General features: G+C 34.7%; 2 protein-coding genes and 2 long non-coding RNA genes across 4 annotated transcripts; 3 read left to right on the plus strand and 1 right to left on the minus strand.

Annotated features, from left to right (window-relative positions):
* Window positions 1–8,871: 8,871 nt before the first annotated feature.
* On the minus strand, window positions 8,872–27,155 carry LOC102804268 (tRNA (cytosine(72)-C(5))-methyltransferase NSUN6-like). The gene is made up of 9 exons (XM_085501626.1): window positions 26,988–27,155; window positions 26,284–26,439; window positions 22,375–22,573; window positions 20,498–20,654; window positions 20,017–20,177; window positions 15,636–15,821; window positions 14,831–14,988; window positions 11,082–11,207; window positions 8,872–9,214 (listed from the first exon to the last, which is right to left on the minus strand). The coding sequence occupies exons 1-9, from the start codon at window positions 27,063–27,065 to the stop codon at window positions 9,047–9,049; spliced, it is 1,389 nt and encodes a 462-aa protein (XP_085357752.1). The 5' UTR covers window positions 27,066–27,155; the 3' UTR covers window positions 8,872–9,046.
* Window positions 27,156–28,544: 1,389 nt separating this feature from the next.
* On the plus strand, window positions 28,545–113,948 carry LOC100376274 (dynein heavy chain domain-containing protein 1-like). The gene is made up of 86 exons (XM_085501596.1): window positions 28,545–28,822; window positions 30,090–30,168; window positions 30,417–30,518; window positions 30,756–30,908; window positions 31,366–31,453; window positions 31,860–31,927; window positions 32,440–32,553; window positions 32,670–32,819; window positions 32,910–33,082; window positions 35,237–35,395; window positions 35,844–35,927; window positions 36,684–36,776; window positions 37,112–37,192; window positions 37,629–37,792; window positions 37,992–38,136; window positions 40,812–40,927; window positions 41,124–41,274; window positions 42,863–43,037; window positions 43,613–43,831; window positions 44,544–44,666; window positions 45,570–45,731; window positions 45,981–46,082; window positions 47,022–47,219; window positions 47,554–47,724; window positions 48,687–48,933; window positions 49,515–49,633; window positions 49,883–50,017; window positions 50,644–50,742; window positions 51,077–51,208; window positions 54,226–54,460; window positions 55,578–55,751; window positions 57,662–57,881; window positions 58,656–58,804; window positions 59,200–59,328; window positions 60,118–60,380; window positions 61,225–61,470; window positions 61,927–62,025; window positions 62,427–62,619; window positions 64,117–64,307; window positions 64,502–64,639; window positions 64,971–65,133; window positions 65,737–66,008; window positions 66,127–66,309; window positions 66,495–66,689; window positions 67,739–68,015; window positions 68,725–68,890; window positions 69,120–69,376; window positions 70,292–70,448; window positions 70,992–71,181; window positions 72,982–73,080; window positions 73,638–73,839; window positions 74,225–74,535; window positions 74,969–75,221; window positions 75,814–76,029; window positions 76,730–76,842; window positions 77,037–77,379; window positions 78,434–78,505; window positions 78,640–78,863; window positions 79,583–79,652; window positions 79,776–79,921; window positions 81,171–81,444; window positions 81,854–82,024; window positions 82,392–82,552; window positions 83,409–83,612; window positions 84,055–84,225; window positions 84,318–84,413; window positions 84,863–85,008; window positions 86,510–86,783; window positions 87,149–87,271; window positions 87,645–88,176; window positions 89,326–89,562; window positions 89,798–89,978; window positions 90,109–90,506; window positions 91,503–91,687; window positions 92,262–92,822; window positions 94,233–94,331; window positions 94,508–94,606; window positions 98,166–98,334; window positions 98,614–98,828; window positions 100,988–101,165; window positions 108,373–108,509; window positions 109,585–109,682; window positions 110,064–110,262; window positions 111,039–111,226; window positions 111,796–112,345; window positions 112,899–113,948. The coding sequence occupies exons 1-86, from the start codon at window positions 28,545–28,547 to the stop codon at window positions 113,247–113,249; spliced, it is 16,023 nt and encodes a 5,340-aa protein (XP_085357722.1). The 3' UTR covers window positions 113,250–113,948.
* Window positions 102,512–102,921, plus strand: LOC146740198 (uncharacterized). Its single transcript, XR_014929956.1, has 2 exons — window positions 102,512–102,574; window positions 102,734–102,921. It is a non-coding gene; the product is annotated as an uncharacterized LOC146740198 (long non-coding RNA).
* Window positions 104,611–105,020, plus strand: LOC146740199 (uncharacterized). The gene is made up of 2 exons (XR_014929957.1): window positions 104,611–104,673; window positions 104,833–105,020. It is a non-coding gene; the product is annotated as an uncharacterized LOC146740199 (long non-coding RNA).
* Window positions 113,949–125,810: the final 11,862 nt, after the last annotated feature.

The raw sequence follows: 125,810 nt of genomic DNA on the forward strand, positions 1-125,810 counted from the left end.
GCGTAATCGTTCCATATTTGAAATTCGCATTTTCTAATATGGTAAGATGAAAAATCCCAGTGCAATACCGCAAAATTACGGCACGCTGTAACTTATGGCGGTATGATGACAGGTGTATAATAATAATAAATTGTAACTCGGGTGCCCGGCAAGCCGCGGGTGTCCCGTGTACCGTTGGGGACAGTACAACAAATACTACGCCAACAATATTGCCGGCCAGGGGCAGAGACTGGATATCGAGTATATTATTCAATCATCATCTCTTAGAAATAAATACGTCAAATTACAGCAACACTGGCATTCAAAATAGTTTCACTTTGTACCAAAACTCGTCTGGTACAAGCCATGTCATCTTTTTACGCCTAATCGATATGTCCACAATTTCTTTTTCCATTGTCAAAAGTCAAGTCCTTTCAATAGTTGTTTGCATGCTCAGCAAAAATGAGTTACTCGCTTACATTTATAAGACAGGTGACAATTGTCCATGGTTTTCAGTTTACAATTACAATCCACATTTTTTGGACATCAAACTTTAATCCAGAGACAGGATAGTTTTTTTGCTGGAAAACATTGAAGGCTGTAACCCGAACAATAATGACCAAAACCTATCAGAACAATAATGACCAGAACCTATCAGAACAAAAATTACCAAAACCTATCAGAACAATAATGACCAAAACCTATCAGAACAATAATGACCAAAACCTATCAGAACAATAATGACCAAAACCTATCAGAACAATAATGACCAAAACCTATCAGAACAATAATGACCAAAACCTATCAGGACAATAATGACCAAAACCTATCAGAACAATAATGACCGAATCCTATCAGAACAATAATGACCAAAACCTATCAGAACAATAATGACCAAAACCAATCAGAACAATAATGACCAAAACCTATCAGAATAATAATGACCAAAACCTGACCAGAACCTATCAGAACAATAATGACCAAAACCTATCAGAACAATAATGACCGAATCCTATCAGAACAATAATGACCAAAACCTATCAGAACAATAATGACCAGAACCTATCAGAACAATAATGACCAGAACCTATCAGAACAATAATGACCAGAACCTATCAAGAACAATAATGACCAAAACCTATCAGAACAATAATGACCAAAACCTATCAGAACAATATTGACCAAAATCTATCAGAACAATAATGACCAAAACCTATCAGAACAAAAATGACCAAAACCTATCAGAACAATAATGACCAAAACCTATCAGAACAATAATGACCAGAACCTATCAAGAACAATAATGACCAGAACCTATCAAGAACAATAATGACCAAAACCTATCAAGAACAATAATGACCAGAACCTATCAAGAACAATAATGACCAAAACCTATCAGAACAATAATGACCAAAACCTATCAGAACATGAATGACCAATACCTATCAGAACAATAATGACCAAAACTTTTCAGAACAATAATGACCAAAACCTATCAGAACAATAATGACCAAAACCTATCAGAACAATAATAACCAAAACCTATCACAACAATAATGACCAAAACCTATCAGACCAATAATGACCAAAACCTATCAGAACAATAATGACCAAAACCTATCAGGACAATAATTGTCAGAACCTATCAAGAACAATAATGACCAGAACCTATCAGAACAATAATGAACAAAACATATCAGAACAATAATGACCAAAACCTATCAGAACAATAATGACCAAAACCTATCAGGATAATAATGACCAAAACCTATCAGAACAATAATGATCAAAACCTATCAGAACAATAATGACCAAAACCAAAACCTATCAGAACAATAATGACCAGAACCTATCAAGAACAATAATGACCAGAACCTATCAGAACAATAATGACCAAAACCTATCAGAACAATAATGACCAAAACCTATCAGGACAATAATTGTCAGAACCTATCAAGAACAATAATGACCAGAACCTATCAGAACAATAATGAACAAAACATATCAGAACAATAATGACCAAAACCTATCAGAACAATAATGACCAAAACCTATCAGGATAATAATGACCAAAACCTATCAGAACAATAATGATCAAAACCTATCAGAACAATAATGACCAAAACCAAAACCTATCAGAACAATAATGACCAGAACCTATCAAGAACAATAATGACCAGAACCTATCAGAACAATAATGACCAAAACCTATCAGAACAATAATGACCAATACCTATCACAACAATAATGACCAAAACCTATCAGACCAATAATGACCAAAACCTATCAGAACAATAATGACCAAAACCTATCAGGACAATAATTGCCAGAACCTATCAAGAACAATAATGACCAAAACCTATCAGAACAATAATGACCAAAACCTATCAGGATAATAATGACCAAAACCTATCAGAACAATAATGATCAAAACCTATCAGAACAATAATGACCAAAACCAAAACCTATCAGAACAATAATGACCAGAACCTATCAAGAACAATAATGACCAGAACCTATCAGAACAATAATGACCAAAACCTATCAGAACAATAATGACCAATACCTATCAGAACAATAATGACCAAAACCTATCAGAACAATAATGACCAAAACCTATCAGAACAATAATAACCAAAACCTATCACAACAATAATGACCAAAACCTATCAGACCAATAATGACCAAAACCTATCAGAACAATAATGACCAAAACCTATCAGGACAATAATTGCCAGAACCTATCAAGAACAATAATGACCAGAACCTATCAGAACAATAATGAACAAAACATATCAGAACAATAATGACCAAAACCTATCAGAACTATAATGACCAAAACCTATCAGAACAATAATGACCAAAACCAAAACCTATCAGAACAATAATGACCAGAACCTATCAAGAACAATAATGACCAGAACCTATCAGAACAATAATGACCAAAACCTATCAGAACAATAATGACCAAAACCTATCAGAACAATAATGACCAATACCTATCAGAACAATAATGACCAAAACCTATCAGAACAATAATGACCAAAACCTATCAGAACAATAATGACCAAAACCTATCAGAACAATAATAACCAAAACCTATCACAACAATAATGACCAAAACCTATCAGAACAATAATGACCAAAACCTATCAGAACAATAATGACCAAAACCTATCAGGACAATAATTGCCAGAACCTATCAAGAACAATAATGATCAGAACCTATCAGAACAATAATGAACAAAACCTATCAGAACAATAATGACCAAAACCTGTCAGAACAATAATGACCAATACCTATCAGAACAATAATGACCAAAACCTATCAGGACAATAATGACCAGAACCTATCAAGAACAATAATGACCAGAACCTATCAGAACAATAATGAACAAAACCTATCAGAACAATAATGACCAAAACCTATCAGAACAATAATGACCAAAACCTATCAGAACAATAATGACCAATACCTATCAGAACAATAATGAACAAAACCTATCAGAACAATAATGACCAAAACCTATCAGGACAATAATGACCAGAACCTATCAAGAACAATAATGACCAAAACCTATCAGGACAATAATGACCAGAACCTATCAAGAACAATAATGACCAAAACCTATCAAGAACAATAATGACCAAAACCATACGTTTGAGAAAAAGACACTTGGCCTGAAATTGGTAAGTATAGATGAGTATTTTTGTTCTAATTATCGATTCAATCATTTCTAAAATGGTAACTGTTTCTTCGCAATTTTTAGTGTCACTGGTATATATAGTTTTTCAAACGACGTTTTAGAAAATATAGCATAAGGGCACATTCTTACATAATGAAAATACGACTTGGAAGGTAATTTCTCGACAACCAGACAACGAAACGCCCACATCTTAGTGTTACTCACTGGGTCACTACTTGGACTTTGGCAAACCGAAATTATTCAGAATTGAAAATGGAGAAAACAACAAGTTTATCTCTTGTTTTAATATTCACGGCCAGTTAGATTATCGTTAACAATAATTTGAAACATTGCTACAAATTACAAAGAGCTAATTGCCAATGAAATAACAATTGTTTATATCTCACAGAATACAGAGTACAAACAAATTGCTGACGGCTCCATAGGTGCATTTGTTTGATGTTAAAAACAAAACGAGTCCTTACAATGTGATTGGCTGATGCTACTTTAGTGGGCGGGGTTGGCTTAGTGACTTCAGAAATGTATCAAACTATATGAACATGCTTGTAGCAAAATAAAAAGTACGTTCTCAGACTTGTAAGAGAATAGCAGACAACCAGCCAGTAAGTAACGACAACTTTGAACTATGCTGACATTATACAACAGGAATACCAAAATCCGTCCAGTAACCATAGTTGCTGATGCTGACGAAATATCTATGATTTGTAACTGAGATATCGAGAGTGAGAAACAATGCATCGACACGGAACAAACAAAATACCTTTCGTGTTTTTTTTATTTATTTATTTTTTTTGGCGAACTTAGACAATTTGAGAACATTATACATCTCGAAATGGCAACATAGAACGTTTGCCCGCAGTGATGGTGTGCTATTTCCATCGCACACTGTACTTCAATGTACTTCAACTCAAGGAACAAATGCGAATGTGTTTTATGTATGATAACAGTAGATATTATACGTCAATGTTAGAACAAAGGGACCATGCAAATGAGTTGTTTGTATGATAACAGTAGATATTATACGTCAATGTTAGAACAAAGGGACCATGCAAATGAGTTGTTTGTATGATAACAGTAGATATTATACGTCAATGTTAGAATAAAGGGACCATGCAAATGAGTTTTTTGTATGATAACAGTAGATATTGTACGCCAATGTTAGAACAAAGGGACCATGCAAATGAGTTCTTTGTATGATAACAGTAGATACTATACGTCAATGTTAGAACAAAGGGACCATGCAAATGAGTTCTTTGTATGATAACAGTAGACATAGTACGTCAATGTTAGAACAAAGGGACCATGCAAATGAGTTCTTTGTAAGATAACCGTAGATATTGTACTTCATTGCAAAGACAAAGAGACTATGTAAATAAGTTCTTTGTATGATAACAGTAGATGGTGTACGTCATTGTTAGAACAATGGGACTATGCAAATGAGGTCTTTGTAAGATAACAGTATATATTGTACTTCATTGTAAGGACAAAAGGATCATGCAAACAAATTCTTTGTATGATAACAGTAAATATTGTACGTCAATATTAGAACAAAGGGACTATGCAAATGAGTTCTTTGTAAGATAACCGTAGATATTGTACTTCATTGCAAAGACAAAGAGACTATGTAAATAAGTTCTTTGTATGATAACAGTAGATGGTGTACGTCATTGTTAGAACAATAGGACTATGCAAATGAGGTCTTTGTAAGATAACAGTATATATTGTACTTCATTGTAAGGACAAAAGGACCATGCAAACAAATTCTTTGTATGATAACAGTAAATATTGTACGTCAATATTAGAACAAAGGGACTATGCAAATGAGTTCTTTGTAAGATAACCGTAGATATTGTACTTCATTGCAAAGACAAAGAGACTATGTAAATAAGTTCTTTGTATGATAACAGTAGATGGTGTACGTCATTGTTAGAACAATGGGACTATGCAAATGAGGTCTTTGTAAGATAACAGTATATATTGTACTTCATTGTAAGGACAAAAGGACCATGCAAACAAATTCTTTGTATGATAACAGTAGATATTGTACTTCATTGCAAAGACAAAGAGACTATGTAAATAAGTTCTTTGTATGATAACAGTAGATATTGTACGTCTATGTTAGAACAAAGGGACCATGCAAATGAGTTCTTTGTATGATAACAGTAGATATTGTACGTCAATGTTAGAACAAAGGGACTATGCAAATGAGGTCTTTGTATAACAGTAAATATTGTACTTCATTTTAAGGACAAAAGGACCATGCAAATAAGTTCTTTTTATAACAGTAGATACTGTACCTAATTGTAAGAACAATGGAACCATGCAAATAAGTTCTTTGTATAATAACAGTGGATGGATTATTGATTGTGGCGAGATTTCTCAAATTTGTTTTATGTAACCGTCTAGGTCAACCAGTTGACTTTTCCTTTTTCATCGAGATGTATTCCAAGTTTGAAAGCTTCAAGAACTAGCAAATTTGAGTTAGAATTACCGGTATTTTTTTTTATCAAATATTTGATCATATATTTTAAGCTTGATGCTATGAGAGAATATCTTCTCAACTTGTCAAATTACTTGTTATTTACATTTAGAAGGTATTTGCAGAAATGCATTTGCACTTTTTTCCATTGGTGTAGACAGATTTGCCATAAGACATGATTTGATGATGTTCAAATTTCGTCCAAATTTCACTACAGTAAAGCATAATTGGCTTTGCAATTGCATAAAACATTTGAAAGTATGTTTTGATTGGAATAGCATGTGTTTCATTTTGAAACATTCCTTCATTGCTCTAGCTTCGGGGTCTTTGTGAGCTCTAGTGAATTTCTGATTTGTGTGTTTAAGGTATGTGTAGATGTAGGTTTTTGCATTTTCAAAATAATTCCCATCAATTTGATATTTTGTTCAGTGATTTTTCGACCTACTAAACATGACGATTTCTTTATTTTTTCCAGTTCTGACACCCCTTGCCCAATGCCTGCTAGACCCTGTTTAACAAATCCTGATGAGTTCAGATAAATGGATTAAAAGATGCTGTAAGATTGCCCTGTAATACTGTTACTACAGTTAGGCATAAATCAAATTTGTTCTTTGATTGTGTCTTTTTTCTTTAGATGGAGATGAAAAGTTTACTGATACTATTAAGATTCCAGTATTCACTTGGATTTGATTTGCTAAAACAAACTTCCAAGCTTGTGTAATATATCATTTTTGAAGTCTCTCTTTTACTTTTTACTTAGCGTTTGTATTCTCTCTTCAGACAGTAGCATCTCTCTCTCTCAGTTCGATGCTGTATAGGTTTGCACTAAATGTACTACCAATACTCAAAATAATGTCTGTTAAGTTATATAGGTCATTGTTAAACCACTTTGGTTTACATTTAGTTATTCATTACGTTTAGATTACTTGAGAACATAGTATTTGCCTTCGATTGATTGCTGTGTGTGTTATTGGGTGTGTGTTCTTTTAATATTATTATTTTTGTAAATTGCATTTTGCACGAAAAGCTATTTGGTAATGATCAGAGAGTAATAAATTAAGTGGGTGGACATTTTCTAACAATAGAGTACACTACTGCCTTTATTTTAATGATAAGTGAACTTGACAATTTTATTTCTTATACACCTACCATTGAGGATGGTTAATTTCGCGCATAAACATAATTCCAACAATGAGTCACCGTAATGACTTTTCATTGCTAAATCCTGGGATGCCCTTTTTAGGTCAACATGTATTACAATGTTACGTGGGTTTTCTATAATACCTTCTCCAGTTAATGACATGGGTTATCCTGACTGTTGAAAATTTACTTAATAATGCTTAATAATAGAGTAGCCAATAATAACAGTATTGTACACACTTTTGTTTGATGAAGTGTTGCTTTGGTTTGGTTTCTTTCAGTCGGTGTGCCGTGAAACTCCTTTTTGGAGGAGGGTGTATCATTGGAGGTATGGGTCATGGCATATTCGGAATCACCAGTAGATTGGCAGAATGTAGTGGTTCTTGATGTTGATGATAAATGGTGTAGCGTCAATATTTAGATTTGAGTTTTCTTCGACCGAAGTGTTCTTTCGAGAGGTGAATTTGTCTGTGTTGTGTTATTGGTTGTATCAAATCTTGTCTGTGTTGCTTCGTTAATAAAGTAACATTCTTGTTTTCCGTAAGATCATAATTGCGTTGTATGGCTTTCAACATGGTTAATATCTGTGATTGTGTGTCATGCATCCTATTAAAGCTTTTGTTCAGTTTAGTTATGTCGTTATTGTTCTTGAGTACATTGGCGTTGATGTTGTCTAGTGATGTTTGTAAATTCTTGATCTCACTCTGACAGCTTGCCGTTAATTTGTCATGTGAGGAGAATTTGCCTTGCTGTCCAGTTCTTCCTGTTGTATTTCGTCAAGTTTATTGTTGATGTCGATATATCTCTCTTCAACATCTTCTATAATTTCCCGGAAGTTGGATTCCTTGTTTAGAATAACATTTCTTGCTTTGTCTAGTATATGTGAATTTGAGCAGGGGGTGGGGGTGGGGGCGTTTGTTTTTTCGTATTCTTAAGATCACCGACTTGGTTGACTGATTCTGACATGGCATGTGTTTTCTGCATCTGGTATTAGTCTGAGATTGTGGAGAGCATTGTAAAGCTTTTAACTTGATTTGTAGAACTGCATTTGTTTAGCCAAGATGTTCACCTGTCAGCCACTTGGAATTTAATGATAACAAAAAACATTACGTGCATTTGTCGGATATAATGTCTGATGTATGAACCTTGAACTACATTCTAAGGTCAACTTGAATCACATCATGGAGCAAATGCCTGTGCACATGTCGGATATAATGTATGTATTTGTGAAATTTGAATTTAATCGATCAAAACATGTGAGGGATAAAACTGGATACGTATGCATGCATTGGGTTCAATCCAAAAATGATGTGCATTTCAAACAAAATCTGTCAATGTATAACAAGGTTCTGGTTCTGAGATGACAGAAATGCCTGACTGGTGCATTTTTATCATTAAAAGGGGCTGCAATTCGGCCTCCATGATTTGGATTGGGAAACAAATGCATATGTATTAGTATGACATGTACATATGTCTGAATATAATTAGTTTATAAATGTGTCATGCAGGACAGAGAATTGCACCATCACAGCCATAAAGAGTAACCAGGTTACGGAGACTTAATAATAGAAGGAATTTGTACTTTATTATACAGTGGCATAGTTTTCACAGATTGTACAAGGTAAATATCCAACTGAAAGATGGTGCTTAATTCTCATTGTTCTTGAGATTATTTGTCTACAGTACAGAAGTAGTATTTCAGTTGAAATCAACCAGTAATGCTCATAATTATCATGTTTTATCATACTGCTTTGATAAATTTAGCAATAAAAAAACATATTGTATCTCTATGACAACCATCTATGTTGTTAGTAGGGTTACCCATCAAAGGATCAAATCGCTGTAATAGTTCTAGTTGTTCATTGCTCAGTGATGTTCCCAGCATGCCAGGTCCTCCCAAATGCGGCACCTACAAACATGAATACAAAATGTAGAGAGATATTAAGAGACAAAACACATACAAGATTTCTCAATCACCTTAACTTGGAGGAGGGGAGTCATGGTGGTTGATAACCTTAACTTGAGGTCATGGTAGTGAGTGACCTAAACATTGGGTGATGGTGGTGAATGACCTTAACTTTGCGTAATGGTGGTGAGTCAATTCAACTAGAGGGGGGAGCGTGTATATGGGTGATCTTAACTTTGGGTCATGGTTGGTGCAGCCACTCAACTTTGGGTTATGGTGATGGGTAACCTTAACATTGGGTTATGGTGATGGGTAACCTTAACATTGGGTTATGGTGGTGGATCAACTCAACTTGGGGACATGGTGTTGGATCAACTCAACATGGGGACATGGTAGTGGATCATCTCAACTTGGGAACATGTTGGTGGATGACCTCATCTTTGGTTCATGGTGGTGCATTAACTCAACTTGGGAAATGGTGGTGGATCAACTCAACTTGGGGACATGGTGTTGGATCAACTCAACATGGGGACATGGTGGTGGATCAACTCAACATGGGGACATGGTGTTGGATCAACTCAACTTAGGGACATGGTGGGGGATGACCTCATCTTTGGTTCATGGTGGTACAGTAACTCAACTTGGGGACATGGTGGTGGATCAACTTAACTTAGGGACATGGTGGGGGATGACCTCATCTTTGGTTCATGGTGGTACAGTAACTCAACTTGGGGACATGGTGGTGGATCAACTTAACTTAGGAACACGATGGATGACCTTACCTTGGGTCATGGTGGTGCAGTAACTCAACTCAGTGAAACTTTGACTGAAGGCCATTAATGTGTGGCCTTGGCAGAGGGCCATTAAAGCATGGCCTTGGCAGAGGTCAATTAAAGTATGGCCTTGGCAGAGGGCCATTAAAGTATGGCCTTGACATAGGGCCATTAAAGTATGGCCTTGACATAGGGCCATTAAAGTATGGCCTTGACAGAGGGCCATTAAAGTATGGCCTTGGCAGGGGATTAAAGTATGGCCTTGACATAGGGTCGTTAAAGTGTGGCATTGACAGAGGGCCATTAAAGTGTGGCATTGACAGAGGGCCATTAAAGTATGGCCTTGACAGAGGGCCATTAAAGTATGGCCTTGACAGAGGGCGGTTAAAGCATGGCCTTGACAGAGGGCCATTAAAGTGTGGCATTGACAGAGGGCCATTAAAGTATGGCCTTAACATAGGGTCGTTAAAGTATGGCCTTGACAGAGGGCAGTTAAAGTATGGCCTTGACAGAGGGCCATTAAAGTATGGCCTTGACAGAGGGCCATTAAAGTATGGCCTTGACAGAGGGCCATTAAAGTATGGCCTTGGCAGGGGATTAAAGTATGGCCTTGACAGAGGGCCATTAAAGTATGGCCTTGACATAGGGCCATTAAAGTATGGCCTTGACATAGGGCAGTTAAAGTATGGCCTTGACAGAGGTCAATTAAAGTATGGCCTTGACAGAGGGTCATTAAAGTATGGCCTTGACAGAGGGCCATTAAAGTATGGCCTTGACATAGGGCAGTTAAAGTATGGCCTTGACAGAGGGCCATTAAAGTATGGCCACGACAGAGGGTCATTAAAGTATGGCCTTGACATAGGGCAGTTAAAGTATGGCCTTGACAGAGGGCCATTAAAGTGTGGCATTGACAGAGGGCAGTTAAAGTATGGCCTTGACAGAGGGCCATTAAAGTATGGCCTTGACAGAGGGCCATTAAAGTATGGCCTTGACAGAGGGCCATTAAAGTATTAAATTGATTTCTGCAGGGACAAGAGGGATCATTTACATAAACAAGTGTTAACAATGGTTATTATTAAGAATAATTACCGACTCACCTGTTTATCTAATTTTAACTGTGGGAATTCCTTTAGTGCCCATTGTACTATGCCTTCATTTTCAGCCAGAGTTATAGTACATGTACTGTATACCAGTATCCCCCCTGGTTTTAACAATGGAACAGCCTGGGAAACAATAGTGTCAGTCAAGTTAATATACTCAAAGTTATAGTACATGTACTGTATACCAGTATCCCCCCCCTGGTTTTAACAATGGAACAGACTGGGAAACAATTAGTGTCAGTCAAGTTAATGCACTCAAAGTTATAGTACATGTACTGTATACCAGTATCCCCTCTGGTTTTAACAATGGAACAGCCTGGGAAACAATAGTGTCAGTCAAGATAATGCACTCAAAGTTATAGTACATGTACTGTATACCAGTATCCCCCCTGGTTTTAACAATGGAACAGCCTGGGAAACAATAGTGTCAGTCAAGTTAATATACTCAAAGTTATAGTATATGTACTGTATACCAGTACCCCCCCCTGGTTTTAACAATGGAACAGACTGGGAAACAATTAGTGTCAGTCAAGTTAATGCACTCAAAGTTATAGTACATGTACTGTATACCAGTATCCCCTCTGGTTTTAACAATGGAACAGCCTGGGAAACAATTAGTGTCAGTCAAGTTAATGTACTCAAAGTTATAGTACATGTACTGTATACCAGTATCCCCCCTGGTTTTAACAATGGAACAGCCTGGGAAACAATAGTGTCAGTCAAGTTAATATACTCAAAGTTATAGTACATGTACTGTATACCAGTATCCCCCCCCTGGTTTTAACAATGGAACAGCCTGGGAAACAATAGTGTCAGTCAAGTTAATGCACTCAAAGTTATAGTACATGTACTGTATACCAGTATCACCCCTGGTTTTAACAATGGAACAGACTGGGAAACAATAGTGTCAGTCAAGTTAATGCACTCAAAGTTATAGTACATGTACTGTATACTAGTATCCCCCCTGGTTTTAACAATGGAACAGACTGGGAAACAATTAGTGTCAGTCAAGTTAATGCACTCAAAGTTATAGTACATGTACTGTATACCAGTATCCCCTCTGGTTTTAACAATGGAACAGCCTGGGAAACAATTAGTGTCAGTCAAGTTAATGTACTCAAAGTTATAGTACATGTACTGTATACCAGTATCCCCCCCTGGTTTTAACAATGGAACAGCCTGGGAAACAATAGTGTCAGTCAAGTTAATATACTCAAAGTTATAGTACATGTACTGTATACCAGTATCCCCCCCTGGTTTTAACAATGGAACAGCCTGGGAAACAATAGTGTCAGTCAAGTTAATGCACTCAAAGTTATAGTACATGTACTGTATACCAGTATCACCCCTGGTTTTAACAATGGAACAGCCTGGGAAACAATAGTGTCAGTCAAGTTAATGTACTCAAAGTTATAGTACATGTACTGTATACCAGTATCCCCCCTGGTTTTAACAATGGAACAGCCTGGGAAACAATAGTGTCAGTCAAGTTAATATACTCAAAGTTATAGTACATGTACTGTATACCAGTATCCCCCCCTGGTTTTAACAATGGAACAGCCTGGGAAACAATAGTGTCAGTCAAGTTAATGCACTCAAAGTTATAGTACATGTATCGTATACCAGTATCCCCTCTGGTTTTAACAATGGAACAGCCTGGGAAACAATAGTGTCAGTCAAGTTAATGTTACAATTATACAATAGGTGTGTAAAGGGAGAAAATGACAATTATAGCTATCAAGCTATCATTGGTTTATTAAATATTTTAGTGCATTATGCAGGTTGCATGAATTTTGTTCAATTGTCGTATAATTCAGTCAAAACTATCCCACAATTCATTATAATTTAGAATTGCACTCCCATAGTACAATTAAAGTTAAATCTCCTGTGGAATACAGAATATATTAATACCTGTATATTAATATGCAAATTAGCTATGCCTATGTACAAAATTTAATCAAAAAATGAACAACAAGCAATGCACATTTCAATTAAAGAACAGAAGATATCATTAGAAAATAAACAATATGCATAGTATCAATGCAATGGGACTTGCTGTTTTCAACAAGAATTCAAAAATATCACTTTTCACCAAAAATGACAAAAATATTCACCAAAATTGGAGAATTGAAGATGTCATCATACAAATGAACAAATTTGAGAGTGGTCCACATGTAGTACCTATATATGTAATATCAAAGCAATTGGACTTGCGGTTTTTAACAAGAATTCAAAAATATCACTTTTTACCAAAAATGACAAAAATATTCATCAAAATTAGAGAATTGAAGATATCATCATGAAATGAACAAATTTGAGAGTGGTCCACATGTAGTACCTATATATGTAATATCAAAGCAATTGGACTTGTGGTTTTTAACAAGAAGTCGAAAATATCACTTTTTACCAAAAATGACAAAAATATTCATCAAAATTAGAGAATTGAAGATATCATCATGAAATGAACAAATTTGAGAGTGGTCCACATGTAGTACCTATATATGTAATATCAAAGCAATTGGACTTGTGGTTTTTAACAAGAAGTCGAAAATATCACTTTTTACCAAAAATGACAAAAATATTCACCAAAATTAGAGAATTAAAGATATCATTACAAAATGAACAAATCTGAGAGAGGTCCACATGTAGTACATATATATGTAATATCAAAGCAATTGGTTGAAAATATCACTTTTACCAAAAATGACAAAAATATTCACCAAAATTAGAGAATTGAAGATAAGATAATGAAATGAACAAATCCGAGAGAGGTCTACCCAAGGTACATATACACCAAGTATCAAAGCATTCAGGCTTGTAGTTTTCAAGAAGAAGTTGAAAAAGTAAAACATTGACACGAACGATGGACGCAGGACGACAGACGACGATGGACAATCACTCAATATGATAAGCCTCGCTCGAGCTAAAAAGGACATTTTTTCATTCATTTCTGTTGACCTATATACATACATTTTTTATTTATTTATTTTTCATACAAGTTTTATATAGACTTTCAAATGTTTGACAGTCAGAAATAAAGATAATAATAATAAGTAAATAATAATAATAATATACGCTGAAATGAGATAATTAATATGCAAACTAGCTATTTAATATGCACAGACATGGTCCCAAAACTAATCATGTTTGTGTATTACCCCCATTTTCTCCATTTTCCAAGCCATTCCGATCTTCGGAATCATAAGGGTATTAAGTTTTAGAAAAATTATGATAAAATTACATATAATCCAAACCTTCTTAAGGCAGAATAATCTGAAATTGTGCAGTGAACACAGGATTTGAGAATTTGATTGTTCTCTACAAAATGAAGTAGGAATATAAAAATGAGAAAAAAAGATGTTTAATCTACAGATCTCATAAACTAATTTGTCACCTAGGTAAGTCTCTCTACAATTAAATGGGACTCCTCGACGATTTGGGGGTCCCCCTTAACCTTTTCACCACCAGATTTTCTTGTCAAAAGTATTTCTGCACTTTTACTTATATTTTTCAATATTTCTGGAAATTGAACCCTAATGTTGGAGCCAACAGACAAAATTTGAGTTAATTTTCAGTTTTGACTCAAAAAATTGTGCTATTTTTGTCTCAATTTTCTGAAAGAAAATGCAGACAATAAACGGGACAATTTTGTAAATTTGTGATGAAAAGAGGGAACTGGTTGTGAAAAGGTTAAAAAGTCCTCAGTGAAAAAAATAATATAACATCTAAAGCAGCTAAAAACTTACATTGGCAAAAATCTTTCGTTGAAGTGATGGATATGACTGGACCTCCTTAAGTGAAGCAGTACTGATAAGCTGCGGTCTCTGTCCAAGAGCACTGCAAGGACCATCTAACAGTATCTTGTCAAACGTTTCAGCAGGATAAGGTGGCTTGCCAAGAGAATCTATGTCAAATCACATGGAAATTCTTTGTTTTACAAATTATTTTATTTAAAAGGTCACACATTCTGCTATTTTGGGGGAAGAAAGAATTCAAGAGTTTCTCAATTACTTTCCCACAACATAATTTCAGTAGTTGATGGAAAAGTTATAATTACATTGACAACAATTAAGGTATATTATATTTTTGTTTTAACAATATCTCCAGAAAGTACCAGGATGTGTGACCTTTGGAGGTCATGCATAAGCCCAATAAATTTAATATCAATTCTTCAAGTTCTACATCAATGTCACAGTGTACAAAATGCAAGGTCTGCAAAGTTAAAAGTTAGCAGCAAAATTATCAAAACATCATTTTAATATTACTGCATATACTTCGTAAATTATTTATTTACAATTTATACAAACATTTATAACAGCATGTCTTTTAATTAATACATCATTCACACATCTCACTGTTGTTACACATGCTGTGATTAGATGGATAGTGGATAACACTTGACATAACATAGCACATGCAGACGAAGCTCAACCAAGAAATATTTTAAAAATATTACAGAGTAAATGTATTATTCGCTTGTATTTTTAATAACTTTAAAAACTATGACAACATTTCAGGTAGCCAATCAAGAAATAGTAAAAAAAATCTCACCTGCATCTATTACCGGTACATCTGGAGAAAATAGACGAGTACTGTCGTATGCAAATGTTTTAATACAATGTAAATTGAGTTTACAAATATTTAAGTCGATCCTAGAAACCTTGGATTGTGCTCGGTCAATTGCTATGACAACACCTTTATCATTCATTAAACTTGATAAATGTGTTGTTTTTCCTCCTGGAGGGATGAACGAAAATAAATGTTGTTATTAAAACAGAATCTAGGTTGGTAAAATTGAATTTTTTTTATATTAAGTTATATCTTTATACAAAAATATATTGTTCCTATATCAAGTATAATGTCATCTGGAGTCATACACATATCTAGTACAATATCACCAGACTGTAGACTCAACTGGAGCTGCACACATATCTAGTACAATGTCACCAGATAGTAGACTTAGCTGGAGCTGCACACATATCTAGTACAATATCACCAGATAGTAGACTTACCTGGAGCTGCACACATATCTAGTACAATATCACCAGACTGTAAACTCACCTGGAGATGCACACATATCTAGTACAATATCACCAGACTGTAGACTTACCTGGAGCTGCACACATATCTAGTACAATATCACCAGACTGTAGACTCACCTGGAGCTGCACACATATCTAGTACAATATCACCAGACTGTAGACTTAGCTGGAGCTGCACACATATCTAGTACAATATCACCAGACTGTAGACTCACCTGGAGATGCACACATATCTAGTACAATATCACCAGACTGTAGACTTACCTGGAGCTGCACACATATCTAGTACAATATCACCAGACTGTAAACTCACCTGGAGCTGCACACATATCTAGTACAATATCACCAGACTGTAGACTTACCTGGAGCTGCACACATATCTAGTACAATATCACCAGACTGTAAACTCACCTGGAGATGCACACATATCTAGTACAATATCACCAGACTGTAGATTTACCTGGAGCTGCACACATATCTAGTACAATATCACCAGACTGTAGACTCAACTGGAGCTGCACACATATCTAGTACAATATCACCAGACTGTAGACTCACCTGGAGCTGCACACATATCTAGTACAATATCACCAGATAGTAGACTTACCTGGAGCTGCACACATATCTAGTACAATATCACCAGATAGTAGACTTACCTGGAGCTGCACACATATCTAGTACAATATCACCAGACTGTAGACTCACCTGGAGCTGCACACATATCTAGTACAATATCACCAGATAGTAGACTTACCTGGAGCTGCACACATATCTAGTACAATATCACCAGACTGTAGACTCAGCTGGAGCTGCACACATATCTAGTACAATATCACCAGACTGTAGATTTACCTGGAGCTGCACACATATCTAGTACAATATCACCAGACTGTAGACTCAACTGGAGCTGCACACATATCTAGTACAATATCACCAGACTGTAGATTTACCTGGAGCTGCACACATATCTAGTACAATATCACCAGACTGTAGACTCAACTGGAGCTGCACACATATCTAGTACAATATCACCAGACTGTAGACTCACCTGGAGCTGCACACATATCTAGTACAATATCACCAGATAGTAGACTTACCTGGAGCTGCACACATATCTAGTACAATATCACCAGATAGTAGACTTACCTGGAGCTGCACACATATCTAGTACAATATCACCAGACTGTAGACTCACCTGGAGCTGCACACATATCTAGTACAATATCACCAGATAGTAGACTTACCTGGAGCTGCACACATGTCTAGTACAATATCACCAGACTGTAGACTCACCTGGAGCTGCACACATATCTAGTACAATATCACCAGACTGTAGACTCACCTGGAGCTGCACACATATCTAGTACAATATCACCAGATAGTAGACTTACCTGGAGCTGCACACATATCTAGTACAATATCACCAGACTGTAGACTCAGCTGGAGCTGCACACATATCTAGTACAATATCACCAGACTGTAGATTTACCTGGAGCTGCACACATATCTAGTACAATATCACCAGACTGTAGACTCAACTGGAGCTGCACACATATCTAGTACAATATCACCAGATAGTAGACTTACCTGGAGCTGCACACATATCTAGTACAATATCACCAGACTGTAGACTCAGCTGGAGCTGCACACATATCTAGTACAATATCACCAGGCTGTAGACTTACCTGGAGCTGCACACATATCTAGTACAATATCACCAGACTGTAGACTCAGCTGGAGCTGCACACATATCTAGTACAATATCACCAGACTGTAGACTCACCTGGAGCTGCACACATATCTAGTACAATATCACCAGACTGTAGACTTAGCTGGAGCTGCACACATATCTAGTACAATATCACCAGGCTGTAGACTTACCTGGAGCTGCACACATATCTAGTACAATATCACCAGACTGTAGACTCACCTGGAGCTGCACACATATCTAGTACAATATCACCAGACTGTAGACTCACCTGGAGCTGCACACATATCTAGTACAATATCACCAGATAGTAGACTTACCTGGAGCTGCACACATATCTAGTACAATATCACCAGATAGTAGACTTACCTGGAGCTGCACACATATCTAGTACAATATCACCAGACTGTAGACTCACCTGGAGCTGCACACATATCTAGTACAATATCACCAGGCTGTAGACTTACCTGGAGCTGCACACATATCTAGTACAATATCACCAGACTGTAGACTCAGCTGGAGCTGCACACATATCTAGTACAATATCACCAGACTGTAGACTCAGCTGGAGCTGCACACATATCTAGTACAATATCACCAGACTGTAGACTCACCTGGAGCTGCACACATATCTAGTACAATATCACCAGACTGTAGACTCAGCTGGAGCTGCACACATATCTAGTACAATATCACCAGACTGTAGACTCACCTGGAGATGCACACATATCTAGTACAATATCACCAGACTGTAGATTTACCTGGAGCTGCACACATATCTAGTACAATATCACCAGACTGTAGACTCAGCTGGAGCTGCACACATATCTAGTACAATATCACCAGGCTGTAGACTTACCTGGAGCTGCACACATATCTAGTACAATATCACCAGACTGTAGACTCAGCTGGAGCTGCACACATATCTAGTACAATATCACCAGACTGTAGACTCACCTGGAGCTGCACACATATCTAGTACAATATCACCAGACTGTAGACTCACCTGGAGCTGCACACATATCTAGTACAATGTCACCAGATAGTAGACTCACCTGGAGCTGCACACATATCTAGTACAATATCACCAGACTGTAGACTCACCTGGAGCTGCACACATATCTAGTACAATATCACCAGACTGTAGACTTACCTGGAGCTGCACACATATCTAGTACAATATCACCAGGCTGTAGACTTACCTGGAGCTGCACACATATCTAGTACAATATCACCAGACTGTAGACTCACCTGGAGCTGCACACATATCTAGTACAATATCACCAGACTGTAGACTCACCTGGAGCTGCACACATATCTAGTACAATATCACCAGATAGTAGACTTACCTGGAGCTGCACACATATCTAGTACAATATCACCAGATAGTAGACTTACCTGGAGCTGCACACATATCTAGTACAATATCACCAGACTGTAGATTTACCTGGAGCTGCACACATATCTAGTACAATATCACCAGACTGTAGACTCAACTGGAGCTGCACACATATCTAGTACAATATCACCAGACTGTAGACTCACCTGGAGCTGCACACATATCTAGTACAATATCACCAGGCTGTAGACTTACCTGGAGCTGCACACATATCTAGTACAATATCACCAGACTGTAGACTCAGCTGGAGCTGCACACATATCTAGTACAATATCACCAGACTGTAGACTCAGCTGGAGCTGCACACATATCTAGTACAATATCACCAGACTGTAGACTCACCTGGAGCTGCACACATATCTAGTACAATATCACCAGACTGTAGACTCACCTGGAGCTGCACACATATCTAGTACAATATCACCAGGCTGTAGACTTACCTGGAGCTGCACATATATCTAGTACAATATCACCAGACTGTAGACTCAGCTGGAGCTGCACACATATCTAGTACAATATCACCAGACTGTAGACTTAGCTGGAGCTGCACACATATCTAGTACAATATCACCAGACTGTAGACTTACCTGGAGCTGCACACATATCTAGTACAATATCACCAGACTGTAGATTTACCTGGAGCTGCACACATATCTAGTACAATATCACCAGACTGTAGATTTACCTGGAGCTGCACACATATCTAGTACAATATCACCAGACTGTAGATTTACCTGGAGCTGCACACATATCTAGTACAATATCACCAGACTGTAGACTTACCTGGAGCTGCACACATATCTAGTACAATATCACCAGACTGTGGACTCATCACATGACCCACAACAATTGATGGTAAGTTTTGTAGAAACATACAATCAGGAAGTACAGCATTCAGCGAAGGTGCAGAATATAATGGTTCTGTCATTTTGATTCCTACGCCACTAAAATGAAAAACAGAAATTACTACGGTAATTTTATACGTCAAATCAGGCATCGGTATACAAGCAAATTTAGTTGCACAACAATCATCACATACAGTCAATAAAGTTTCATATCCAATGCATACATCACAAAGGAACAATTATATATTATATATATGTGATGTCCATGCACGGACGAAATCCAGTTCTGAAATGGCAGTTAAATGCTTGATTTTCAAGAATTATTAGCACTAAAATGACTGCCATTCAGCCATCTTGAATGTAATCATAAAACAAATGCTTATGTATAATATTATATGTGTAATGTAACTTAAACTGACCTGTTGATATCATTTTCTGTAAATATGTCTGATCTACTGACTTGTGCAACACCATTACCCACGTACACTTTAATACCGTCATATTTCTTGATAGATCCTTTCCTACAAAGACTGTCAGTGTCAGCATAAACAGAAACGTGATCTCCAGATTGCATATCTTTAAAACAAAATGAAGTGAAACAAGCTGGCTGAGGAATATCCAATCAATCAGTCTAGTCATTTTCAAAATATTATAAACAAGAATATTCACAAAAATGAGAAAAGTGAAGCTATCAACACTAAATAAAAAAAATCTGATAAAGGAATGACTCAAATCAAGCTGACTTTAAATTATCAAAACCATCAGAAACATTTTGTTTCACCATAAACGACAAAGATATTCACTAAAATTAAATAAAGTAATCATCACAAATCAAATTTTTTATTTAAAAAGATCAGACGACTTAGTTCATTAAAGGCAATGAAAGTTTATTTTTGTAGTCTAAGAGTTACAAGGACAAGAAAAAAACCTTTAAATGAAATTGTTGAGACCAAATTTCTTTATGTTCAGTTTGCGGTAGAGCGCCCTCTTTGGTAGATGGGGATTAGGCTTTTGTTTGACCTGGTCTCGTGCACAGTCAGCCGTTTGTTGATCAGAGAAACTTGTTGTGTAGTGAGCGGAGCTAAGTAAAGCACGCTGGTATGTACAGTTTGTTATTCTACTGTGTTTTCCAATTCATTTTTTTAGTATACAGTTGACATTATTGTATATTTCTGAGAGGTTTTGTTGCTGAATTGTTTCAACTATGTGACTTCTGCTCTGTACGTTATGTTATCGCTCGCGACTCATTTGCATATGTTTACGCTGACTGATTTCACTAGTGAGAGTATTTGCTGTATTTTACGTCTGATTTATTGATTTATGCATAGTTTTGTAATTCTATGTCTTCAGAAATATTGTATTTGTTATATTCTATAGAACTTTACCAATATCTAGTGGTTTCTGGTTTATAGACAATATTTTATTATTTGCTTTCCCAGTATTGAAGGACAGTTGTTGTAAAGCAAGCCGTTAGCACAAGCTGATGTTAGTCCCTTCCATTGGAGGTGTTGGGAAATTGTTTCGGTGAGACATGGTTCTTTATGCTATTATACTTACTGTGTTTACAGCATTATATTTTATTGGATTAAATTTTCTTGTGTGACTTGTACATGTATATGCCTATGGACATTTATGTTTGTATTTTGAGAATATTTGAGTACTGTATTTATTGATTTTTTGTGTATCTTTCAGTTAATCGTATCGTGTCATATCACATGTAACGCATAGTTATGTGATAGATGGTGCGCATTAAAGACAATATAACCCTCAAGTCAAGCCTCCATGGTGTTATTTAATTTCATTGCATGAAAGGGACCCACAGAAATGTTCGTCAGTTAAAAATGTATTAAAATGAAAAAAAAGGTACACTCACAATTTTTAGAAAATAAATTCAGATTGTTTTCTGGGCCTAATATGCTAATTTATAAAATCATGTGATACTTTGATGTTATCAACCAATATAACTTGTTTGTTGAGCTGATTGATTCAAGTGACAAACATCATGCGGACTGTGCGCTGTATATCCATAAACTGAATTTGATTACCAGTAATACTGAACACAACTCATATCAACTAACTCCTTAAATGATATCAGGTGATTCAACAATATTTCTTAGGGCATTTTTTTTTTTAATTCTGGATTTTTAACCCCAAGTGACAAATTTCAAAAAAAATTGGCAAAATGTGCATTAGAATGAAGGTAAACTGGACTATTTTATGGAAGGTTACAAAACTGAGCAGTTGTGATGAAAGGGATTGGGACTGTTCACTTCTATGCAGATATACATTCACTTACAAGGATGTGCTGCCATAATGCCAGGTATGAAGACATCAGCGCCTCGTAAAACAGCGTTACCACATAATGCGCTCACTATTACTTCTTTATCATGTCTTTGCATATCCACGTTTGGACCATCGCTGAGTATTACCAATGTGTCACCCAGTACTGGGTGTGGCTCTACAACCGGACAATCATAACATTTTTGTTGATATTGCTACAGGATAAAACAACAAGTAATCTTTGAGACAATAGATGATAACTCCAATCCCGTCTGAATATAATATGTTTAGATTTTTAGTTGTTTTATCAGTTTAGGTATTTTATCATGTTCATAAATGTGGGAGTAGTTGGCATATTTCATAGTGTGAATATATGTGGGAATAGTTGGCATATTTCATAGTGTGAATATGTGTGGGAGTAGTTGACATATTTCATAGTGTGAATATATGTGGGAATAGTTGGCATATTTACATAGTGTGAATATGTGTGGGAGTAGTTGGCATATTTCATAGTGTGAATATATGTGGGAGTAGTTGACATATTTCATAGTGTGAATATATGTGGGAATAGTTGGCATATTTCACAGTGTGAATATATGTGACAGAATTTGGTACATTTCATAGTGTGAATATATGTGGGAGTAGTTGGCATATTTCACAGTGTGAATATATGTGGGAGTATTTGGCATATTTCAGAGTGTAAATATATGTGGAGTGTTTGGCATATTTCATAGTGTGAATATATGTGGGAGTAGTTGGCATATTTCATAGTGTGAATATATGTGGGAGTAGTTGGCATATTTCATGGTGTGAATATATGTGGGAGTAGTTGGCATATTTCATAGTGTGAATATATGTGGGAGTAGTTGGCATATTTCATAGTATGAATATGTGTGGGAGTAGTTGGCATATTTCATAGTGTGAATATATGTGGGAGTATTTGGTATATTTCAGAGTGTAAATATATGTGGAGTGTTTGGCATATTTTATAGTGTAAATATATGTGGGAGTATTTGGCATATTTCATAGTGTGAATATATGTGGGAATAGTTGGCATATTTCATAGTGTGAATATATGTGGGAGTATTTGGCATATTTCATAGTGTGAATATATGTGGCAGAATTTGGTATATTTCATAGTGTGAATATATGTGGGAGTAGTTGGCATATTTCATAGTGTGAATATATGTGGGAGTAGTTGGCATATTTCATAGTGTGAATAAATGTGGGAGTAGTTGGCATATTTCATAGTGTGAATAAATGTGGAAGTAGTTGGCATATTTTATTGTGTGAATATAAGTGGGAGTATTTGGCATGTTTCATAGTGTAAATATATGTGGGAGTATTTGGCATATTTCATAGTGTGAATATATGTGGGAGTATTTGGCACATTTCATAGTGTAAATATATGTGGGAGTATTTGGCATATTTCATAGTGTGAATATATGTGGGAGTATTTGTCATATTTCATAGTGTGAATATATGTGGGAGTATTTGGCATATTTCATAGTGTGAATATATGTGGGAGTATTTGGCATATTTCATAATGTGAATATATGTGGGAGTAGTTGGCATATTTCATAGTGTGAATATATGTAGGAGTAGTTGGCATATTTCATAGTGTGAATATATGTGGGAGTATTTGGCATATTTCATAGTGTGAATATATGTGGGAGTATTTGGTATATTTCATAGTGTGAATATATGTGGGAGTATTTGGTATATTTCATAGTGTGAATATATGTGGGAGTAGTTGGCATATTTCATAGTGTGAATATATGTGGGAGTAGTTGGCATATTTCATAGTGTGAATATATGTGGGAGTAGTTGGCATATTTCACAGTGTGAATATATGTGGCAGAATTTGGTATATTTCATAGTGTGAATATATGTGGGAGTATTTGGTATATTTCATAGTGTGAATATATGTGGGAGTATTTGGCATATTTCATAGTGTGAATATATGTGGGAGTATTTGACATATTTCATAGTGTGAATATATGTGGGAGTAGTTGGCATATTTCATAGTGTGAATAAATGTGGGAGTAGTTGGCATATTTCATAGTGTGAATAAATGTGGGAGTAGTTGGCATATTTCATAGTGTGAATATATGTGGGAGTAGTTGGCATATTTCATAGTGTGAATATATGTGGGAGTAGTTGGCATATTTCACAGTGTGAATATAAGTGGGAGTAGTTGACATATTTCATAGTGTGAATATATGTGGGAGTATTTAGCATATTTCATAGTGTGAATATATGTTGGAGTATTTGGCATGTTTCATAGTGTGAATATATGTGGGAGTAGTTGGCATATTTCATAGTGTGAATAAATGTGGGAGTAGTTGGCATATTTCATAGTGTGAATATATGTGGGAGTATTTGGCATATTTCATAGTGTGAATATATGTGGGAGTATTTGACATATTTCATAGTGTGAATATATGTGGGAGTAGTTGGCATATTTCATAGTGTGAATAAATGTGGGAGTAGTTGGCATATTTCATAGTGTGAATAAATGTGGGAGTAGTTGGCATATTTCATAGTGTGAATATATGTGGCAGAATTTGGTATATTTCATAATGTGAATATAAGTGGGAGTATTTGGCATATTTCATAGTGTGAATATATGTGGGAGTATTTGGCATATTTCATAGTGTGAATATATGTGGGAGTATTTGGCATATTTCATAGTGTGAATATATGTGGGAGTAGTTGGCATATTTCACAGTGTGAATATAAGTGGGAGTAGTTGACATATTTCATAGTGTGAATATATGTGGGAGTATTTAGCATATTTCATAGTGTGAATATATGTTGGAGTATTTGGCATGTTTCATAGTGTGAATATATGTGGGAGTAGTTGGCATATTTCATAGTGTGAATAAATGTGGGAGTAGTTGGCATATTTCATAGTGTGAATATATGTGGGAGTATTTGGCATATTTCATAGTGTGAATATATGTGGGAGTAGTTGGCATATTTCATAGTGTGAAAAATGTGGGAGTATTTGGCATATTTCATAGTGTGAATATATGTGGGAGTATTTTGCATATTTCATATTGTGAATATATGTGGGAGTATTTGGCATATTTCATAGTGTGAATATATGTGGGAGTAGTTGGCATATTTCATAGTGTGAATAAATGTGGGAGTAGTTGGCATATTTCATAGTGTGAATATATTGGGAGTAGTTGGCATATTTCATAGTGTGAATATATGTGGGAGTATTTGGCATATTTCATAGTGTGAATATATGTGGGAGTATTTGGCATATTTCATAGTGTGAATATATGTGGGAGTAGTTGGCATATTTCATAATGTGAATACCATTTCTTCTACCAGCAGCACATCTTGAATAAGAGCAAATTTGGCCACCAAAACAATTGCCAACTTTTGGATTTAATGATACCAACAATTCATACAATTGTTGCTTTACATGTAGATATGGCCGAATATCACAAAACATTGTTTAAATGGTCTCATTCATATTTAAATTACTGTGGACTAATAGGTTTTCTGATATTTCTGAGTGACATTGCATAAACTAGATTTCAAGTGATGAAATTGCGTGAAATATTAAAATAATATTTGTAATAATTTTAGGAGCAATCTACATTTGAATACAATGAATTATTATTTGATCACATGTAAGTGTACAATTTCATTTCAATCTTTATTTGCTTACGACCACTATTTCTAATAATGCAATAAAGATATATATATATTATTATTTCAAATTTGAACACCCCAATCAAATTTATGTGACTTTTGATATGAAATTTAACAAATTGGTACTTTAAAGGCAAAGTTGTAAGAAACACTGTTCAGAATGTCCAAGGAAAATAATTTTCATGATCAATTTGGTTTCCATTTTTTGGGGAAAATTAGGCCCATTAGTGCAATGCATCATGGATAGTCTCACCTCAGCTACGACTTGTTGCAGCTGTTGCCGTACATCTTCCCTAGTATAGTGAAGTGTGTTCACCCTGGCAACAGTATTACATGGAGGAGTACTCAATTTAGATAACAAATCGGTAAACCTTGTATCGCTGCATTCTTTACCAAGTTGTTCAACAATCTACAAAATAGAAAACATGATTACACAGATCAATGCATTTGAATTAGCAGTGTCATTTAAGTGCATGATACAAATATTGTTTTCTAACAGTACAGGAATTACCCTTCATATTAATCTAGCCTAACATATTACATTTATAGTTGTCAATCTTAGTTCATCTAGATTGTCTGTTGACCATGCATTTAGTTATTATAGAATGTTGTAAATACCGTAAATGCATTAATCAATTATTTGCTCATTTTAATATTGCTATTTTTGTTGATAAATAACATTTTTGACCATGTAAAATAACAATAGATTAACACTTTGTTTTGATTCAAGAACTTGCTCAAAAAGTCAAAATAGTGAAATTAAATACTTTTACAGTAGATAAAAAAATGTTCGTACAGATAAATATGATATACAGTAGAGATGTTGTTTGCCACAATAATTGGTGAACACCATGTTTGACATCAATGCAGTGCATAAACTGGCACTACATTATACATTATATGGTGTTTGTATCCATGGATGAAAATACGCACACAGTACGATTCAATTATAAATACCTGCTGATTACAGTATATTTCTTTCAAATACTGTTCAACTTCCTGCTTTAGTCTGAGTGGAGGCAATGGTCTTTGCATATCAGAAATAAAGTAGCTTCATTGTGGAGAAGGTTTTCAAACTAACATGGGTAAAACCACCATGAATCAGAAACAGCTGTTTGCTAGTCGGCCCATACTTAGGGAGTATATTCGATCAATGGCAACAACTTAGAAGGTCTTGCTAACCTTGTTGTTGCATTGTGGGTAAAATTCAAAATGGCGACCTGGCAACACAACTTTGACGTGAATTTGTTATCGGAAAGAAAATAAGCGGCATATCACATTATCACTGCATAACCAGGTAAGCCGACATCGTCAATTCTTCTGCGCTTCGATACTGTTTCCTCATGCGAAGAAAATTGCTTTCGTATGTGAACCAGCTTCTTTATGCAGGGGAAACGAACATTGTTTATCTTCTGCTTCTGCTTATCTCTGACACTGGTTACAGGTGAATGCCCGTACACCGTACATGTATACCCTTGGTGTGTTGTTTATAATGTCATAGTTTTATTTACCAATATTTAGATGCAATAGATGTAAACAAATAGTTGTCCTATGTACTACTAATCACTGGTTTGGAGTGGTTTGAATCTCCATACGTCAGATCACTGATCAGAAGTTTTGGGATTGAGATTTGCATAAGAGCTGACTTGTATAACTCGCAAATTTTTAATAAAAGACGCATTCTTAAAATGTGTTGGCGTTGTCTACAGTGAATAATTGGAAGAATAACAGAATACAATCTTCATGTTCATATATCAGTTTATTAGATTTCGACCTTTGATCTATCAGTAGGTAAATTTAGTTTCGTTTTGGTATTACATTATCTCACTACCAGTGAATGGGTGTTCAAATCAAACAGCTACAATTGATCTGTATGATAATGTCTCAGCTGTACAAGCTGGACAGTAGTAAGGTGCTATGTATTGCTATTAGTCAAACCATCTTTTTTTAGCTCCATGGTCAAACCTAGGGTTACTTTGAAATTACATCTCACAGAAGTATCTACATGTAACTTTGTTTATTATTTGTGAAGTCATTTCATTCAGATTTCATCAAAAAGTGAACATGTGCAGTGAAAAGACTGAAGTTGATAAGGAATGAACTTCTTTTGAGTGTGAAAACCATCACTCATTTTTTTCCTTGGCCTAGTTTGAGTAGGTAATTTTTAGCTGTTCAATTAATATGTCTACATCCACACGTCATGTTCAAATGCTTGAAACATGCATTGTATCTGATCACCTTCTGCAATGTCACTCCACAAACCATAAATGTACAATTACATTTTTTTCTTTTTTATTACATTTCTAGTTAGTATTATCATACTCAATTCTGTAAACCACATTGTTTTCACATTGTACATCTCAAAGGATAAGTACTTCATGTTTGATATAGATAGGCAATTAATTTTAAATCGTTTTTATATATTTTATGGAGTTCTTTCTAAGGTTCTCTTGTTTGAATGTCCTGTAGGTCCACGATAATGCTGAAGTGAAAAGAGTGTTGCCATAAAAAAAGATGTCTGTAACACAAGAAGAAGCCAGGCTGCCTGCAACTGACCATGGGCGGTTACCAGCCCTGTCAGACACAGTGAGTTTAGTGTCAGACAGCAGCACTGCCAATACACCTAGGAATCCTACTGTATCAATAGTCCAGCAAGCTGCATTTTGGGCGACTGATGTCAGATCCAGGATTGATAAAAATATCACAAGTGGAAAAGAGGTTGAATTTTCAGATATTGATTGGTTGACTCAAGAGTTGGTAGCAGTCTTCATAACAGCCTTGCAACAAGATAGGTAATTTATGATTCACTTCTACTGATAATATTTTTTATTATCTTATGTATAATATACCTGTACCAAGTGCTCATTGGATATTTTTGATAACTCACCCCCAATATCCAGTGAGTTGACTATTAATGATCTGATTGATCAATGCATGAAATTCAAAATTGTGATGTCATTTTCAAAGATGGCAAAACATGTGTTATTGGCAACTTGGCAATACATTTTTTTAATAACTGTTTAAAATACAGTAAATATTAACTTCAAACCTCATCCTGGTAGCATACAAGATTTTCTTAATGTGCTGATTGTTGAATTCTTGTAAAATGTGTATAAAGACACTGACAGGATTATTTCCAAAGTTAGTAATTCAAATGTTATCAATGTGTTCCGGAAATTGTAAATATATTGATTTCCTAGAAAATCAGCAAAATTGTTTGTAGTGGTGGCAATAAATTGTTGCTTAGCTGTATTCAAGGAATGAAATTTCTGTATGTAAATGAGACATACAATGTGCTAAACAAGTTTACAATTCCAATGTAATTATGGTGAGAAAAAGCTGTGAAACAGACACTTGGGATACTGTAAAATACTGTATTTTCATTTGGAATTTATTTTTGCTAAAGGGAAGATTCAGTAAAATAAAATATATGCATCAGGGATTTTTTTAAACAAGGGAACAGTGATGCAGTGCCCTCATGCCATGGCCATGCGCCCCCTTACCCTGGGGAGCAGATCCTCTGGTATTCATAAAATTCTAATTGACCAGGGATCACATGTGGCCAGTCTTCTACTGTGATCTGTCTTGATAGTAATTTTGGCCCCGAGGAAGCCATAGAATGCTCCGTTTTAACAAACTCCACATCCTGGTAGGGAGAACCTTATCTCCCCCACTTGGTGGTGTCGCTGAATTGCAGTGCTCCCTCTTGCAGTTTTTTTCTAGAAAAACCCCTGTGCATTTTTGCCTTTTACATTCAACTCATCAAAAATCAGTGAAAATAAATTCTGCACAAAACACCCACCACTTTTCAGCCAAAATTAACTAAAACAAAGTTTTTTACAGTAAATAGAATTTCCAATTCATGACTGTTGGTATTGGATTTATTAAACATAAAAATCACTACATGTGCACTAATTAAATCATTGTCATTCATTAGAGATCCTCTATATGGTTATTTAACATAACAAACCAACATTTTCTATGAAATTTATCATTCTCATGTATAAAGATACAAAACTTATTCTTATAAATAATAATATTTGTCCTCATATTTTGCAGCCATCAGTACTGGTTATATGTGCATGAAATTTTTAATCTTTTATCACCATATGCAAAATATTTACAAAGAAATCAGCAGGTAAGTAGAAAAAAAATATAAAGGATATAAAACTATAACTTCATTTTAATATTACTGCCATGTATTCATGACTTTAAGTTAGACTCTAGAGCATACATGGAGTGTTATTGGGGTCTATATAGCTATTATGTGACATTTGTTGGTATGAATTTGCGAGCAAAGAAACAAGGATTCATCAGACCTCTAATTACTACTGGTGATTGCTGTGTCATTTGAAGATAAAACATTTACTATGTTTTCATATACAGATTCACCATTATTTAGAAAGAATATATTACCACATACAGAGTGTTAAAGAGAAATTCTTTGATATCCCTATGGTGCAGAGAATGGCAATGATATTTCCAGAAGTGAGTATTTCAAGTTCAACAAGTTTTAATATACTGTACACTGCTATTGCTCAGTTTTAGATGAGTTTTCGAAGTCTTTTGACATATCCCCCATTTTTCACTTGAATATCTTTTGCAAGGTATTATAAGTGGAATGCAAAATCTATTCATACTGTATGTATGTTGTACGGTATCAGCAGTCAATCTGGTAATAAAAACATTTGTTTGTTTTCTTCATAATACATTGATATATTGTAGGAAATGGAAAGAATACAGCGAGTTGGCGGTAACAGTCGTAACTACCGCACACCAACCCCACCACGGCCCTTGATTGTAACACCAAGGAGATCACGCCAAACTGATCCAATGAAACTACCTAATGGCAACAATCCATTTGTATTGGAACGCCATGTAAGTATTTTGTACTAAATTACATTTACTTGTGGATTTTACACTGTGACATTGCAATGTGTCATGTTGGTTCTAAACTTTTAAACTTTGTCAACTATATATGGGTGGTAACATTAGCCTTGCTGCAATACAAAGTTTCAATTCAAAGTTTCTGGGCTGTATTGATTAAATTGATTTTTACATTATAATAGTTTGCCTCATTCATTCATGTATTGATTAAATTGATTTTTACATTATAATAGTTTGCCTCATTCATTCATGTATTGATTAAATTGATTTTTACATTATAATAGTTTGCTTCATTCATTTTAAAAATAAAAAGTGTTTTGTTGTAGTAGTACAGTACACACTAAAAAGTCAGTAAATGAAATTATTTTCTTTATTCACTGCACGTACATGTGTTTCACTGTCATCACAAAATATAGGTGTCTTTCTATTTTCATTTTATTTCTGACAGGATGATGTGGACAAAGTCCGGCCGAAAGGATTGTCATTTGGTGACTTGGCCAAATCTTTGCCTGCTGTCATTGGTGAAACATCAAAAAGTGAGTACCGTATATTTCAACACTGTTTTCAACTTTTTGTCAACTATTTTGAGCTATTTAACCACTGTGTCAGAGCCTTGGTTTATACAAACTTTGTACATTGCATACTTCCTAGCTTAGTTGTGTTGGTGGGCACCCGAAGCAGAATGCATGGTTTTATTGTAGTGAAGACTAATTATAACTAAGTTGATTAAGTAACTTTTTCTATCAGTATAACTCATTGTTTCTCAAAATTGAAATTTATAACAATACAACTTTAGTAAAATGTGAAAATTAGTGTGAGCTTGCCCTTTTTTAACTTACAGCTCTCCCTCCCATTTACATCCATGTAAAGTTCAAACACACTGCAAGAGAATTAAATATCCTGCGAGTTGAATAAATCTCAGTTCTTATATTTTATTTCTAGGAGAAGCAGTATGGAGTGAAGGATTTGGTTTGATGGCCCAAGCAGTCGGCACAGAGTTGCCTGAACATGTGAGTCCAGTTATAGTCACAGACATTCACATTTCATATGCATAGATGATTTGACAGAAATATCATGCAACTTACTTATTCTGAACCATTGTATACATATAACAATAACTTTATTACACTATCGAACCATCAGAGGGTTCAGTATGGTAAATAAAAAGTATTACAAGACTAGAACAATTCTAAAGACTGAGTTAAAAAATAAATGTTAAAAACAATTACTAGAATACAATTAGAACAAAAACTGATCTAAATAAAGAACTAGTAATTTTGTTCCACCAATTTCCTCCCCTCCCATGTGCGAGGTGATTAAAATTTTTTTTTTTTTATACCCTTGTACTAAACTGGTACAAATAAAATAAACCATCTTTTAAAGATTCACTGAAATTATATTAACACATCCATGTGTCTAAAGCACATGTTTGTAAATTTTCATGGCCCTAGAATTTATAAAGATCATCAAGTTGTGTTGTATTACTATTGGTGCTTTATGATTACATTATTTTTTATTCTAGCCTGAGACTGAATCTCAAGCTGAGAGGCCAACTCGTACATCTGAGCCATTTTCATGGTCTGTTGATCCATCCTTGTTTAAAGACGATTTCACTGTCAGTGAGGAAGCTGATGAGGTAAGATGTTGATGAAAACTTATTGTTGTTTAAATCATCTCAGATGTGTACATGTAGTTTAAATTGTTGTCTCAAATTAGCTGTTCTCACATCTAATGCTTGCTATCCTATTGTAGGAACCTGAACTGCCACCAATGACTGGTAAAGAAGCAGTGGAAATGTTTGGCCGGGGAAAGCACCTTGGTAAAGTCAAGTTTGTTTACTTGAACAAGGCGCCTTCTCGCCATTTTACACCATATGATCTGGTAGTGGTTCCCAAACACAAGGTATAGCAAATGAAAACATTATTGAAAGTACTGCACCATCAGTTTTGTCTTTTGTGAGGAAACTGTTCATATGAATTACTTTTATTGCAGGCCAATCCCAAAGAACACTGGGTGATGTCGTGCTTTGGTGTATTACATGTATATAAAAACAAACCATCTGAGACTACAACATTACATGAATGGCACAGGGAATGTGTATTGTGGAATACAATTACTAAACTACCTTTCTTTAAAGAGTTTCTCATCAAAAAAGCTTTTTTGAGGTAAGTACAACATCAGATTACACACTTGTTTATATACCAGTTTTGTGTTGTCAGAAGAATCAATAGTTACATTTGGAATGTTAAACAAATTTGTGTTATGTATCCCATTTATAAAACAACATATGGGAAAGGTTTTTGACTCCCATGTGCGAAGCACAAAATGGGAGTCTTTGCAGTGAGTGTGTCTGTATGTGTGTGTGTGTGTATGTGTGTCCGACTGTTCCACTGCTATCTCAAGAACCATACATCGGTTTTTGATGAAACTTGGTGCATAGATGCTCTGGGCCAATGCGCAGATTTGATTAGGTTTTGGTAAAAATCCATGCTCGTTAATTACCTAATTTGCATGATAAATAGCTAATTTTTAGCTGTTCTATGACTGTTCCACTAATATCTAAAGAACCACTCATTGGATTTTGATGAAACTTGGTACATAGATGCTCTGAACATATGCGCAGATTTGATTAGTTTTTGGTGAAAATCTGTGCATATTAATTACCTAATTTGCATGACAATTAGCTATTTTTTAGTGGTTCCATGACTGTTCCACTGATATCTAAACAACCACTCATTGGATTTTGATGAAACTTGGTACATAGATGCTCTGAACTAATGCTAGGTTTTGATTAGTTTTTGGTAATAATCCGTGGATACTAATTACCTAATTTGCATAATGATTAGTCAATTTTCGTTTTTTTCCACTGATATCTCAAGTACTAATCATCACATTTCAATGAAACTTGGTACATAGATGTCATATGACACTGCACAGACCTGATAGTTTTTATGTTAATATCAGTACATATAATTACCTAATTTGCATAATTAATTAATTTTCAGCTTTTATATAAGTAGTGAGCATTACATTTCAATGAAACTTGGTACTTACATACTTAAGGACTATGCAGAGGTTAATTGTTTCGGATAAATATTTGTGCATATTAATCACCTAATTTGCATAATTAGTTAATTTTCAGCTTTTCCACGGGTATCTCAAGTACTAATCATCGCATTTCAATGAAACTTGGTACATAGATTCTTTAGGACTATGCAGAGACCTGATTGGTTTCAGGGTAAATAATTGTGCATATTAATTACCTAATTTGCATAATTAATTTTCAGCTTTTCTACTGATATCTAAGTCTAATTATCACATTTCAATGAATCTATAATTATACAGAGACCTAGTTAGTTTTTGGTAAATATTTGTGCATATTAATCACCTAATTTGCATAATTAACCAATTTCCAACTTTCACACTGATATCTCAGGTACTAATCATCACATATCAATGAATGTTTATACATGGATGCTGTAGGACAATAGACAGACCTGGATAATTGTGGGTTAAAATCTGTACATATTAATTACCCAATTTGCATAATTAACCAATTTTAAGCTTTCACACTGATATCTAAAGTACTAATTTCCATTTTAATGAAACTTAGTACAAAGATGCTCTAGGACAATGTACAAACCTAATTAGTTTGGGGTAAAACTCTGTTCATATTATTTCCCTAATTAGCATAATAATTCATAATTTTTTGGTTCTAATCACATTTCAATTAAACTTGGTACATAGAGTTTTTGTTACATTGCGCAGACCTCATTAGTTTTACAATCAAATCTGTTCATGTTAATTTTCTGATTTGCATAATTAGTTTTCAGCTAAGTAATTTCAAATTATATTTAATGTGTCTCCAATACTCTCAGCACATGGGAGTTCTTTCTAAGCTTTCTTTGATTATCATTGACTATAAGCTAGTTCTGATCCATACTCAAATTTTTTGTCAAACGCACATGTCACCTTGTATGTAAACAAGTAATGAACCAGATAGTTTGCCTGTGCCAATAAAGAAAGATGTGCTCAAAGGTGTACAGATTTAATGATTTATCACAGAATTATTATTGTTTCTTATGCCTATTCAATCACATAATTTTTTTACATTTTTGGCTTCAATCTTTGAGAGGGGGATTTTGCTCGATCATAGCATACATGGTGCACAATCAAATTAATTTCACCAAACCACCACCGAAAATCACAATAGTTACATAATATGGTCTTATGATCTTTGTGCGCTATCATAAATATCAATTACCTTATTTGCATACATATTACTCACTTGTATAAACTCAATCTATTTGTTTCACCAGATGGAGGGCTAATATAAAATACAGTGACTTTGCTAGAATCAGACATAAAATTGATATCACAATGATTCCTAATGTACCTAGCTTTGGTGCTGCATTGTTACAAATATCTAAACTATTACAAGAGCTTGGCACTATACAGTTCCTACCGTATGAACTCACGTAAGTATAAACTCAAGCTGGGATATGATTTAAAACTGTGTTTACATTTGCATTCACATTCTTTCTGTTTTTCGTTTCGTTTCGAGTGAAGGGCTTTCCTTCCCCATCTTCCCTTTCTCTTTACTAAAAGGCAACCTGTTGCAACTAAATTATATTTCATTCAACTTTTTGTATTATTTTTTTTATTGAATTGTGCTCTCTATGGTGAAAATAACTACTGTGTGGCAAAAGTTTAAGGTCACTGATGTAAATAACTACAATTTTTATTAAAATCAGTAAATAAGAAATATTGTCACATTCATCAGAGGCTATTGCTGTGGTTAAAAATGAACACAAAACCTCATTTTTTTTGCTGAATCTTGTCTGTATGGTATTTGGCTCTGTAACCTGTATAAGTCAGGCATAGTTTTGATGTATCCCTATAACATGTGTATTGATTGCATTGCAGGCAATGTTATAACCTCGTTCAGTTTGAGCAAAATATTGTGAACAGAAAGAAGGATGCAGAGGTGTTACTAGAGAAATTCTTCAAGTAAGTCTAAAATATTTTCAAATGGTTCAGATAGTATATTGGATAAATGCAAAGCTATGATAATACTAACAAGGTGTTAAAGTTGTGTTGTCTCCTACCTCTTGTTGTGTTAATTGGGCCATGAACCAAATTCGTCATTCACGAGTTTGCTATGTCAGGTCCTGATGGCTAATTTTTTTGCTTAGACAACCTGAAATTGTGTGTTACATTGCTGTTTTGAATATTGCTTTGGATGCGAGCTAACACAGCTAAACCAGGTACATAATGCTAAAAGTTTGCTCAGACGTAGATATGAACATCTATTTTACATCAAAGTTTGCTTGACAATAAATGTTGTGGATTGTCATACATTTTATTGTCATATATTGCAAAGGAAGGATTCTAAATGCACAGGTGCAGGGTAATGTGTGTTCAAAGAGAATGCTTCACAAAAATGTTGTTTTTTAAAAAAGACTGTATTCAGTCATTCCTCTGAAAGTCCTGCATTGAATTCGGTGAAGTACCGGTAGATGATGTCATAAGATGCTGAGAACTGAATCAATCAATATACACATCACCAGTGATGGTAAAAGAAACAGATAAGCTGTAGCTGTTTATAACATGTAGCTGTTTTCTTAGAGTACCTGTACAAGAACTCAGTGTCTATCACAATCATTTCTTCCTTCATAACTCTTAAATCACAACAAATTTCTTGCAGTCAAAATGTAATGATTTATCATTTAAGCTATAATACTATCACATTATTTTATATTACAGGTTCTGTAAACTTGTAGTAGACGTGACATGTGAACAAACTTTTGAGAAATTGAGATTCTGTGAAACACAAGCCAGGCATCAAAAAGTAATCTTGTAAGTATTCTGTCAAAAGGATATGTAAGGGGTGAACTATTACAAACTTGGGGGGGGGGGGGTAAATTTGAAAAAAGAACAGCAAAATTATTTTGCACAAATGAATTGTTACTCCAGATAGAGAAAATAAATACACACCAACTTCATCATGGGGACCCCCCCCCAAGCTTCCAATGGTCTACCCTTACCTGGCTAGTTTAGTGCTCACCTTTAAGACCATTATGTAAAAAAAAAAACTTCTACACCTGCATATTTTGATAGTCCCATCTTTTCACAAATCTTATCAGCTAGTATTTTGTCATTTCTAATTTGATATTATTTTTTTACTTCTGTAGTTCTAAGGAATCTTTGTATTTACAAAGAGTAAAACGAGAACAAAGAGAAGAGAATCTTTACTTGGCAAGGGAGGAGACTGGGTAAGTTGAAAATGAATAATGTATTATTGCATCATATTTTATGAAACTCGTGAATATTCAATAAAGTACATATCCTTCGTCTCAATTTAAGGTAGTTTGCTGAATGTACCATTAAAACTTATCACCATTTTATTTACTTTTACCATAGGGTTTTATTTTATGCTGCTGCTCACAAAGTTCAGAAAATAAATTTCAGTTACTGAACAACTCTCTAAACAAAAATGTGTCAAACACTAATGAAAATAACAATTTTTAGGCCATTTGCCATTGGTTCCTATGATAAAAAGATTTTGTGATATCTTTAAAATTTTGTTTGGATACCTATTGTGAAAACATTATATGTTGTTATAGTTGTCCTGAATTATTGTGAAATTCTGAGGAATACTATTTTTATTTTTACATTCAATGGTCTCATCATTCTAACATTATTTTACAGCAAACTTGGTAATTTTGTACGATTGGTTGACCAGATGTTGCTGGCACACCTGGTTGCATTGGCACGTGTCAATATCAGTACGTTTGTAGGCGTTACCATGCAAGCTGGCAAGGAGGCCAACCGAGATGCTCTCTATAAAGCAAAATTGATATTCACAACAAAACGTAAGTGCCATACATCTGATCTTTCATCCTGTTGGTTTGTGAAATTTAATATATGGCTGTGAAAGTGTTTTTTAATCCTTGTCACAATTTTAACTTGTTCCAAATTGATAACTGAAAAAAGCAAACAACTGTTGACAGTGAAATTTTTGATGTTAATAAAAGTGTACTAACATTCTCATTTGTGTTTTGTATTTTGTAGATGCATTGACTGTGTTTCCATCCAAAGATAAATTCACAAACACCATACATCAAATACTGCATAATATTCCTGTAGTACTGTGTGAGATGGCACAGCCAATGGACTTGGTTGCCAGTGCACCGTCACCCACACACAAGTCAGAAAGGTACATGTATGATAGTATTCAAGTCAGTTTGATTTAATTTTTTGTTATTCAACAGTTCAGCAAAGTCCATTTTGGTTTCACAGAGAATCCTTGATGATATCTTGTGTGTCAGACAACGTTCACATTTCGCAGTCGATAAGTTAATTATTGGCATCAGATACATTGTAGAAAAAAAACTTTATTGCTATTACCCAGTATACTTGCATTACGAAGCTTGTGTATTGCCATTCCTATTGGCCAAGGAATGTTGGGCATCCCACTACAAATTTTTGATATTTTGCAGAGTAAAAAGTTGCATAAAAATCGAGGGTACCCTAACTTATTTCCATGGAAAAAATGATTTAGCGATTTCTCCATGTGTTAGACTTTACTTTAGCAGTCATTTTGTGTTGAGAAATGTATACATGTACAGATTAGGTTAATAATTCAAACACCAAGTTCATTCTTTGAAATAACCAATCAGAGAGAATGATAAGTGTGTTCGCATTCTTAAGGTCAAAGGTCATCACATGATCAGGCTGGCTCAAATCCATCATTGTAAACTCATACTTAAGTAGTATATTAATTTTTCATTTTAAATATTTGTAAAATTATTATTACATAAAAACAAGTTTTTGAGTTTCCTGGTTGCTACATTCTACATGTGAGACCCTTTTCTGCAATGTTTTACACATTTAATATACATTCTCAGCTTTTATTCCTCAAAAATGTTAGCAATTTACATATTGTTGATACTAAGGTGTCACAAATTATATTTTTGTCTTGCTTCATGTGTGTGTACTGTAAATTACATTATTTTCACTTGGAATTTATTTTTGCTATTTGCACTGAGAGAATGAATGAATCAGTGAAAATAAAAACATCTTTTTCCATTAGTTTACATTCAGCTTGTCAAATATCAGTGTAAATAAACTTCATACAAAACATAAAAAATTTCTTTTTCGCAAAAATCACACATGGTAGCTAAGCAACCAGTGAACCCAAAACATGGCATTTTCCATTCTGCATTATGGTCACCAACTCACAACTAACAATCACTTTCTTATATCACCATCACATTACTGCATGCAGTTGTAAATCTACTACAGCATCTGAAGACAGTACAGACACAGATAGGTACAGAGTGTGGTTTTCATTTGCACATTCCTTAGTGCATGTTTATAGTGTTATGAGTGTTGTGTTATTGTGGGTCTTCCTGTAGTGATCTATCTTTATATCAGATATAAAGTGTTAAATTTACTCTATGCGGTGAAACCTGTCTAAGACAATCCACCTGACAGAGTTTTTACTGTATTTACTCTATTAGAAGTGCATGAATCCACAATCTGCATATATTGTATGCTGAAATATCACTTATTTTGACCATAGATCATATGTATAGACACACCTCATTTACATATTAGCACAGGCGCGCTACTACCATAGAGAAAATATGGTATACAAATGTGCAACAAAAGAAGTTAATTTAAGGATGGATGTGACTAGCTAATAAATATTGCTGATTTTTTAAAAGTGCTACAAATTCTTGATGTTTTGCTCAGTGAAATGTTCCATGAAATAAATGACAAACAGCAAAAAAAAATTGTGTTTACTCATTGATAAACTTATTTGCATAAAACCATGGGACCATTTTTGATTGGATAATGAGCAAAATTCATACAATTGAGGTTTATAATTCAAAATCTATTTTTTTTCTTTTGAATTTTGAACAGCCAATTACAGAAAAAAATTTAACAAAGTTTCAGGATATTCTTGTTCTAAAAGTTTATTAGCCGTGACCATCTTTAGTCATGAAATACTGCCTATTCACAATTTCTGGTACATTCTGTAGGGATGTGGGAAGGGGTGACAGTTTCTCAATTGTTTTTTACGTAAAAAATACAAACAGTTGTCGTAGAAGTTAAAAACTATTGCTATTATAAAACAACACACCCAGAATGTGCCAGGATGTGTGACCTTTAGGAGGTCAAGCAATAATACCTATTGTTATACATACTTATATTTTTGATAAAAATTAAATATTGATTAAAACTAAAAAAAAAGATTTGATTGCTTTAAAAATTTTAGTTTTTCCTGGATTTAATAGAAATTACACATTAATCATTGTATAAGTAAATAATCTGTTCAGTGCAAAAACTAATCACTTTCTTGATATCACATAGCTAGCTTACTTAAACTGAGAAATTATTGTCAACTTATTATTCATTAATTAGTTAATCACCTTCCATATAAAGACTACATATTTTAAATCAATTTTAAAGGTGATCACTATACACAGGTTTGACTGTAATTAGCTAAAGATCTGGATCACAGTTTTCGAATAAAAATTGAAAAAAAATGTCAGGGTATATTTGACATGACAAAATGTTTAAATGGGTAATTAAGCACATAATGACAGGTTTACAGCTTGTTGTGCAGGTGGGTTCATTTTTTTTTGTTCTGAGCTCACAAATCTACATTCAATCCATTAAACTTTTTAGAAAAATTCCAGGAATATTTTAATTAAAAAATAATTATTGTTAAGCTTTCTTCATTTTTGCATGCTTTTACCAGACAAAAAGTTTAAACTCATGTGTTGTGCTTGTCATTAGATTGTTCAGTTTGAAATCTTTAGAATAACTTCTTAAATTAAATTGCTACTAACCTAACAATATTTTTGTTTGATGTATTAACAGTACATTAACAAAGTCTGGTTTCAATACAACCGATAAAACCCAATCATCAGGAAATACCACAAAGACAGATGACGAATCAAGTGACGCAATAATGAAACCGCGTATTGATTCACCAGGTATGTCAGTCTTGAAGTTGATTACATCACTAATTTTAAGTTACTGTTTCTGATATAACTAAAGCATCAAGTTAAGTTGGATGCCTTAGACAACAATAATAAAGTATTCTATATACATTTTTTTTGTGTTTATCCAATATCAAACATTCAAATGTTTTTATGTTGAAGAGTAATGATCTCATTCTATCATTTTCAGTGGAAGCAACTAAATCAGAAGATGAAATCGGTGTTGCCACGCCGGACCTGTGTGTACGTCCTGAGACTGAGATGCTAATAGGTGGGCAGGGATTTATGGGACAGTACAGTCCCTTATCTAAAGGAAATCTAGCTGATAAATTATCAAATGAGTAAGTACTTGATTGCATTAATTTTTGTAATTAATTGCATTAATGGTTTGCTAATGTCATTGATTCCCTGCTGTAATTAGCCCACCCACACAGTGTCATGATTTTATTTTAGTAGCATCCTTTTAATAGTTAAATGCTAATAACAATTTTGATTTTAATATACATTACTTAAAGTGACAAGTGTGCAAACAAGTATGCTCATAAGTCACAGTCACGGATTGATGAGAAAACTATCCTGGTAGAGAAACCACCCACTCCAGATCAACACTCAATGACCCAATAATGGCTGACATGCTGCCGAGTCATTTATAAAGTTAAAATTAAAGAGTCTTTTCAATTTGTACAAAAAATGTGACATTTTATTACAATATTAATTACATACCATCATAATTTTCAATATTAAAATTATCAGGTTCTGTGGGAACACAGTTGAAATCAAAATCTTCTTCATTGTTGAATGTGTTAGATTGTGCGCAAACTCTCAATGCAAAGCAATTTTGGCCATAATGGAATTTCCAAAGGCATTCTGGTAACACAATGCAGAAGTGAATAATTGATGCTGAAGTACAATCTGTTGGAACTGATTTTGGCACTACTTTTTTTCAGCACGATTTTAAAAAAAAGAAGTGATAATTAACAAATTTTGAAAGGTAAAACGAATATGGAATGAAGTATTCACTGTTTTCACCGTTGTTAACAGGTAATTGTCAAAGTGCAGTATACGTCTAAATCCATGGCATATTATATACATTTGATTACCTGTATTTGAAAAAAAGTCAAAGATCAGGTTTTAAACCTTGACAATCAAATTGTAGGCATTTTGGTCGGGATATGACCCTGAAAATGGAAAGTAGGTGTGTGTGTGGGGGGGGGGGCTTATTTGAGCATGGTCGCTAAATTAGACAAGTATGGTATTACCAGGTAATCAAAATTTGTATACTAAATCATAATATCAATGATTTTTGTTGTTTTTGAAATCTAGGTTTTAAAATATCAGTTGAGGTTGATAATGTCCCTATTTTCTCCACAATTCTTGTAACCTTGTATAATTAAAAATACTATTTTAATTCTTATATTTCTTTGAAATATTTTTTCTTCTCATTTACATGTTATTCATCAAGAAACTTAAAATTAAAATTTATTATGTGCATAAATCAGATTATATAATTATGAGGTTATTACAAAGATGCTACAAAGTATAGACAAGGCAGCATAGCAAAGATCGATGAGAAAATGCACTGTCTGAGTGCATACTTCATAGTCATCTTATTAGTATACATTTTTCAAATCTAACCACTTTGTGTGCGAAGCCTAGAATTGAGAAATCTGGGGAAATTCAGTGAAACTTTCTTTATATGAACTTTTAATTAATCATGTCTGCCTTCTTTGAAATATTGAGTCCATGAAATAGAAATATTAGTCTCCTAAAATTACCTGCAATTGAATTTTAAAATGTTTTTGAATATTGTTTCTACCATTGATTATATGCACTCTTGCTGAAGAAATCGTGTTGTCAGTAATACAGTGCTAAATCCTAAAGCAGTATAAGGTTTTAATGGATTCACTATGTTTTTTTCTTATTTTACAGTGAGATTGTCTCCGAATACCTCTCCTTGCATACAAGTATCATGTCATCTTCTCTGTCAGACATTGATCAGTTTTGTCAAGAACATGCCTGGTTGGCTGAAATTCACAAATTTGTGAAGACTTGGAATCGGGATTCCTGTAAGGTGTTCCAGAGAGCTGAGGCTTATACTATTGAGGTATGCAGTTTGTGTAATTAACCTTTTCACCACCAGTTTCCTTTTTTTATCACAAATTCACAAGATAGTCTGCACTTTCCTTTAGAAGAGTGATACAAAAATAGCCAGGTTTTTTGAATAAAAACTGAAAATCAACTTAAATTATGTCTTTTGGGTCAAAAATTAGTGTTCAATTCCAGAAATATTGAAGAATATAAGAAAAAAGTGCAGACAAATTTGGCCGAGAAGTATAAATGTTAGTCTATTAATGTAACTCTTTTTGTAAACACTGCCCTCTGTGTTGAATATATTAAAACAAAAACTTGGAAAGATTGAACGAATGTTTTAAAGTATTCAAAATGTGGATCTCATGCATGGTATGTAACATGAGTACAAAAATTCTAATGCACATCACCAATTTTTAAAAACAAGGGAAAAATGAGCCTCTATGTTAAAACATTTCATAAAAACTGAAAAATATTTGTTAGAATTATACATGTTTTTTCACTATATGCACTATTGGAAGCAATAAGTAAAAGTCAAGTAATCTGGCAATAAGTTTTAATAGTAGTCAACTATTTTACATCTTTCATCAGACAAAACTGGGTGAAATCCGAAACTGGACGGAACAGGTGAAAAACGTGGAAAGATACTTTGTCACTGAGAATGGTTTAATATATGTTGACTGTGGAGCAATACAAGAAGACATTATTCCCGGTCTCAGCGGGGCATTCCGAGATTTACTCAACTACACTGCTCATCAAGCTAAAAACTTGTCAACAACTTTCAGTACTGAAGTGCAAAGAGTTGTAAAAGTAAGTTTTATACATGCTAAGTTTTTGTTTATTACATAAATTTACTTTCATGTAATTGGCATAATTGGATTAGAAAAGGAACATCCAAGATATGTGTGTTCTAATGCATGGGGAACACCATTGGTAATTGTCCTAATGTTGAACAAGCTTTTATTCAGTCAGTATTATATAGTAAAATGTTTGCACTAAATACAAAAGGTGCATGGTATAAGTGAATGCATAGTGATCAGGCTAGCATGTATGTTAATGCTCATACAATATTTTGCTATGTGTGAACAATATGACCTATATGTTGTGTTATATGATTATCTGCCCTATGCGCATGCTATGCTTTATTGTAGTGTTCCCTTGCAACGTATCATTATAGTTGCACTTTGAGATCATTTATATAGCTTTGTTAGGGTCTTGCAGATTACGGCAAACATTCAAAGATTTTGCTCTTGTTCCTAATTAGTGCAGCATGTAAGGATTAATTAGGTTCAGATGTAAATCTTTGTGAATCTATGTCAGAACACTATTCACAAGTTTTATTCAACACACATTTGGTTGTTTATATTTCCAGCAGTTTATGAAAATTCAGATTATCAAATATACCCGGTAATAGTTCCAAAACCATGATAAAGCTTTGTAATTGATGTCAGAATGTAATATTTCAAGTTTTCTGCTTTTTTCATTCCAAACTTATAACTTTATACTGTATTATCATCACCAGGGTATGAGAGAAAAGAATACAGATATAGAATCATTTGCGGAATATGCCAAACAATACATGAGATATAAGAACAAGACAGTGGACTTACAGACAGAAGTGGAATATATCAAGTCACTCTTTGAGGTGAGGTGGAACTTTGCCAATTGTGTTTGTTTTTATTTTGGCACTTTAAGTCTCAACAAGTCAATACTCCTGGACACAACCAGATCAAATTCAAACATAGTGAATTGATGAAACCATTTTCCATTATGATTTATGGATTTGGCTTCAAAATAAATTCAGATTTTAAGCCAAAGAATTGTGTATAATATGAAAATGTTGATTGGATTTTATCCTGGCGCATTCTACATTTGAACAAAGTGAATTCTAATTTGACTACAAACATGCAATTCTATTTCCAAAATAAGCACCCCTATCATATATTGTTTTATCATATATTGTTTTCCCCTTCCAATATCTTATTATGTATGTACAGATACCTAAAAGTCCTGCTTTCTGTATGTTATGAGTGACAAATACATTTTTTTCTTTCATATTTTACAAACATAATTTGAATGTTTGGTACAAAGCTAAAGCTGGTATTGTAAAACATCTGCCTAAACTATATACTTTTGATGGCTGGAAGTGTACATTTGTCTTACTGTTATTCAACATCACCCTGTTTACCAAATATTATCTTCTATATATCACCCTGTTTACCAAATATTATCTTCTATATATCACCCTGTTTACCAAATACATGTATTATCTTCTATATATCACCCTGTTTACCAAATATAATCTTCCATGTATCACCCTGTTTACCGTACCAGATATTATCTTCTATATATCACCCTGTTTACCAAATATTATCTTCTACATATCACCCTGTTTACCAAATATTATCTTCTATATATCACCCTGTTTATCAAATATTATCTCTTCTGTTTACAAGATTGAGATCCACTTTGGTTTAAGAGGATTGCATAATTGATCAGAGCCCAGGAAACTTATTTGATCCTTGTTCTCTGCCAATCTTGATTGCAGGTCATCAGACTAAGCTATAGAGCACTGACGAGTGATGAAGAGAAACATGAAGAGAAAGTCTGGCATGCTTGGGAAGCTTTCCTACTACAGCTACAAGATGCTTCAGAGTTTGTGAACACACAGACACCAATAGTAGCACAACAACTTCAAGAAACATTCCGGGTAAGTTTTATTGCCAGGAAAGTCATTCTCAAAGAAATAAAACAAATTTATCACAGTAAGATCTGCAGTGAAGTTCCCCAAAAATATACCAAAATAAATCATTGCAGCTGACACAATTGTCACTGGCCTTACCATCAAGTGAGTATCAGTTTCCATTCACTTTCATAAACACTCCAAGCTTTAATTTCATTTTTGTTAATGTTTTACTTTGTAACTAACCTGTATTATCCACATGTTTTATGTCTCTAGAATCTAACTCGGGAGGCGGAGAGGATTTGTAAAACTGCCACTACCGGAGCTTTCCTAGATCCCTCACAGAATCCATCCAAGTTACTGACGCACATGAGAAAAGTAAGCAAAGTCACTTGTACCAAGTGTTTCTTGTAAGCTTTATTGTAAATCAATGAGGTTATAATTTTTTTAGTAAATTTGGACAATATGAGAAACTATTAAGTTCATTCATTGATTGTGTATTCAAATACACCTGATTCAAGGTGGTTGGTTTTGAAATCACAACATTTCTCAAATGTCAAATTTCGTGGAACACTGATAACAACCAACAATTTTTACCAAATAGCACTCTTTAAATTTACTTGTACATGTATTAATTATATAGACACAAATTAATACACAAAACAAAAACATAAACTATATCCTTTATGTACAAAACAGACCAAAAAGTTTTGCCTACATAATTTTGAAATATATTCCATGCAAATTTGTTATCGTTAAATAGGTAAGTCGCTGCCACTTTTTGTTAACTGACCTTTCCTATGCCAAAGTCAATTTCATCATCTTTCACAGAAAAAAGCAGGATAATTTGTTTCATATTTATTCAACAAATTTAACATGTATGCTAAGTTAGGGTAGGGTTACCTTAAAACCCCTACGGTTACCTTGAAAAGTGCCAAATGTTGAAACAAAATTTTGGCAGCAAAATTATGGCTTTCAAAGAGTTTAAAATAAGGCAGAAGAAAAAATTATTTTTGTTTTTGATAACTGTATGTTATTGATAAATCTCAAACTTTTATATTATGCAAAATGCTCAATTTTTCTTTCATTTTTTGTGCAAATTACCCACAAAAAAATGTTTGTTCACTCTTTTTTTAACATGACTCTATGGAAATCACTCTATTATGGCTAACAGCAATTGGTTGTCATTCTTGCTTAATATTAAGTCTGTGTTAAATGCATGAAAGTGTGAATTAATCTGTTTTCTCAGCCATAACATTAGTATCTATTCGGAGGTTGTATTCATCAGAATCCATGATATTATTTATACATTATTAGCTCCGTGAACAGTTTGATGAAGTACAGACCAAGATGGTGAAGTACAGTAAATACCGTGAAGCAATCCTTGGTGAGCCTTATGATGTATCAGGATTGACTGACATGATGAAAAGGATGGAGGTCCGAGCAGAACTCTGGAAATATGTTGAGGTTTCTACTTTTGCAATCCAAGAATGGATGCAACAGTTGTTCAAAAGGGTGAGTTAAGGGAGCATCAAACGGTGAATTTCCTCTGAACTAAGTGTCGTCAAATTGACACCCCCCCCCACAAATTGAATGCTTTGATATTAGTATGCAAATTTAGTTTAGTAAAAGAAAAATAATTATGTTTATCATGTTTGCAAGGTCAATTATTTTGCTCAGATTTTGAGATAGGGTAAATTATTAATTTAAAAGCAATATACATTGTATGTGTGTGTGTGCACAGGAATTATTTATTCAAACATCATAGCAATGAAGAAAATTTGTCATGTAGTTTTGATATTGAGAAAAGTTAAAACTTTATAATTTTAATGATTCTGTTTTATTATAGTTTCATGTGAATAAAGCATTGGATAAGATCACTGAATGGCAGCAAGCTGCTGGTCGATTGAAAGACCGTATTCCACAAGGGGATGAAGTGCTCAAACATTGGTATAAATTACTGAATGATTTCAAACAAGACTTGCCACTGCTGCAGAAACTGGCAAGTGACTCACTCAAAGTAAGTGATTTCAATACACAGTATATTTGTTATATCATTTAGACTACCGTAAAAGCCACATCCCTATTGGAGTCGCATCCATTCTTTTTGAATAAATGAGAATCAAAAATTCATCATTTCTCATATGTGTAGATGCTCTAATAGAAGCCGCAGCTTCTAATACAGATTTTACAGTACTAGAATGAATGTGTACTATTTGTGACTTTCACAAAATGAAGAGTACTTTACCTTGAGATTACCATTACTGTCTTCTCAGCTGGTGGTGAGTTGACACAAGAACTATCCTGTCATTGACTGTGATACAAAATCCATCTAACACATTACTCTGCTAAGAGTGATGATGTATTCCTCTCAATACTTGTGTATGCTTTTGTTGTCCTGTCCCTCAGTATTGAGTTTGTAAATGGGCTCTGAAACAGCTGACAGGAAATGATCATAAGAGTGGGTAATATGCATCTTCAATCTGATAAATACTTGCTGAATTAATAACTATGTTGTATGACAATTTGTATGTAATGTGAAAAAAGACTTAATAATAATAACATTATACATTACTGTGTTCTCTCTGCAAAAAAAAAAAAGGGTTCAATGCCTTCAATTTGTTAGTGCCTTCCTTGTGTAACAAAACATTTTCTATAGTTCTTGTTTTCCAATTACAACTCAATAAAGTATTAAATGATGTAAAAACTGAAATGATATTAGGAAAGTAGAACAATTACTACGCTTTTTAATGAAAGCCTGTAATTTGTTGCTTGAGTATTAGTGCTTCATGCCACAACTGTCATCCAGTACATTTCCATGTGGATTTGTCCATATTTGATATAGATTCTGTCTTCGACTCTTGCTACCGGGTAATACTATGATACCTCTCTCAGCATACTGAAACAATTGATTGAACTTTGTAATAAAATAGAAAGAGATCTTAAAATATTATTTAATATTTGTTTTTATTATTTTCTCAGCCGAGACACTGGAAAGCTTTATTTGTTGGTATGGGACAGATCTACCAGCCTGGCTATGCTTACACTGTAGCTGATTTGCTATCATTCAACCTCAATGAACACAGTATGTTGATCAATACTATATGTGCCGGAGCCACTGCGGAGTTTGCTCTCGAACAAACACTGAATAAACTCAGAAAAATGTGGGAATTAAAGGAATTTCAGTTAGCAAAGCATATACCAATTATCAAGGGGGCTAAGAAAAAAGGTCAGTATATAGAAAAATATATAGAATTTAAAATAAAATGATTAAGGAAAACAAGGTGAAAATGCTCTTGTCTTTATTGTTGTCATCATCATTTGTTTTATTCAGACATTTCCAAATATTAATAAACTGTATTTATTCTATTAGAAGCTCATCTCTAATACCCTGAGTATGCTAAATCTTTAAAATATTATCTATTTTAATCTCTGTAATTTATGTCAGTACGTGTGCTACTAATAGAGCAAATATGTATAATGATCATAGAAATGCCTTTAATTTATGCAAGTGCATACATTTTTAATAGGGCAAATATGTTTTATGAATGTTTTACAATCTTGAGAAAATTCATTTTGTTTGTATGCCTGTATTTAATTTTTCTGTACTCGGCTCTCAGAATATCATATTGTGATGCTTTCATTTCACTATTTCATGTTAATATGTATTTTACATTATATTTTATACATGGCATCACAAACACATTGCAGCCACAATGACTGCTGCACTTTGAGTACTGATAATCTCTATTAAAAACTATTTTAGGTTTGTCACTTACATTAATTCAGAAATCTTTCCAATCATTTCAGAATCACCCATCCATAAAGGCAAGAAAAGAGGACTGTTGAAGAAAAGTCAGGCTGAATCACGACAACTTCCTGATATGTACACATTGACTGGTTACGATGATTTGAAATATCTGTTACAGGTATGTCACTGTTATCTCAAGGAGATGAATTGATCTCCTACAATAAATAAAAGAGAGGCTACACTGTATAAATATAGTTGCTGTGTTCATGGTTCTTTAGTTACCAGGCTATATTGTGTGTGCAACAAATTCTCAACAAGGGTGGTTATAGTACTGCCCTAGGCTTTTTGGACAGAATATAATAGCCTTAATCTGCTACTTTGCGTCTGGTTCATCTGTAATACTTGTATCACTGTCAACTCTATGCAGGATAATCAAGTGACCATACAGAGTATGTTAGGATCACAACATTTAGCAGAACTTAGACCTGAAGCTGAGAAATGGGAAATCATTTTACAAGACATTGAAGACATGACGGATCTATGGATTACTTCACAGACTAAGGTACATTTTCATGGAATTTATTTCATTCACTCACAATTTTTGTATATTAAAGCTTTTTGTTTTAGCTCAATCTACTTGCAAGCTCATACTCATTCCAGATATAGATTGACACTAACAGTGATTCCTGGGTCTGTCCTGATCTAGATTGAAACTGATTCCTGGGTCTGTTCTGATCTAGATTGAAACTGATTCCTGGATCTGTTCTGATCTAGATTGAAACTGATTGCTGGATCTGTTCTGATCTAGATTGAAACTGATTCCTGGATCTGTTCTGATCTAGATTGAAACTGATTGCTGGATCTGTTCTGATCTAGATTGAGACTGATTCCTGGATCTGTCCTGATCTAGATTGAAACTGATTCCTGGATCTGTCCTGATCTAGATTGAAACAGTGATTCCTGAATCTGCCCTTATCCAGATTAAAACAGTGATTCCTCGATCAGTTCAAAGCATCTGTAAACACTTTCTGTAGAGATGTATCATTTTGATGGATTGTGTATTTGTGTTGCCAAATACATTTCAGGGTTTCTCTTTCCGTTAATGTATGATGCACAAATATTTAGTGTTGTCTGCACATACTCCATATCTGCACATTTAGATTTTTATAATTTCATTGTCTCTTTCAGTGGCAGTATTTGAGTAAAGTATTCAGTGACCCAGAGATGTGTAAAAAACTACCTGAAGAAGCAATCAAGTTTGAAGACGATGTGGATTTGAAATTCCAGGTCAGTTACACTTTCTTCTTCAACTGACATCAAATGTTTACAAGGAAAATGTTCTTGCTAGGTCTTGTTTCCCACTTTTCCCTCTTTTCATCTCAGTGACCCCATATCTCAATTCCAAATTTTAGTGCATTATGTCAGGTTGTCCGAACATGCACACTGTGTAATTTGTGTTCAATCAAGGTTTGATTCAGTAAAAACTATCCCACAGTCCATAATGATTTGTTATTGTGATATAGTCTATGTTTGTATAAATGTCTGTGTCATGTGCAAAAAACCATGGAAATTCCTACTGTCTGTTGTGTTCATTTTGAATCTGTTTTTCGTGTTTTTCCAGGAAGTGATGAAGGCTGTTGCTGGTGATTCCAGAGTTTTGTCGATTCTAAACAAACGAAAAGGAGCAAAAGGATGGAGAGAACTGCAAGGGGATCATCTTAAACAAGTGTTCCAGACCATCATAAGAAAAGCGGTATGTGTACTAAAGTTTAGCTGATCTTAATACAGTAAACCTGCAACCTGTCTTAAACCTAACACTTTTTTCCCTTCTGCATACATGGTGAATTGATAACTTAAGGTAGAGATGCAGTTTATTTGGCTTGCTTTTTAATTGAGTAATTAGACAATGAAGATCGTATTATATATCCAACATGTTATATATTTTCTGAAAGCTTATTATACAAACTTTGTAAAACTTGTCTTTATTTTAAATATCCAGAATGCGTTTTTGATTTTGGGTCAAAAATATGCTTTTTTGGACAAAAGTGGTTTAAAAAAAATTAGCTTAAAAACTTCAAGTCCGTTTGTGGGTAAAATTACATCACTGGATACCTTGGTATACTACTAATTCAAATGCGTCCACTCATCTCTCTAACGGCTTTCAAAGTCGCACAGCATGACCTCAAAGTTCACTCTTTTCTATTTTTGCATAATTTATATATCCATGTTAATTGCGGACTTGTTATTTTTGTTCCACTCGCCGTAATAAACTGTCCGGACGCATTTTGAAGGGGGAACACCTTGTCAATAATGTGTGAAAATTTCGAGGCAAATGGCCAAAGCGTCTATCAGCTATTTTAATTTAAAACCCAAGAATTCACCAAAAATAGAAGACGAGAAAAAGGCTAATTTGCATATTTACGCGTTAAACCGGGAATTACTGCTTTGTCATACTTTGTAGACTATTGAAAATGAAAGTTAACGTATAGACATAGACATTTTATGTAAAATCGTTGGACCAAAACAACTACTCTTGAATATATAAATCAGAAACTCGTCATTCATACCAGTGTTTTGATGGGGTCGGTAAAAACACGTGGCAATGCCCAGTAAATATGACGTCATCTCATGAATTATTAAACAGGGGGCGGTCCTAGGAAGGTGACCTTTTATCACGATCAAAACATCATGGCTTCTCTTCGATGTATTTTCAATAAAAAATCTACGAGTATTTCAGAGCCTATGGTTTACCGTGAAGAGTACAAAGTGGGATATTAAATTATTTATCCTTGATGATTTTTATGTAGTATTGAGAACCAACTCCAGGAAGCGAACGCACAATAATGAATAATCGCGTAATCCTAGAATCGAAACGCAAGGCACAGAAGTTTTGTTCATCGTTTCCAATTCCATTTTTCCCACTGCAAAATATTTGTTAAAAGAAATATTTGAATTCTGTTCGTTTTTTAAGGAGGCATTTATATATTTTTTCCGATTTTGGCAACGCCTTATTCAGGGATTTTCTAAGACAGTCGCAGACAATCAGCGCACGGATGTACGTACAAAACATGCTGTTGTACTACCGGCGACGGTCGCCTGTAAGAAGAGAGCTCCAGCTCCTAACGTAAAAGTTTTAAAATTTCGACCGGTTTTAAATAATTAGTGTTGGAAATCTGACATGTTTTAATGCAAAATTAAGGTGCATTTTCGAGCGGTCGAATTTTTCTGAATAGAAATCAGTGTGTTTCGTTAGTTTAAAAAAAATGGAATGTCCGTCAAAGTGATGTAAACTTCCCCATTTTTCACGGAAAAAGCAAAGGTCGTGGCCGAGTTGCAGGCTAAAAAACTCAAAAATCAAAACAAAATCATCAATCAGTAAGTATTTAAATATGACAAGGAAAACAAAACATCAGACGCGGAGAAGCGGTCAGCGCGTCAAAAGAGTTGTTACCGAAATGTATCAAGTTACCTCTCTCTGTGATTTATTTTTCATTGAAATTATTTGGTTGTTTTCAATTAATTTTAGCGTACCTCTGCAATTTATTTTAGCATTGTCAGTTGTTTGCTTCATTGAATTAAACGGAGTTCGTCCGGTTGCAAACAAAGCTGTTTCGCACCACCAAGCAAAACTTGCGAATGATCGAAGTACAGGTACCCATTGGACAAAAGATACACAAAAGTTTGTATCTCCCCGACCCAGTGCAATATATCTGGTTAGAATCAAAGCTCACGTGCCCGTTATTTGAGGGACCAGATTCTGTCGTAAATTCGGGATGGGATTTAAAAAATAAATAAAATGGGACTTTTAAGGTGTATTTTGACGTCATTTTCTAAGTTTTACCGTAGTCATTGACGCCTATTCAAGAGTATGATGTCTATTGTGACTAGCGTGAATGGGTAAGCTTCGTTTCGACAATGAGCAGTTATCACTGTAAACAATGTTAAATTATTCTTCACATGCTCAGTTTATTTTTTGAGAACAATTATTTAAAAATAAAATCTCTCAGTCAATCAGAAACTCGGATTCATGCCTTCAAGGAAAGTCATGTTTGGACGCTCACATCGATTTTGTTTTTCGTTCGGTGGGCTGATGCCTTCAGTGTAGCTTTTGCCTCTTCCGACATAGAAATCATCTGAATCTTCTTTCTACCTCTCTTTTCACACCACGCATAATGTAATGATAAAAATTAGGAAAAAACGCTGAGGAAATATGTTTGGTTTGCTAGCGAGCGAGAACTGATTTGAGAATAATTGCACATGCGCGTAATTGAATGAACTATGACCGTACAATCTCGATTTGCATATTGTCAATCAAAGGTCCTGTTATTTGGTTACTCATGCAAATTAGGCAATTGGACATAAACATTGCCACGTGTGAGTGTTTTTTATTTTTAACCAGAAAATAAACAGCAATTTTAACGGTGTTCCAATAAGAATTCATTGGTCAAATTTTCACAGAATGTTCTTTAGATAAAAATCTATATAAAAAACGAAAAAAACTATTTTTGATTGAAATTCACAAATAAACTGCATCTCTACCTTAAGGTCAGAAAGATATATAAATTAAAATGTCTGTTTGGTGTCATTGTATATATTAACATTCTTACTGTGGTCTTGATATTAAACTAGATTTGTCTTCTGATGTTCTCTCATCTCAATGTTGAATGAAATGAATTGCTAAAAGCTTGGTATTTGTTTTAGACAAGTTGGACTGAAATTCTATTTTGGAATTAAGCTTGAAGTCTCATTCTCTATTTTCTTTTGTTCCAGGAAGAGATCTTGCAATCCATGGAAAGATTCCTAGATGATGTTCGTAACCAGTTCCCAAGATTATTCTTTCTCAGTAATGAGGAGGTTGTAGAAATGATTTCCATCTCAAGGAATACTAAACTTTGGCTTCCGTATGTCCGGAAATGTTTTACTGGTATTCGTTCTCTTGGTTTTGCCTTGCCACAATTAGCTGAGGCAGACAGAATGAATACAGCATTGGATATGGCCCTTCATGGTAAGTATTTAATGGAGAAAAATGCATTGATCTGTAATAGGCATATCATACATGGTTGTGATTACCATAAATTTGAATTTGTTTATACCATATATTGATATGATTAGCATAAATTTGAATTAGTTTTCACCATATATGGATATCATATGATTATCATACATTTGAATTTATGTATATCATATATTGATGTGACTAGCATACATTTGAGTTAGTGTATACCATATATGGATGTGATTAGCATGAATTTTATATACCATATATGGATGTGATTAGCATAAATTTGAATTAGTCAATGCCATGTATGGGTGTGATTAGCATAAATTTGAATTTGTTATACCATGTATGGATGTGATTAGCATAAATTCGAATTTGTGTATACCAGCTATGAATGCAATTAGCATTAATTTGAATTTCTGTATGCCATATATGGATGTGATTAGGATAAATTTCAATTTGTTTAAACCATATATGGATGTGTTAGTCATGATTTTTTTCTGTTTTTTTTTGGATTATGACTACAATACAGCCTAGAATTTTCTGTATTCTTTTTGTATTCTTTACCTTTCTCTTCTCCTTTCTTTGCTGACACTTGGAAGATCGTCATAGACTGAGCACTCTATTGGATTCTGAGTTATTCAATGGTAACTCCATTACCAGATATTAACATTAACTGATAAAATGATGGAATAGTAACAAATAATAACGTTAGTGGGTTGCATGTGGTAGTACTATACACTTGGTGATGTGGGTTGGTTGATATAATACCATAATTGGTTACATCTCTAACTCAGTTGATCAAATGTATCTAAGTGAATGTAAGCATTTCACATAATGGTTTTTAATTTAACTCTTTTACGTTAGATTATTCACAATTATGTTTAATTTGTCGGCTTGGACTTGAATCACACACACCACATACCCATTCTCACCTTTGACCATCATGATCAATCATGCAAAAAGGGTACAAAGGGGTACATTTCACTGACTAGGTAGCAAGGATAGTGACTTTAGGGTATTTAAAGTAAAAAACAAATATTAAAATATAAAATTAACAACAAAACAATTCATCTATTTCAACGAAAATCTGCGATTGTATTCGTTATGACTTTATTTGCAGCTGATAAGTTAGAAGTGATTAGCTTGGAAGGCGAATTGGGTGAGAAAGTTTCACTGGTCTCCCCTGTTGAAGCTAAACCTGATGTTGGCAAATGGTTGTCTGCTCTAGAACTGAATATGAAAACAACTCTGGGAACTCTGTTAAGAGTATGTGTTGAAACACGACTCAATGAAGGTATGCTCAAATTCTTGTACAAATGTTAGTGATATTGTGTACTTGTACATTCTCATTTAATTAATAGCATTTTTACTGAATGCTGAATAATACATGCATCCTGTACAATATAATATTGTACAGATACTTAGCACATAGTGCTGTACAATTTACATAATTTTGCACATAGTGCTGCACAGTTACATAATTTTGCACATAGTGCTGTACAGTTACATAATTTTGCACATAGTACTAATTTTGCACATAGTGCTGTACAGTTACATAATTTTGCACATAGTACTAATTTTGCACATAGTACTGCACAGTTACCTAATTTTGCACATACTACTGTATAGTTACATAATTTTGCACATAGTGCTGTACAGTTACATAATTTTGCACATAGTGCAGTACAGTTACATAATATGCACATGGTACTAATTTTGCACATAGTGCTGTACAGTTACATAATTTTGCACATAGTGCTGTACAGTTACATAATTTTGCACATAGTGCTGTACAGTTACATAATTTTGCACATAGTGCTGCACAGTTACATAATTTTGCACATAGTGCTGCACAGTTACATAATTTTGCACATAGTACTAATTTTGCACATAGTGCTGTACAGGTACATAATTTTGCACATAGTACTGTACAGTTACATAATTTTGCACATGGTGCTGTACAGTTACATAATTTTGCACATAGTGCTGCACAGTTACATAATTTTGCACATAGTACTAATTTTGCACATAGTGCTGTACAGTTACATAATTTTGCACATAGTACTAATTTTGCACATAGTGCTGTACAGTTACATAATTTTGCACATGGTGCTGTACAGTTACATAATTTTGCACATAGTGCTGTACAGTTACATAATGTTGCACATAGTGCTGTACAGTTACATAATTTTGCACATAGTGCTGCACAGTTACATAATTTTGCACATAGTACTAATTTTGCACATAGTGCTGTACAGTTACATAATTTTGCACATGGTGCTGTACAGTTACATAATTTTGCACATAGTACTAATTTTGCACATAGTACTGTACAGTTACATAATTTTGCACATAGTACTAATTTTGCACATAGTGCTGTACAGTTACATAATTATGCACATGGTGCTGTACAGTTACATAATTTTGCATAGTACATAATTTTGCACATAGTGCTGTGCAGTTACATAATTTTGCACATAGTGCTGTACAGTTACATAATTTTGCATAGTACATAATTTTGCACATAGTGCTGTACAGTTACATAATTGTGCACATAGTGCTGTACAGTTACATAATTTTGCACATAGTGCTGTACAGTTACATAATTTTGCACATAGTACTAATTGTGCACATAGTGCTGTACAGTTACATAATTATGCACATAGTGCTGTACAGTTACATAATTTTGCACATAGTACTAATTTTGTACATAGTGCTGAACAGTTACATACTTTTCCACATAGTACTAGTTTTGCATATAGTGCTGTACAGTTACATAATTTTGCACATAGTACTGTACAGTTACATAATTTTGCACATAGTACTGTACAGTTACATAATTTTGCACATAGTGCTGCACAGTTACATAATTTTTCACATAGTACTGTACAGTTACATAATTTTGTACATACTGTTGTACAGTTACATAATTGTGCACATAGTACTAGTTTTGCATATAGTGCTGTACAGTTACATAATTTTGCACATAGTACTGTACAGTTACATAATTTTGCACATAGTGCTGTACAGTTACATAATTTTGCACATAGTACTGTACAGTTACATAATTGTGCACATAGTGCTGTACAGTTACATAATTTTGCACATGGTGCTGTAAAGATACATAATTCATGTATTTAGTATACTACTATGTATCTATATGTACACTAATCTGAAAACATGATGCTCTTCTTTATAATGTAGGTCTGAGTTTCCCAGGGAAGATATTAGAAGAGTTGTCTGCATTTGAAAACAATGACCAAGAGAGCAAAGAATTGAGTGAAGCTGTGAAACATAGCTACAGACATTGGTTGTTACGATTCCCAGCTCAGGTTGTCTTGACAACAGAAGCATTATTCTGGGAAAAAGAAGTTCACAATGCACTGAAATCCAGCAAAAGTCAAGAAGAATTAGAAAAAATAAGGTATAATTGCACTGGAATGAAGAACACAGTTTGTTGGTTGATATTCCTTTGGGTAAATAAAAAGATAATTCCATGACATGACGTAACCTCTTACTAATGTCAAGCATGGTAATTAGATGTTCCAGTAGAATGATGGCTAATTAAATGCTCTGGTTTATTCATGCATTCATGAAATTGATTTGCTTTCACTGAGCTCCGCATTTACGATGACATTTCATCAGGAATGAATCAATTTCATTAAGGTGATCATTGAGTCAGTACATTGAAAACATTTGCAAAAGTTATTTGCAGTTTAATATCTGCTTGTAGTATCCAGCCCTAATATTTCGAGGGGTCAGAACTTGAGCTGAATAACTTAGACATAGAATGACAGATTAATATCTGTGTTAGCACTGGCTTGTACAACTTGGCCAAATACTATAAATTTAATAAATACATTATTAGTCATAGTAACTGAATTAACAGTTTATGCAACAACATGTTTAACTCTTGAAGTGGCATAATGCAACTTTTAACACATTTTTGTGCATTTTTCTATAATTTCTATGTTAATTTTGTGCCAGATGTCCATCATTTCTGATTAGCAACAGGTTTTGATCAACATTTTAAAAAATATGGAAACAATGGTGCAGATTAATTTTGTGAAAGGTGTACAAAAATGAACATTGGCATTCAAAGGGTCAACCTTCATACGAAATTCTCCACAGTGGCTAGAAGTTTTTCAAACCCAGCACTAACACGGAATGCAATAAATGTTTTTTTTTTTCTTCACAGAGATTCTTATCATTGTCGTTTTGATCAATATCTAAGTGTCCTACATGACAATTGTCATCATTTCTTGACGTCACACACTAGAGCTAGACTACAAGTATTACTGGGTGGATTACTAAACCAAGGATTACATCTAAGAGATATTATAGATAGTAAGTCACCAGGGATTTCCTTCACTCTACCTTCACATCAAAACCATGTAAACACCAAATTTCTTTCCAACCAAAATTTACTGCCACATTTTAAGGCATTTTTCTATTGTTTCTTTGTTATATTTTAACTAAATGATCTAAATGTTAAAAGTCTTGTTCAAAATTTTTTTTTTAAAAATAGAGAAAATGTTTAATATACAGATATCTTTTGTAAAAGGTGACAATAGTTAACTTTGGAGTTCAAAAGGTTTAACATTATTGATACCAAAGTAAATTATTGTCATCTTTCACAAAGTATAAAGCTGAACCAATTTTTTTTTTCAATTTCTGAAAAACAAATAAATTATCTAAATTTTAATGTATTGTTTAATATGTCTGTTTTATCTATTTTACAGATTTGCTTCTGTGTGAGAGTCCCAGTGATAAATGCTTTGAGTGGTTGAAAGTACTACGATACCACATGGATATGAAGTCTGTGTTATGTGCACAGCCATTACCACCAGCAGACATGGAAGATGCAACAGGTGAGATAAATATACTATGAGCTTATGTTCACAGATCTGCTCATATCATGGCCTGTATCATCCTCCAGTCAATGACAGGCATAAGTGATTGACTAACACTTTAGATTTTATTACAATATCTTGTTGTTTCTTGTAAATTTTAATCTGTAGCATTTGTCATGATTGCAAGTTCTTACTACAAATAAGAATGATGTAATCATAAGTGACAGTAACATTTCGCAATAATAGTTCAAATGAAAACTATTTTAGATGCCAAATTAAATTATCATCACCTTTCACAAAGTAAAGCTGACATTTTGAATTCCAAATTATTTTGCTGTGACTTTTCAGTGATTTGTTGAAAATTCCAAGCAAGTTTATAGCCTGAACAAAGCCCTTGATAAATTATAACACTGTCATAGTTATGAATACTTCTATCACTATTTTTTGTTTTGTTTACTAATTTGTTTGTCTGAATCAAGCATTTTTATGAATAATTAGTCACATGATGTTATTCTTTGTGATGTCATTTGGAACAACTGCTATTCCATCAAATTGTTTTGAAAGGAAGGATTGAGAAGCTGATTCATGTTTACACAACATCTCAATCAACTGTGTACAAAACACTATGTGTAACTTTGGTTCTTTCACGCGTCATTTCTGTCATTAGTGCTGGTTGAAAAGTCCCTGTTCTAACAGGTACCTAGTAAATATTTCATTCTGATACTACGGTTGCTAACCACATAACCAAGAGTGAGTGACTAAGACTTTTGTGTTATGATTCTGATTTTATGAAAACTTGCATTTCAGATGATTCTACCCCAAGGAGAGCCCCAAGGATGTCCACTGTGGTATCAACTGGTTACATCCTGGGTGAATGTAACCTACATCAGCTAGGTGGGTCATTTCCTTATGATCACGAATACATTGGACCCACTTCTCGTTTGGTTGTGACGCCTTTAACAGATAGATGTCACATGACTTTAACAATGGCGCTGAAGAATCACCAATGTGGAACTATCATGGGCCCGTCTGGTACCGGGAAATCAGAAACAATAAGAGATCTGGCTAAGGTGAGTATGGTATTAGACAGGTATTTTCTTAACGATATAAAATTTCATGTTTACCAAAATTGTGAGATTTTTGTTGTACATCAACACTTAATAAGAAAAATCAATAGTTGGTAGTACTTTACTGTAATGTTTTTTCAGTAAATCAGTTAAAAATGCATTGTTTATTCTGAAAAAAAAACACTTGGGTAAAATCAAATACACTAGAATACAGAGACAAGTGGTAAAAGAAATAAAATGATGTTTTGTGTGGCATCTCTTGATGCATCATATTCTGTTGTGTCCAATCGTATTCTAAAACTTTCCAAAACACCAGATCTAATGCTATTTACCAGTACAGTAGTTTTTGTAACACATTTGTAACAACCTGATATATTACATATGTTTACAGATTACTCTGATACTACTGTTTATATATAAGTACTGGTGTGTAGACCTGTTCTCTTTGGAGAAGCAATAAATAAAGATATTGTAATATCAGTTTTTTGGGTTGAGTCACAAAGAAAAGAATCTTCTGTAAACTCATTCATAGCCATTATGTCACTCGTTTTCAAAAAACATGATTTCTTTGTGATCTACTAGTTTGTGTTCTACTGCTCTTAATGTGAACATTCACATTTTTTTTAACTTTATGATATACAAACGTAATCTCATTCATTGAATTATAAAATTCCAAGAGACATTACAATAAAGACAACACCATACATGTAGTTCCCTGGGCTGTGCTCTCTAGTGTAATTGATGTCATTGACCAACTGCTGATAACTGACTTATATTTAGACCTAATCATATGAAATGTTTGAATGAAAAAAACAACTTTTACTAATTCCTGATAATAATCTTGTAGACAATGGGAAGGCACTGCGTGACGTTTAATTGCAATGAATCCCTGCATGCTAACCTGATGAGTCGACTGCTGACTGGTGCCATACAGGCAGGTAGCTGGTTAGTATGGGATGACATGGACCGTATGCCATATGAAATGATGTCAGTGATAGCTCAGGAGCTAGAGTACCTGAAACAAACATACAGAGTGTTGGAGTCTACAGGGGATAATCAGTATGGAACTAGGGGGACTACCAGACAAGATAAGGTTGGTGTACTTAGGGAGTATGTACATTGATTCTGTCAGTAGTAGGAGTATGCTTCTAATGTACAGGTTTCTATATTTTGAATGCAACTGTCATATTACTATTACAGCAGTGTCAGGCTATAGGACTTTTATTTAATGGATGTGATAGTAGTATTAACTGTATTTGAACTTTGTAATCTAAGGCCAGGAAAAAAATACTTTGTTGAGAATAATCCACAGTGACCTCTCATTTCAATCAAAATTTCAGTGTTTGTGTTGGTTGCACCTACCTTGTGTGCTAAGATATTTCAAACAAATAAATGAATAAAAAATGAGCATCAGTCTCAAACTCCAATGATACTAGAAACAGATTTTTTTCCTGACCGAGAAAGAGCTGAGAAATCGTGATTCTCTCTATACCTGTAGTAGTTCATCAGTAAAGTCAAAATAAATATTTTATTTCTCTTTTCTTTATAGCGAAGAAAAACTAAAAGGAGGAATTCCTTGACTACATTGCATTCCTTACCGACAAGACCAAACTTGGAAAAAGAAAAGACATTCCCTAATTACACAAAGGTCAGTATTATCCAATCCAAATTGAAAATTATATCTCATGTTAATCATACTTTCATTATTTCATATCATCAGAACACCGAAAATGAAAAACAAAATCAGGTCTCTAGATGCTCAGTAGTGCAAAATTTGAAGTTATCTCCCATAATGCATTGCATATATGTGTAGTAACATGCTCAGTAGTGCAAAATTTGAAGTTCTACCCATAAGGCATTGCACATATCTGTAGTAACATGCTCAGTAGTGCAAAATTTGAAGTTATCTCCCATAATGCATTGCACATATGTGTAGTAACATGCTGAGTAGTGCAAAATTTTAATTTAAAGACAAATTTTGGTAAATTTCAGAAATCGGTAAAAATCAAATAATATTTAACCATTATGCTTTCTGATTTGTTCATCTAGGGCCCAGTGACTAATTATTTTGAGGAAACATTTGGTGGTGAGGAGGATGCCGATGATGAATGGGAAGATTATCAAGACATTTCCGTGGTGAGGCAAAGGCGCTACTCAATCAGTAAAGCTGTACATCTTGAACGAGAGGACTACTATGAAGAGATCAGCCCTATACCCTTATTTGGTGACATGCATGGGCCAGGTACAAATTACAGTTTTCTACCATTGGAGTGAATAATAACATTGTGTGTTTTGAATTCCAAAAATAAGTGTGTTTTTATAAGGTGTTTTTTGTGTGTGTTTGTGATTTTTAAAATGTTTGTGCTACTGAAGTAATACATACCATCATTATTCATACATATATATATATATATATACAGATAACTACAGTGTTTCATTCATGTTATAATATAATTTAACTGTTTTACTCTCAAAAGAGAGTCTTTGGTAGTACCGGTACATTAGACATATTCAGGAAATAATTTGTGATTAGCTGATCATGCTTAAAAAAAATCAACTCTCAATCATTGTTGTCATCACTTCTACATCTACATTCATATCGCAAATCTCTAGTAGATATGTATATTAATTAGCTCATTTGCATAATTTGAATCACGATCCCCATAATTTACATTACTATATTACCTATTTGTAATTCTATTTTTATAGTTTTTTTTATCAGTCAGTCAGCCATTTGGCAGTTGGAACAAAATCTCAAGCAAATTATTCACAAAACAATTTTTTTTAATGTAATAAAGAGTAATTGTTTGAAATCCATTCCTTTATCATCATTACTGTATGCATTCTGACAGAATGATTTTGAGTAAATAGTTTTTACATTTCTTTTTATTTGTTTATTTAATCAGATTTTTATTTCCTTGATTGTTTTTTTTTCTTCATATTTTCCATCTATACCCAGCTTTATACAGAGGTTTGTACTGTGACTTTTTGTTTTAATCCTGATCCTGATTATTTTCAATCCCGTAGACAATATAGCTTTTCCATCTAGCTTATTTGATTTTATCACAGTTTGCATCACATGCAATCGAATCATTTAATTATTGATTCCTACATGCTTTGTATTTCATTCCAAGAATTCCATTCACTAACAGTAGCAATATGCTTATACAAAAAGACTGTTGTTTGTGGTTATTGATGGAAGCTCTTCTAGCTTCACTACATCTGATCATTGCACTGTGAACTAAGACTTCCCTCAGTAATCATTTCACAGTCTGTGATGTTATTAGAATAGAAACCTCAGAGTGGTTTGTATCAGTGTCAAACAAAATAATGGTTTGATGGAACCATTCTTTTTATTTTGGCAATTCTAACTTCATCAAAGGTGTTGTTATTTTTCTGCTTTGTACACATTGTGTATTGGAATCATCTATTATTGAAATGCAGAAAATAATCACTTCTACGAATCAGAGGGTATTGTACAGTCACTTGACAAAAACCTCATGCATGCCAATAGAAGATGCTATATTTTAGAGGTAAGTATTAATCAACCATATTGACACGTGTACAAACTACTCTGAGGGATAAAAAAAAATGTAATTTATGACATGCTAACAATTGTGTGCGAATGATAATAGTGGTATCTTAAGGTCCTAATATGCTGTAAATACTAACACAGTGTTGGTGATGGTGGTTTTATTAATTAATAATGTGCTTAACTGTCCAAAATGTCACTACGCAGCACGGTATATGAGGACCAAAAATAAAACCGATGCCAGCTTTGCTCATTTGTCAAAGTGGTCCTATACACCGACTTCTCTGGGGAATTTATTATTCAATGGTAATCTTCTGACGGCCGGTGGTAACTTTGGAAGTTTCATGACATTAAACAGCGATGACAGGAAATGTCAGGATATTCCTTTTAGTCTGAGGGTGAGTATGGATGTGTGTGTAGGGGTCATTGCCAGAATCAAAATCAAATAGTGTCTTTGAGAAAGTGTGTTTTATTCATTGATTGTTTTTATTTATTTATTATATGTTTTTATTTATTTATTTTATTTATTGTGTTCAATGTCTGCTAGTATTCCCTATTATAAAACAGATTTGCACATTGTTCTATCTTATAGTTGGTGATGAGACCTGTTGCCATGGTGAAACCAGATAGATTACGTATCCTGGAAGCCATTTTATGCTATAAAGGTTTCGGTGGTTTCAAAGAACTGGCTTGTAAACTGAATATTTTTTATGATATAATTGAAAAACAGGTGAGTTTGATGATTTGTTGTCATGTAGAATTTAATTGTTAGTACCAGGGAAACTCCAAAAGTTTTCAGAATTCTTTAAACAATTTTCAGGTTTTTAGAATACATGAGATATTACAAAAAGTTTCATATTTTTAAATGTCAAAACCACTGAAGGCATGAATAATTGGGACAAGATCATTTGTGAGTGATATTTTGGTTTATAGTTTGTCAGCCTTGAAATAAAAAAATTTGTACCTTGTTGGAATTTTGGAAGCCAATAGATTTTGAAAATTCCACCTATTACCGAGGTATTTTACACTGTTTGACAGTTAATTTTTTTCTTGTCATGTAGTTACCGGATGATTCTAGTCGAACAATTGGTCCAGGATTACGCGCAATGAAAATTTCTATCCAGATAGCTACAGTTAAACTTTTTGGCAGAAGACAGCTTCATCAGCTGGGAAGTGGGAAGAGCACAAGCAGTGCAGCGCCCTCAGTGTCAGAGATACAAGAAGGTAATGTATATTCTTGTTAATGCCCATGAATACTGTATTTGTATTTTTTCAATAAAGAAAAAAATGTGAGCAAAAACAAGTACATGTGCTCTTTTTTATCATATGTTCTCTTGTGGTATTTGTAGTTTAAAACACTAATGGAGATGGTGTTGCATTTATTGGGCATATTTTAAGACTGCAAGTCGCATGATTTGTCAATTTTGAATGTAACTAGTAACACCACTACTGTATTATTATTAAATTAATATAGGCTTTATTTTATGTGGTATGTTTATACTTATCTCCCCTATAGAATATGTACAGGATTTAATGGTGGATGGTCAAGTTTTCTGTTTATGGGTTGTTCATAGCTGGTAATCTTGAAAGTTAATCATAGACTGGCTACAATAAAAGTTTAGGATAATTATAACAGGCTATACATAAATGTACCCTTTTTGACCAAGATCACACATGGTTTTAGAGCAAATGTGGTTATTTGAAACTTTATGTGGTACATGCCCACCTGTCAGTACCGCATGTGAGAGAGCTACTGTATTTTAAAAGAATTCCTCAAATCCCAAAAAAATGACAGTATGATTTATTTATTTATTCAAATTTTCACAGAAAATGACATTTTTGATGGCACTGACATCTCAGAATTTGATGATGACAGTATTCGTGAGGAGGCAGCGCTCTTATTTGGAGTACAGAAAACATTATTGTCTAGACTGCATTGCGTAGAGGCCCTACAGGTTGTGAAACAAGCAATACGTACAGTGTTCCCACACAGTAGTCGTCCAGCCTCAGCTCAAGAACATGACCCAGCATTAGTGAGTGCTATCCAAGAACAATTAGTTACAGATCAGCTGCAGGCCACCCCACAGCATGTGTCAAAGGTAAGTACAGTATGCTAAATGTGTATGGTTTACTTAAATTGTAGTCATACTTGAAGTTATCCAACTGAATATAAATGTTTGCAATCTCAGTAAACACATTACATTGCTTAATTTCCAGATTCTACAATTGTATGAAAGTTTACAACAGAAGTCGGGGGTTGTTTTAGTTGGTGCGTCAGGTAGTGGCAAGACTACAAGCTACAAGACACTGGGAAAAGTTTTGAACACGTTGCATTTACATCCGCCATCAAAAGAGGACACAATGCAGCCAACTGCTCCAATCAGAGGTCTCAGAATTAAGGTAAGAAGATATATTGAATTTTATATAATGGTGACTGCATAATTGACACATAATATAACAAATTGATCAGGGTGAAGTCAACAATTGCAATAACTATTATGTACTTGAAGTTGGCAACACTGATCAATGATACACTACTGAATAATTGTACACTATAATTTTATAAATATTGATTTTCTTTTCAGCCATCAGATGGTTCTGAAACTCAGCGTAGTAGTTCCTCAGCTTCAGTCGTGATGGACAAAGTACGTCACACGGCTAGACTTGTCTCTGCCATATCTTTACACTGGCACGACGCTATTGGTCAGAACTCAGATCAGATAATCTACCCCAGGGTTGATATGTCTACAGTGTATCCAGGTGTACTCACCATGGATGAGGTAAAGTAGATTTGTTACTAATACAGTCAAACCCGTGTATAGTGACCAGTCAATAGTCAAACCTTTGTATAGTGACCAAAGGTCAAACCTGTGTATAGTGACCAGTCAAAGGTCAAACCTGTGCATAGTGACCAGTCAAAGGTCAAACCTGTGTATAGTGACCAGTCAAAGGTCAAACCTGTGCATAGTGACCAGTCAAAGGTCAAACCTGTGTATAGTGACCAGTCAAAGGTCAAACCTGTGTATAGTGACCAGTCAAAGGTCAAACATGTGTATAGTGACCAGTCAAAGGTCAAACCTGTGTATAGTGACCAGTCAAAGGTCAAACCTGTGTATAGTGACCAGTCAAAGGTCAAACCTGTGTATAGTGACCAGTCAAAGGTCAAGCCTGTGTATAGTGACCAGTCAAAGGTCAAACCTGTGTATAGTGACCAGTCAAAGGTCAAACCTGTGTATAGTGACCAGTCAAAGGTCAAACCTGTGTATAGTGACCAGTCATACGGAATTTATTAAAAATTATCTTTATAGACAGGCGGAGGTTGAACTGTTTTTCATGGATCACCAACAATATTTGAGATAATATTTGTTCAGAAAAAGAGATGGTACTGTTGCAACAAAAACACAATAATTTGAGTTTTATTATTTTGGTCTCTAAACAAAGGTGAATCTGCAAAAATATTGCTTAGAGAGTCGTCACTACAGGTCTTTATACATAGGTTGCTCATATGTTATTCCTTAGGACTGCCCAAAAGTGTTCACTAAAAGGAGGTGGTCACTAACAAAGATTTGACTAATAACTTAAATCAAGTTCAATGGTTGTAGCTTGATAATAACATAGAAATATTGACACATTCAGCATCAGAGTAAAGTGCAGTGCAGGTCAGCCCCCAAAAAAATTTTTGTTTTTTTGTTTTACTTTAATGACCCCACATTTCTTTCTTTTTTTATCAAGTATCCAAATATTGGCATGTACTCAGATTATGGAAATATGTAAAAAATGACTTTTAATTTAAATATTCAACATCAAGAAATACACATTTCTTTTTCAGCTGTTTGGTTGCAATACTAGGAATGGTGCTTGGCAAGAAGGAATTGTACCCAAACTACTGCATGAAGCAAATGCACAGACAGTGGCAGCTGCTGCAGTAATAGAGCAACATAGTGAAAAACCATCTGCCCAACAGTTAGCAAAACTACCCAGTATTGTAAAGAAATGGATTGTGTTAGATGGTAATATGTCATCGCAGTGGGTAGATAACATGAACACTTTATTGGATGAACACAAGAAGTTGTGTCTGAATAACGGAGAGCAAGTCAACATTATGGGTAGGTGGTGATTATACTGATGTTACCAATCATTCTGTCTTTGGTTCTATTTTGCCTAAATGCTGCTAGAAACATATTTGTTTTTGACCATATGCCATTACATACTGGTTTAATATAGATAATTGTATGTTTTGGAGTGGGTTTACAATTATAAAGCATTCTACTGTGGGTAGAATTTTGTCAACCTTGGATTACTGAGTATTTTTATTTTTTTTTAAACCTTTTGTTATATACCCCATGATCTGATAATGTGTAGTTTTACTAACTGTAGATGATTCACTCGAACAATTTGATTCAATATGTCAAACAGAACAAGCTGAAGACATTAAATATGTTAAAATAATGTTGTTTTAGCTAAAATATATAATCATTAAAAGTAGAAATCCTGCCCTTGCATTCACACCCATTTCATGTTGCAAATAGTGAAAGATACATACCTACAATAAACTGAATATAAAGGACAAACAAACCTCCCTGCTCAGTGAGACTGAGTATCTAGCTTAATTTAACAACCCTGTTTAAAAATATATTCTGCAGTTAATTACTCATCACCATCCACAGTCTCAACATTTGATAGTGTATATATTGGTACTAGTCAGAAGCTTCAAGTGGGAATTAAACTTTAACAGTTGCAGCAATATTTACAAATACTAGTTACATAGGCACTTAGTAGAATGTATTTAATTTTTTTGGTACATTTATTTTTCAGATTCCACCTCCATGGTGTTTGAGACATGTAGCATTACAAATTCCTCTCCCTCCTTGCTGGGTAGAAGTGCCATAGTATACTGTGGGAGTGATGTTGTACACTGGAAGATGTTATTTGAATCATGGTTACAGACTGCCAAAAATAAATGGGAATTGTTCAATGTCAGGTAAAGTTGAACTTTCACCTTTACCCTGTGTCTCAGTTGTGATGTACTCAAAATATAAGGTTGCCATCTTAGATTTGTTTTGTTTTTCTATTACTTGTTTCTATTACTTGTTGTAATATGATGTTCTTTGGGATTATTATTTAAAATGTATCTAAGTTAAACTCATGAGATGTTATTTGCTGCTGTTAATTGAACATTATAACATAATTATTGATTCATTAACTTGCAGTTTGAAAGTGTTGTCATCTTTAGTGGATGACACATTTGGTGCTACTATCAAGTTCCTGACCTCAGAATGCGCCTCCACTCTGACAGCAGACACAACCACTTCCCTGAATCAGAACAATGGCACAACAACTGGTATCCAGGAAGTGACATCATTTCTCAACATTTTATCATCTTTATTTGATAAGCATCTCCTGAGAGAAGATGAAGATGAAGGCAATGAGAGTGATGTAATGAAAAATGCCTCGTCTGCTCCATTAGGTAATGACCCAAATCCTGTTTTTGGTTAAAAAAAAATGTGTTTGATATCTGAAAACTATCAGTTAGGGAAACTGTCAGAAAAGAACCTGAATTGGTTTCTCTAAATCTTGTTTTATCTATTTTGAAAAATATCTTTCCTTTAAAGTATAGGAGTTGGCACATGTATTACGTGATAGTTTATTGCATTGCCTGTAATGAAATGAAAAGAGTAGAATAAATTCTGTGTATGTGGTTATTGCTGTAGTTGTAGAAAATAATGTTGTTTACTCAAAAAGTTCTAATCTGATTGTTGTCATTCTTTGATACTATACTCATCTGTTTACAACATCACCTACAAATGTAAGTTTAAATATCTTGAAGATATTGCTGAAACTGTAGTTTAAAAATCTGTTAGTTAGATCTATTCAGGAATGACAATTTGATCTAAGAATCCTGGTTTGATTTTCTAGGTAGGCCCTCACATGTGATTGCTGTAATTCTACATAGTACAAATAAAGAATGTGTTTTTAGCCAACACACAAAGATTTCAAAAGTACAGTCTTTCAATAAAAATCCTTGTACATTGAAAAAACAATTATTAGTTGCTTTGTAAATCAACCTACTAGACTACATATAAAATAAAAACTTAATATCGTATCATAAAATGTTTTTCTGAGGTGGCAAGGCTAACAGTTTTTCTGCATGAATTTTAGCTTCTCTTGACTTAAAGTTGACTAACTTACGCTGTTCCCTGTAAGTTTAATTTATGTAGTACTGATAACAAGAATAACAGTATAATTATATTTATTTTCAAAATGACTAGACTGATTTGATAATTCTCATTATACATCTTAAACAGCAGGGCTATATCACCAGTTAGGCTGCTTGTTATGCTACTGAATGAATACAATTAATTTTAAATATAATCATCAACAGATAAATTAGAGACTCATAGTCGTCCAGTCACTGGTTCTACATTAAGTCGACAAAGTTCCAGTCTTGAAGATACCATGGCACCTAATCATATCCAACGGATTGTTGGCATGTTTACATTTGCATATATTTGGGGATTTGGTGGAAAGCTACACGAGAGGTGAACTTTTATTTCTTGCAATATAATTTGAGAAATTTAAAAAAAAAAATCTAGACTCGTATAATGTTTCTGGTCCTGCACGTTTTTTTTCTTTTAAAACACTGCTGTTATTTTTGCCATAGAGAACCTACTTTTATTGAGTTGAAATGCAATTTATTTTTATTTTTCCATTGTCTTTTTTTTTAGTTGACATTAAAGCTTGCAAAGTACTCTGACTCCTCACTAAGTCGCAATATCAACCATGACTATTAAAAATAGCTAACGATTTGTTGCATCATGTATTTAATTTGCTATCTTTGTAACACAGCTGTGTTCAAACTATGTCATTGTCAACTGCTCAAGTTGTCAACTCACAACTTTTCAAGTTTCTTGGCTGGTACTGGTTTGATAAAGCCTTATAAAACTCATTGCAATGTGAACAATCCATCATTCTGATCGCTAGTTTCTAACTGAGCAGCATGACGAAGTGTACGTTATCCAGTCTGTCTGTCCTTGTTAAGTTGCTGTAACTTTAAATATCTTTTTGTATTCCCCACCAAACAGGTACATTGAAGAATTTGATAGTTTTACTCGACATACACTTCATCGTGCAAGACACGATATACGTTTACCAAACCATGGTCTTGTATTTGATTATGCTGTAGAAGTTAATACTGGTATGATGATAACATGGAGAGAATTTAGTCAAGATGGTGTCAAGACTTTACCAACCGGCTACACCATTGTCCCAGAGGTTTGTTTTTTACTATACCCTGCAAAGTTTGATTTTTACTTACCGTAATAATATGTACAGTAACTGCCCATCATTTGTTTATTTGTTTGCATGCCAACTGTCAGATTTTTCTAGCAGGCAGCACATGCAATATAAATAACAAGCAGAAATCACGCCAGTGTGCGGTTCAGAATTAATACGCTTTATTAAGCTAGTAGTGAGTTCTATACACAATGGGATGATACTAAGGGAAATGTTACTAGTTACATTAATACATGTCACAATCCATAAAACGGCATACAATTATAAGACAAACTAGACTACACGCTCATCAAAATTACATTAATGCGTGAAGCATACACGTTATAAATACAAGCAGTAAATTAAGAACTAGCATTACAAGTTGATAATACAACCGGTTAGACCTCATGAACACGCCACAACCAGTTCAGACTGTCCTAATGCCCGGTAAGTTCAAACGTTCACTTGCTCGACACTTGCTTCACTCCACACAATCCAGAATTCCACTTCACAGCCTTCCACTCAGACTGCGCTCCATGCTTCATGCGTCACAACGGCTCACCACTCACAGGTCATCTGGAAAAGGGAGAAGTACATTCCATAATACCTGCAGTTTTAAACACAACTAAAAAAACGTAATATGGATGTATTTAATCGGGCTACCGTACCCGGCACAGTTGAATGAACTACTAGGAAATGATTAAAGTGAAATCTCAACTTACAGTTTCTATGTGTTGGCGTCTTGTCCATCTCCCTCACCAAAAGGTGGAATCTCCAAGTCCCGGGAATATCCCCAAGCTGCAAAACCAATTTGGCAGACCTCTACTCATATACTTGGCTGACCGAATACAGCGAAGTTACCACTGACTCCCACCAACTCAAAGCCTGAACGCCTTGCCAGTTGATAGTAAAATTACGAGTCGCCACGAGTAGAATTGCCGGAGATGCTCACTCCTGAACAACTGATGGACAACTAACCACATCACACTGCAGAATTACCAAGCACACAAAAGCAGTTCTATTCATCACTCCAGCCTACTCTAGTAAACTTCCATACACCCACCTGTAAGTGCATACCACTAACTTCCAATACACACTCGCATACCAGCACACTGCAAATCAAACTATGACCTGATTCATGTACACCTGTACACTAGTTACTAAGCAACAGACCAAGCACTATTTCATATATTATATGATGAGTTTATTCAATTAAGTTTCTTTACAATACTATAACCTACAAACACAAATAACTAGACAATAACAAATAACATCCAAAATAGTGACAATTTTGTCACACCAACAACAGTCAATACTTGGTAATAACAGCAGTTTATTACATCAAATACCAAGGTTAGATCACGAAGAAACAAGAAAAGCAACACTTCTCTAAAATAACAGATTTAAGATAACATTTAAAGAGTACCGGTAAAGACTTTGCATGATAATAAATCACATTCCATACTTGAACTAAAAACTAACTATTTTATTTAACAAATTTGTTTCTCAACATATGGGCAGTATGTATAAAAGTTCATGGCCCATGTAAACTAAAATAATATGAAACCTTGCTGCCTAATGCATGTAGGTCCACTTTGAGTGAACAAAATGTATAATTCCTTTCATATCCTTTAGATATAACACTTAAGATGCTTGTAATATCAAAAGTATTAGTAATCTACTTGTAGCTTTAACTGTGCTAATCTTTCTTGCATTTACAATGTCATTGTATAGGACTGATTTATTTGTTTCTATAATGTTTCAAGCCTAACTAATGTCGCTGTGTTATGTGTATTTCAGGTTGAAAGATACGCCTATCTAATAGATCTATTGTTGGGCAGTAACCATCCAGTTATGTTGACAGGTCCACCTGGTGTTGGCAAGACATCACTTATTCAGGTCAGTCTTAAATTTGTTGATGGCCATTCAACCTACCGGGGTACATATTCATATTCTTTTGTTATAAAGATGTTACATAATTTAGACACAAGTCACCAACTTCAGACTTTTTCACCCAGCGCCAAGTAATTTTTGGAGAAAAACTGTCTGATAATAAAAAAAAAAAAAACGCTTTTTGGAACTTTTCCATAGGAATTCATGTTAAAACATTTCATAAAAAATATAAGTATTTGTTAGAATATCCCCAAATTCGGCATAACCATGAGTACTAATCTTACAACTACATATGATTTTTTTCACTGTATATACTGAAGCGTTATATGACAAAACGTTTTTACCACATAAATAGTAAATACCCCAGTAATTCAAAAATCACCATTTTCATAGAACTCATTTTTGTGTGAAAAAGTATTTAGTTGACCATCCTTTTTTCATCTAGATTTTGTGAGCAACTAATGATATAAAGCCGTATGTTAAGTCAATTATATTGCGCTGTGATTTCAACTTTGCAATATTCATCAATATTATTAACCCATCATTCTCCTATGTTCTCCCAGAATATGGTTCCCAACAAACATTACTTTACCAGAATGGTTTTATCAACCGGTATGGACTCTCCCATGATGCAACAAATGATTGAGAAACAGCTGGATCGAGTCCGGCAGAGAATGCCTGTTGCAGCAACCGATCAACGAAAGAACAAAGCATCCCATTTGTTTTTCTTAGATGACTTGAATGCTACAAGTTCTTCTGACACAGGTAATTCACATACATATTTGCAATGATGTCTGATTGGATGAGATTGATCAATTTAAAAATCAAGATTTCCAGTTGAAAAAATATTTACGTATAATTCAGTAAATTATGTCAAAGCTATAATTTTGTGAAATGGAAATGTGTCTAAACTGAACACCAGGTAGATGGTCCCTACTTCATGTTGCATGTTTAAAAGATCTAGGTATAAACAGAATGTTTTTCTAAACCAACACACGTCTCTTTGGTTACTGAGTTTTCCATGCATCTCTTCCAGCTTGATTAGTTTTGATGGATTTTAATTTAAATCTATTGTATATCTGCACTTGTGGTAAATACATTACAATAATTTTCTAATACATGTGATTTCTTCTCCGGTTTTTCACCACAGGCTCCATACCCTGCTTGGAATTGCTGCGACAGATGTTGAGTCAGTGTGGAGTGTACGACAGACATCGCTTCTATCTAAAACCAATTGATGATGCCAAATTCCTGGCATCCAGTGTGTCACCTGGAGTATCGGGCATAGGTACTGAGACTGCTCATCAGATTATTGACCCACGACTGGCTAGACTATTCACTGTCTTTACCCTGTTCCCCTTAACCAGTCAAGCCATGCATCAGGTATATGGTAAGCCGCTACAGAACTGGTTGGAAGAGTTCCCAGCTTACAGTATTTCACATCACTATGAACTGGCTCATGTAAGTAATGTACATGAGTTAATATGAAATTAAAAAGTCATCCTACTTCAAGCCCTGATGTAGAATGGTCGTGTTGTGTCACTTGTCAACCATGTTGAATGCATCATTTAGAAAGTATATGTTACATCTGAAATAAACAAATATCATACCGTAGTTTTAATTTGATGTAGCTAATTCAGTTCATTCTTATAAATTTACTTAATTGTTGGTTCTTCAGGTAGTTCTGCAGATTGTTCCAGAAAATCATAGTCTTGATTAATCTAAAAATTCCTATAGCAATTGTGTAAATTTATCATTTTAAATCAACTCTGCCGAACCCTCACAGTTATCAGGCTGTTATGAGTCTGCTATTATTATACTACCCTGTGCTTTGATATTGGATACATTTCTTAGTTCTACCTCAAGAGGGCACTAAATCTTTCATTTCTTACAGGCTATCTTGTCAGCAACAATGGACTTATTTAACATGGTGAAGAAGAATCTGACTCCTACACCGGTCAATGCTCATTACATATTTACCTTGCATGATGTAGCAAGGTGCATAAGCAGCATGTTTTTACTTTCACCAAGGTCAAGAGGGCGCCCCAAACCTGGTCGTAAACGAGGTGGCGGTGGGGGTGGTGGTGGTGGTGCAGGAGGTGGAGGCAGTGGAGCTTCTGCTGCTAAAAGTCAATCAAGCCAAATAAGTAAGTTTAGTTATGGTACAACGGTAGTTTAATTTTTTGCATGTACTTAATGCAAATAACTATGGTCAAAATATGGTGCTGGTTGAGTCAGTAAATTGTTTGTAGCTAGCTGACATGGCAGTGATTGACTTGGATTGTTTGTTTAGAGGTTCCACCATGCAATACAGGGATAGACACTATAGCCTGGGACAAATATAATTGACATTCAGTATAGCCATGTACATGATGTAAATATATAGCCAACAAACATTTTGGACAAGCAAGTTCGAAACCATATCAAGCTCTGATGCTGGATATTACTTTTAAATGCATTTTTTGTTTTTTGTCCACTTCTGTTGGAGATGCACTTCTAATAGAGCAAATATGGTGTTTTGTTATTATTATAAGTAGAATCACTGTTTTACTGTAGTTCTCAGGTGATAAAGCTGAAGACATTCTTCCTGTTTAAGAAAAGGAATTGTTATAAATACTCCTACAGATTTCAGAAATCTATTATTCACAAATTTGTTCTTAACTCTTGATCACATTTCATGTCTGAGATCTATACATGCAAAAAGTGAAATTTTTGTTTTTCTTTTATGAAATTTCACAGTTAAATCAGCAAGTATACCATCTGTGGGTGGACAGTCTTCAGACAGTAGCCAAGCTAGTAACGTCAAACAGAGCCAGAGTTGGATGTCTTTTGGTAGTACTAGTGATGGCAAAGGGGTACCCACAGTAGTAACTCCTCCCTTGATGCGACTTGTGGTGCGTCTGTGGTGCCATGAAGCATCCAGAACGTATTATGATCGACTTATTTCTGAAGAAGGTAAGTGTTGCTGTGATATTTTAATGTAAAAATTTTTTTTCTCAACTTTGACTGCATGTATTAGCAGTTTTCTAGTAGCAGGTAAACCCAATGTCATATGCTCAACAGTAACCAATAACAATATTGTCTAATATTATTTTTGGTGAAATACTCAAACGACAAAACCTGGTTAGAGTTGCATGATCACTTCCTGTGCTTCCTGAGTTTGTACTGTTATGTGTGTTTTCACTGATTTGCGATATTTATTGCAACTATGGATGTACTGTATTTTCACGTCAGTCAATGTGATACCAAAAATCTATGAAACTAACAAAGAGACTGTTCGATTTATAAATCTAATTGCTGTTTTTGGCGAGGGGTTCTAATCAGATATGCAATGTTGATGCAATTCTTCAGAATGGAAAATGCATAAAATATACCAAAGTAATCTTTGCAAGAGAGAGGACTCATGTAAAACATTATTATTGTAAAATACATCACATTTTTTTACTATATACTGGTAGTAGATAATATTTGGTAATCGTAGTCCAAAGTAACTATTAAAAATAGCTAAAAAAGCTGCTACTTGCCGCTTTGAATTTAAGTCTAAATCCAATAGGAATTACTTTTTTCCGAATGCAAGCACGAATGAAATGTATATGTATGTGGCTGGTACACCTGGTCTTCTATCACATTTTTATACTGGTGTATTTTTATTCAGATCAAGTATGGTTCACTAAGCAACTGTTGGATGTTGTGGAGCGACATTTCTGTTCTGCTGCTGATGATAATGGAGGACAGGAAATGGAAACTATACATGAGCAACTTGAACAGGTAATAATGCTGGTTGTGACGTTCTCATATGTTTTAAGAACAATTTGAAGGCAAACACTTCTTTGTAGTCGAAAGAATAAAGCAAAAAAATTAATCTGATTTATAATGGCCTATCATCGTTTGTTTATGTGATTACTCTGTGGCAAATTTCCATATGTGGTATGTTGGACTAAACTTTTTTTATTTTACATCAGCTTGATTCTGAGAGTGAGGTCATTCGAGTGAAAATGCCTGAAAACTTACTGAAAAGATCATCGGTGACACCATTGAGTAGCATCAGCACAGTTACAACACCAAGAGATGAGGATAGAAAAACATCAACTCCCGTTGCTCAGAGCGATGAACGGAAATCCCAGACACCAAGAAAAGATATTTCAGAGGGAAGATCCCCTTTACTGTTAGTAGCTGACGAGACAGAGGCTAAAAAGGGAAAAGGTAGTACACCACAAACTACAGTCACAACATCCTCGACAACACCATGGACTGAACGTGAAACAGAAACTGAGTCAAGGGCTTCACAGGCCAGCACTTCATCAGGTAATCTCTCACCTATATCAGAATGTTTTATAACACATCATTGTACTCTCTTGCTGTGTCCAAGCAAAAATACTATAGTATTCTCCAATATTTTCAGAACCATAAATGATCTCCAAATGCATTTTTTTTAAATTATAAAGACTTTCATTTTATATCTACTAGCACAATTATTGTAAACCATTATATTTTTGCCTTTAGAAATTTTCCGAATTTGATAAATTGCGGACATTCATAATTTAGCTCTGTCTTAAGATATGAAATGTTCTCTGCTATTTCACAATTTCACTAAACTTAGTGAATTTTTGTCTTGCGCAATATTAAAGGAATACGTGTATGTTGTACTGGTACACTACTAATAATGTATTCTATTTTTTGTCATACTTTATACAGACACATCTGTCAAGTCGTTGATTTCATCAGCGACAACTAGTAGTGAGTGTATGACATACTCAGCTTGTAATATTCCCATCCAGCATTCCTCACTTGTCAAGTTCTAGTTATTCTAAAAATGTTATCCAAATCACTAATATGCACAATGCTTCATACACAACATACTATATGTGAATAAATTCCAAAAACATGAATATGCATGAGTCACATGTAGATCCATTTATCGTGCCATGTATGGTGTTAATTTAGCAATAGATAATACCATATTGGGAGGTATATGTGATATGAAATATATAATTAGTTTCTGCAATTTATATTTGATTATCATTGCTTTTGTTATCATACCATATATAGTATTATTTAAATTATGCCCATATTTGGAAGCACAAGCGATATACAAGTTTTATCAAGTCTGTATCTCCGTTTTAGAAGGACTGTCATGTTGGAGATCAAATACCAAATGTAATATTTGTCCATAAAAATTAATTTAAATGGATCTGATCAATTTTGAATAATTGTTCTGATATAAAAGCATGATTGTGTTATTGGTTGCCATGTGTTAATCAAATAGAACCATAAAATCCTTCACATTCCACCTACTATTAGCTATCTGAAGTAGTCTTAATATATGTACATGTAATATGTCTGTTATTCTCTTCTGTAGAGACAACCTCAGGTGATGTTACACCATACTTACCAACTCCAAGATCTGAAACCAGAAAAGAATCAACATCAGGTATAAAAACACAAATAATTCTTCATTATTAAACAAAAAAAGTTCAAATGACATCTTGTACCTTCAGTGTAAATTTGACTCATGGGCGTTTCACCTTGTGTTTAACCCACACCATTTTTCTCTGTACTAAATAGAAAGAGACACTGGTACTGGTACAGGTAGTAGGAAAGGTGCATCAACTGGTATACTACGTATATCGTCTACACCGAGCAAACCATCAACACCAGGAGTGTTGAAACCGACCACACCTGGGGAAGCTAAATCAGGTGGATATCGACGTGGTGTGACGTTTAAACCTGGATTGATCGGAGACGCACACCAGGGACGTTACACAGGACCGTTGATTCCAATGGATCAGGTAAGGGATTGAAAGTTATTTTATTTTCAAATTGTCGTTATGATCAGAATGTACATCAATGTACTGTATTGCTTTGTGGTGACAACAAAGGTACCACATGTTAAAAATTTATATGTGATTGAGACATTCTCTAAACCTTACTAAGCAGGCTACAATAGCAACCTTTACATCATCTGACTATAGGCAAATATATATACCATGTGCAATTACAATGTTTGTCTAAGGCCAATTTCATTTTTGTGCTTTTTTGAATAGTCCTACTATTGAAATCACCATCATTTTAAACTTTCAGTCATCCTAACAGGCTAAATGACATTTTTGTCTACCTTCCAACTACCACCAAATAACTACAGACATGCTACAGATAACAGATTATCTGTTATCGATATATTCATCATATATATATATATTCAGATGATGTAAAAGATGTTATAGTAGTATGCGTAGTAAGTTTAAAGAATGTCTGAATCACATATTAATTTTGAACACGTTTTACTCCTGTTGCTACCTTAATGCTCAGAGAGACAATTTAATTCACTAAGCAGTGATATTGCTAATGTTCTTTATATGCATTGACTTTTATGAAATTTACTCGCTACAACACTATCAAATTGGAAAAATTTCTAACAAAGATTCTCGCTGTAGTACATTATGAAAACATCTTGCTGTTGACTATATAAATTTCGTGTTTCATAGGATTCTCCCTAATTTATTTTTAGATCTGCAATCCTGGACAAAACCTGTGTAATATTCTGTTCAGTATGTCTCTCTATGCTAGCGGTGATCGAGGTAAGCATTTCTTCTCTGATTATATTCCTTGGTACAAATCTACAGATTCACTATTTATTTAAATCTTTTTTTCACTCAACCTGTCATGGGTTTAATGTTATTGATATTATCCTTGTACAACAGGTTACAATGAAAGTACTAGTAGTCAGCTAATGGATGGTGTCACACGCTGTTTGAACTTATATAATGAGAAATATGCAACTAAAAAACTTGACATTGTGCTCTTTAAAGAAGCTCTGCATCATATAGCAAGAATCACAAGAGTTCTGGTGAGTATTTAAAAATTGTTATTTTGACAATTTTACTTTGCATGCATTCCACATCCATCATGGGTTGGTCAATGTGTATACAATTTAGAAAAAATGCAGACAGAAAGTTCAATTCAATTGATTTTAATACCGGATTCTGCCGTAAAGTTGCCCAGGGCCATAAAACGGCAGTTTTATTTAAAAACAAATCATGCTGCTTTCCCATCAAAATCCAAGCCAAAAGATAGTACAACAACATCGGCAAATCTCTTCCGTACTGCGTTCAATAACATTAACATATTTAAATGAGTTATGGTATTTTGAACACATTGGCATCATTCATCGTTTTCATTGGTTAATTGTCGATATGACCTGTCAGGTCAAAGAACATCGTCTCAGGTCAAACATGGCAGATATTCATTTCCACAGCATCGAGCGCTGAAAATGCGATCGGAATCATTCGCTTACGATGAAATAATTTGAAATTTATTTCCATTTCATAACAATTCAACGAATTTATTTTTTGCTCATTATTATAATCATTACTAATCAACAATTGTAAAACGCAGCATAGCCGGATTGCGATTCCGCGATCATTTGCTACTAAGCAATGCAGTTGAGTTCGTTTTTATTTGAAACTTATTTTAGAATATACTTTCGTTACTAATGAAATGAAACAAAATAATTGTATTTGGCGCACGAAGTTCGTTAATGTTATTTTTTTGGTGAAAATTGCGCTGTCTACTTTTTAATCTAGCAAGAAAAAAATGTATCAACTTTTAGATTAGCTTCTGCAATAGTTTCTTTCGTTTTGGGTGGTCCAACTGCCGGTATTGAAAATCGGCGTAGGTGGGTTTTTCAATGAAAATATAAGCCCCCTAAAAATATTTGATGATAATTTTTTGAAAATTAGAACCCCATATAAGGGCCCACCAGCCGTGAAACCACCCAGGGCAATTTTTCGGATGGGCGAATTTACGGCAGAATACGGTAGAAACAGTGTACGTCAGTATACAGTGATATTGTTTTGAATTTTGATATGAATAAAAGTATGTTTACAGCAGAAATGAATTAAAATGCCTTCAGGAAGAGGACAAGATGGCCCCAATGCTCTAAGCGGTTAACAATATTTTTGTTTTTAATATTACGATTGTACAATGTCAGGGTTCCATTATGAGCTTATAGTGTGTACTGTATAGGGCTTGATTATTAGCTGGGTTGTATTTTTGCTTATTTAACTGACTTATTTTATTTTTCTTGTCATTTACAGGGTACCACAGGAGGGAACGCTCTGTTGCTTGGTAAAACTCACTGTACCGGTAGGACAACACTGACCAAGCTGGCTGCTTATGCTGCAAGATGCAAGTTGTACGAACCAAAGCCATCCTTTCGAGGGGACATGGCAGCGAATAGAATGAAACTCAGACAGTATATACGAGAATCTAGCAACATTGCTGGGTTACATGGGAAACCGGTGGTGCTGTTAGTACGGGATACATTAGGTGAACAATGCCTGGAAGACGTGTGTGCTGTGATGTCACAAGGTAGGAGGATTTCGGGATGAAATAGAAAAGTAATAATAACATGTGCATAACATAATAACTGTAACATCAGGAATCTGCTTGTGATGTACTTTCAATAGTGGACATGAGATAAACTGGCACACAGTATTATCAGCCCCAATCCCTGAGATTGGTATAAAACTCTGTGTTTGGGTATAAATATTTGTGGCTGCTGACCAATGTTAAACTAAGAAAAAATGTAATTTGATTTGTTTATTAATAATAAGCTGAATAAGAATCATAACCGTCAGTGTCATGTATGGTAGATATCTCACATAGAAGTGATGTGGTCACCTTCTGAAGCAAAAGGCTGCAGAAGTAACCATAATCTAGGTATAAAAAGATGGCCCTGTTTTATAGCTAACATTCTCAACTTTTCACTTCTCATCAGGTACGCTACCCGGTCTGTACAGCGACGAAGAGATCGAAGAAATTGCCACTGCTATGCTGCCAGGGTCAAAGGGTGGGGGTCACAGAGGTCAGCGACTGGAGATGGCTGTAGAAAGATACTATCGTCGCGTTTGTAACAATATGCACATCATTGTATGCATGGATTTCAGTGGTAAGTTGACGCTGAACTTGACAATGTCAAATAGGTCATTTGTCAGCTTTGATTAGTTTGATTTTGTAAAGAATTAATATCTATAATTTGAATGTTACAATAAACCATTAGAATACTAACACCCTCTACAAAACATTTCTCCCCCCCCACCCCATTTCTCCAGAAGTCGCATTAATATTCAACAAGCAAGAAAGTTCATTATGAAAGCGATGATTAAATCTTGACACAGAAAAGAACAGAGATGTACAACTCTGATGTAATGATGTTTGTCAAACATTTGCTGTTCATAACAGACAGTTATAGATGCAAACAACACATGTCTTTGCAATATGTCATGACTTTCTAATGTTATTTTCTGTTTTCACAGATATAAACTACAGCAATTCTATTGAAATCTTGCGTCGTTTTCCTGCACTGCTGACACGTTGCTGCTGTGTCGATGTCTACTTCCCATGGTCCCATGAGGCATTGGTCAGTGTTGCTCATCAGTGGATAAGACGGGACGCTATGGACAAATTTACTGGAAAGGTTGGTATATCATAAGATGTGTTATTATAGTATGTAGTCAGGTACAGCAGTGTGTGAATTGTTAGCTTAGCTATCACTATGATCTTACATGTCAAGCACATGTGTTAATATTATGACATGCTACTGGGGCAGCCACAGTTTTAATATTGCTCAGCATAAAATTTAGCACAAATTAATTCTTTAATTTGTCAGATAGTCATGAAATTAAGTTTCCCTGGTAAGGTCTACTAATAAAACATTTGTAGCAGAAAAAATGTACGGTATGAACAAAACTGTATTCACCAATGCTGTGTCTGCTATCTTGTATTCCTTATAAAATAATATGTATGTTAATACTATTAAAAGTGCTTAGGCTGAACTCAAGATTATATGTTATTCCATTGGGCTATCAAAAATAAAATTTGGGGTCACAGAACAGTAAATAAGTGTCAAAATTTCATGGAAAATTGTTAAAATTTGCATTTTTACACAGGTTTCTATTTTGGAATAATTTTCTACATCTCAAAATTTTGCTAAATGATATTGGATGAAAATACACATATGCATAAGATTATATGAAGTTAGTGTGTCTATTGTTACAATAAATCCAGTATACACTCAGCAGTAATCTCAATTTTTGGTTTAAGTGCGCTTCTATCAGATATGTGATTTCAGTAGAACAAATACAGTTTATCATAATATCATTATTATCGTGAAACTTAAAATGTAAAAAAAATTTACATTTTGTGATAATAATTTTTCATTGTATACTATGGATAGTTCTCTCTCATAATACATTGCACATATGTGCAGTAATAATCAGTAGTGCAAACTTCAGCTTAAACTACTCTAACATTCTTAACATTCTGTATTTCAGCTGTACAAAGTGCCCTGGCGATTGGATGACCCGGCAAGTCAGCTGTCTGCTGTGTGTAATGCTATGGCATACATCCACCAGTCTGCTGAGCACATGATAGAAGGGTTATTCAAAGCACAGTTCAAGTTCTACACACCGACCACATATCTGGAGTTCATTGACTTATTCAAACACATAGCATCCAAAATGGCTTCCCACCACCAGGTAATGAGGGGGAAAAAGAATTTTAAGAAATAAAAAATGAAACACCCTGCATCTTCGACACGAGTTTTCATAAATTATTCTTGTAAAAATTATGAATTTCAACCCTTTGAACAGCAAAGTAAATACTGTTGTCAAAACTTTTTTTCAAAATGTGGATGAAGATCTGAAATTATTCTAATTTTTGTTCAAAACTAACCACAAAGCTATAGACTAGTAAATAAATAAGTGGAAAATGGTGCATCCAAATTTTGGTTAACACATAGCCTGCTTACACTGATTTCTTTCTTTTACTTTCGGTTGTACTTGTAGGCTTTTAGCAGATGATGTGTAAAGACATGTTATAGTTCCAAGATTTATGGTGGAATACTAAACGTTACACATTTAAAAGTTAAATAAATTGCTATTGTACAATGTTGTTCTGACTTGATTTATTTACTTCTAGAAAACTATCAGCACTTATGAGAGAGCACTGAGTCGAATAGATGTAGCATATAATACTATTGACAGCTATAACAATGATGTTGGCAGAATGACTCCAATGTTACAGCAAGGTGCATCCAATGTAGATGACAAACGCAGAGAAGTTGAAGCCTTGAAGGAACTCTATCAAAAGGTATCTCAACACCCCCAAACTTGATTTTACAAAATATTTCTGCGACCAGTTTTTGTTTATGATGTTAATAATTCTCACTTTAATTTTTTAAGGCTAAAGAGGAATGTGCTCTGGATGAGGCGGAGATTGCTAAGATGTCGGCACCATTAGAACGGCGAAAAAAAGAAGCACAGGAGGAACAAGAAAAGGTGGGTTTGAAAATTCTTCTCAGCATGAACTGAGTTTATGCTGTATGTATTCATGTCAAGTTTCTTGTCATTGGTTTAAAACCAAATTTACTACAGATGCCTACTTGACAATACATAGAGAAACACGTCCATACATGCATGCATATATGCAGCCTAAAAATTAGTAATGTAAAACCAAGTTACAACCTTTCAGTTATCTGTGTATTTTAGTTAATAATTAATAGAGAATAGAATAGAATAGAATAGAATAGAATAGAATAGAATAGAATAGAATAGAATAGAATAGAATAGAATAGAATAGAATAGAATAGAATAGAATAGAAATTACAAAATTTATGGCAATATTAATATTGCATGGTAAAATTCATACTAGTCTCCTGGTGTCCTGGTTGTACAATTAGGATTCATAATAAATTCATGAATGGTTTTGCTTAATTTCTGTTTTGTAGGTTGATCCTATCTATGATGCAGCATTATCGGCACTCAAGAGTTTGAATCCTCTTGATGTAAATGAAATCCGGAGCTACAGAGTTCCACCGGCAATTGTTGTCAATGTAGTGAATGCATTGTGTCTTCTATTTAAACAACCCTATGAGTAAGTTTTATAGCCAATCACTCAGTGTTAGTGTTTCACTGAATAGACATACTTATGTATGTTGACCTCCAGAAATATCACGCAAATCTATGCATGGTGATATTTTAAATTATATTTTGTGTGTTTCTTTATGTGTGTATGAATTAATATCACATTATTTATGTTTTATGAACATTTCTTGAATTTTCCAAAGAAACATGGATGCTAATATAGATTCAACATACTTGATACAAAACTGCAGCTGGCATAGTAAAATATCTGCCTAAATGTGCATATTTATTCTGACCATAGGTAAATCAATGTAGACCACCACCCCCACCCTCTGTTCATGTAGCATGGCTGCTAAGCAACCCGAGAACAAGAAACTCAATTATTATTAGATCCTATTACCAATTTTTTAGTATGATAATTTAAGCTAGGGCCTAAAAGATGTTGCACTTTTTAGCTCCGCTGTCGACTTTGTCGAGCGGAGCTTATCATATGAGTGATTGTCCGTCATCTGTCGTCCGTGTCAATGTTCTACTTGTTCGACTTCTTCTTGAAAACTATAAGCCTGAATACTTTGATACTTAGTGTATATGTACCTTGGGTAGACCTCTCTTAGATTTGTTCATTTCATGATGATATCTTCAATTCTCTAATTTTGATGAATATTTTTGTCATTTTTGGTAAAAAGTGATATTTTCGACCTCTTGTTAAAAACCGCAATTCCAATTGCTTTGATATTACATATATGTATACTACATGTGGTCCCCTCTAAGATTTGTTCATTTCATGATGATATCTTCAATTCTCTAATTTTGATGAATATTTTTGCAATTTTTGGTAAAAAGTGATATTTTTGACTTCTTGTTAAAAACCACAAGTCCGATTGCTTTTATATTACATATATAGGTACTACATGTAGACCTCTTTCAGATTGTTAATTTCGTGGTGATATCTTCAATTATCTAATTTTAATGATTATTTTTGTCATTTTTGGTGAAAAGTGATATTTTTGAATTTTTGTTAAAAACAGCAAGTCTACATATTGTTCATTTTCTAATGATAACGGCAGAGCTATCTCAGCCAAGACTCTGCTTGTTTATGTTTTACATGCACGCATGTACACAGTAAATCGTTGGAAAGAACTGAAATAAGTGTTGTTCGTCATTGTAGTATTCACATATACGTTTTGTGTTCCTGTTTAATAAAACAACTATAAGGACAATTATGACATATCTTGTGAACTAATGCTGATCAGTAAGTGACATTTGTTATCAGACAGTTGCATGCTGGTTGGCAGAAATGTAAACATATGACATCACAGTGCAGTGGCATATGCACTCAAGTGAACTACAATTGGAATATTGTCAACCATCACCACCAAAATCAGATTGAATATTCCTAATGTCCTAAATATTCTGAACTATGCGTTGATTATTGTGATAATTTGAGTTTCATTCACTGGTCATAGTGTTCAGTCACATAAGTGAATACTTACAGGTATTTTTCATTGCAGTTGGGAAAGTGGTAAGGGTCTGCTCAACAGAGAGAATTTCTTCCAAGATTTGGAGTTCTATGACAAGGACAACATTCCGGAAGACATCTTCCAACGTTTGAACATACTGTTCATCCAGGATCCTGAATTCCGTCCCGAGGTGGTAGGGGAATCCAGTAAAGCAGCCTCTTCACTGTGTCTGTGGGTCCATGCCATTTATGCATACTCGGAAATTCATAGGAACTTGCAACCCAAACTGGAAGCAGTAGCTGATCAGGAAGCTAAAATAAATGAGGCATGTTATGTATTAATCTGGGTATTCATGTCGCACAGTTGTCGTATAGCATGCATATGAATTTTGTGAAGATAAACAATGTTTTGTGTACATTTTGAATACATCATATAAGGCATAACATGCTGCAAAGACTGTGACACTTTGGATATGATTGAAGGGTAACAAAGTTGGTGGTGCAAGGGGTCACATTATAAAGCAAGAAGACAAAGACATTTTGATCTAGACAACTGAATGTAAACTTCTATATCTATTACAGTGATCTTGACGTACTACCAATTTAGTATATCCATTCACACCAGTCTTTATCCATTCACTTCATTTATTATTATATTGTTAAATTATGTGTGTGTTTTTTTTGTTCTCAGGCTCTGAGGGTGCTTGGCGAAAAACGAAAACGTTTTCAAGAAATTAAATATAAACTTGAGAATAAGATCCAAATGCAGCGAGATGCCATGCGGAGTGTAAGAAACATGGAAAAATCCATGAGGGTGAGTATTGCAATACTAGGAAATCATGTGCAGACAAATAAACTTTTGATCAAAAATGGTTGATCTGACTATAATAAAAATATAGATGATTGATCACAAGATTGGATGTTGTCCCAAACCTTACCATAGTAATGAAACTTTGACATGGGATTGGCTCTTTGTAACTATAACTGCACTAGATTACTGTCTCACAGTATTTTGGCCGCAAGAGTAAAAAAACCTGTATGAGGTAATTGTATCATCTGATGCATTATTTGTAGAGCCATACTTAATGTAGCTATGAATGGCTTGCATTGATCAATGACGAAGATGTTCCAGAATTACAGAACCAACACTAGAGTAACACAGTAATGAAACCTATTTTTAAATTCAGGAAACCCAGAAACATATAGCAAAGGCAACCGCTTTGGTAGATAACATGTCAACGCAAAATACTGAATGGAGATCAAGACTGTCACAGGCGCAGTATGAGTACAACACAGCTCCTGGTGATGCATTGATAGCTGCAGCATGTGTTTGCTATCATGGACCAATGGAACAATTTGCCAGAGATGTCCTAGTGCAAGACTGGATTGAAAGATGCAGAACTGGAAAGTTTGTCTTGCAATCTTTTGAAACTGAGCTACCTGTGGCGCAGTCTGTCACGCCAGCGCTAGAACTTGTCATCCAGGCAAACAAAGATGAGAAGCCAGGTTCTAGAAAAGGTTCTAGAGAGACAAACAGTGCTGGAAGTACTAAACTAAAGCTGCAAGCAGAGGTTGAGGCAGAGTCTATTTATAGTGATGGTACTATTGACAGAGAAGAGACTCCTGACACAGCTATTGGTAGTTTAGGATACAGCGATTTGCATGATGCATTAACACCAGCCAACATTGTGCAAATAAGAGATCCTTTTACACTGCAAGGTAGAACTCATTTAAGTCTTGTTCTTTTCCATGCATGGTATGTTCTATGTTGTAACCAAATGGAAGAATGTATGAAATATTCTTCAAATCATATGTATGAATGGTCTAGTCATTGGTGGTGGTGGTGGAAAGGAGAGGATTTATGCTATTTTGAATCGGGTGACTTTTAGAAAATATAGACATTAAAATTAAAAGCCAGTTAGTTTGTTTGTATCCCGATATATTACTTTTATGTTTACTCTTATCATTGAAACCATAATAAGCCATAGTGTTGACTGATATACCATTATTAATTTAGTATGCAGTCACTGATTGGTTAACCTCCGTCTGCGTGGAAAACGCTGTAATGTTCTATTTCCCTTTTGAAAGTTAAACGGTAGTTCTGTTCTAGTTTTTAGTCCATGCTCAACTGTGGGTCAGTTAGTTCATCATGTTTTATGGCATTCTACAAGTTTATGTATTCATCAGAAGTTTACACTTTCGTTTGAAGAGTTTTGTTCGCAAATAAATGCAGTTTATATCAACAAATGATTCGTTAGGGTTCAAGTCTAAGTTGTTCCGCTGAAATCTAACTCAAGTTGGAATGTGGCCGACCGAATCCAACCACAACTCTTTAGGGCTTAAACCACTAATTGAATTTCCATAGACGACAATGTTAACATATGACGAGATTGCTATATGAAAATGATGAACAAAGTTGAAAACATGGCTCAAAAATTGGAAATCAACATGCCAGTAATCAACCACATGAAAAAAACTAACATGTTGTCCAGCTCAAACTCTTACAAATCTCAGGTAAACAAGACACACCTACTGTATTTGGATTGCACCTAGAGAAATCATTGGAAAAACACCAAGATTAGAACATCCAAATACACACAGAATAAACCCACAGGTACACAGTCGCTAAGTAGTAAACAAAAGACCACATGTTGGTCTCACCTTTGACCCAGGTGATTACCCCTTCAAACAGGGAGCACCTGAGAAAAAAAGATATTTAAAAAATTTCATTGGCATTTAAATTGGCCATGAGCATCCATTGGTTGATTAGTGGCATGAGACCATTAATGATCACTGTAACACTGGTAGCAAATATTTATGAGCAATATGGATCAATGACCACATTATCTCATGTATAAATATTTGCAGATGTCTTGAGTTCTGTAGAAGAACAAGGTGACTGGTACCATCGTAGTATACCGCATGATAACTTTGCTGTACAGAATGCGTTAATACTGCGTAGTTATGGCCGTGATGGTCGTTATAGTTGGCCTCTCATAATTGATCCTGACAACCAGGCTGGCTCATGGATACAACTGTTACAGGAGACCATCAGATCAAATGATGATGTGGAAGAAGAGGCAACCAGAAAAATACCATTGTCAGGTACAGTTGATATTATTTAAGTCATGTCTATTATTTATGGTTTAATGTGAGATATGGAAAATGTGAGAATCTATGATATGTCAGAATTGGCTGATTTATGGATTTATTTTTGACTGTTTGATTTATTTATTCATTGATGGATTGCTTGACTTGATTGATTTGATTCATTTGTTGATTCATTGATTCATTGATTCATTCATTGATTCATTCATTCATTCATTCAATATACTTACAGTCATAGATGAGAAATCAGAACCAGGTGATGTGGTTGTAGCAGCCACAGTGGCAGATGAAGTGCCAATCACAGACTGGGAATCCCATCCCCCTGATGATGATGGAGGCAGAGAAACAGGGTTTACCATTTCTACCATTGTTGAAACTGAGGGTGATCCTTTCACACCCAGAACAGTCACAAGGTCAGTGAATTTAATTGTTTGTTTTTTTCAAATCAAAAAGCTTGATTTCTATCAAATTTATATTCAATTTATAAAATTAAAAATTGCCACCCTATTCGCATACTTAATTTCACTTATTTCTCATCAATAGCTTTGGTGATGCTGTCACCCCAGCAACCACCCGTGATCCATACGCCGACAGTGAGACAGCCACTGACATCCATGGTGGCAGTGAGGTAGACATGTTTGAAGCCTGGGACATTGACATAGATACTGACCTGGAATTACCTATGGACAATCTGTGGATGGTCTCGGCTGATGATCCTAATCTCAATTATAGAGTGGTGCACTCTGTGGCCTTTGGTTTGACTCTTGTGATCACTCACGTTGAGAGACTGCCACCGGACTATGCATTGTACGAACTTTTACATCGTAACATTACTGTTGATGTAGACGGCAAGCATCACATCAAGCTTGGTGGTAATGACTTTGATTATAATCCAGATTTCAGACTGTACCTGCTGACATCAGTACCTATACATATCAAAGGTAGGAATTTTGATTACGCTGAAATCATGCTTAATGATGTTTGATGCAGTTTCACTTTTGCAATGTACCTATGATAGGGTGCACAATTATTGCTGGTTTTTTGTATACAGTAACGTACAGAGGTGATTTGAAAATTTGGAAAAAAAGCATTTTATATCTCGAATTGTTAATTTTAGTGGGATTTGGTATACATGTAACTCTCTGAATCTCTGTGCAAAATTATAGAAAACCTCAATATTTTCAGTCCAGAACTCTTCGGTATTACTGTGGTGTGAACTATAAAAACTTAGATACATTTTCAAGAAGGTGATGACCGATTATTTATTTTCTTTAAGAAAACATGTGTTCTGTACAAACCCCATCATTATTTTGAGACTGTATAAACATATAATTTTATTCTATTATTGCTAATAGATTATACACAGAGTAATCTCTTAGGGTACAACAAATTTGACAATTCTCAGTGTTATTGTAAAACTGAACATCTTTAATACCAGCTGAAACTCAATTTATCACCTGTGCAGATACTAAAAAGTTCACAAGCCCAAACATGCAACATACCCAATCAGAATCCTGCTGTCATAATCTATTAATGAAATAGTATGAGTCAAAAAACAAATTGACATCCACATTACCACAGTACAGTATATGGACAGTGAGATAATGTTACATACCGGTAGACATCCATGTTTCTTAATTCACAAAACAAACTTTAATAGAGATCAGGGCTTGAAATTTGATTGCCTATATGTCGGCCCGTCTGAATGCCCTAATGGAAGCCATGGAAGCTATTACCTAAATGCCCAACCTGAGTGTAGATCAATGCTATTCAAATAAGTCAAACATTTCCTTCATAATTTCTATCTGTACAAGAAATTTTAGAATTTTTAGCCTTGAAATTGTTTGCCTTAATTCATGATACTGAAGTTTAAACTCAGAGAAACCATCTTTAATTGATAGCATGAACATTTCAAATCTGGTTCTTTTATTCCACAGGCACTGGGTTGTTACCACTGCCAATACAGCAATGTAGTGTTGTAGATTTGTCACTCAGTCAACAAGGTGTTTTTGATAAAGTCTTGAAGATTGTGTTGGATATAGAGCGCCCTGAATATGAAAACCAGTATAGATCTATAGAATCTGATCTGAAGCATTATCAACAGCAGTTAGAGAACACACAGGTAAGACTTAAACCAGTCTGTATAGTCTGACCAAACTGCATTTGATTAATCTGATGAATTTGAACAGACATCACATTCTGTTTTATGTGCAGATTAATCTGACACCAGGGTTCCGGGATATGTTTGATTTATTTTAATAACTTATTCAAACATTAGATTTTGTGCATGGTTACACGATAAGATCTATTTGCTCACTTTGACCACAGGTAGCATAGCACAGACCAATGATTTTTATATCTCGAGTTTAAATCCTTCCTCGGATTGAACACAGAAAAGCTACCTTGAGTGTGAATACAGAGGCCAAAACTACAAGTCATTTACTTATGGATGTGACTATGGGGGGGGGGGGGGGGGGGGCTACTCTGATTACATGGTTACATAGTTTATCTTTGTATAATCCTTGTTGATAAATCAGAATATTCATTAGTGTATTTATCAAGTTTTTAATATACATTTATAATTTGAAAGTACAGTATATTAGAAATAAATATGTAATCCATTGAGAAGTGGCTAAATATACAAGGTGGATAAACTAATAATGTGATTGTAATGATAGTATTTATTTCATTCACAGAATGCTATTCTGCACAAGACTCTCAATTTAAAGTTGAGTGTCTTAGAAGATGGTGACATGCTTCCTTCATTGATAAACTGTCAACAACAGACATTTTCACTTCAGACAAGCCTCGCTGAAACCAAAGTATTCGCTGAACAACTGGATGAAAAAAGACGAAACTACATCCCTGTTGCCAAACATGGGTCTGTGTTGTACTCCGTTATTAAGCATTTTCCCAAACTCCATCAGCTCTACCAGTTTAAATTGTCAGCTTTTTTGAGTGTAGTTTCCACGATGATGAAAAGCCGTAGTCAAGGTAAAGCTGGTGCTATGGGTGTGTCTCCAAAAGCTCGCACTAGTGAACTGATCGATGCACTCACACAGAGCATACATGAATTTGTTTCAACGGCTGTATCCAGTCAGCACTCACAGTTGTTCGCATTCTTGGTTGCCATGGAGAAGTTAAGAATGACAGGCGGAGTAACCAATCAGGAATGGTCTATATTTGTTGATGGAATCAATGATGATGTCATGGAAATTAAGGATGTCAGACGAAAACCTGATTGGATGCCTCAAAAGGTATAACATTAGTACATCTCATACAAGTTGCACCCCCTAGTGACGTAAATGGGTGAAAGAAAGGCAGCATTATGTTGATATGTTGTTGTTCATCGATAAAAGTATTTGCGGGAAACTTATAATATTCTAAATGTTGCACTGAGAATATGACCCTTACCACATCTCCCAACCAAACCGATATAACTGAATATCAACACATCTGTATCTATATTCTGACATCATAGAAGTGTTTCATCAGAATAGTGCTAGCACATGACCATCTTCGTCATGATAAATACATCAACATTTGCCATGCAGACACCTAAGGTGGTTGTCAATAAAACATGCAACCAGAAGTCTGTTGAGCAACTCAATTAAAATGCAATCCTATCTAAGAATCAGTTTAATTAGGCCGTATTTAGTTACGAAAATTTAAATAAGTTAAATTTAAACTTGTACCTCTTTTAGCAGGCTAGCATTAGGATTATATTAACCTAAACCCAAAACTCGATGGCAAGACACGTATTTCTTTAAATTGACTGTAATATTAATTTTCACTTTTCATAATACTGGTTCCAGTTTTAGTTTCACGCATGTTTTACACGATTTAGGAATTGATGTGTTCAGTGCCTGGGAGATTTTAGAGATAGAGGTGCCAAACTGATAAAGATTCTTTTACCCAACTCTATTAAAAGAGTATTTCTGCTGTGAACTACTATATTATATATATTATATATAGGGTAAACCATTTGTAATCAGAAAGGGTTTGGGGGAGAAAGATTTGATGTTGGCTGAATCCAATTAAAGAAAAAAAAATTCCACTGGTTCATTATTGAAAAAAAAAAAATTGCGCTCTCAACAAGTTAAAAAAAATCATATCCAGTGTACCAGTATATGTTGTTCAACCATGATTCTCAGAAGAAAAAAATCTCTTTTACAGGAGTTTGAAAAAAAGTATACATTTCCTCAACCTCTAACCCCCCCCCCCCCCTCTTGATTCAAATTGAACGTCCCTGTACTGTATTGAGTAATCAAGCAGATAATGTGTACTAGTAAACATGACTGCGGGTACTTGTTGATTTTTAAAATTCACAGTAATTTCATAATTCATTGAATGTTTTTGGGACCTTCAAAAAAAATATTTGCTTAAAAACTCCATAAATATTGCATATTAAGGAGTCAACCACTTGAAATATATTTTGCGGCGTAAAATTGTTTTTCTCTAAAATTATTATGCAATTTATTTTTAAAAACCAACAGTGTATACCTGTTTTCCCTGAATTCTTCCATTACATGCACTAAGAATAATATTATAGTATAGTCCATCCCTAACTCTACAAGGGTATTAGAGACAAACATATTTTTAAGCTGGTAATGGATATGATCTATTGAATCAGATTGATTTGATTTTTGTTTGCCCACACTCTGCAGGCATGGATAGACTTTGGAATACTTGAAGGATTGGAAGACTTTGAAGGAATTCGAGACTCAATGGTCAAATATGAGAAACAATGGCAGGAATATTTTGAAGTAAGTCTGCAACAAAGTTACATTGTAACTACAGTGTATCACAGTTTATCTAAATTTACTGATAATCTTGCTACATAGTACCTACAAATTACTTATAAATGTTCTGCAGGTGTTCTGCTAGTAAATACAGAGTTTGACCTTTTCATGTTCATGTTTTTGTTTGTTTTTTGGCACAGTGCACACCAGTGTTGTTGTCTCTTGTTCCGGATGACAACCAAGCTCACTTGAGTATCATACAAAAGGCAATATTATGGAGAATTATCCAGCCACATTTGGTGAGTTTATTCAGTGTGTGATTTTATTGTTGTGATTCATTTGCTTTATTATATACCATATATATATAATATGTTTTTGAAATTCAGTCCCCCACCCCTTGGCTATTATTGCCGATTTTTCGTCGCTGGAGTGATTTACATCATCAATTTTGGTTCCCCGAGTGTCTCTAATAAATAACCTATCTAACTGCTGAACTGAATTAATGATATTATCAAAGAATCATAGAAGATTTGGCGAAAATCGGTCATTTTTAGCATCAACGTATTTTCGCTCGGAAACGCCAGGGCGATAAGACTCGATTTTCAAGGACGTGGGTTGTTTGGATCGGACTGTTTCTTTTGTTTCGAAACATAACATCGTTGTTTTTTAGTGAATACAGAATATGTTCTGTTTCAATACCAGATTTTGATATGCCAATTTGACAATTTTAACAACTTCTTTAATACTCTCTAAAAAATGACAATGGTACTAGCCCAGAATAGACCAGTCCTCCTGTTCAGCGTGTCTTTGATTGTAGCAATGTTTATGCCACTGTTCGAAAATACGCACACTCGCGAATTTGACAACATTCCCTTGAGCGTTTTAGATAGTGGAAATAGAAGCAAATATACTAGTAGATGGAAATACCAGTTACATTACTCATGAAGATTTATGATTCGATTGCTGGCCGAGATACAATCTCATGCTTCCGAAAATCCGATATTTATGCTGGAGAACAAAGTATACAAGTACTGTCTACGATATACTGCAAAGTGGAAATAATATACCTATTTGATCGTTATTGTTTTTTGTACAAAATTCTAAGAACACAAAACAAACAACTGACAACAATCGACAAAACAAAACAAAAACTGCTGAGTACATCAAACAGTCACTGTAGACACATTAGTAAGAAAAATATACTGTGGACCTCATGGTCAATGTAAATACAAAATAAATGTCAGTGAATACAATATTTATAAAAAAAATCTTGCAGCCTCCATGGACAAGTTGTGAACAAGTTGTGAACTGAACTTTAAATCTCATTAGGATTTCTACATAAAGTTACACTGATCGAAAAAAAATGCATTATTAAGACAAAGAAAAATAATGCTTTTTTGTAAAGGCTATATACTAAATTCTCTTTATTTTGGGGGGTATTTTTGTTAGTGTACACGTACGCATTAAAATACGTATACCCATTAAAATTATCAAAACTTCAAATGTAATCATAGTAAAATGTAAAGTAAACAAAATTATCGAGAGTGATTTTGGATTTGTTGAAAAAATCTAAAATCTAAATCTAAAAGTCTATTTGGTGATGGGAATTGCCAAGCCAGTTTATAAAATAGTGAACAAAAATTTTTAGTCCCCGTTCGGACGTAGTCCGAAAACGGGGACTTATGTTTTGCCCTGTGTGCGTCTGTGCGTCCGTTCGTCCGTGATCACCTGTATCTCAAACATGCATGGACCGATTAAGTTCAAACTTCACTCATACATCGCACATTATATGGGACATATGCACATACATTATTTTCATGATCCGATTAACGATAGCCGAATAGCGGCTATTTTAAGGCCGAAAATGCATCAAAATCGCACATTTTCACCATTCCGGACCCGGATCTCAGTTATGCATGGACGGATTTTGTTCAAATTTGGTACATACATTAAACATAATAGGGCCTTGATGCACGTCATTTTTTTTTTTGGATTGGGCTTGAAATGGCCGACTGGCGGCCATTTTGTTTTAAAGAATTCAGTTCTGGATCTGTATCTGAGACATGTCTGGATTGATCGAGTTCAAACTTCACACACACAAGGTACATCATGTCACAAATATGTATGTGCATTTGTTTCATGATCTCATTAACGATAGCCAAATGGCGGCCGCTTTAAGGCCGAAAATGCATTGAAATCGCATATTTTCACCATTTCGGACCCGGATCTCAGTTATGCATGGACGGATTTCATTCAAATTTGGTACATACATTAAACATAATAGGACCTTGATGCACGTCATTTTTTTTCCCCGGATCAAGTTCAAAATGGCCGACTGGCGGCCATTTTGTTTTAAAGAATTCAGTTCTGGATCCGTATCTGAGACATGCCTGGATTAATCGAGTTAAAACTTCACACACACAAGGTACATCATGTCACAAATATGTATGTGCATTTGTTTCATGATCTCATTAACGATAGCCAAATGGCGGCCGCTTTAAGGTCGAAAATGCATTGAAATCGCACATTTTCACCATTCCGGACCCGGATCTCAGTTATGCATGGACGGATTTTGTTCAAATTTGGTACATACATTAAACATAATAGGACCTTGATGCACATCATTTTTTTTTTCGGATCATGTTCGAAATGGCCAACTGGCGGCCATTTTGTTTTAAAGAATTCAGTTCTGGATCCGTATCCGAGACATGTCTGGATTGATCAAGTTCAAACTTCACACACACATGGTACATCATGTCACAAATAGATATGTGCATTTGTTTCATCATCCGCTTAACAATAGCTGAATGATGGCCATTTTAAGGTCGAAAATGCATTAAAATCACGTATTTTCACAATTCCGGAACCGGATCTCAGTCATGCATGGATGGATTTTGTTCAGATTTAGTGCATATATTAAACATAATATAAGCTTGATGCATACCAATTTTTCTTCGGATCAAGTTCAGAATGGCCAACTGGCCGCCATTTTGTTTTAAAGAATTTAGTTTTCAATCCATATCTCGGACATGCCTGGACAGATCAAGTTCAAACTTCACATACACATCGTACATTATATCATACATATGCCTGTGCATTTGGGCCAGTCCTTTTAAGGTCAAAAATTCACAAAAATTGCACATTTTCACCATACCGGAACTGAATCTATGTCATGCGTGGGCAAATTTAGTTTAATTTTTTTTTTTGGATTGTGTTGAAAATGGCTGACTGACTCAAATATGAACGGAACGGGGACGTGTCATTGACAATGACTTGTTGTAAATATTACTGACTGCGAAAGAAGCCCATAGGGAAGTTGCCTGTATCGTTTATAAAATATATAAGTTAAAGACAGAAACTTCAATAATCAATCAATAAAATGGGTAGCTGAAATGTCATCTGAAACTAATGCAATTCGTTCAAATCGCACAGTTTTGTTAAAGTGCAAATTTGAGAAGCTATGCATAATTGTTCTGAGAGAGCTTGTATTTGACTTGAGTTGAAAAATTTGAAGATCTGATTGGAAGTGCGTGTAAAGCATGTGACCATAATGGCAATCGACATTAAAAAAATGGTGCAATGTCAAATTGCCAAAGAGGGCACACTTTAATACACACTCACTGAACAGAATCTACTTAGGTAAAAGTAGTCACGGTGTGACGGACCTTGGCTGGCATGATGATGCTAATGTGTTAATATCCGAGTGACCCACATGAATGTGTTTCTTGAAGTTACATCAACACATTGCAACTGTAGGACTGTCATCAATGACTGCATTTCTCTAACGGTGATACCTGCATTCCCCGAGTATTAGCAAAACCACTACATACAATATTATAATTATCTCTTATTTTTCAGCTATACCAACTGTGTCATGATATCACAGTCTATCAGCTGGGAGCGGCCATCGCTAAGTCTGATAACTATAACATATGCAAAATACTGACAAACACTGATCAACACACTCCCATTGTCTTCATTCGACCTGCAAGCTATCATAGTGATGATGCCTTCAGCTCTTCCAAAGGTAATCCACAAATTTATCCTAAATTTATTTATCATTTCCTGAAAAAAACAATGGACTTTAGCAACCTTCAAACTTCTGACCCAAAATTTTGATTGGTACATCCCTTACAGGTTTTTATTGAGATTCATATAACATAAATTATGTGCACTTTATATTAGGAATCTGCTTCTAATAGAGCAAATACAGTATTTTTCTATCTCATTGGTGAATGCAGTTTGAGATGATACCTTGGTCCTAATAATTGTTGTATAAATTCTGGGATTTTATCAAATTTTTCAGGTCATTGTTTATTCGACCCTGTGTTGGAAATGATGCATTATGGAAAACAGACCGGCATGGAGGGTTGCATTCATGTGGTAACATTGGGAACACCGGTTCAAATGGATGAAGCAGTTCAGGTCATCCAAGACAGCATGTTGTCAGGACACTGGGTCATACTGAATAATTGTCACCTTGCAGAGACTTGGACAAAAGATATTATTAAACTAATACAGGTAAAAGACCAGCTTAGCTTATGACATTATTTTACTTTACTTTAAAAAACATTTTTTCAACACCTTATCAATCATTTGACATTTATTGTATGACCACACCATGGTAATTACTTTATAAGAGGTCTGCAGTCTACACAAGTCATGCCGTAGTTTTGATGATCCAGTATACAATGAATGTAATTTTTTGGTTTGTGTGTGCAATGTGCCTTGAACAGAGAACAAATACAGTGCTTATATTTGAGAGGAATGGTCTATGCAATATTGAGCTTTACATGTAATTGTTTAGGTAACTTGGGATATTGGCGATCCGCTCCGCTAGGATTGCCCTTATAATCACTTTTGTCGTTTTGTGTGTGTGTCTGTGTGTGTACATTTCCAGTGTTTTCACGTATGATTTCTTCTGTGATTTTTTTGGCTTGGCCGATTTCTTTCAAACTTTGCAGGTAGGTCACACCTTCACCCTAGTTATAAGGAAAAATCTGAAAAAAATTTTTTGGCCCACCGTTGCCATAGCAACAGCCAAAAAACTGATTTTTGGATAGCTTCATGCCAAATGTATCTCCTCCTACAAATTTGGGATAAAACACTTCAAACATAGCTCATTCTACTCAGCTTGAGTGTGGGCACAAAGTTACTATTTGAATTTTTGATATCTGTTTTCATTACCGAGAAATTTGACCCCAAAGTTGGGGTAACTTTTCACCAGCAACGGCTCGGCTGGTATTGTTCATACTTCACAGGTAGGTCGTGCCGTCACTAATTGGAAAAAAATCCTGGCCCACCACTGCCATTGCAACATCCAAAAACTGATTTTTGAATACTTTCGCCCCAAATGTATTACCTCCTACCAGTTTTGTACACAGTCAGCTGGCATCGGTGTTGCTGGGTGTATATGATAAAGAGAAGTTGTGCAACCAAATTTGCCGAGTTCGCAGTTTTTCGCCAATAAAAAAATAACTAAGGCAACAACTCACGGTTTTTCAGCATTTTTGTAATAAAGACATTATTCTGTATCAATAATCCGCCCAAAACAGGAACATTTCTACTAATTCTTGTGTTTTTTCGACGTTTTTCGAAAAACCTGCGATTAGGCTGCGAAAGTAGAACATTCCGGAGGGGGCGAAACGGAAGAGCCAAATTTAACGCGTAAAAATAGAACGTGTATTTTGACCTCTATGTGGTCGTTGCCAAAGAGCCCCGCGTCCATCGCCTGGCGATGCTCTTCCATTTCACCAGTTGCATTTTTTTGACTAAAATTTGGGCAGTACTGTCAGTCACAAAAATTGATGAATAAATTAATACACATAAAATATGAATCACGGGCTAATTCAATGGTCACCGAACACTCCACTACTAAACAATCTGTGGCAAGATAGTAGCGTACTGTATATTTGACCCATATTTGACAAGCGCGGTACAGTTTTTTGCGCGTGTCCGTAATAACGCGCACAAAGGATTGTGGGACAGAGTTCTTTATTTGCTGGCATTCTTGACTTTTGACTGCAGTTCTTTTTTATATTTTAGAGTAAATGCTTCTGATATGCTCTTACATTGCTTAATATTCGTCTGAAATTCTGGACTGTGGTCATATTTTTCGATTAGGAGTCGTATATTTAAATAATTCACCGTGACTAGTGTTTTGCATTATGAAGTATATTATTAGGAAGGTCAACACACAGTACTAATATTTACCATTTCGTTATTTCGCTTTCCAGCATTTACAGGAAACGCTTCATTCTAGAAAATGCTATCGCAAAATGGTTGGAAATAATAAATGTAACAGCAGAATACGTCCTAGCACAGTCACTCTACTAGGAGAGTGACTGTGGTCCTAGTAATAAACTAAGTGACTTCTAAAGACTGAATGGTGTTCGCGAACTTTGTATTAGTTATAAACCGACGTTAGCTTCACGTTTATGTCACACCATGGAAACAGCCAAAAACATGTTGCTAGTTTTTGAGCGGAGCGGATCGCCAACCAGCCTACCGGCTTGTTTTCAATATTTCTGTCTTGCTCCACAATCTTTACTTCCAAGACATTTTGTGCACAGGAGCTGCTTTGCAGTTTTCTTAGATTACTGATCATTTAGAAACTTAATATAAATTTAAAATATTATTTATCGAGAAAAATCTTTCTTGGTTGTTTCATGACATCATAGAACATGGTAGAACCACTGGACAAAGTTTCGGATGCGGATAGCAAATGTACAAGTCGTGCTAGTACAGCATTGACACATACAGTATCGACAGCCTCAACATCTGTGCCCTGTGAAATACATCCCGACTTTCGATTGATAATGGTGACTCAGGCAAATCAAAGCAAGATTAGTTTACCAGGTAAGAGTGAGTGTTTCCTGTTGCACCATGTGCCCTCTAGTGGCATTACTGTACATAGAGGTAAATGGTAAACATGTGACTGTTCACAGAATCGCTAAATTATTTTTTGACTCCCATGTGCGAAGCACAAAATGGGAGTCTTTGCAGTTAGTGTGTCTGTATGTGTGTGTGTATGTGTGTGTGTGTTGGTGTAGACGTAGAAGTGGAGCCTGTAGACCAGACATACACAAACAAAGTGGAGCCCTTTGTGCAAGTGGAGCCCCAAATTGGTGGCTCCACAATGTTTCATAATTTATATTAATATTTAATCGAATTTAAGTCAGGTTTGCGAAGCTTAGGTTTAGTATCGGGGAAGGTATGGTTTACGTTATATTAATATTAATATAATTATGCCATACCTTACCCCGATACTAAACCTAAGCTTCGCAAACATTTCTATGTTCAGTCACGGGATATTCAACTCTAGTTTAATTAAACTTAATTAAAGGGCAATTCTCCATTGTATTGCATTGTAATTGAGTTTAATTAAACTCCAATTAAAACGCAATCCTATTGATTAGTTTTTGGTAATAATCCGTGGATACTAATTACCTAATTTGCATAATGATTAGTCAATTTTCGGTTTTTCCACTGATATCTCAAGTACTAATCATCACATTTCAATGAAACTTGGTACATAGATGTCATACGACACTGCACAGACCTGATAGTTTTTATGGTAATATCAGTACATATTAATTACCTAATTTGCATAATTAATTAATTTTCAGCATTTGATATAAGTAGTTAGCATTACATTTCAATGAAACTTGGTACTTACATACTCAAGGACTATGCAGAGATTGATTGTTTTCGATAAATATTTGTGCATATTAATCACCTAATTTGCATAATTAGTTAATTTTCAGCTTTTCCACGGGTATCTCAAGTACTAATCATCGCATTTCAATGAAACTTGGTACATAGATCCTTTAGGACTATGCAGAGACCTGATTAGTTTTAGGGTAAATAATTGTGCATATTAATTACCTAATTTGCATAATTAATTTTCAGCTTTTCTACTGATATCTAAAGTACTAATCATCACATTTCAATGAATCTAGAATTATGCAGACCCAATTAGTTTCCGGTAAATATTTGTGCATATTAATCACCTAATTTGCATAATTAACCAACTTTCACACTGATATCTCAGGTACTATACATCACATATCAATGAATGTACATGGATGCTGTAGGACAATAGACAGACCTGAATAATTGTGGGTTAAAATCTGTACATATTAATTACCTAATTTGCATAATTAACCAATTTTAAGCTTTCACACTGATATCTAAAGTACCGTAAAAACTCCAAAATTTCGACCGGTTTTAAATAATTGGTGTTAGAAATGTGACATGTTTTTAGAGTCAAAATTAAGGTGCATTTTCGAACGGTCGAATTTTTCTGAATAGAAATCAGCAAATGAAAAAATGGGGATGATAGACAGTGTGCTTCATTAGTTTTTAAAAAATGCAATGTCCGTCAATTGACGTAAACTTCCTCATGTTTCACGGTAAAAGCAAAGGTCGTGGCCGAGTTGTAACTCAAAATCTAAACAAAGTCATCAATCAGTGAGTATTATGACAAGCAAAACAAAACATCAAGACGCGGAGAAGAGGTCAGCACAAAACTAATAGGTCAAAAGACAAAGCTGTCTCGCACTACCTAGGAAAACTTGCGAATGTTCGAAGTATAGGTACCCATTGGACAAAAGATACATGGAAGTTTAGCAAACTATCTCCCCGACCCAGTGCAATGTATCCGGTTAGAATCAAAGCTCACGTGTCCCTTATTTGAGGGACCAAATTCTGCCGTAAATTCGCCCTTGGATTAAAAAATAAAATGGGATTTAAGAAAATAAAATGGGACTTTTAAGGTGTATTTTGGCGTCATTTTTCGGACATTTCAATCAATCCTGCCGGCTAAAATAGAGTCTAAGTTTTACCGTAGTCATTGACGTCTGTCTATTCAAGAGTACACGTGTATGATTTTTATCGTGACTAGCGTGAGCGGGTAAGCTTCCTTTCGAGAATGAGCTGTTATCACTGTGAACAATGTTAAATTATTCTTCAGATGACCAGTTTATTTTTTAAAAACAACTAATTTTTTTATTTAAAAAAAATCATGTCGTTTTCGCATCAAAATCCAAGCCAAAATATCGTACTACAACATCAATCTCTTCCGCATTGCGTTCAATAACATTAACATATTTAAATAAGCTATGGTAATTTGAACATGTTGGCATCATCCAGCTTTTTGATTGCTTAATTAGCGATTTGACCTATTTGACCTAAGAGAACATGGCGGATATCCTACAGCATCAAACGTTTATACGAGACCGGAATCATTCGCTTACGATGAAACTAAGTTGACTTTTATTTGTATTTCATAACCATTCAACAAATTTATTTTGTGTACATTATTATAATCACTACTGAGTACAGTAATAATCAACAATTCAGAAACGCAGCATGCCGAGATTTTTGTGTTCGTTTTTATTTGAAACTTCGTTTATTTAGAATATATTTTCGTTACCAATAAAATAAAAATCTCTCAGTCAATCAGAAACCCGGATTCATGCCTTCGAGGAAGGTCCCGTTTGAACGCTCACATCGGGTTTTTTTTCGTTTGGGGGAAAACTAAAACTGGTCGCAATTTTCGAATAAGAATGAGTCGGCAATTTTTAGTGGAGTCGAAAATTTGGAGGTAAATAAAACACCGAAACCCGGCAAATAAATAGGCGGACGAATTTTTTAGAGGGGTCGAAATTTTGGAGTTTTCACGGTACTAATTATTCCATTTCAATGAAACTTAGTACAAAGATGCTCTAGGACAATGTACAAACCTAATTAGTTTGGGGTAAAAATCTGTTCATATTAATTCCCTAATAAGCATAATAATTCATAATTTTTTGGTTCTAATCACATTTCAATTAAACTTGGAGACATAGATTTTCTGTTACATTGCGCAGACCTCATTAGTTTTACCTGTGCTCTCGCTGTCGCTCGCAAATGTCGTAAATTACGAAATTTGGACAAGATTTACGAACAAAATAAATATCTATTAGTAGGATTTACGAACACATTTTGTACAAAATACCCTCGCAAATCGCCCTCATTTAATTGTCAAGACTCGACTGTGATCATCACGCGTGTTACGGTTTGAGTGATTGCCATTTTAACAATGTAAATATTTATGCATATTAATCACCTAATTTGCATAATTAACCAACTTTCACACTGATATCTCAGGTACTATACATCACATATCAATGAATGTACATGGATGCTGTAGGACAATAGACAGACCTGAATAATTGTGGGTTAAAATCTGTACATATTAATTACCTAATTTGCATAATTAACCAATTTTAAGCTTTCACACTGATATCTAAAGTACCGTAAAAACTCCAAAATTTCGACCGGTTTTAAATAATTGGTGTTAGAAATGTGACATGTTTTTAGAGTCAAAATTAAGGTGCATTTTCGAACGGTCGAATTTTTCTGAATAGAAATCAGCAAATGAAAAAATGGGGATGATAGACAGTGTGCTTCATTAGTTTTTAAAAAATGCAATGTCCGTCAATTGACGTAAACTTCCTCATGTTTCACGGTAAAAGCAAAGGTCGTGGCCGAGTTGTAACTCAAAATCTAAACAAAGTCATCAATCAGTGAGTATTATGACAAGCAAAACAAAACATCAAGACGCGGAGAAGAGGTCAGCACAAAACTAATAGGTCAAAAGACAAAGCTGTCTCGCACTACCTAGGAAAACTTGCGAATGTTCGAAGTATAGGTACCCATTGGACAAAAGATACATGGAAGTTTAGCAAACTATCTCCCCGACCCAGTGCAATGTATCCGGTTAGAATCAAAGCTCACGTGTCCCTTATTTGAGGGACCAAATTCTGCCGTAAATTCGCCCTTGGATTAAAAAATAAAATGGGATTTAAGAAAATAAAATGGGACTTTTAAGGTGTATTTTGGCGTCATTTTTCGGACATTTCAATCAATCCTGCCGGCTAAAATAGAGTCTAAGTTTTACCGTAGTCATTGACGTCTGTCTATTCAAGAGTACACGTGTATGATTTTTATCGTGACTAGCGTGAGCGGGTAAGCTTCCTTTCGAGAATGAGCTGTTATCACTGTGAACAATGTTAAATTATTCTTCAGATGACCAGTTTATTTTTTAAAAACAACTAATTTTTTTATTTAAAAAAAATCATGTCGTTTTCGCATCAAAATCCAAGCCAAAATATCGTACTACAACATCAATCTCTTCCGCATTGCGTTCAATAACATTAACATATTTAAATAAGCTATGGTAATTTGAACATGTTGGCATCATCCAGCTTTTTGATTGCTTAATTAGCGATTTGACCTATTTGACCTAAGAGAACATGGCGGATATCCTACAGCATCAAACGTTTATACGAGACCGGAATCATTCGCTTACGATGAAACTAAGTTGACTTTTATTTGTATTTCATAACCATTCAACAAATTTATTTTGTGTACATTATTATAATCACTACTGAGTACAGTAATAATCAACAATTCAGAAACGCAGCATGCCGAGATTTTTGTGTTCGTTTTTATTTGAAACTTCGTTTATTTAGAATATATTTTCGTTACCAATAAAATAAAAATCTCTCAGTCAATCAGAAACCCGGATTCATGCCTTCGAGGAAGGTCCCGTTTGAACGCTCACATCGGTTTTTTTTTCGTTTGGGGGAAAACTAAAACTGGTCGCAATTTTCGAATAAGAATGAGTCGGCAATTTTTAGTGGAGTCGAAAATTTGGAGGTAAATAAAACACCGAAACCCGGCAAATAAATAGGCGGACGAATTTTTTAGAGGGGTCGAAATTTTGGAGTTTTCACGGTACTAATTATTCCATTTCAATGAAACTTAGTACAAAGATGCTCTAGGACAATGTACAAACCTAATTAGTTTGGGGTAAAAATCTGTTCATATTAATTCCCTAATAAGCATAATAATTCATAATTTTTTGGTTCTAATCACATTTCAATTAAACTTGGAGACATAGATTTTCTGTTACATTGCGCAGACCTCATTAGTTTTACCTGTGCTCTCGCTGTCGCTCGCAAATGTCGTAAATTACGAAATTTGGACAAGATTTACGAACAAAATAAATATCTATTAGTAGGATTTACGAACACATTTTGTACAAAATACCCTCGCAAATCGCCCTCATTTAATTGTCAAGACTCGACTGTGATCATCACGCGTGTTACGGTTTGAGTGATTGCCATTTTAACAATGTCCCGTTACTTCTAAGATTGCAACAATTGTTACATGGTGATCGCGATCAACACGGAACTGCCACTGAATGTACTTTTCCACTCTAAATTTATTTTGGTGTCATCGCACATGCGTAGTTTAGTCGACATGTGTTTCAAGATACCCCGCAGCTTTACTCTCAGTATGGGACGGTTTCATGTCGCCCTTATCAAACACGTGATTTGTTTATTTATTGAAAATGGAGACTACGTCAAAAAGGAGCAGACAACTGCTCGACGAGTATTTTTCACGACGAGATAGAGAAACCGCTAAATCGTGTTCAGAACCAGAAACCCATGGGTGTCCTAACCCTGACAGCACCAAGAAACGGAAAGTTGATCGTACTGCAGCGCGATTTCAGAAATAATGGAAGGTTAGCTGCGGTTCCGTAGCTCTTTGGTGCGACATACAATCTAATTTTGCCCTACCAATTTCATTCGGACGTCTTGTTTTTATTTTTGTTGTTGTATGTCGAACATGTCACGTAAATAATGCGGTCGGCAACATAGGGCTATGATTCCACAGCTAATGGAAGGTGAGACAATGTTAGCGAATCGATCGAAAAATACTATAATTTGTGTAACATTCTTATAGGCATTCTTAGCATTGAGATCGAGTTACAAGACCAAAAGTTACTTTTTCACTTTAATTCAGAAATTTCGATGAAAATAATAGTCATTTTGTGTCGTCATAAACGTCAACATGCGGGTTTGCATGATGAGCACGGGAGATTACTTCATAATAATATTGATTGGCATAGAGTTTTTTTTCTGAGAAATTTCCCGTGAAAATTTATTCACAGGATGACTTGTGTTCTAGGCAGTGAACTTAGTGAACTTTTGAATGATGACTATTTTCCCCACTGTTAACAATGTGAGTTTATCATGAATATGTTTAATTAATACTGAGTTATTCAAATAAAGGTTCTGGTGTCTACATTGCATATTTTGTTGTGATGTTTTGTTGTACCATCATAAATGGTACATTTTGTGGAGCAGACTGCCTAATTTGATGTCATGAAATTACACACAAAATTAGAGCTCAGGTTGCTACCAGCAAGCACCATTTTCAGTATGCTGTTCTTGTTTTCGGCGGACGACAGAGGGGACAGCTCCCTCTCCTTCTCTCTTCCCCGTTGTGCTCGGTCACGGGGAAAATGCTCCGCAGTTTCCAGACAAAGTTTACTAATACTTTTTTTTCTTGATTAGTAAATTTACTATTACCTAGCAAATTCCAGAGAGAGCCCAGTTTACACTCAAATCTGGTCATATTAATTTTCTGATTTGCATAATTAGTTTTCAGCTAAGTAATTTCGAATTATATTTAATGTGTCTCCAATACTCTCAGCACATGGGAGTTCTTTCTAAGCTTTCTTTGATTTATTCTGTAGTTAATAGGATAGGGTAGAATATTTTATTTGAAACATACACAAAACAGAGCTTATGCAAAGTGCAAAGAGATAAATAACAAAACAGCACAGCTAAAATAATTCTAAGACAAAAAAAAAAAAAAATTCGCTAAAATGCTGGAAATATAACTGTCATTACCTGAAAGCACAAAAGTAAATAATTCTTCATCGGAAAGTTTGTAGCCCATAAATAAATAAATAAATAAATAAAGGAATTTCATCCTATTTTCTTTGAGAGTGTGATGCTCACATTTTGTGAAGTGATTTATCTTCTGTCACTGAATTGCAATTATTATTTTAAAGAGAAGGAGAGATTTTTTATCTCATATATATATATGACTACATGTCGACAATTCTTTCATTTATCTATGTCATTTCACATCAGAGAATAATCACTATATGTAAGGGGTATTTTGATATTCACCATTAGTAATTTGCTCCTCCTTCCAACAGGACTGGTAGTGCAGCATGGTTACAAAGTGAACTGTGAGACAAGTTCAAATTTTAAGAAAGTTCTTGTGCGTTGTTATAATGATTCTCTCGGTGCTATCAATGCTGGTAGTCACTTGGCAAAAACAGAGCAGTCAAAGGTGAGTTTAGATTTCCTTTGATTTTCAAAATAATGGCTAAAATGTAATCTTGGCAGTCACTATTAAAGAGACAAGGACCGTCCAGATGAGAATAAATAAATGGTGTGACTTTATTGTATCCAAGTTCATACAAATATAATTTGACAGTATTCACAGACATTTTGTGTCTCATCAAAATGTGTAAAATGTGTCAACATACTGAACAGTATTCACCACTAAAATCAGAAAAACTATTATCATCTGGTTTATTTTTTTATTTTCAGAGGAAAGAATAGGGTCAAATAAGTCTTGCTCATATCTTTTGTTAGCTCCGCTGTCGAGCGGAGCTTATCATATGAGTGATTGTCCGTCGTCCATGGCAATGTTTTACTTTTTCGACTTCTTCTTGAAAACTACAAGCCTGAATGCTTTGATACTTGGTGTATATGTACCTTGGGTAGACCTCTCTCGGATTTGTTCATTTCATGATGATATCTTCAATTCTCTAATTTTGGTGAACATTTTTGTTATTTTTGGTAAAAAGTGATATTTTCAACTTCTTGTTAAAAACTGCTAGTCCAATTGCTTTGATATTACATATATAGGTACTACATGTGGACCTCTCTCAGATTTGTTCATTTTGTAATGATATATTTAATTCTCTAATTTTGGTGAATATTTTTGTCATTTTTAGTAAAAAGTGATATTTTCGACTTCTTGTTGAAAACCGCAAGTCCAATTGCTTTGATATTACATATTATAGGTACTACATGTGGTTCTAACGCAGATTTGTTCATTTCATGATGATATCTTCAATTCTCTAATTTTGATGAATATTTTTGTAATTTTTGGTAAAAGGTGATATTTTCCACTTCTTGTTGAAAACCACAAGTCTGATTGTTTTGATACTATACATTTTGTTCATTTTCTAATGATATCTTCTGTTCTTTAATTGAAATGTGCATTGCTAACAGCGGAGCTATCTCAGCCGACAGGCTGCTTGTTTTCCTTTCAAGTTACATCAAATTTCTTTTCTCTGACTGTACTGTGTTAATTAAAAAAATACACTGCACTAATCTCTTCCTTGTGTTTGCAGCCAATTTGTGATCTGTTGTTTGCTGTGTCTTTACTTCACACTGTATTGAACCAAAGACGGTTATATCACCAGAATTCATTGATACAGGATTGTTATTGGTGAGTTCCTTCCAACTTTACCTCATTGACTTGATTTCTGTGTCCATGTCAGTGATGAGTCAACAGATTTGACAATCATAACTTATTTTATATAAAAGTTCCTACTTGTTTGTGTGAAGCTAGGTGTCTTTCATTGTGATTTCTTGTTACTAAATGCAGATTTACTTCCTAGTGATTGTGATCTTTGTTTTGTAATCAGACCCCAAAATGAATCATCATCGCCTATGAATGAAAGATTGAGTGCAATAATACTGTGTAAATTCCTAACTAAGTGTGTTTCTTCAAAAGTAATTATGTTGAGCCAAATTAATTTGTTTGCATCAATTAATGCTGAATTGTTTTACAGTGTTTAAATATCTTGTGTTTACTGATAATTCACAGGTCTCATGGAGAGTTACAAACTGCTATAGATTGCCTGCAGTCTGTGGCCAAAACATGTGGCTTTGAAATGCATTCAGCATTGCAGTATATATTAGGTAATGTAGTGTATGGTGGCCATACGCTGGATCCCAATGACCTTTCATCCATTAGAGCTGTGGCAGACGGGTGTTTGCTGCCTGTCAACCATGACAAATTGCAGGTAAGTCTCAGCAACACATAATGTTGTCATGAAGCAGTGCTATATATCCTTGGAAACTGTTGTAGTTTTTTGATCGTCAAAATCAACTCTGGGCTATTCATAAAAAATATGTGAGCTTTAATTTATAAATATCTTATTGTATGAAAATCATATTTATTTATTTATTTGTAATTATTTGTTTTCATTTGTAAATGCTCTGTAACTTGAAGGTTTGTGACTGGCTTGTACAGTGGGATGTATTTTTTTCACCCATTTATGACCAAGCACAAAGAAATTCTTATATTATTATCGAGGGGTTCTGATTGGTAGATCAGTACCAAGTACTGCCCGGTTATAGGATGATAACCAGGCTGTACTTGAGATCACTGCACAATTGGACAAACCAAATTGTGTGTATTAAAATCAACAATATTTATTGTTTTCACATATTTGTAAGTATTGTTTAAAAAACAAACCATTCTTGATTCATTCACACTTCCTTCCCTGTGGAATTTTTTATATAAAAGCCTGCAATGAACCAAATGAAACTCAACAACTCCTCTGTGGTGTTCAGTTAGTACTGCCACAGAGGGCGCTCTGTGCTCAAACCACAGTACATGTGCAAAATGGATTATGCATGTACAAAAAGACAGTTGGTAAATAATTGATTCCTTGTAACTCAACATTATACAGCCTCTGTTATTAGTCCTATAGAAAGTATCTGCTATTATTTCTTCTCACAAGAAATAAAAAGAAAAATTTTGGTGACAATATTTGTTTGATGTTTTAACTCACAGGACCCAAATATGATGGGAGTTGTATCGTTGCTGAAATCATTGGTTCCCGAAGATGATATCTCAGCAGAAGCTGATGGAAGTTACCATGGTTATCAAGAAGTATTTGATAAGATGAAGGAGACAGTGACCACTGATCAGCTGGGTCTTGCAGAGACGGCGAATGTGGCACTTCAGTCTTTACTCAGCAGGTACTTTAATACCAGGTTTTTAAAATCTGTAACAAATTTAATTAAGTTTCCAAGATTAGTTTTTGCTGTTCAACTGACTTACTGAAATGCAAATGAAGCATTGTGTGTTTTATGGTTGTATAGTTTGCATCACTGTCTATTTATTTATTAATCCTTCAAATTTGAATACCAGTAAAAAGCATGGCGTATATTATTTCTCATGTGTCAGTACAAAGACAGATCTTAAATTAGTACTAGTATTAATAAATATAGTTAGCTAATTAGCCAAGATAACATGTAAGCACAATTTTTGGTTTACAGTATCACTGAGAAACAATTAGAACTGTGATTAAACCACTTAAGGCCAGACTCAAAAATAACAGCAAATTGTTTAGGAGAAAATCCATGGAAGTGAGCAAAATATTTGTTTATAAAATGCATGAGAAACTCTAGCTTTATCCTGAATCAGATCAGGGATGATTGAATTAAATCATAAACTTACATCTTGTACAATGATAATCCCGGCAAAATACATTTCAAATTAGTTTCAAAACAGATTGACACATTTCTGACATTTTTTCCTTTCATAGGAATTTGCTGGATGGTTTGAAGAAAATAGCTGGAATGTCAAACTTTGGTCCCTCGTTACAAATGGACATACTGGACAACATATCACAGTGTTTGGAAGATGTTACCAGTTACTTACAAAACCTGGCTCCACTGCCACAACCGCCTGAAGAAAGTCTCAGTTATTTGAACAACTTCCTGGCTACCGAAGTGATTCAGTGCCAGAAATTAGTAAACAGAATCCATTCAGACATCCAGTTGGCACTTACGGTCGCCAAAGGAGAGACTGCATCCACCCAAGAAACTGAACGTATGCTGCAGTCGCTCAAGATGAGAACTGTACCTCAGTCCTGGCTGCCTGCAGATTACCCATCATCCCTAGCTGTTAAGAATTTCTTTGACAACTTGAATTGCAGAATCTTTGACCTGACAGAATATTGCGATCCACAGAGGTCCACAGCTGTGTATAATTTGTCAGTTTTCAGTAATCCTGGCATGTTTCTACAATGCATTGTCATGGAACATGCCCGTAAGGAGTATCTTGAAGTGCAACACATCACGTTACACTCACAGGTCAGTACATAATTTAGTCCATCCTTGTTTTACTGTTATGTCTTTCAAAACTTCAAAAATGTAAACTTAAAACAATTCAATTGATTATTTTACTTCTGCTGTTGCAAAACATTTTTATACCAATTACCAACTTTGGAAATGTTGTCATCTCTTTTACAGTCATCCATTTCTTTCATTAAATATGCTTTGGTCATTCTTATCTTCTCATCCTCCTTTTTATTTGTAGTAGTCTAGCAAAATTTGTTTTTCATGATTTAGAATTGTTTTAGCTTATTTTGTTTGTGTTATTTTGGACTTTACACTAGCTCTGTATTGTGTATGTGCCAAATAAAATATCCTATTCTATCCTAGTAGTACTAGATAGATAAATTTCCAATGTAAATGCAATTCACATATATAGTAAAGTCACATTCAACGAGTCACTGTTCTCCATTGTAGTTTTGCTATTGTGTACATTTGATCCAGTTGCCTATTGTATCAATAATATTTGTTTAATTCCATTGTGTTATCTCAAGTTCAGGGCGAGGCTAATATAGTTCTTGTTTGTTTTCAGGTTCTTGGCTTTAGTCATATTCCATCCAGTAGCCCTGAATTTGGAGTTTACCTGACAGGCTTACACCTACACAATGCATTCTGGGATAGCAGACACGCGAGCATCCTTCATGCTGCATACAAACCGTCACTATCCATTCCGTCACAGCTTCCTATCGTCTGGTTGAAACCGGTCAATGAGAATGAGAAAAATGAACAATCATATCCTACATTCCGCTGTCCTGTCATTGCTGCAGTTGAACAGCGTGAGAGATTCACTGATAAGAGAGTGGTCTGTCACATTGACCTACCATGTACCAACAATATTGAACTTTGCCTGCAGCGAAGAATTTATGCATCATCGCAGATATGAAATGTATTCCTCGTCTGTCTGTTGTCATGTCTACCAGATTGGTAGAACCATACAGCTGTGCATTCAGAAAAACTTGTAGCCCTCTTGTAAATACTGCTGTGATTTTAAAATTTGAACTTTTCCATACTATCTGAGATATTAAAAAATAAATTATCCAAATGCTACCCTTTCTTGCTGAGAAATTCTGCTCGTAATTATGCAGTCACCAATGCTGCATGGATTTCAACAATTTTTGTTATCAACCAGTAGTTGAGCAATATGATGGTGAAATTTATCAAAATTAAATTCTCAACCAAGTGAGGGAGCGGAGCGAAAGATTCAATGTAGTTTTTATTTTGCTATGTTTGTGATCACTTGAAATAATTTGAAAACAGTAGATGAATGTTGCTGTTCTTGTTACACATGTCTGTTCATTCCATTGTATGATTTCCATTCTGTGTGTTAAAGTGTAATTTATCTGTATTTTATACAGTGTTTGATTTTTTATCCCAAAATGAATTTATATATATATATATAGGTACATGAATTGCTGTAAATACCACGTAAAGATCACTGCTTCACAGTAACAATGAATCGTAACAAAATTCCGTCCTCTGTATTATCTATACTCTGATTTTTTTTTTATGATTATTTTACAATGTATAAATTTTGCAGTTCATAAAAATGTTTTAGATATAATATAACTCTTGATATATACTATGAATGTGTTCTATCTGGTTTTATTCATTCACTCTTTCCACCTCTCCATTCTCTCCGAGTCATTGACTTGATTTTCTAGATATGATATGATTTTTAGTCCCTGGTCAGATGAAGTCTGAATAAGTTAACACAGATGATACTGCAGTTCTTGGAGATGACTTGGCTAAGATTTTTTTTTTAATCTGGTCACTTGGTCCACTGAATGGTGCCTCCACAAAAAACACCATTTATCATGCACAGGTGGGTCATTGAAAATTAGTTGTTTATAATAAATATAATTACAACTATTGTCAAGAAAAGTGCCACCCTTCTATACCTGAATAGAAAATACAAAATATGTATGCACCATTGATGCTGTATAATTTATTACTGCACAGGCAGGCATCAAGGGGGTACCAGTAGGTGGAGGGATACTCAAAGCCAGAAGGTACTGAAAAAGAAGTTCTACAAACAGCTGAAAGAATCTTCTTGAAACTCGCGATCCGACAAGACAAACACGCCCATGATTCTAGACCAAATGTTGACACTGGGGGGCGGTGTTTGACTTTTGAATGCGGAGTCCTAGTGTGATAAGTTTATGTAGCTGATGGACCATAGCTCGCTTTGTCATCAATTTTCATGATTTTCCAGTGTACCAAAACTTGAGAAAATAACACAGTCCTTATTGGTAATTTCTCAAAGTCATTTTATGAGCTAAACACAAGACATTCATTTACGATCTATTGTGACCGACATACTACAGAGTGGACCCAGTTTATTTTTCCGAGAACAGCATTCATTAAAGCAAAACAGCCATTTTTTTTTTAATTTGGGGAAAGAATGAATTTTGGGAAAAAATTACGTGGGCTGGTAACCAAACATCCACTGGCTCAATATTAAAAAATATGTTCCTAATAAAACTTCTCATTTGGAAAAAAAATAATGTTCAGACATGCTCTTAGGAAAACAAAATTCCCTGTCACAGAAGTGTGAAAAATGTGTGCAATGGACCCAAATACATCCAGTCCCACGCCTCATCCTTATACAACATGAATCCAACTAGTGACCAATAGAATGTCGGGGGAGGGGTAGAATTCCTGGTAACGTTATTTTAAAACTAGTTTTAAACTACTTTACTGTTGTTCAACGGTTGTAAACAAATGTGTAGATTTTTTTTCTTCAAAAATTGTCTACGTGCAGATTATTTATTTCAAAATCCACTACCCCGACTTTCTGACGGTCAAATAGCGCACAGTAAATAAATTCACCGTCCGAAAACGAAGCCACCAACGGTCCATTTTCTGTGGTATGTGCGAGTCATACCCCCTGTCTTTTCAGGTTTTTCAGTGTCCGAGTCGATTGATCGGCTGTCACGCTGCGTGCCAGGAGACACTTCATTATCGATAAGTGTCTGAAAATGACAACAGTGGGTGTATTTTGACTTGAGTGCGTTATCGCATTGGTATTAAAGGAAATTCTGTAAGGACATTTTCTATCACCGCTCGTAACTTTAACCAGCGTTATACGGAAATATAATCTCAATGCATATTTTCCCGTCGTTAGTGGGGTGGTTTACAGTGCGTGACAGTGGAGTACGTTTGCCAAGAATCGATGTGGCGTTCTACGCGATAAAGAGAATCGTTTAAGATTATAGATTAGGAATTACCCATTACAAATTCGACGACAGTAAATATTTTATTCAAATGTATGTGGATTCACGTATTTTCCCCCAAGTTTATTTTCCTTTTCTCCTCTTCACCATTTACATTTGTCTTCCACAAACTCCTCCTAGTACAACCACCCCTAGTTTTTACAGATAAGGGATAATCAAATTGAATTTTAAGGGGAGCTTGAGAAATTTGTTATTGTAGATTGCGTGAACATATTGCATCTTTAGGGATTGGCCATTTGAAATTATGGGGTGGCTGGAAGATTTGCTGAAAACTTTTGAAAACGATTGAGAAATGCATGTAAGGTGTTGCAGGATGAAGGGGTTGGCACATACAAGAAAAATAACAATTTTCAGATAAGCCATCAAGAAAAATAAATTTACCCTGGTCACACTCTTTCAGTCACCCCACGATTTGAAATTGTTCACCCCTTAGTACACACAGATGATCGGGGCTCCACCATACCTTGATAAGCATTTGGAAAATTGTCGGCATAGAACCGTTATCTCCAAACACATTGTCGGACAAATTGGGAAAGTCGGGCGTCAAGTTTATAGGCCGCCCACTGCTTTACGATCTTATTTGTATAATCCAAGACAACGACAGACAGGCCCCATACTCTGTAATTCATAACCAAGATCCGTTCAGATAATTGACAGCTATGCCTAGAACAAACACGTGTCTACTTTGTTCACCGACTGGACACAACTGTGGTTCAGCTTCCCCGCCCACTATTGGTCTAGTTTAAATTTTTAGCGTGGGAATCATTTTTTATAATTTTCTCGCCTGTTGTTTATAACTCATATAATTAAATGAGAGACTCCAAAACTTCCGCCCAGTGATATAACTAAAACAATTACACAGGCGAACGATAATTGTCATGGTAACGGTTGATTTGGGTACCAGGATAAATAATAACTTTATTACACTACTAAAAAACCTTCAGAGGGTTTTTGTATGGTAAGGAACATAAATACATACAATACATAAGAGATAAAAAAATAAAATGTTAGTAAAATAAAATAAATTAATTACTTTCTGTGGTTTTAAAAATTGTGCTCTTTAAGTATTTTGCTAAAGCTATATTATTCTCCATAATCTTTTTAAATATGGAATTCACATCCATTGTGTAAATATTTATTGAACACTCATCAAACAGTTTTTTTCTTTGTTCTATATAGCCAGTACAAAATAGCAGGAAATGTTTTTCATCTCCTAATGCTTTAGTGTTACATTTATTACAGTGTCTATTTTCTAATTCTATTTTGGGCTTTGTTCTTCTACCTAATTCTATTTCTAAGTTGTGGTCACTCAGACGGAATTTTGAAAGCATTTTCCTGAGACTGAAATTTGAAATGTTTTGCAAATAATTTTCCATATTATAGCTTACTTTGAATAGTTTGTATGTTCTCAGTTTTGTTCCCCTATTTTCATTGGTTTCACTGAAATTTAGTTTTTCTCTCCATCTTTGAATATAAAACTCAGATAGTCTGAGTTTTACTTTTTTTAGTATTTGATTCCAATTTTCCATATTGTGATCATTTTTTATTTTAATTAGATCATGTCCCAGTGTAGCATTAATAGTCCTTACCCAGTTTGAATTAATTTTTATCATTTCATCCAGGGCTAATTTTAAAATGTGATTATCTGGCAGACTATATAGTCTATGGCAGTATTTAATTTGAGCCAAATTAATTTTTAATTTTACTGGTAACCTACCAAGTTCTGCTTTCAAACCACTAATTGGCGTCATTTTACTCACTCCTAGGATAAACCTGTAAAAATGACTGCAAACTTGCTCTAAACTGTTACTGTCAGTTGTGATTTCATTGGCCCAGATTTCTGCACCATACATGAGTATAGGTGAAATTAATTGGTCGAAAATTTTCAAACTAAGTGCTGGTGAAATTATTTTGTGGTTTAAGACTGTTTGTCTGATGCTGAAAAGAGCCTTCAATGATTTATTTTTTAACATAGATAAGTTTGTTTTAAATTTCCCATTTGGAGTAAATATTGCCCCTAAATAGCAAAACTCGCTAACAGCTGTTATGTCTTGGTTGTTGATTTTAAAATTCATGTTTTTAATCAGTCTGTTGCTGCAATTAAATACCATGACTTTAGTTTTCTTTACGTTTACTTCTAAATTCCAATTTATACAATAGTCATTTAATTTGTTCAGACAGCTTTGTAGGCCGTCTTCCGTTTCTGAAATAAGTGCAAGGTCATCTGCATATTGGATGCAATTTATAGGTTTCTCGCCCATTAGAACTGGTTTATCAATTTGATCCCCAAATAATTCTGGCAGATCGTTCAGAAAAATGTTAAATAAAGTTGGTGATAAATTGCAGCCTTGCTTAACTCCACAGGTAGACTGAAATCCATCAGTTATACCCTCTGACAATTTAATTTTATATTTAATATCCTTATACATAGATTTTATTATTTCATAAAAGTTCCCCGTGATACCACTGTTTTGTAACTTCAGAAAGAGTGCATCCCTCCAGATGCTGTCGAAAGCCTTTCTAAAGTCAACAAAACATGTGTATAACCGTCTTCCAGAACTGCTGCTTTTATTTTTATTATAAATTGTTTTTTCAACTGCTGTTTTTAACAGGAAAATTGCGTCTGTCGTTCTCCTGTCTTTCCTAAAGCCAAACTGCATGTCGGTAAATAAATTATTTTCTTCCAAGTATGTGGTCAATCTTTGATTCATTATGCCAGTAAATAGTTTTGAGAGACAACTTGTTAATGCAATAGCTCTATAATTACCAAGATTTAATTTGTCGCCTGATTTGTGTAGTGGAACAAGAATCGTAGATTTCCAGGTTGCAGGAAATTTTCCACTATCTACAATACAGTTGAAAAGTTTCTGTAAACATCTTATCATTAACTTATTTTTGGTTTTCAACATTTCATTGGCAATGCTGTCATCAGCAGCTGATTTATTGTTTTTTAGTTTGCTAACAGCGCTAAGAATTTCTTTGTATGTGATATTTGAGTTTAGATATTGGTTGGGAATTTGTCGCATTTCTTTTTCTATAAGATTATTTTGTAACTCATGATTTTTAATGTTTGTTTTATTATAGAGTTTTGAAAAATGATCAATCCAATTTTTTCCGGATATTGTTGTGTCTTGATTTTTGGTCTTTTGATTACGTAGGCTTTTCAGCACAGACCAGTACTCATTTTGGTTGGCACTGTCCATATGTTCAAGTTTGGACACCAACATGTTTTTATATTCTCTTTTTTTATATTTTATAAGTTTTGTATAATGCTTTTTAAGAGTATAATATTGGTGTTTGATATACGGGTTGGTTGGTTGTTTTGTTAGCAACTTAGAGGTACTAATTAATTCCCTTTTTAGTGTAGAACACGACTTATCAAACCATTGTTGTTGTTTTGGTTGTTTATAGTTTTTATTATTTATTGTTCTTTTATTGGTTACTTTTTTAAGGCAATTATCTGCTGCATTAATTAATATTTTGTTGAATTGATCTGTTGGTTCATTGACATCACTGTCTTTGAAATCATTGGCAAGGTAGTTTTTGAACATTGTTTCAAAATTTGAATTTTGTAACATGATTTTGTACTTTTGCTTTGCCTCAACGTCCCAAATGAATTTTTTACAGTGCGGTTTCAATTTATTCACAAGCTTTGTGTTCTTGGTGTGATTGTAATTTACAGTTAGTGAGAAACCAAATGATGATGGGCGCTCGCACGCCTTTACATGTAACTATTCTTTAGCCCAGACTATAACATGGGGGGGGGGGGGGTTCACTCACAGTCACGGGTGATCAAACGTGTTTCATCTCAGGTTGGGGTATGACAGGATGTGAGGCAACATTCGCCAATTTATTTTTTCATTAAATCTAAATTTTCTCCCAAATATTTATCGTCATTAAAACTGGTTACGGTAAGGGTCGTCATCTGCGCACGACGATAACAACACACACTAAAAACGCAAAGGCTCATGGGAGAACGCTTGTTTGTAAGTAAGTAATTCTTTATTGCTATCGTATCCCATTTGAGATCTTGACATGAAATACAATAAAGTCAAAAACATGTAATAATAAAAAAATGAAAATAAAAGGAAATACTAAAAGTATTGTAAACGAATGAAATAAATACATATCTCACAATAAGAGATAAATGAATAATTGTAATATAATGTAAATAAATGTGAATCTGTGTTTTGTGAGTTTTTTTTGAGGCAGCTGGTACTGAAGTTATTGTTTGATTTTTTGCTCCCTAAGCATAAAGCAAGTATAAATGTGTTTTGAAACGTCTTTAATTATGTGATCGTTTTTATTATTTAATATGTTTATTAATGTCTCTCCATACATTTTATGTTTAGTAAAAAGGCTGGTTCTTTCGTTATCATATAGCTGGCACGTGAAAAGGAAATGTTTCTCATCTTCAATTTCTCCAAGATCACAGACAGGGCATATTCTATCAGAGATGGAGATGTTTTTGTATCTGCCTGATTCAATCTGTAAACGGTGGGCACTTATTCTAAATTTGGTCATTGCAGCACGATATAGTGGATTTTTAATTATTTGGAGGTATTTCTCAAAAGAAAAATCAGTTTTTATTTCTCTGTATGTTCTCAATTTGTTTTTGTGATGCACGCCCTTATCATCAAACATGCATTCTTTACATTTTTTCTGGAATTGCATTTTAAGGTTTTCTGTAATGTCTTCAATAGTAGCATTGCTGTATTTAATTTGCCCATCTTTCCAGATATTACTTAAATTTAGGTTTTCCAGAATCTTTTTCACACCAGATACCCAGTTTTTAGTACCAGAATCATGCATCTTAATACCAAGCTTGTATGCTTCACATACTAATGTATTTTCAGGCATTTCCTGAACCCTCATCCAATATTTTAACAGTTGTTTTGTACCCTGTATTGTAAGAGGGTACCTCCCTAATTCAATTAAACATGGCAAGTTTGAGGCTCTGCTGTTCACTTTTAATAAAAACTTGCAGAATTTGGTATGGAGTTTTTTCATGGGTGTTGACAAATTCCAAAGCTGTTTTGTGTGGGCAATAATATCACTAGACCATATTTCAGTGCAGTATAAGAGAATTGGTCTAACTACTGCATCAAACATCTTCAAATGAATTCTGAGTGGTGTACAAGTTGCCGAAAATAATAGCTGATTCATTTTGAAGCAGGCTTATAAGAGCTTTGTTTTTAGGTCTACCTGGGCTTTTTCTAATTTCCCTGTTGTATTTAAATTTATGCCAAGGTAAGTGTATGATGTCACTCTTTCCAGTACATCCTGGTTTATAAAAAATTTATATTTGTCTTGGCGTCTACCTGATTTGTTAAATATGATTGTTTTAGATTTTTTAATGTTGATCTCCAACTTCCATTTGTGGCAGTATAATTGCAGGGAATTAATCGCATTCTGAAGACCTGTATTGGTTTCTGAAAGGAGAAGCAAGTCATCTGCATAGAGTAGACATGGAAGTTGGTTAAACAATGACACGCTATGGCCATCTGACGCATGCGCAGGTTACGTCTCCCCCGCTTTAAATCCAATATATCCACTTCTAATCGAAGATATTATAGAATCACATCAGATATATTGGTCAAGGCGCGACATTGCCATTAGATTCATGATTATTGTTTGAATAAGTTATCTAAAACTGGAAATTTAATATTAATTTTACAGTGAAGGGCATATTGTTGTGGTCGTTTCATAAATACACATTTTTAAAAAATCCCCTTCTAATTAATATTATCCAAATAATAATAATAACTTTATTACACTACTATGCCATCAGAGGGCGCAGTATGGTAAATAAAATACAAATCATAAGAAAAAATACAGTAGCTAGACTTATAAGATAAAATAAAATAAAAAAATAAAAGATGTTAAAAACTTAATAGGAAAGACAAATTAAGGATAGTTACAGGATTCTTACAGGATTCTCCCAATGTAGAGGTGATAGCTTTCATATACCTGATTTCTGTTTTGCCTTATTTAGAAACTTTGCCAGGGGTATGAAGCACGTCATTATTTTAATGAAATTGTCTGTTTTATTTAGTTTATTTTTAATTCATATTTCTTGAAACAGCTCCCCTCTTTCTTTATTGAGAAATTCACAATCTAGGATAAAATGTTGTTCGTCCTCAACTGAATTTGTATTACATTTTTTACAAAATCGCTCATCCGCAGGGATTTTTGGTCGTTGTTGTCCGCCTCTTTCAATTTCTAAATTATTAAATTAGCAAGCGCCCCATTTTGAATATGTAGGCGATCACAGTTGCTAAGATTTCACACGAGGCGTATACGCGCATTATTGGCGTAGACAGCCTAGAGTCCTTACTGTACCTTGGTTTGGACTGTGTTTGTAACTTATTCAGACTTTGTCCATGTCTATAATGCGCTCATGCATTCCGTGAAACAACAACTGCGACCGCTCCCTCTGCCCCCCCCCCTGTACCGCCGCCACTGAGCTGCGACCGCCCTCTCCTTCAAAATGAATTATTTCTTCAAGTTTATTAGGTGATGTTGAGCTAACTCGTTAATATTAATCGTGTTTCTAAAACGTCTAAAGTTTCTGCCGTTCACTTTATTATATCCCGTTGCCTCGATTGCATTTTGTGTGAATTGTAGAAACCTCTCGTTTCAGTTTTTATTGTTAAATTTATAAATATTGCCAAACAATCAAGAGAATGGGTTTGTTGCGTCGACAGAAGTGATTATTGTTTTATTTACCCACATCAACAACTATTTCTCTGTGTGTGTTATAACATACTATGAGTTTATTACGAGGATACCTCAAAGTATGCACGAAGACAGCCTGAATACAACGGGAGTACCGACCGACGCGCATTATTATTATACATGAGGTTATTTCAATCAGCACAAACCTCAAAGTAAATAATATTTACTTCCACTGTGACTTTTTCGTATTTTTTTACTGTGAACTTTTATCGGATGTGTCTCATCATGTAGCATGTATGTTAAATATATATGGAAACATGATTCGTGTTTTTTAGACAATTTCATCAGCTGAGTTGTTATGGTTTTCTAAATCCACGCGTAACCCCACTTCCAATTTTACCAAGTGTTGTTATGGAAAGTTACAGTTTTTCTATCGTGACTGTGGCAATACACAAGTTTGTTTTCTTGACCATTCAAAGTTGGTGGCGTGTTTGAGGAAACAGGAAGCAGTCTCTGTTGCAAGCGACATTTTACACCTCAATCCAAAGGATTACGCGTTTACAAATATTCATGGTTACTATAATATAATCTATTTCATGGAAAACACGTGACGACAATTCAGCAAATGCAATATAAGTCAGTCACAGAAAACGTTATCAAACACAAGAAAGTAGGTATGCTCTTGAGTACAATGGTGTGAAGGTGTATCCCGGGGAGGTGTATCGAGGGGGGCAAGGGTTATTTTTGTTCAACGTAATTGCAATATTTTTTTGTTCGTACAACGTAAATAGAAAAAATAAATTCCGTAATTCTGTAATCACAGGCTGGACGTACAACGTAATCAATCAAATATTTTTTTCGTACACTGTAAAAATGTGTCATTTTTCTCGTACGTACAAAAATTCACATCTAAATAAAAAAATCGTAAAGAATAATCCAGGGAAATTACATTTTAGAAACTGTAAAACGACTAGATGACACAATTCACTACAAAATTGAATGTCAAGACGTAAAAGGCCCTCTAACCGAATGAAGAGCATTACGAGGGTAATATGCGCATGCGTCTCTTCACACAGCCAGCAATGGCGGAGAATTTGAGTCGGAGAGCTCTTCGGACCATTCAATGTTCCATTTGTTAACACTGTAAACACGTCTTTTTTTTCTTCGTAAATTGTGAAAAGCCTTTTTTATTTCCCGTAGACTGTACCAGCTACCCCCCTTGCCTCCCCTCTGTATCGATGCTTTCCGGCGGTGGAACTTTCAGAGTGAGAAATGCGCGGATGCGATGAGCATGCAGTTAGTGGCGGCGGCACGGGGTGGGGGTGGGGGGGGGGGGGGGTTGGTTCGTCGCCCCTCCAAAATCAAGCTGAAACCCTTTGTGTCAGCAAAATTTGCCCCTCAAAATGCAAGAAATAGCGTTTCAGCGGGTCTAGATTTCAAAATTTTTAAGGGGGAACATGCCCCAGACTCCACAGTAAGGTACGTTAGACGGGAACCAGCCAACGCATACGGTTGCTGTTAGGAGAATTGTTGCTTTGGACAGGATTTCCGCATGCGCAGGTGGCCGGCGATTTCGCTGACCACGAACTCCACCATGCACTGATTACAGCCAAAACAAGGTCAGCTTGGACGTTCACCTGCGAGACATGACAAAAAAAAAACGCAGTCAGTGATACATTTCGAGAATAAAAATACAAAATAAACGTAAAACCAGCTGTCAGATGTAAAGTTACCGACATTTATTAAGTAGATTAGTAGGGCAATTCTTCAAGTAATTAAAACAATACTTAACACCTACTTGGGTTACCTAATCGTAGACTAGTGTCAACTTGTCGAGAACTTGGCGCGGCGACTGTGCATGACGCGTCGTGTCGTTTCAGTGTAAGTAGAAAAAGGTCACAAGAACAAATCACAGAAACTACATATTCTGCATGACAATTTATTGTCAAGTAATGGAAAATCATGGTTTTAAACGTTTATCAACGTGAAAGGAGTAAGCTTCAATCATGTAGACCCTATTTTTAAGGTCATTGATATAACCTCAGACAACTAATACATTGTATTGTCTGAGATATAACTTATCATTGTTTTATTATCCCCAACCACTGTTATTCCTACGACCTTTTATCGCAAGTTGTTTTCGCCACGAATGACCTCTGATTGTTTTATCGGGTACGCATTGATTCTGATTGTGATATGATGTAGGAGAGGTTCCGGTCGCCGGTTTATGACCCCCGATGGCTCCGACCATACAGTGAGTCGAGTGTACACGCAGTTAAGGGTAAATTATTTGAAATCACGGGGATGGGGTGGAAGAGTTGTATCAATGCGAATTTGTTCTCAGTGTCTTATCTGAATTTTTTTTTCTTGCATGTGCCAAATTGTTTTTTTGTTGTTGTAATACTTTGCATGCAATTTTTCCCTTCGTGCCTGGCTTGGATTTTTTTCTTCAACAAGTCTTCCGACTACGCTCCATGATCGTCCGTCCCTTAGAAGCGTGATACGCGTCATATTTTATCAGATATGGACCGTATGGACGGTTTACCAGTGAGAAATATTAGAACACTTTTTTTATGCAGTCGTCGCATGATGACTGTAGGGCTACATACTCGGGAATTCTTTTGTTGTTTTGCAAGGATATGACTTTTGATTAGTTTTCATTTGATTTGATATGATTGTATATGGGATATTGGTTTCCTTTATGGCTGTATTAGTGTCAGACAGTAGCATCACAGTCGCACAGTCCGTCTATCAGATATATGGACTGTGATAGTCAGTGCACACTCACTTTTTATTGGTGCCTTGGAAACTGCGTCGTGTAGGTTTAACAAAACATGCAGTTGCCACCGTCAGCGACCCCTTCCACATGTTACAATACAACTTATTGCATGACAACACATTATAAGCATGGTACAGCTAAATACAACACAAAAAACAACAAAATCTCATTACAAGCTTTTTCCAGAACTTTTTCTAATCGTTTTTAAAACCATGACGTCATGTGTTTGTGAGTGTAGGGTGGGATGCTTCCGTAACAAAAACAAAACAAAACAAAACAGACAAACAAAAATCAATACAGGAAGAACTGGCTAGCACGTCATATACAGTATGTAACTTTATTGCGTTTACAACGGTCACTGGAGTGTCTAGGAATGTGTCTGGGGATGTTGCAAAGTCCCTCGGTAATTACCTACCGGGTGGGGGGAGTTAGGTGTATGTAAATATCTTGCGCTCGCTGTAAGTAAAACCAAAAAATATTAGTAAATAAACAAAAAATATCAATGAAAAAAAAAAATTAAAAAAAGAGCCTATACCTAAATCGGATTTTAATCAAATTGCGTTGTTGTTACCTGTAATAGCTTACAAGTATTACGTTATAAACAAATACTGCACTTTTTTAAGTGGCCCACTTACCTACCTATCATTACTTCAATTTCCAAACGCAGACAGTTTAAGTAGTAAATATTATTGGTAGAATGACACCGTATTTATCACGGGATTTATGAACAAGTTTACTGATTTATGCACGCCCC

Source organism: Saccoglossus kowalevskii, chromosome 7, assembly GCF_978046115.1.
Source record: "Saccoglossus kowalevskii chromosome 7, keSacKowa6.1, whole genome shotgun sequence".
Lineage (NCBI taxonomy): Eukaryota > Metazoa > Hemichordata > Enteropneusta > Harrimaniidae > Saccoglossus > Saccoglossus kowalevskii.

Excerpts from the sequence above, each read along its gene's own strand:
- LOC102804268 (XM_085501626.1), bottom strand. The coding sequence starts at position 27,065 with ATGCAAAGACCATTGCCTCCACTCAGACTAAAGCAGGAAGTTGAACAG. Across the intron at positions 20,178-20,497 it reads ACAGAAAATGATATCAACAG|TGGCGTAGGAATCAAAATGA; the intron begins GTCAGTTTAAGT and ends TTTTCATTTTAG. Across the intron at positions 15,822-20,016 it reads AGATATGTGTGCAGCTCCAG|GAGGAAAAACAACACATTTA; the intron begins GTAAGTCTACAG and ends TCATCCCTCCAG.
- LOC100376274 (XM_085501596.1), top strand. The coding sequence starts at position 28,545 with ATGTCTGTAACACAAGAAGAAGCCAGGCTGCCTGCAACTGACCATGGG. Across the intron at positions 47,725-48,686 it reads TGGCAAGTGACTCACTCAAA|CCGAGACACTGGAAAGCTTT; the intron begins GTAAGTGATTTC and ends TTATTTTCTCAG. Across the intron at positions 55,752-57,661 it reads TGAAACACGACTCAATGAAG|GTCTGAGTTTCCCAGGGAAG; the intron begins GTATGCTCAAAT and ends TTTATAATGTAG.